This window comes from Megachile rotundata, chromosome 4 (assembly GCF_050947335.1).
Source record: "Megachile rotundata isolate GNS110a chromosome 4, iyMegRotu1, whole genome shotgun sequence".
Lineage (NCBI taxonomy): Eukaryota > Metazoa > Arthropoda > Insecta > Hymenoptera > Megachilidae > Megachile > Megachile rotundata.
This window is the reverse complement of record NC_134986.1, coordinates 13,117,647-13,261,825: the sequence shown is the minus strand read 5'-3', so window position 1 is coordinate 13,261,825 and position 144,179 is coordinate 13,117,647. Positions and strand designations below refer to the sequence as shown.

Below are 144,179 nucleotides of genomic sequence, written 5' to 3'. Positions count from 1 at the left end.
ACTCCAAATTATGGCTATGAAGTATTCCCTGATACTCGAAATTTTTCAGCGATCGTGGCACTGTTTTTTGAACAATCTACTCGTAAAACGAAACAGAGAGCTATGATTCGGGTTCGACGAGAATCAGATTCTTTTTTTATTTAATATTCGAAACATCTCATTTTTCTGTGACTGATCAATTCATCAAAGGACAAATTTAACGTCATCCTTCAAGGTTAGTTAAGTTGTTGCTGAGGGTAGTCGATGACCAAACATGTACTCAGCCCAAAGTGTGACACAAAAAGCTTAATTTAGTACAAAATCTAATAAGTACAAAACCTTTGTACTTTTCTAACACGACAAATCTGCAAATTCAAACGAACCGAATCGCACTGGAAACAGCCTTCCAACAACCGACCATCGATCAACACTGCAGCTGCTTGCATTGAACCCCGATCTCGGTGCACCTGCACTCTAGACAGGGTCCAGATAGCTCGGTGATGATCCTTCCAACGCGGTACATCCTACCATAAATGTTACATCCTGCCAATTTCAGTAAACTCGACACAGAAACAGGAATCTCATTCTCCAGGACCTTCGAGGCAGTCGCAGCGTCCGTGACAGGTTGTCCCGTGCTCTTCGCTGGTTCAGAAGAGCTTTTCAGCTTCGTGGTTGGCCTGCTGGTTGTGGTCGACTCTGGCATCCTCGTATTTTCGATAATGGGGTTGTTATTCACCGCGTCCGAAGAGAACAGCAGATCCAGTACACTATCAAAAGAGAGTATGGGTTCCTCCAGGTCCTGCGAAGGTTTTGTGGTAGACCGAACCCTGGTCGTCGAGTCCTCGACGCTGTCGTTTCTTCTGGAAGCGTTCAATTTCGCAAAAGTGGGTTCCGTGACGTTGTAACCGGAATCCTCCTGTTTCTTCGCGTTGTGATTCAGCGTCGAGCTAATTTTATCGAACGGAGGTTCCGAAACGTGGTTCCTCTGATCTTCCTTCGAGTTGTAAGCCGACACGACTCCGTCGTTCAGTTGGCTATCTTGATTGACGGCGAACTTGTTCTTGGCGACCAGACTGTCGACACTCTCCTCGGGTCTGTAGGGCGGACGTATCAGCGCTAACTTGTCCATGTAATCGAAATTCGCAGGGTGTTGTTGGTGATTGGTTGCCTGGCTCTGCAAAGGCTTCAAGGTGGTCGTGCCGGGGGTGGTAATCCCGTGCTCCACCAGGTACGGGATCATGTCCTCGATCAGGGACGGCAAATCCGGGGCTGGCTCCGTCTTGATCACGTCACGGAACGGATCTGGTGATACGATAGGCTGATGGAGCGATGGAGCCGTCGCGTCCGCACGATCTAACACCAGTGTTGGAGACTCTTTGGCTTCCACTGTAAAAATTCACCGGAATTTTCAGCCAAGAAAGTCATCTTTCACTTTTTCAACGTCGCATTTTACAAGATACAGTTAGCAAATATATAGAAGACATAGTTAAGACAGACATTAAATGTATCTCAGAAGATAAAGTCATTAGATGTACATCAAAAGACATAGCTATCGAATATACATCAGAAGACGTAATCATCACATGTATATCAAAAGAGACAGCCATCAGATGTACATCAGAAAACATAATCATCAGATGTGTATCAGAAGACAGTCATCAGGTGTTCATCAGATATTTATCAGATTTGTGTCTGTACAATGTGTTCAACTTCAGATGTAGTTAGAAGATACAGTCTTCAGATATACATCAGAAGACATAGCCATCAGGTCTGCAACAGAAGATGTGGTTACCAGATCTACATCAGAAGACATAGTTATTAGATGAACATCAAAGGACGTAGTCATCAGGTGTTCATCAGATATATATCAGATCTGTGTCTGTATAAAGGTATCAAACTTCAAACACAGTTAGAAGATACAGTTATCAGGTGTACATCAGAAGACAGTTATGAAGACCATATCAGAAGATATAGCCATCAGATGTACATCAAAAGACATAATCATCAGATGTACATCAGAAGACATAGTCAGCAGGTGTACATCAGAAGACATAATCATCAAATGTACATCAGAAGACATAGTCAGCAGGTGTACATCAGAAGACATAATCATCAGATGTTCATCACAAGACATAATCATCAGAGGTACATCAGAAGACATAGTTAGCAGGTGTACATCAGAAGACATAATCATCAGATATACATGAGAAGCCATAGTCAGCAGGTGTACATCAGAAGACATAATCATCAGATGTTCATCACAAGACATAATCATCAGAGGTACATCAGAAGACATAGTCAGCAGGTGTACATAAGAAGTCATTGTCATCAGGTGAACATCACAAGACATAATCATCAGAGGTACATCAGAAGACATAGTCAGCAGGTGTACATAAGAAGTCATTGTCATCAGGTCTACATCAGAAGACACAATCATTAGATCTACATCAGAAGACACAATCATTAGATATACATCAAAAGACATTGTCATCAGAAGATGTAGTCACCAGATCTGCATCAGAAGACTTAGTCATCAGACACACATCAGAAGACACAATTAGCAAATACACATCACAAAATCTACTCATCAGTATGTCAAAAGATTTACATCTGCAAAGTTTCAATCTCATCCACATTTTACCAAATAAAATTAAATATTCTTGCAGCACCCGGTACGTGACACCCAGATATTTTTATAAAAGACTATCGTTACGCCCAGATGAGATTCATGAATTTTCACTTTATATGTAATATCACTCCATTTCGTGTTTTATAAAAAAAAATGAAGTCGTGCGAGTGCTGTTAATGATCATTTCAATCTTCCTGCACACTCTTCGCGGCAAAAAATGTCTCTAATTATCGTTTTGCACGAAAAAGTTTTTTGCACATCTCTGAAGTCGTTATAAAGAGAAAAGTGACTGAAGATATTTCAAGGACTTTAATTATGAAAAATTTCAATGTTAAATAATTGAAATAGTACCGCAAACAATTTTCCCGCAACAAGTTTCCTCCGTGTTGATTCTTCGACAGCCAATCTTCAGCAGAGGACATTTCTCCGTGGAACACACCACCTCGCCATAGTAACACATGCAAATTACGCAGATGTTGCTGCTTGGCAGAATCTCCCCATGACGGTATTCCATGTTCTCGAATAGACAGTGTGTGGCTGAACAGAAAAAAAATAACGTAGAGATATTGCCTTGAAAGTCTGACAATATTTTCTGAAGTTACCGTCGTTTTTACGATGGGGGTTGGTGATCGGTGCTGGAACTACCGTGACCCCGGTGCCAATTTCGAGGTTCAAGTCGGTGGAGTGGTAAGGGGCGTCGAAGTAGGGTGGCTCTCTCGGTACAAATCCACCTTATCAAAAAATTTATCACGTTTATAAACAATGTGGTTGATACGTGAATCTCCACAAAGATTTTTATGAACAGTTTTGTAAAGAACTGTCAGGACAAACTGACTGACAAGTCAAATGAACAAGGCACTGACCATACAAGTTAAGATAAAAATGTACAATGTACTTTAACTTCTCTGTAAGGAATGAAGGAAAGTATATATAATAAAATGGATGAATAGAGTACAAGTTAGTCATAGGGGGATGTTAATGGAGACACAAAACTATCTGGTCAACTTCAATGACAAATCAACTGAACAAGACACTGTCCATACTAGTTAAAATAAAAAATGTACATTGTACTTTAACTTCTCTATAAGGAATGAAGGAAAACATACAAAATAAAATGGATGAATAGAATAATAGTTAGTTATGGGTGGACGTCAATGAGGTCACAAAATTGTCAGGTCAACTTCACTGATAAGTCAACTGAACAAAGCATTGAGCATACAATTCAGAATAAAAAATATGCACTGTACTTTAACTTTTTTTATAAGGAATGAAGGAAAGTATAATGAAATGTACAAATAGAGTAAAAGTTAATTATAGGTGGATGTCAATAGAGGCACAGAACTGTCAAGTCAACTGTCAAGTCAACTGAACAAATCACTCTTCATACAAATTAAAAAATGTACCCCATACTCTAACATCTCTATAACAAAAGAAGGAAATTATAATAAAATGAATAAATAGAACAAAAGTTAATTATAGAATATCGATATAGGTGAAGATTTGTGCAATAAAGAGGTCAGCGTGAAAATACGTCTCACCTTCCGTCTCCACAGGGGGGCTGAATCTGTTTTCCTGAGTGGCGATGTCGTAAAAGCCTGATGTGTCGGTGGGCCGCAGTTCCGGCGACGGCACCACCACCGATCCGGCCGGATATCCTGTGACAGGCGACGGAACCGTCTTGTCTTTCACCAGAGCGTCCGCCGCTACGAACGGAATTATCCTGCGAGAAACGTGCAAATCCACCGTCTTATTTTTCACCGAGTCGAAATCTCCGACGTTAAAGGGGACCGTTCGAGTGTTTCTACGTCTTGGGTTTCTCTGGACGGCGGCAAATTACGCAACGTTCTCTCAAGAAGTAGCAAAGGCAAAAGTTGCCGCTAAACGCGCGGCTAAAGTGCTCCTTTCAAAAGATTCTGTGTCGAGTTGAAGCATCGGTGAAGCATGATGATTAGTGAAATTCTTAATTGCTGAGATTTCTTCAAATGGAGAAAAAAGGTTCGAGTTGGAGGATATTCTTGAGATTGTTAATTTCTCGGGGAAAAATGTGGACGACGTTTGAAGATTGTACAGGGTGGTGCAAAAGTTGTGGAAAATATGGAAAGGGGGAGAGATCTTTCAGGGGGTGATTATTTGGGATTTCTGGGATTTGATCATTTGGGGGTGCGTTGAGAATTTTGGGACGTGGGAATTTGGGGATTTGGGAATTTGGAGATATGGGTATTGGGGACTTGGGAAGTTCAGGACTTGGGAAAATGGGGGACGTAGGAATTTGGGGACGTGGGAAGTTGGGGACATGGGAATTTGGGCGCGTATGAATTTGGGGGCGTGGGAATTTGAACTCTTGGGAATTTGGGAACGAGGGCAGTTGGGGACATGGGAATTTGGACGCGTAGGAATTTGGGGGCGTGGGAATTTGAGGACGTGGAAATTTGGGGACTTGGGAATTTGGGGACGTGGAAATTTGGGAACTTGGGAATTCGGAGGCGTGGAAATTTGGGGACGTGGGAATTTGGACGCGTGGGAATTTGGGAACGTGGAAATTTGGGGACTTGGGAATTTGGGGGCGTGGAAATTTGGGGACGTGGGAATTTGGACGCGTGGGAATTTGGGAACGTGGAAATTTGGGGACTTGGGAATTTGGGGACGTGGAAATTTGGGAACTTGGGAATTTGGAGGCGTGGAAATTTGGGGACGTGGGAATTTGGACGCGTAGGAATTTGGGGACGTGGAAATTTGGGGACTTGGGAATTTGGGGGCGTGAGAATTTGGAGACGTGGAAATTTGAGGACGTGGGAATTTGGAAGCGTGGGAATTTGGGATCTAGTGGTCTATATACATCCTCCAAATTATCCTAATCAATCCAAACGAATTCCACGTTCACCAAACCTTGATATCCCAGAAAATACAGAACTCTTCCCAAGATCAAGTCTATTATCCTAGATGTAGTCCTAGATTTAGTCGTAGATTTAGTTGACCGTTTTGAGTGACTGCTATTTACCTTACCTGACATTCGGTAAAGATGGCGGCAACGTTGGCTCGCTGTAATCGTAATCGTATTCCTCGCCCTTCTGTCTATGAGTGATGTTCAGTATGGCCTCGACGTCCGGCGGAATCGACCTAACAGGGTTTATCGTGACACCCTGGATGTGACCCACCGAGACGTTCGTTTTCACAGTCACGTTCATCACCAAAATGTCGTCCGGCATTAGCACGGTGGATGACGTTTTGCTGACGGATCCTCCTTTGCCCATTGACTCTGTAGTAACCACCGGATCCACCTGATCGCAACAGGTTAGGTGCTTTCGTTTCAATGGAGATTGATAGCGATAGTTCTGTCCGAATCGGACGTTAATCGATCGATTGACGTGACAGTAAAGGGGACGAATTGATATCTTTATGTAGAGGATATGGAGAGGATCTCTTGGTTCTACTTTTATCGTACTTGTCTTTTGTATGAGCTTAAATTAATTATACTTTATAATATATATACGTTATAACATATACAATGTTGTGTAAAATGACAAGCTTAAATTGTAATAAAATTATAAAAGATGCAGGATGACTTTCTTTAAATGTTTTAATAATTTCAACCACATTTCAGGCTTTTTTTAAATTGTCATGTTTGTGGATCACTCTATATAGAGATTGTGTATAAATAACATTAGCAATTGTATATAATAATAATTGAAAAGACAAATTCTTCCATAAATTTCACGTCGTGATACAACTTGAAAAACTTGAAAGACTATTTTTAAAAAGTAAAGCACGTGAACAATGCATCTACGAAAAAGTGTTTGAAGATGCAAGATGGCTTTCTCTAAATGTTTTAATAATTTCAACCACATCTCAGACCTTTTTTAAATTGTCCTGTTTGTGGATTACTTTATATAGAGAATATAAATAAATAACATTAGCAATTGTATATAATAATAATTCAAAAGACAAATTCTTCAATAAATTTCACATACATGAAATAACTTGAAAATCTTGAAAGAGTGTTTTCAAAAAATAAAGCATGTGAACAATGCATCTACGAAAAAGTGTGTTTGAAGATGCAACAATTGTTTATTATGCAAAAATGACTTATCTGCACACTAACCGTCGAATTGACGAGTTGAGGATCCTGTTCAAGTTCGACGTTCGTGGAGCTCGACTGTGTCGTATTCTCGTTCCTTACGGTGACGTCGATTTTCTTCTCCTCTTCTGTCACGGTATCGTTTCCGCTCGCTTCCGGTAACAGGGTTGTCGATTCCGTCGTCGTGTCGTCGACGGACGACAGACTCTCGGTCGTTGTGATCGTTGACTCGTCGACGGTGCTCGACGAGAAAGTCGTCGACGAGTCGTTCGCGGGATCGTCCTCTTTGCTGGATAAAGTCGCCTCCAGGGTCGTCGATTCCACGCTTGTCGTCCACTGTTAATCCACATTTAATCCACTGTTAATTAACATTCATTTACGATTTTTCGGCTTTGTTATATTAATAGTGAGAGGAGCATAAAATATTCGTTCAATTATTTACAAACACCTCTGTTGTATATTGGGAAGGTAAAAGGTGAGGTACATATTTCAAATATATAGAATTGGAGGATGTACATGTACAAATTACAATTGTTTAAATTGTAATTGTGTAAAAATTACAATTGTTTAAATTGTAATTGTATAAAAATTACAATTGTTTAAAAGTTCAATAGTTGAAGGATTGTAAACATGCAAACATAATAACATAATAATTTCACATGTTTAAATATATTAACATACAAATTTAAATTATTCAAGTATAGTATCGTAAAAATTCCAAACATCTATATTTAATAATATAAAAACTTTATATATCGTCGAATCTAAACAGTACAATGCATCATTCAAGAGAAAAGTTAAAATTAGATCAGCGCCATCTAGGAGATGTTTCCTAAAGCTTGCTCCTGGTAGCAGGATCGCAGGAAAGCGAAGAGGTATCCGGAGTAACAGGAGGTTTCCTGCGCAGTGTTACGCGCATGCGCGGCAGAGGTAGACTGGTGCCACCTCTTTCAACATGGCTGCGCAGCGAGACTAGCGCCACCTCTTTCAACATGGCTGCGCAGCGAGACTAGCGCCACCTCTTTCAACATGGCTGCGCAGCGAGACTAGCGCCACCTCTTTCAACATGGCTGCGCGGCGAGACTAGCGCCACCTCTTTCAACATGGCTGCGCAGCGAGACTAGCGCCACCTCTTTCAACATGGCGTCGCAGCTACACTCGCGACACCTCTCCAACATGGCGACTCCCATAATGGCCGAACTAATGGTTCCTAATAATTAATTACGCATTTTCTTAGCACAATTTATGCACTTTTATAGTTAAGAAGTAATCTATGAATTTTTATATATTTTCTAAATGCAATATTTGTTAAGAAAATAATTATTTATTAATAATTGTGAAGACTAATAATATCAGAACGGGATATTGTTAGCGAATTTTGAACGAAAATGTTAAGAAAAACCTAAAGTTCATTTCTAAATCATAGAAGTGTGTGAATTGTACAGAGGAAATGAGTAATTAATAAATGAATCCATCATTAATTTGCTGTACTCCGTGCGACGCCATGTTGGATGGCTGGCGCAGCGCTGGCTCTACCGCGCATGCGCGTAACAGTCCGCGGGAAACCTCTTATTACTCCGGATACCTCTTCGGTTTCCTGCGATCCTGCTACCAGGAGTAAGGTTTGGGCGCATTCCGCTAGATGGCGCTGACCAAATTTTTATTTTTACCGACAGAATTTCCTCTAATGACACTGTACACTGTATAGTATATTATAATAATTGCAAATATCTAAAGGTATTAACGCAAAGATTTCGAACAGTCTAAATGGAATAATGCAGATATTATAAATTTCCAAACGTAATAATACAAAACTTTCAATTGCACAAATGCAATAATACAAAATTCTCAACTGTACAATTGTAACAACACAAAACTTTTAAATGAGTTACAAATGAGTTAATTACAAATCTAACCATATAAAAATTTTAAATATTAAAACTTAACTATACAAAAGTGACTTTCCACAAAATTACCGAATGCAGTTAAATCTTGTACATGAAACGGAAGTACGTTATCAAGTATCGTATTTTGTGCAGAAGATATTTGATAATGCTAGAATTACCTCTTCAGAGGAAGACTGTGTGGTAGTGACAATTTGTGGACTAGACTTAACGTAGTCCACGGTCTCCAGAATCTCATTGTCCATCAGATCGGTCTCGAACGTAGAAGGCCAAGAGGACGTTGAATCGATCGCGACCGAAGATTCCTCGTCCACTTGCCTCGTGCTGGAATCGATTCGTTCTTCGACCACTCGATGACCTCGTCCTTCCACCGGAGGATTCGTTATTTGATCGACCGACGGCTATGCAAAACATTTCTTGTCAATTTTGCGAAATTGTGATCGATCATTACGAAGAATAATAGCTTTGCAATTCAGCCTCTCCCTATACACTTCTCACTTCTTATAACCCTTCATAGGGTTTATTCACTGCTATCTATCGAAATCATTGAATTCATTTGAAGTCTGAAGAAATTTTGAAAAATATTGCAAGTCGAAGTTTATTGTATTTTTCTTTGTAATAAAGTAACTGAACTAGGAATTGATAATAACAAAAGAAAAGTAGAAGAATTATCAAAAATATGGCTATATGAACTTTCAAGAAAACTTAACCCCTCAAAAATTAAAAATAACAAAATCCAATATGTAGAACGCTAAAATAAACGTTTTTAAAATTAAAAATACCAACATTTCTCAAAGATAAAAATCGCAAAAATTGTCAAAAACTACATAAAATTCCAAAGTTGCCTTTGCGATTCTACAATGTAGTCATAATAAATTTTGCACAAACGGAATTTGACAGAAAATTGAAACCGTGTGAACACACGAGCAGAGTGTCACCTAGATTGATAAACGAATTTGTTATTCGGAAACTTGACTAACAAATACGTTGAATAATCGAATAAAGGGACGAATCGACGTGTCTGGTGTTCCGGATTCTCCGGAAAGATTCCTCGTGTCATCGATCGTCATAAAAGACAGGTACAGGTTCGTTCACGAGCGGGCTACGTGATTTACAACCAGGACGGAATTTAATTAATGCAATCCTGGCGAAATGGACGCCGGTTAGACATTTAACTTAGTTAGTCGAGGAACGCAACCGAATGCATTCCTAGTCAGAGATCTGAGCTTCTCTGAATTGGACAGTCGTGTTTGTTACGATGCTGTCAGCGTTCTGTTGCACCCAAACAATTATACGATCATTTGTTCGGATGCTTTCGTCTGACAACCACGACTGTTACTTTCAAAGAGAGTCTTTTTAGATGTTAGTCTTCTGGGTTAGTAATTGAGTTAGTAACTTTGAGGATTTCATTCATTCAGAAAGGTAGGAGTTTGCAATAATTTTTATTGGTTACAGTGTTTATTAGTTGCAAGTTTTATTAGTTACAGTGGAGAAAATAATTTAGGTTGATGGGAATAGTCTGCTGCAACCTTTTGGTGTAATTTTAAGTTTATTCCATGAACTTGTTATGGTTCATTCATTTTCTTCAGATTCATGTCTTTAAAATTAATATACTTGCTTTAACACAGTCAAACTTTGTCACATTCAGTCTTTCACTTAATTCTACTCTTGCATTTAAAATTGTTATCAACATAGAAAGCAATAAAGTCAGTTCTCTCCCAAAAGAAAAAGAATATAAACTTACAGAAATTTAAATAGGATTCCCATAGCCATCACAGCCGTAAGTTCGAAATGAATCGATGAAAAGTAAGAACACCAAGGAAGAAAGCAGACGAAGCAAGGCTGGAACGCAGTTGCAACGAAGAGCGGAATCTACGGACAGTTGAAAGTTGCTTCGCAACAGAATGATCCATGGAAGTGAAGTAAAGTCGTGAGTAAAAGAATTCGATGAGAAACGTACAAAGAAATTGGTCTCCTTGCGGAACTTGGCGTAGTCCTTGCTGATGAACGCGTACGAGGCGTAGTTCTGGGTGGCCTTAACCTCGATGCTACCGCCTTGAACGTTTAATCTGTCAGTTTCTTATGGCATTCGGGCTAGAACACCTAGGTGGTAATCAGGGTTGTGAAAGAGCACAGGGTTTTTGCGGGTCGCCCCACCCGGCTTGTGTTTCCCTCTATTTTTATTTGATCTTTTATTTGGTTCTTCGTGGAAGTTTAAATGGGAGTTTGTATTTTTAGGTGTGGGTGATGGTGGAGTGTCGTGAAGTTTAATTGTGTGATGAGTACTATGTTTCAAATTATAATACTCCAAGTTCAAATATACCAAATTTGTAAATTTCCAAATTAGTATACCCTAAGTTCCGAGATTTCCAAATTCCTACACCCCAAATTTTCAAGTTCCCAACTTCCCAAGGTCCCATATTCGCACGTCTCCAAATTTCCACGACTCCAACTTCTCAAGCCCCCAAATTCCCAAGTCCCCAAATTCCCACGTCCCCAAATTCCCACGCTCCCAAATTCCCACGCCCCCAAATTCCCAAATCCCCAACTTCTCAAGCCCCCAAATTCCCAAGTCCCCAAATTCTCAAGTCCCCAAATTCCCACGCCCCCAAATTTCCAAGTCCCCAACTTCCCACGTCCCCAAATTCCCACGCCCCCAAATTCCCAAGTCCCCAACTTCCCACTTCCCCAAATTCCCACGCCCCCAAATTCCCAAGTCCCCAACTTCTCAAGCCCCGAAATTCCCAAGCCCCCAAATTCCCAAGTCCCCAAATTCTCAAGTCCCCAAATTCCCACGCCCCCAAATTTCCAAGTCCCCAACTTCCCACGTCCCCAAATTTCCACGCCCCCAAATTCCCAAATCCCCAAATTCCCAAGTCCCCAAATTCCCAAGTCCCCAAATTCCCACGCCCCCAAATTCCCACGTCCCCAAATTCCCACGCCCCCAAATTCCCAAGTCCCCAACTTCCCACGCCCCCAAATTTCCACGTCCCTAACTTCCCAAGTCCCCAAATTCTGAACTCACCCCCAAGTGTTCAAATCCCAAAAATCCTAAATCACCCACTGCAAGATTTCTCCCACCTTCCACATATTCCACAATTTCCCAAATTTCCATACCCCAAATCTCAAATTCCCATACCCCAAATCCCCACGTCCTCAAAATCCCCATATCTCAAATCTGCACCCCCCCAATGTCCCTACACCCCCATTTACCTTGAACAGATTATTACATGCTAAATTAGTAAGATAATAATATGTACGTCGATATAACGCGTGGTAAATCGACACATGTTCAAGTAAGAATTCGAACGAAAATCTCGAGCTTCGAACTCGCGGTGAATATTATCCTTTTCACGGAATGCAGACACTCGACGAAGCATTCAGATTTAATGATGTTCCCCGCGAGTCCCCTTTTCCCACACGATTTCCTAATTCAATCTAACTTACCCTGTTCCTTGGGGTTTTCGTGCTCGTAAGATTGGAGCGCTAGTTTCGTGGGGAGCGTTAATAATATTCTTGCAAAAATAACTCATTCTGGAGGAGTATCTTATGCTATACCGAAATGATAACAATGATAACATCGATGTTTCACGCGAAACGAATTCGAAAGTATAATTATCTTATTCTTCGACCAGAATTCTGTTGGTTCAATTATACCGTTTAATTTCGAACGATATCGATACAAATTTATTTTACGATATCTATGTATCGAGCTTATTGTCGATAATGGATTCATTTCACAACTTCATTCAGCTGGATTCAAGTTCTAACGAAAATAATCTCTACACGCTGACGGGCGTTATTAAATTCAATTGTAATTAAATCAGATGGAAGGCTACGTGCCCATCGCTTCTGTAATTAATTAAACTAGCTCTACAGATTAATTTTCCTCGTTATCGGTGACAATAATTTGGTAGTGCAAAAGACGATATATAATATCCGTGTCTGCATGTAATCTCCAACTAAATTAAACCTATGTATTCATTTCCCAATATTGTTTCTCATAATCGAATGTTAATATGAAGAATTTGTTCTCTTATTAATTCGTTACGTTTGTATCAATCTGCATTGGAGTGGATCTTGTTATATCGCCGGCTCAGAAACTTTACATTCATATGTTAGATTTCCGATGTTGAATTTCTGTGTATTTTATTGCTACGTGTTATTTTGCAGCGCGTTAGGTTTCCTCGTGTTATATTGCCATGTGTGTAGCACCAAGAATTATATTACCTTGCGTTATATCGCCACGCGTCAGAATTCCACGCGTTATACTACCACACGTTATGTTGCCACGCGTTATATCGCCACGCGTTCGATTTCGATGCGTTATATTACCACACGTTATATTGCCGCTCATCGGAATTGGCACGCGTTATATCGCCACGGGTTAGATTTCTACATGTTATATTACCACGCGTTATATCGCCAAGCGCTATATTGCCACGCATCGAAATTCCACGCGTTATATTACCACGGGTTAGATTTCTACACGTTATATTGCCACGCGTTCGATTTCGACGCGTTATATTACCACACGTTATATTGCCGCTCATCGGAATTGGCACGCGTTATATCGCCACGGGTTAGATTTCTACATGTTATATTACCACGCGTTATATCGCCAAGCGCTATATTGCCACGCATCGAAATTCCACGCGTTATATTACCACGGGTTAGATTTCTACACGTTATATTGCCACGCGTTATATCGCCAAGCGCTATATTGCCACGCATCGAAATTCCACGCGTTATATTACCACGGGTTAGATTTCTACACGTTATATTGCCACGCGTTATATCGCCAAGCGCTACATTGCCACGCATCGGAATTGGCACGCGTTATATCGCCACGGGTTAGATTTCTACATGTTATATTACCACGCGTTATATCGCCAAGCGCTATATTGCCACGCATCGGAATTCCACGCGTTATATTACCACGGGTTAGATTTCTACACGTTATATTACCACGTGTTATATCGCCAAGCGTTATATTGCCACACATCGGAATTCCACGCGTTGTTATATTACCATTCATTATGTTCTTACGTGTTAGATTTCTACGCGTTATATCGCCACGCGTTATATTGCCACGCATTAGATTTTTATATGTTATATTGACACGTGTAAGACTCGTTGTATTATCACGAATTATATTGCCACGCATTGGAATTCCTCGCATTATATTGCCATGCATTGTATCACTACACGCACCATCACTACACGGCAATATAACAAGAATCCCCTGAATTCAATAATAACTCCTCATAGCAAATACCTTAAAACAAAATCTATACCTTAAAACAAAATCTCTAATCTTCACTTTCCCAACAAAGTAATTTTTCCCACCAAAATCAATAATTCTTCATCTCCGAACTCCGCAAGCCAAAATTTCTAGAACTCGTTTTGAATAATGACTCCGCAGAACGAGAAACCACCGAGTGAAAATTACGAGACCCATTCAGTTTCGAGCGAGATCATCTGTACGAAACAGTTCTCCGTTATGCCGACAATGATATTCCGGAAACAGGAAGCGCAAGGAGCTCGATTTACGAGGGAACACGTTCGCGGTAAGGATGATCGTCGAGCACGAGTTCACCGGAAAACACAAATCGGGTGGACCTGTCGGGCGGGACGAAATCGCGGCAACCCTGATGCCAATTGTATCGCGACTCACTGCAATTGTAGGTTGACGGACAACAGTGTCCTTCGCGTACGATCGGGCTGCAGCCTTGAAGAGGAGGCGCGCATGCAAGCGGAACGCAACGCACTGCACCCATGGCGCAGAAACAATTGTCGCAGGCTGCCTTCCATTCGATGTCCCTCACCATTTCACCTTCCTCGTACACTTTTGACCCCACGCGACATCCTACAAATTTAATATAGGTTAGAACATCTTGATTACTTTAGAGATTTAACTCTTTGTTCGCTTTGATTAGAGGGTGAACTATTTATTATTTTTAATTTTGGCGCGATTGAAATAGTTTGGGTAAGTTTCAAGCATTGATGATGTTTATAACCTCTCATCATTATATTTAGGGAAATGGATGGTTTCAGTATTTTTTGTTTTTAAGGAGAAATGATTTCGATGAAGTTTGCAACCCTTAGTTGTCAGATTTAGACAAACAAATGTTTTTAATATTTGGACGTTTTTGGATTGAAACGCCTTGGTCTCTTTAGCTAAATATAGCTAAACACGGTAAAATATTTCTGTCAGAGTTTGTTACTTCTGATTATCACATTTAGATGAATCAACGTATTCATCATTTTTCATGTTTTTAATGAAAGACGTTCTTGATGAAGTTTGCAACCCTAAGTCATCAGGTTTAGACAAATAAATGTTTTCAGTGTTTATCAAGGTTTTAATTAAAACGTTTAGGTCCTTTGAGTAAATGTAAAACATTGTTGAAGTCAATAACCTATGATCATCATATTGTAGAGAAATTCATTTTTTCATTATTATTCTTGTTTTTAATAAAAGACGTTTTCGATGACGTTTGCCACCATAGCAGTCTTTAGACAAATAAATGTTTTCAGTGTTTATCAAGGTTTTAATAGAAACATTTAGATCCTTTGGATAAATGTTAGACATTGTTGAAGTTGATAGCCTATCATCATACATAAAGAAATTTATTTTTTCATTATTATTCTTCTTTTTAATAAAAGACGTTTTCGATGAAGTTTGCCACCATAGTCGTCTTTAGACAAATAAATGTATTCAATAGTTGCCTTGTTTTTATTGAAACGTTTAAATACTTTGGATAAATGTAAAACATTGTTGAAGTTGATAGCCTATGAACATCATACATGGAGAAATTTATTTTATCATTATTTTTCACGTTTTTAATAAAAGACGTTTCCGACGAAGTTTGCAACCCTTCCTCAAATTACACAAATCAATATTTTCAATTAAGGCACGAAACCCTTTCACTAAACATAAAACATTTTCTCGGAAATTTACAACCCCTAGATAAATCAATGGTTTCAATATTCCTCGTATTTTTAATTAAAACACTTTAATACATTTGATGAAATATAACATGTTTTAGCTGAAGCTTTGATCACAAAATTTAAACATATTAATGTTTTCAATATTTTTCATATACTCGTTTGTAACAGCTGAGTTCTGTAGCTATAAAACATTCGGCTGACGTTTACGTCTGTTAGCCATCGAATTTGGGCCAATTAATATTTTCAGTATTTTTCGTATTTTTAATTAAAACACTTGAATACGTTCGAGTGAATGCGAAAAACATTTTGCATAAAACTCATTTTTGCATCGGGTGCAGTTTTGCGGAGGCAAAACTATTTGGTAGCGTTTAAAAAAGCGACTGATGTTTTATTAAAAACGAATTTTGTATCAAATATTCGTTTAAAAATTTATTTCTGTGAAAATTAGAGATGCTTGACAAATCGTGAACTTTAGATTCCATCTGCAAAATTGTCGATCAATTTTTTAAATAATTTCCTGTCTGAAATCATGCTCGTTTAGAAACCATGCTTGTTTAGAATCAATTTTGAAATCATCCACTGAATGTTGTAGCAACCAATCTCATAATGAACCACTACTAATTAACGTACGAACCAATCTACAAATTAATAGTCGAAGCAATCTGCTAATTAAACCCTTGCACTATTTTGAGTCTCGTGACGCACTCGTACTTCGAGAATTTTTAGTTGAATTTTGAATTCGCTGATGTGGAGTTCAAGTCCAATTTACGTAATCAAAGATAATATCAAATTGACAAAATTGATAAAAAAATGGATAAAAAAATTAATAAAATTTCGACATTTTTTGTATTTAATATTGTAGCTGTGATGAGTAGTTGAATAGTTGTGACGCACTTAACTGACGCACCTGACTGACGCACCTGACTGACACACCTGATTGACGCACTTAATTGACGCACCTGACTGACGTACCTGACTGACACACCTGACTGACGCACTTAACTGACGCACCTGACTGACGCACCTAACTGACGCACTTAACTGATGCACCTGACTGACGCACCTGACTGACGCACTTAACTGATGCACCTGACTGACGCACTTGACTGACGCACCTGACTGACATACCTGACTGACGCACCTGACTGACGTACCTGACTGACGCACTTAACTGACGCACCTGACTGACGCACTTAATTGACACACCTGACTGACGCACCAAAGCTAACATACATACACTCGTACATAAACGAAGTACATAAACGATTCAGATTATAAATTAAAGTGATCCACGTCATAATTTTACTGAAGCATTAAAAACATGAGTACATATGAAAATTCGTGGAAAAAAAAAGAGTTATTCGACTGCAATGCAGTGATTCGAATCGAAATCCGTTGCAAAACCAGGACAGAAGGTAAAAGAGAACGCGTGGCAATATCGTGTTTCACGATAACCCTCGATCTCGCGTTCGACGCTATTATTCAGCTCGGAATCGGGCTAAAAAGCTCGCAGGCTAATCAAAGCTCGGCAAATCCGGCAATTTAACTTTCGAACCGGTTCGAAACAGGTTGAAGAACAACGAAACAGTTCTCCGGAAGGATAATCTCTTGAATCGGTTCAATGAAACCTTCCAACGAGTCATAAAGCGCTAAAAACTATACCACTTGTGACCTTCTCGCGTTCGAACAAAAAAAGCAAAGAAACTCGATATCGTCGGATAATCGAACTGGGGGTGAAAGTTGCGTCGAGACATCACCCAAGGGCGTAATTTCCGTATTACAACGTCATTCTATAGGGGTTAATGCGGTTCGTAACCGCACACGGCGCTATCGAGCCCCTACTTGATCGTTATTTATGGCTTCTGAAACGAAGTTGATACCGAACAATCGCATTCGACGAATAGTTTCCACGGAGTTGTTTAGAATTAAGTCCGCGGTTTGGGGTCCATTCTAATGGGCTTGCGAGCTTTAGAAGTCGATCCCGGTTTTAAACGGTCGAAAGTGGTCGTTAAACAGACGACGAGTATCTGAAAATGGAACCCTTCCAAACGTTGATAGTCTGCGTGACGTTTAAATGGATGAAAAAGGGGTGAAAGAAGCTTTAGGCTGAAGGGTGTGAAACCTTGCGGACTCCCGCAAATCCCGTATTTCTATTTTTCTCTGACTGAGTTGCTAGTTGATCGGAAAATGTTTGAAGTGTCTTTTGGAGGTAGAAGAATGAGGTTCCAGGGGAAATACAAGGATAACAAGTTTTCTTGGTATACAGAAAGGGGTAGATTTTAAAAAATGGTGGTAGAAACATCTACGTGAGAAAGAAAAGGGGTGTAAAGGTAATGTGGAGAGATTGGGGTAGAAATATAAAGGGTTGAGAACATAACAGTTTGGGGAAGTGTATGAAAAGGGAGTGTAGAATACACGTATGAAAAGGTACGGAAAAATTAAACGAATCACGTATGAGTGAAAAAGGGTGAAATTGTATTAAAGAGTGAGACATGTGATTCTTGTTATGGCAAAGTTAGAGAAAGCTTACTACAAACTTTGTCGAATAAGTGTACATAGAAAATGAAGGTACAAATAAAGGAAAAATTAAACGAATCACATATGGGTACAAAGGGGTGAAAATGTGTCAAAGAGTGAGACATGTGATTCTTGTTATGGCAGAGTTAGAGAAAGTTTACTATAAATTTTGTGGAATAGGTGTACACAGAAAATAAAGGTACAAATAAAGGAAAAATTAAACGAATAACATATGGGTACAAAGGGGTGAAAATGTATCAAAGAGTGAGACATGTGATTCTTGTTATGGCAAAGTTAGAGAAAGCTTACTACAAACTTTGTAGACTAGGTATACATAGAAAATGAAGGTACAGAAAAATTAAACGAATGACATATAAATAAAAAGGGGTGAAAAATAATAACATATGAAAGAGTAATGACTCTTAATCGTTATGATAAAGCAAGAGAAAAATTGTTATTGTAAACTCGCAAAGTATCCTGGATACCAGGAAAATAAGTGTGAACAGCAACAAAGAGGTTAAGAGTGACAAAACAGAGGATTGCAATAAAACGAAAAGAAGTTTTCGCGAAGAAAGAAGAAAATTGTCGTTTCACGCGTCAGATTTGTCAGAAAGAGCACGGTCTCCACTTTTCTCGTGGAAGGAAACGTAAAATTGAATGAAACTGGACCGTTAAGTGAACGAGCAAAGAAAAATGGCTTCTGACATCGCAGAAATCTTTACGAATTAAGTGTCACGAGAGACAGTAACGTAGCGCAGACAGTGGCCGTCTAAACGTTTCCTTTTCCCCTCACTGTTCGCGCGCGCTTTTCAAATCAATTTCTTGCGAAGTTTCCCGCAGGAGAATCTTAGCAGGGACCTTCCCGAGGATAATTAGATGGTACTTGATGCTCGATAAAATCCGATGCAATTTAAAAGAATTAAAAGTTCAGCACACAACGGGCGCCTGATTTTGTCCCGCGATGCGATTTTTCCTTATAAGCCGAGCTTAAATTTAAACTCAGCCATCCGACGAACAACGTAGCGTGGCTTCTTCTAAAGCGGCTGATATAGCGACCGGTGGCAAACTTTCCTTTTTATCGCGTTTAAACTTTTCGTCGCAACTTTCACCGGATAGAGTCGCTGTCTGAGCGGCTTTTCTCTAAGAGACAGAACCGCCTGCTTGCGTTGCACGCGATTATTAAACCCGCGTACGGGATCAACAGCTAAACTGAAAGGCAAACGACTCGGATCTAAATAAAGTTATCCTCAACTTATTTCGACGATACTTTCTTACTTCGTTGCTAGATTACGTTTTTTATTTTTGTTGGTGCAAGGGTGAGTTCTCTTGCAAATCTCTGCATTCTTGCGAGCTTAGAATTTCAAGGATGTTGGGTTGGAATGTTTGGTTTACACAGAACCCTTCTTAGCAAGATCTTCTCGCAACCATTAAAAAGCTTCAAATCTTCAACTCACAAGGTGGCAGAAATAAAATACCTGCAGTTATCAGAATACGTCTTTCATAAAAGTTTCATCAACCCCTTAACCTATAACCTCTCTACAAGTGCATCGAACTGATCCATTTAATTATTCTTGCAACGTTGAAGATAAAGAAGGTACAAATATAAGGAATATTTTAGATGTAGCAATCATTGCACACCTTCCAAGTTGCAACAAACAAACCGTCAAGGTGAAACAAACCACATATTTCACCAGTTACGTGCTACATGTGGAATACGATATCACACGAGTTAACTCAACGAAGATAAAGATGCTAAGAACTTACCATTTCCGATGATGGGTGCGACAGTGGAGGACAGCGTATCTTGAATGTGAAAAAAGAGTCGTTATAAGTTATTCTGGAAAGAAGGTAGACGAAGCGTGTTCGCGAGTAAAGAGAGTGAGACTCACGGGTGCAATTGTACGAAACAGGGCAACAAGAGTGAGGGGCATAAAGCGGAGTGCATCCTGGCAGGGGCAGCAGGCACTTCGGTCTGATGCATCTTCTCGCGCCAGAGATGCAGTAGCAATACTCGCATCTACGTGAGCCCATCATCGCTGAACCCGGCCCGTATCTCACGCCCTCGTGCAGGCAACCTGATTGTTAACACGAACAACCTTCAAGCTGCTTGAATCTTTTAAGTGAGAACATCCTCGTGCACGGTCTACTTTAAGGGTGTTATTTTACCTTCTTTTTTTTCTTTTAACGAAAATATTTTCTTGCACGTACACTCAGCGGCAACGTAGGCGCACTTTTGGAAACCAGGTGGAAGATATCGATCTTTCATCTTTGAGGTTTCTTGTACTCTTGGATTATGGAATTTTTGGTTATTTATGAGGTCGTGAAGTTTTTAAGGTTTCGAATTTTGTTAGTCTTAAGTCTTAGAATTTCTTGTTTTCAAATATTCGAATTTTTTAGGTTATGAAATCTTTGAAGTTTCTAGGTTTTCAAATCTTTAAATCTTCTAGGTTTTCGACTCTTCTTTCCTAGATATTCAAGTCTTTGAATTTTTCAGATTTATATATTTCTTTTTGGAGGAGTGTCTACGATGCTGGCGAGTGTACAGTCAAGAGCAAGTTCTCCTTATTATAAAAATGGCAGCCGAGGGAATCTCTCACTCGCTGGGAATGGATTAAGAATTTTGGGATGTAGAAGGTGGGAAAGTGTGGATTTGGGAATATAGGGATTTGTTTGTGTAGGAATTGGGGTGTGTAGGGATTTGGGGGATTAAGAATTTGGGTAGCTAGGAATTAAGGAAAATTGGTATTGAGATTTAGGATTTTGGGATCTGTAGATGTGAAATGTAGGAGCTCAAAATATTACAATATTTAATAAGTATATACAATATGTAGAATATATAGGAATAAAAAATTTGATGATACTTATTCATGTATATGTATATGCATACACATATGTATACAGTATGACAAGATATATAATATTTCTAAGTATATATATAAATTTGTAAATTTTTAGATTCATCATCAGTAGACTCCAAAGTACAAACTTGATACATAAATTTTAATAATATATCTCATCCTATAAGTTACCTTGAGAATGAGGATTCTGCAGCAGTTCCTCCTCGTTCAGGTTTTCTTGTTCCACGTGAACGTTGGATCTTCGTAACGCGTTTACAGAGTCGCCTGCAAGATGCATACATATTTAATTCTACTTAAACATTTAAGAAATCCTCTTTAATACGTTAGTTACGATGAAAGCAACCTGTAACGCTTTGTAATTTAATTCAAATACCATCAACGTTATTTAATATAATACAACCTAACCTAACCTATAAACGTTACTTTCTTCCTACATTAATTTCTTATTTTTTAACGTTGCTTATATATTTTTTGTCTTTTCGTTTCCCTATTTCAATATAATTATAACTTGACTATTTCTTTGTACTTTCTTGTATTTTATTTATTTTTTATATTATTTTATTATATTCTTCTTATGTTGCTCATTTTTTATTTCTTATCGCTACTTATATATTTTTTACCTCTTCATTTGTCTATTTTAAGGAAATTGTAACTTGACTATTTCTTTGTATTTTCTTGTATTTTATTTATTATTTTTATTCGTTTATTATATACCTCTTACGTTGCTCATTTTTTATTTCTCATAACTGCTTATACATTATTTACCTCTTCGTTTGTCTTGTTTAAAATAATTATAACTCGACTATATCTTCATATGTAGTTACATTTTATTTGTTTTTTGTATACGTTTATACAGCGTGAAATATGTACCGTAGAAGGTGATAATCTTCTAATTCTACTCACGCGATTCTCCGCAAACCAACTCGGCACAGCAAACGTTCTCTCCTGGTGAACGAACGCGACATCCAGGGGGTGGTGGGTTTGGTAATCGTGGACAAACTCGAAGACGACATCTGAGCGCACCCTCCGTGCATCTGCACTGCAAGCAGGGCTCGGACGTGATCACGGACGTACCCTCTTGATATCTACGACCCTCGTACCTGCATCCTGTAACAGAAAATCCGGCTGCCGTGGTCAGATTAAACAAGATTTATTCGCTTGAGCGTTACGTGTTCGTGTGTTGGATTTTAACTTTCTTCGATTCACACTCGCTATATTGCCGTTTCACAAATTTCCATGAGTTCCACTAATATGCAATTAATTTCCATGCGTTGCTTTATATCAAAGTTAATTTCCATATGTTGTATTGTCGTATGAGGAATTTGGGGAGCGTTGTATTGTCACGTGATGGATTTGGGGGCTTTGTATCGTCACGTGGTAGATTTGGGGACGTTGTCATGTGACGCGATAGATTTCCACGCGTTGTTTTACCACGCGATAGATTTCCACGCGTTGTTTTACCACGCGATAGATTTCCACGCGTTGTTTTACCACGAGTTAGATTTCCACGCGTTGTTTTACCACGCGATAGATTTCCACGTGTTGTAACACCACGCATTAGATTTCCACGCGTTATAACACCACGCGATAGATTTCCACGCGTTGTATTACCACGCGATAGATTTCCACGCGTTGTATTACCACGCGATAGATTTCCACGCGTTGTATTACCACGCGATAGATTTCCACGCGTTGTATTACCACGCGATAGATTTCCACGCGTTGTTTTACCACGCGATAGATTTCCACGTGTTGTATTACCACGCGTTAGATTTCCACGCGTTGTAACACCACGCGATAGATTTCGACGCGTTGTATTACCATGCGATAGATTTCTACGCGTTAGATTTCCACGCGTTGTATTACCACGCGATAGATTTCCACGCGTTATATTACCACGCGATAGATTTCCACGCGTTGTTTTACCACGCATAGTATTTCCACGCATTGTACCACTACGTGATAGATTTCCACGCGTTGTGACACTACACGATAAATTTCCGCACATGGTAATACCACGTGACCATTTTCCACGCGTTGCACCGCCATTTTGTCGACTTCCACGCATAGTAATACCACGTGATCAATTCCCACGCGTTGTACCGCCATTTTATAGATTTCCACGCATAGTAATACCATATGACCCGTTCCCACGCGTTGTATCACCACATAACAAATTTCTACGCGTTGTATTATCACGCGTTTAATTTCTACATGTTCAATTACGGCACGATAGATTTCTATGCGATGCACCGTCATTTTGTCGCCTTCCATGCATAGTAATACCACGTGATCAATTTCCACGCGTTGCATTATATTATGGGTTATATTAACTATGGATTTTGTATATTATATTATATCTTTCTATACGATATATTACATATCGTAATTACGTGTATATCACACATGTACATAACCTATTATACCTGCATACCTATACTATATTATACAATACGCTATGTATAGCGCACCCTATGTTTGAATGACCGATAAATTTGCAATTTAAAATTAATCTACCATTGAAAAATATATCACAAACAATTTTGCAAGTTTAAATAAAATGGAAGTAGCAAATAATGTCTAGTAACTCAAACATCCCCGCATAAAGCCCACACAGTTTGATCGCGAGCCAGAAATTCTATTACCAAAGGCATAAAAAATGATCATTCCCGTACGTTCCCCTTTCTATTTCGACTACATCAATTCTCATATTTCACGTCATCTTGCCGCGCACTCGCTGACTTGATCCCCATAAACACGTCAGTTTCGCGCGTCATGCGATAAACATTTATTTCCCTCTTCCACCCTTAAATCCTATTACCATGCTGTCCTTCAGGTTTCACCGCCTTCACGCTCTTTCTCCCGTTGTTCACTGCAAATTGGGCTCCGAAATTAGTTTATCGAGTCACAAGAATTTTGAGAACGTTATTGTCAATTTTTGTACAGGGACAAAGCTTTGTTCGGAAAATGTTGGAGCGAATCAAAGGTTATTTTTTTCGTTATTCGAACACGTACAGCTCCATTACAACTAGTTCTACGGTAATACCTTGTAATCCCGTTCGCTCCGTCGTCGAAATCGGTTTGAAAAGCGAGGATGGTCGCGTTTCCGTCGCGAAATTTCGCGATTTACGCGATATAATTTCACCGTTTTCGGTAAAAATTTCACACAGGTAAAATCTGATAATCGAGCAACCCCGCACTTTGAGAATTTCACTTTTATTTCAATTTCTTGATTTATGCCCTTTTTTTTCAATTTACCGCGTTTCTTTCGGGTATGATAGATTGACGGTGTTGCGAAGCGAGCGTACAAGTTTTATGTTATTTGATTTGCGCCGTTTTTTGCGGTATTGCAGTGCGGCCTGGCGGAAAATTGTGTTTGAAAAATGCACGGGGTAAATTGGTCGAGACTCGGTTAACAAACGTGATAAATGGAATGGATTTTATCATCTTTCGCTCGTTTTTTTCGGTCACACAATTGTACGGGTAATTAGACTCGTTGAAATATTAGCAAGCAAATATCAAACACGTGTTTGATGTACGCTTATTTTTTTTCACGCTGAATCGAACATTAGCTCGTATTCCGCGATTGCTGGATAAAAGGTTTCGGGTTTTTATGGATTACGTTTATCGAGTTGACTTTGGACATTTTAATTCCTCGATTGGTGGCCGTTTGTTTGTCATACGAATATTTAACGCGTTTCGAGGATTGATGGCGCGAGGTGTTTAGTTAAATCACAAGTTTCACTGGGTGGAAAGGTTGTTCAATTTTTAGGTTATTTAGGTTTTCAATTTTTTTTTCGATATTTAGGTTATTTGGGGTTTCAATATTGCACTCGATATTTAGGATAATTTAGGGTAGGTTAGGTTTTCAATACTTTGGTTAATATTTAGGTTAGGTTAGGTTCTCAATTTTTTGTTCAATATTTAGGTTATTTGGGGTTTCAATATTTCACTCGGTATTTAGGATGTTTAGGTTAGGTTAGGTTTTCAATATTTTTTCAATATTAGGTTAGATTAGGTTCTCAATTTTTTGTTCAATATTTAGGTTATTTGGGGTTTCAATATTTCACTCGATATTTGGGATATTTAGGTTGGATTAGATTATCAATGTTTTGTTGATTACTCAGGTTAGGTTAGGTTATCAATGTTTTGTTGATTACTCAGGTTAGGTTAGGTTATCAATGTTTTGTTGATTACTCAGGTTAGGTTAGATTATCAATGTTTTGTTGATTACTCAGGTTAGGTTAGATTATCAATATTTTGTTAATTACTCAGGTTAGGTTAGGTTATCAATGGGTTGTTGATTACTCAGGTTAGGTTAGATTATCAATGTTTTGTTGGCTACTCAGGTTAGGTTAGGTAATGAATATTTTGTTGAATATTTAAGTTAAGTTTTCAATATATCGTTCAATTTGTAAAATATTTAGGGGTTGATTATCTGCACCTAACTAACAACTAAATACTCCAACGCAACTATAAGTTTGCAAAAATAATTTGTACATGCATCGGTAGCCTCGGATGAAGATAAACGAAGGAAATCAGTATCCACGCGATCGTCGCGGCCGTCACCTTGCATCGCAGACAAAGCGTGACCCTCGTAAAGACCTCCAGTCTCGTTATAATGTCTTTCACACTTGATGTCACTCAGTTCTCACGATTGTTCTAACCACACAAACCTACAGTAGGTCAGAAAACTTTCTGATTCAGTTAAATATCTGTGTGAAATTAACACTAAGTTTACAGACGTTTGATGCTATATAATTAAATTTGAACTACAGTAGAAAAATAAATAAATTGAAGATAACTACCTAAGACATTCTTTACCTTAACAAAAGTTGAAATTTTCACAAAAATTTCTTAACAAGTTCTGTCATTTAAAATAAGAACTACTATAATCTATAAGAGACTGAAGATTAATACTGAATCCTGATAATATTGAAGTGTTCCATAAATCTAATGTCAAACCAAGTTGTCTTTCGAGTAGAAATTTCGCACCGGTGAATCTCGTTCCTCGATATAATACTTGATAAGTGACATCAAGTGTGAAAGCCGCAGTACAACGTGTGCGCAACGTTACGTTTCACGGTTATGTCGTTCCCGCAGCAAGGTTGAGTGGGAGGCGTTCGTGGAAGGAGAAAGGCTGAACGAAACGGGAAGACCGTGATAGCCGGAGGGAACAGAAAGGCAACAGGCAGGAAGAGAAAGGGGAAAAGGGTTGTCTCGAACAGAGAGCGTGGGCAGAGTTCGCTTCATTCATAGGTTCGTATGCACACGAAGCCGCCCGTTGCACCGTTGCGTTGCACTTTGCGGTGCGTGCATCGATGCGATAGCAGTGACTCTCAAGGCCGACCTGCCTCTCGGGACAATAACGTTACTCAGGCCTGATTACCCCCTTTCTAATTGCCACGGCCGTGGCTTTTGTCCTCGGGATCGGGTTCCTGATCGCCAACTTGTAATTCAACGAATTGCTATTGAACACCGAGGGTTGCCCTTTGTACCCTCGACGATGCCTCGATGGCCGGCCTACCACTTCCTACGGCTACAGGAAGTTCACGGTTGCTTCGTACCAGACATTATTTATTGCAGTATCTTTCGGATAAGGGACTTTTTTTTACTTTTATGAAACTGACTTTTACTGGAAGTTTATTCGGTTGGATAATTTTAGGTTCAACTATCTGGACAATTTTGGACAACTTTGGAGAATTTTGGACAACTTTGAACAATTAGGGACAGTTTTGGACAAATCATATATAATAAAAACATGAAAAATCTCAACACAATTTACTTGTATATTTGTTATATTATAAGAAGTTCAAAATATTTGTTCACACCATTGGACGCATAATTTTTAACCAATTATTTTCAGTTTATATTTTCAACATTTGTTATGTTCTTATTAATTCAAGAATTTTATCAAACTTCTTTGGTTGACAAATTTAATAAAAATGCAGAAAGTAGTGTTTTTTCATGTATGTTAAAAATTGCATATTTTGTCAAATTAATACATAATGAGGGTCTTAACTATTGATAAAAAGATTGTCATCTTCAAGAATTTTATCAAACTTGTTTTATTGAAAAATTTAATAAAAATACAGAAAGTGTGGTACTTTTCCATGTATGTTAAAAATTGCATATTTTGTCAAATTAATACAAAATGAAGTATTGATAAAAAGACAGTCCTACAGTAATAACTATAGTGATTTAATTTTGGCACAGTAATAGTCTTAGTAAAGCAATGGAAAGCTGTAAGAGCATAAAATTGCTACAATTTATTTGGGTCAATCGTTGATTCTGGTCAATTGCATTTTGTAAAGTTGAAGGTAAAAAGGAAGTCAAAATCCTTGGCTTGTTAGTAAACTCTTCGATAAGCTACTTAACAAACTGGAACCTTAGAGGGTTAAAGGGTCTCCAGAAATCGATACTTAAGGAAGAGCTCGCAAGAATAGGATTTCTTTAGTTTTCACGGGCCAGGCTTCTTACAGTTCAGAGTGCTGGAACTTTCTGAGAATAAACTGTATCCTTTCAAAGTGTACTTCGATACTCCCTTAACTCTTCAGACCGCTTTATCGAAAGTTCAATGACGAGTCGATTGATAAATCGGTCATAGAATTGTTAATTCGTTGAACACAGTTGTCGAGCTCTGCTTCAAGGATTAAAAAATAATCTAAGAGGTGTAATAATAGTAGGAAATATATTCAAGAAGTATAATAATAATTTAATTAAAAAAATTTGAGAAAATGTTAGGAAGAGTAATGAGTTAATGCATCTGCATATAGGATGTCCACATCAGTTTATGCCCACATATACTAATACATATGTCTAACCACGACGTATATCATATAGCATATGTAATCACACACATACATCAAGTTATACCACATACACATCAACCTATAGTATGTTTAACCACATACATGCATCAAGTTATATGTCTAACCACATATACGTCATCCTATGTCTAACCACATGCATGCATCAATCCTGTGTCTGATCATACATACATGAAGCTAAAGCGTGTCTGATCACACACATGAATTTTCACTGTGACTGTAATTATGTTTAAGTACTAAAATTAATATTGAAGTCCACGAAAAATAAAAGTATGAAAAGGAATAAATGAATAATATAAGGAGGCATTATGTATCAAATGAAAATATTTGTGGAGACCAACTGTGACTGTAATTATGTTTATGGACTAAAATTAATATTGAAGTCCACGAAAAATAAAAGTATGAAAAGGAACAAATGAGTAATATAAGGAGGCATTATGTATCAAATGAAAATATTTGTGGAGACCAACTGTGACTGTAATTATGTTTAAGTACTAAAATTAATATTGAAGTCCATGAAAAAAAAATTAAAAAAATTGAATTAAATTAAATTAAATAAAAAAATTAAACAGTAAAAAAATTCTATTAAGAGGGAAAATAGAAATTTGAAAAATACCCATAATAATTTGTATGAATATCTAAAAAAGAGCATCCACTTTCATAGGAGGAACAGGATCCCTCTAAGGATAACGTAAGATTAAAGCCGAATAAATATTCATATATTGTTTCAAGGGAACCATCTTGGAAGAAGTAATAACAATTTGAAGGAGTACTTTCATATTTTCTGCATACTTTTCTCTCTTCTTAGCCTGTTCGGGTTAGTGAAAGCCTTCAGGCATCCAAGAAGCATCTCTGGTTAAACAACATATTCTTTTTGTCGGGGAGAGTAAAGATTGCTATCCTGTAAAAATTCCTCTTACTATGGAAGGGTAAAAAAGGATGGACTTCCCTCTAACAAAAATTCCGCTTCCTTTCTTTCGTCATTTTTTTCCCCCCCTCGTCCTCCTCTCGCAGAAAGTGTTTTTTCTTCAGTAAGGAAAGCTACTTCCTTGCACCGGGAGGAACCGCTATAGACTTCGTTCCTTTGAGGAACACCGTCAAAGAACAGGATATTGGTAAACTCGATGGCAAAGCTTTATTACGTTAAGCTTAAAGAGGCCACTCTTCGTTGTTGGAACCTTGAACCACTTACGTAACAAAGTATGTAATTCAACATAGACCTGGGACACGCTCGCTCACCAACCCTTGAATTTCTATTCTTTGTACGCTACAAACGAACCGTGGTATCACGAATTTATTTCAATTACTTTATATCGCTCTGAGGGTTTTACTTTAATTATTCGAAATCGTTTTAAGTTACGAGGTCTTACCGCTGATTTTTATGCTTTAATTGCGGTTTTTAGGTACTGATGGGCAGAATGGGATTTTCGGGGGGAATGGGATTTACGGTAGGGAGATTGTTTGATGTGATGTATTTGGTATTTGGAGATTTGAGAAATTCGGGAGGTAGGGTGAAAATTTAGGAATTTGGGAAACTTGGGAATTTGGACAAGTAGGGTGAAAATTTAGGAATTTGAGAAATTTGAGAATTTGGGGAAGTAAAGGGACAATTTAAGAATTTGGGAAACTTGGGAATTAGGGGAGGTAGAGTAAAAATTTAGGACTTCGGGGAATTTGAGAATTTAGAGAGGTAAAGTGACAATTTAAGAATTTGGGAAACTTGGGAATTTGGGGAAGTAGGGTGAAAATTTAGGAATTTGAGGAATTTGAGTATTTGGGGAGGTAAAGGGACAATTTAAGAATTTGGGAAACTTGGGAATTAGGGGAGGTAGAGTAAAAATTTAGGACTTTGGGGAATTTGAAAAATTGGGGAGGTCAAGGGACAATTTAAGAATTTGGGAAACTTGGGAATTTGGGGAAGTAGGGTGAAAATTTAGGAGTTTGAGGAATTTAAGAATTTGGGGAGGTCAAGGGACAATTTAAGAATTTTGGAAACTTGGGAATTTGGGGAAGTAGGGTGAAAATTTGGGAATTTGAGGAATTTGAGAATTTGGGGAGGTAAAGGGACAATTTAAGAATTTGGGAAACTTGGGAATTAGGGGAAATAGGGTGAAAATTTAGGAGTTTGAGGAATTTGAGAATTTGGGGAGGTAAAGGGACAATTTAAGAATTTGGGAAACTTGGGAATTAGGGGAAGTGGGGTAAAAATTCAGAAATGTTGAAAACTAGGGAATTTGGGGTCGGAAAATGGAGAATTTGACAATTTGGAAATTAGAAAATTTGAGTATTTGGATTTGAATTGAAAAATTAAAAAATTCAGAAATCCGGAAAATTTGCAAACTTAATAAATTAGAATTTTGTTAATTAATAACTTATAACTCAACCTCAAAACTTAAAACCTCATAAATTTACCGATTTAAACATTTTAGAATTACAGAACAGGATAATCTAAAATTCCTAAATAATTAGAATAGCGTAAATAAAAATTGATAAAGAATCGATGGCGCCAGCTCGTGAAGACAGCGGCGCGAAGGTTCCCGCGCTTTTAATTAAAACATGGCCGTCGAAGGAGTTGCATCGAGCGATTATTAATCGGACGCAATCACGCGATATTTCCTCGCGATACGTCCGCCAAACCTGCACGAATTTATCTCCACGTCGCGGCTGATTTATCAACTGAAATCCGATTTATCAGCGCGTCGCAGCCGCGCGAGAGATCCTCGCGGATTCACCAATGGATTGGTCAATCTGCTCGATCCATCGTGACGACACTATTCTTCTTTTTGCCTCCTCTTCGTTCGACTGCATTCCACCGAAATAGAACAAATCGGTCCTTCTTTTAATTTCCTGCCAACAACTCCTCTGACCTGGCTCGTTCGATACGATTCATCGATCTTCAACTTCCGGTCAGAAGCCGTAACTCAGGATTCCTCTTCGTATAATTGATTGTGTCTGCACGATTGTTTTAATTAACTCCTCAGATATCAGGTATTTTTTTTTAACTTTTATGGCGGTCGTTTTGTTATTTGAAAATTTCATTGACGAAATAATTTCGTTACGGAAATCAAATTATGGAAATAATTTTATTCGGAAAAGGGAATTATGGAATAATTTCATTAGTCGGAAATTTGGTTAAAAAGATTAAATTAGAGGAAGAATTTCATCAAGGCGTTAGGTTAATAGATAATATTGTTTAAAATAATTTTAAAATAAAATAGTGGATGTTGAAATAATTGAATTATGTAGATATGTAGGTTGAAAGTGTCTCCTCGAATTGAAATCAAAATTATGCTTTACTTAAATAAAAACACTGAATATTTAAAATATCAGAGTTATTCAAAGAACCAAAATGTACGTTCTGACATGAAACTCCATAACATTTAATTTGATATCGAGAAAAGTTTTAATCAACGCATTCATCATTTCTGGATGGTCTCTTTCATATTCTCTCATGTCAAATACCGTTGCTAATTTGAAACGACGTTAAAATGGAAGTTCTTGTTAAAAAAAAGATGAAGGAGATGTCTGCAGTGGGAAGTTAATATACCTACGTGTATTTACATTTTACATAGCAGTTTGATCGGTAAACGGATATCGAAATTCATCAGAGTATTCGTACCGGAAGTATTGGATTAGCCAGCGGGTTTCGATGCGAGGCGAGTTTGCCGTTAGTTAACAAATTTCTGAACCGCGAATATAACGTTATCGCGGCAAGTTTTATCACGCGAAAGTGGACGCGATAGCATTATACACGTTCGAAAATCATTGGGAATAAATGGGGCCCACTGGGTGCCTGTTTAAACCACGCGCAATTAGTTTTGGTGGATTCTCTCGAAGGAAACTTCGATTTTGCATTTCTGATTAACCCTCGATTTACTAGACTTAATGGCCACGTTTTATATGAAAGTAAATTATAAAAGAAACTAAATTAGAAGGTTATAGAAGCTAACCCAACTAACTTATATGATTCTTTACTTTGTTAAATGTCTTGACTGATGACGTCACAGTTGTGACGCACCACTGTTCACATATAACAAAAATAAATTATATTTGCCTTGCAATTAAGTTAAGATTAATAGTTGGAATACATAAGAAATTTAAATAGATATTTTTCGTATGAAGGTGAAGAAAATGAAATACTCCATTAAAACAAACAAATTTAACTCTTTGAGGTTAGGTCGCTTAAATACTTTCCTACCTGTCTCTCAGTCTTTTATGATAAAATATATTTCAGACAAACTAAGAAGTTTTAAGTTTAATTCTTTTAGGTTTTGTATCCTTAACAAGGTTTTTACTCAAATTTTTTAAAGTCAGTTTTTATTTTAGCAATATGAATTTTGTTTGGTAGTATACATTTATTTTAGCAATACAAATTTTGTTTAGTAGTATGCATTTATTTTATTAATATAAATTTTGTTTAGTAGTGTACATTCATTTTAGCAATACAAATTTTATTTTAGTACAATAAATTTACTTCAGTAATTTCATTTTTTAAATACAAGTATTATGCACATTGATAAGTTAGCTAAAAATGAACTGATCTTATGATTTTGACGATGAGTTACATTACTGTACCACAAGTTTTATTACTTTACTATATTACTATCTTGTTTTTTCATTTTTACGCTTTGCTTATATACTTCACTACTCACCATTCCACTACCCTACGACATAAGTGAATTTCTAATTTTAGGATCTTAATACGAAAATCAACGTTATGTCCCAGTTCTTTCAAGGATTAATTACGAATAAGAAAAATACCATTGTCCACATCTGCCGCTAGGAATTCAGCCGGTCGATTATGATACTAATTATACGGAATAATATCGTATTGTCTTGCGTTACGCAATGAAGCACCGCTAGACGCATCCGAGAGCTTACGCTGCACCGCTAATTTATGGATCAATTTCGAATACAATATCGCCGTTTCCGGTACACGCATTGTTCAGGCTTACCATCGTTCGCCACAATTATGCTACGAAAATCTTTAACGTCGGATCTAGGATATCCGATACAATTTCATTAAGCAAATCCTAAATCCGTAAGAAACTCACGATTCCAAAAATTCTAATCAAAATTTTAATTTAGAAATTTTTCTCTTTTCTTTGTATCAGAAATTTGGAAGACGATAAGAACTTCTTTACAAAGAAATCCACGTTAAGTATTAATTCGAGGTACCTCTTCGGTGTAACTCTTGTACAATTAATTAATCACAAGTGTGTAGCAGGTAATAAAAAACAATTTCTACTGTAACCATAGACGAACTGAATGGTTCATAAACCTAACCTATAAATAACCCTAACTTACACATAATCCTAACCTATAAATAAGGTTTCCTAACCTACAAATAAAATCTTCCATGAAAAAAGTAATAATTCACTGCATATGTAAAAATGATAGAATCTCTCAAAAATGTTTATCTAGTACTCTTAACATAACAAAAAGAGAAAATAGTATTTTTAAAGAGAGTAGACCAATCTGAAAGTGAGTAGACTTGACACGCAAAGTATATATGTAGCAGTTATATTAATATCAATAAATAAGGCAATTAATATAGCCGAAAATTTGATCACGCAGATTAATTCTAAATTAACATTGACCGTGACGATTAACTCGAATAACGAATGTAACAGATATTTACGTGAATGCGGTATCGGGTTAAATGACTTTCTTTCGGTAAATATTGGCGGCAACGCGATCGATGTTTAATAGTTTAATCACTTCGTATTAGAACTGGCGTGTATATATCGTACTGGCGGTATCTCTATTTTCCATTACTCCACATTACCGGTGCATTTCGAACTAGTGCCAATATTCGCGTCGATAATATTCGCCCACACTCTCTATGTCGGTTTGCTAAAATTCGTGTCGGAATCACCGCCGATACCGGCGGCAAACAGTAATCGGTAAAACGTTGAAACAATTACACCGAACGATGTTGCGTTCCTTGAAACACGGCGATCGTTTAATCGAATTAATTGGTACTTCAATTTCTAATAAGCGGACTGAGATTTGTGCATTTTACGGCATGCGAAATAGCCATTACTATAGCGTACGTAATAAACCGTTTACAGCACGAAATTCGCGATATGATGAAAATTTAAACCGTAATCCAACAATAGCCGTTTGTTACCTCGCCAATTATAACCTATCATTCTCCTTGTTTCGAATAATTCTCTAACGAGTTTATCGACAATTTGTAGTTTATTCCGCGATAAAAATGCATCCACATTCGGCTATTAATTTACGTTATCTGTGCTGCACATTTTACACCTCTGTAAAACAGATAAATAAAATAAAACGATCAAACAAGAGATATAACGCCTCGCAATTTACCAACAATGTTCCATTTTTAATTTCTAAACTTCTAAGCAATTTACGTATTCAATTATTTATTAAATTGTCCTTCACGTCTACGAACGAAAAAAATATAAAGAACCTTTAGAAAAGATTCGATAAATGAAGGAGGATCCCATAATGCATCCAAGTTGATTCTATTGCTGGAAGCGTAATCGTGATCCTTGAAACAGGACGGAGAACAAGGATCGAGTAGTGAGAAGCTGCCACTCCGGATGCCAGCGTGACATAACAAAGGGCTGTTAGGTTCGCGAACAGCGAGATAAAAAGGAATCGATGCTCGATCCGGTCGTGAAACCGATTCTGGTAAAGTGCATCGGGTTAAAACGCGAACCAGGCACTGACAAATTGTCTTGCGTTGCGGCAGCGATGACGTGTCCTTAATCAAACCAGATAAATACGAGAGGCAGCCTCTAAGGATAACGGGACCGCTTGCAGGCTCAAACAGGATGCCAGCAGGCAACCAGAAGACGAAACGCGAAAATCTTCTTGTCAAAGAAACCGAAAGTTCTTTGCACACAATATTTTTATTTGACAAACTTATCGATTTAATGTAATTTTATTCGGCAAGAATGTAATTGACGTGATGGATTTTTGTGAGATGAAGTTCTGTGTTGTTGAATTATCGTATGATAGAATTTAACGTGGCAAAATCCTGAGCGATGTGGCTAAATTCGAGGCGATAGAATTCGGGGCGACGAAATTCGACGTGGTAAAATTTGGCGTGGTAAAATTAAGCACGATTGACTTAGACGTGGCAAAATGTGGCGTGGTAAAATTAAGCACGATTGACTTAGGCGTGGCAAAACTGGGCGTGGTAAAATTAAGCATGATTGACTTCGACGTAGCAAAAGGGGTGATGGAATTCGATGTGGCAAGATTCGGTGCGACAGAGTTCGACGTGGAAAAATTTGGCGTGGTAAAATTGAGAGGGATGGAATTCGACATGGCAAAATTGGGCGCGATGGAATCCGACGTGGTGGAATTCGGAACGATGGAATTCGACGTGGTATAATTCGAGGTGATGGAATTCGACGTGGTAGAATTCGGGGTGATGGAATTCGACGTGGTAGAATTCGGGGTGATGGAATTCGACGTGGTAGAATTCGGAGCGATGGAATTCGACGTGGTAGAATTTGGAGCGATGGAATTCTACGTGGTAGAATTCGGAGCGATGGAATTCGACGTGGTAGAATTCGGAGCGATGGAATTCGATGTGGTAGAATTCGAAGCGATGGAATTCGACGTGGTAGAATTCGGAGCGATGGAATTTGACGTAGCAAAATTTGGCGCGATGGAATTCGACGTGGTAGAATTCGAAGCGATGAAATTCGACGTGGTAGAATTCGGAGCGATGGAATTCGACGTGGTAGAATTCGGAGCGATGGAATTCGACGTGGTAGAATTCAGAGCGATGGAATTCGATGTGGTAGAATTCGGAGCGATGGAATTCGACGTGACAAAATTTGGCGCGATGGAATTCGATGTGGTAGAATTCGGCTCGATGGAATTCGACGTAGTGAAATTCGAGGCGATGGAATTCGACGTGGTAAAATTCGAGGCGATGGAATTCGACGTGATAGAATTCGGCGCGATGAAATTCGACGTGGTAAAATTCGACCCGATGGAATCCGACGTGACAAAATTCGTAGCAATTGCAATTCGACGTGACAAAATTCGGCACAATCGAATTTGATATAATGCGTAACTGTAAAAATACGTGCGATAAAGTAATACCATTGAAAGTTTTTTCGTTTCAAAGTGAATCTTTCGTTTACATATTTCATTAATATACGTGTTTAGTTTTTAATTAAAAAGTTCGCGTGCAACATCAATATCGTTGGTCCGCTAAGGATTAATTTCTGTCGTGAATAGAGTGGCATTCCTGTTGATATTATAGACGCAACCTACATAACTGGAACAGTGAACAGTTTACATGTGAAGAACCATTCTCGCGGAGTACCGGTGCTCTTATGATAAATTAATGTTGCATAGGTTAATTGAAGCTAGGATCATGTGATAAGTTTCGTGGGACATGAAAGATAATGCTGTAACGTGAGAGTTGTAATGAACTTTGCGAGTTTCAGTTACGGTGAACGTCAACGTCGCCATATGCTGAAATTTGCAAACCTACGTAACTTTAACAATCATGATCTAAACTATTTGATTATAATTTAACTTTCTCGCCACGGGCTTTCGCTAACGCACCCCGTGATCGTGCGGTTCAAATTTCGTTCTAAACACTCTCACACTTTTATTTCCTAAATTATTTGTTAGAGTGTCATTTAAAGTTTTAGATTTTTGGAATTTTTAATTTTTCGAATTTCAGATTGTTAGAGTTTCGGATTTTTGGATTTTCATGTTTTTGGAGTTTTAGGTTTGTGGATTTTTATATTTTCAGATTTATAGATTTTTGAATTTGGATTTTTAGATTTTTAGACTTCCTAGAATGCTACATACCTACACTTCAATATCCCTAAGCATCTAAAGTTATCCATCCCATATTCTTAAAATACTATGTACATTCTTAAGTTTTAATGTCCCTAGGCACCTGCAGTTATCGATCCTATATCCGTAGAATAATCTTAAATTTCAATATCGGTAAGATCACTATAGCCATAGTATTTGTAATTGAAAGGTACTATCGATGATAATCGAGCTTTCTCTAGCGATAACAAAGTTATCCGGTAGAGAAAGAGAAGTAGAAAGAAGAAATGGAATATCGAATTTTTTTCAACGATATTCGAGAGAACGGTGTCGCGAGAAGAATTAAGGAAATCGAAGGTGTTATCGGTTTCGAGGAACGGTGGAAGTTCGATAATCGTTCGTCGCGATGTTCTTGGAATCGATGGTATTTCCGATTAAAGGGAGAGCACGCTGCAGGCGTAGATATCACCGATGGATACGAGGATTTATGTATTCTAGCCGGTGAAACCTATTAAAAGAGCTCGTCCCTCCTTGCGATCGCGCCGGGAATTATTAATTCCGATGAAACGGCGAAAACGCTCCGCGAGAAAATCGGATAATTGATTTTGCGCCCTGGGACAAACTTCTGAAAACGAATCTACGATAGAGATTATACGAATGGCCGGTGTAACTCGACGGATAAGCAGAAAATACGTTTAAATGCAAAAGAACGGAACAAAGAGAAAATAATGTAGATTAAAATCTACTTTATTAGCGAACGAACGGGAAATGTATCGCTTTAAAGCGTGGAACAACCTAATACGAAATTACGGTATCTGATATTGTGATACATTTTGTTCCTCGTTTATTCAACCTACTTTACTCCTTCTATTTCACTCTGCCTACAATTTATTATAATATCTTTAATAGTTACTATTTTCTATTTTAAACTGCGAAATTATTGAGATAATTGTTCTCTTTAGTTGTAGGTGGTTTTTATTGAATTTCATATTTTTGTTAAATTGCACATTAGTCCATTGACAAATTAATAGAGACCTTATAATATAAAATATAATCATTCATATAGATAATATGTCACAAAAATATAATATAATATATGGTCATTCATATACATGAATATACAATACGTTATAAAAATTAAGTATAAAATATAATCATTCACATATGTAAACAATTTAAGAAAAACATGCAGCTTCATTTTAAGAAACTTTCCGAAAAACAAACAAAACAAACTTAAATAAATAAAAAGTTTACAACACACTTTACTAATGAAACAACAGTACAATATACCCGTTAGAAATTAAAAGCAAGACACAAACTGTAACAGTATACAATAAAACAGAAGCGAGCAAAAGTAATTAAAAACGTAGTCCAGAAGTAATTCAGAGAAATCATAAGAGATTCTCGAGGAACGAAGGAGGCGAAAGATCTTGACTGACTGAGAGAGCGATGAAAAAAAGGAAACTTGAAAACGTTTTACCCCAGATCTGAATCACTATGACGTTCGTTGAAGCAGTGCCTTTGTTATATACCGGCGGAATAAAGATTCGTAACGATATTTCGTTTTTTTTTTATCTCGCCCAAAGGGACGGAGAGAAACGATTACCGGAGCTCGAATCGAAACTATCCAGGTGCGCGAGACAATATCGTCGATTTCGCGAATTAAAGCGACCGTGCGATCGCGCTTCGCCTTACGATTCTCCACTGTGAAAGAATTTTTATCGTTCTCTATCTATTCGCTACTCTGCCCTTTTACGGTTCTTTAAAAAAAAATTCCCGCTCGAAACACGTATAATTTTTATATCGTATATTGGTGCGATAGAATACAGAAATTGAAAGGTTGATTAAATTTTTAGTCAATTATTTTATTTGTGGGCCAATGGTAAGATAGATTGATTGACGTGGTAAAAGAGGGAGCGATTCAATAGGATCGGATGTGAATCGATGAAATTCTATTCGACGAGATTGAATTTGGCGTGGCAGAATTCGACTTGTTAGAATTTGGCGTGGCAGAATTCAGCGCGATGGAATTGGACGTGGCAAAGGTCGAGGCGACAGAATTCGACGTGGCAGAATTCGACTTGTTGGAATTTGGCGTGGCAGAATTCAGCGCGATTGAATTGTACGTAGCAGAATTCGGCTTGTTAGACTTTGACGTGACAAAATTGAACACGATGGAATTTGGCGTGAAAGAATTCAGCGCGATGGAATTCGACGTGGCAGAACTCGGCGCGATGGAATTGGACGTGGCAAAATTCAACGCGATGGAATTTGGCGTGGCAGAATTCGGCGCGATGGAATTCGACGTGGCAGAACTCGGAGCGATGGAATTCGACGTGGCAGAACTCGGAACGATGGAATTTGACGTGGTAGAAATTGGCGCGATGGAATTCGACGTGGCAGAACTCGGCGCGATGGAATTCGACGTGGCAGAACTCGGAGCGGTGGAATTCGACGTGGCAGAACTCGGAGAGATGGAATTTAACGTGGTGGAATTCGGCGCGATAGTATTCGACGTGGTAGAACTTGGAGCGATGAAATTCAACGTAGCAGAATTCGGAACGATGGAATTCGAGGTGGTAGAATTCGGAGTGATGGAATTCGACGTGGCAGAATTCCACGTGATGGAATTCGACGTGGTAGAATTCAGCGCGATGGAATTCGACATGGCAGATTTCAGCGTAGTAAAATTCGACGTGTTAGAATTCGTCAAAATTAAATTCGACACGATTGAATTCAACATGACCAAATTCGACGTGGCCGAATTCGACTTATCGATATTTGGCATGTTGGAATTCAACGCAATCAAATTCAGCGTGATTGAATTGAATTAAATAAAATTCGACGTGATTGAATTCGGCGTGGCGATATTCGACGCGACTGAATTCAACGTAATAAACTTCAACGTACCTGAATTCGACTCTATCGAATTCAGTTCCTTGCAATCGAATTTAACGCAATGAAATTTATCACAATTTAATTCGATAGAAATTGTTGCAATTCAATCGAGCATAACAGGGATTGTTACGGTTCAATTGAACGCAATAAAAGAATATGCAATTTAATTTAATGCGATTCAATACAACACGATAGTAGTCGGCGAGATTCAATCCCAAGCATTTTAATTTAACACCATAGAAGTCGATACAATTCAATTCGCATTAGAAATCAATGCAATTCGATTCGTTGGAAATCAATTCTATTCGATCCAACGGAATTCTCTGACTAAAACAATTTTGTAATAATATATTATTTACACGAACATCATAAAAATGTTTGCCTCGCAACAGCACGTATCCGAACTGAATTTCAGAAATAATTGAGATCTCGTAAATGCGTTCTTGGACGAAGTTCAATTTCCTGACTGGTCTCTCGTTTCTCGCTTTGGTAATTTCTTAAGTGTGTTACGAAGTAATTTGTTTTCCGATACAAACCTTCGAAACTAAGGACAACGAAAACATCAATTACCAGTTGATCCCTCGTGAACTCAATTAGCGATAATGAAATGTTAATTGGGAACGAGTAGCTCGTCACTAATATCGAATTAATACTGCTACGAGTTCGCAACGTGTCCCCTTGTATTTTTAAACGCTTCCTGAAAATTTCATTGCATAATGTAGTTACCTGTTTTGTCCGCTTTCAATAAATAAGAGATAAAAATACTATTATTTGTTACTGCAACTATAGATTACTTTCTCGAAATTACCCGTACTTCCCTTGTTCTATCTCCCAGAGAAAATTTGCTCATAATAATCTGCAAGAATTTATGAGAATCTTACTATCGAATTTTATAGCAAATCCTGTTTTATTTATGGGCCAGTAATTGCGCAAAATACATCGTTTTTCTCATACACGATTAGTTATGATAATAAGCATTTCGTGTAAACGATATTGCAATTTCCAATCGAATCAAGTACAATTTAACCTGAAGGCTATTACAGCGACGAACAATTTCGGAGTAACGAGCAATAATTTTCCTTCATGATGCTTATTTAACTTTCATGACTTGGAATAATTTTTATCATCTTGCATTCGTATGACTCATCAAACTCGTTTATTCTTTGTTGCATACACTCCAGACATATTTATGTCAGATCATTAAATGTGGTTTATATTGTGATACAGAATTTGTTATTAATTTGTGATTTTCGTCAAGGAAAAGTGAATAAAATTTGCCAATTTATGTAATGCACATGTGTGTATATTAAATGAGGAGTCTAGTACATTTTATGAATGTTTTCAAAAATATTTTTAATTCATTTCATTTGACAATAAGTGTTTCATGAACAGATTAATAAATCATCTGTGAACACAGTAAATTTTTCATGAATAAATTCATAAATTATTTGTGAAAAAATTCGTAAATCTTTTAAATTCATAAATCTTTTGTGAACAAACAAATCTTTCATTTACAAGTACATAAATCTTTCATAAATACATTCATACATTTTTACTAAAAAAAAATTGCAACTGAACTTCAAATTTTCTTCTGAAATTATTATATACAGCAATCCGATTTTGTAACAGTATTTTTGATAAACATGTACCACTGAGTAATGATAATTTTATCAATACAATGAGATGAACTATAAAATGACCAGTCGATTTTCCAACAAACTTAGAGAATCTTGTACAACGGTAGCGCTAATTCGAGCCGATCGTTGGCCACGGATCGTTGCCCATCTAAAAGCGTTGGTTTCGTGGTTGCCAAACGCCTAACCGACTGTAATTGCTGCTCAAGCAGCGACCACCGCGATTACCATAGTTTTCCCATAAACTAACGCATGGCCGCCTATTACGAAATATTTTCTGCGGTTGCACTGTGTGGTTGCGATTGATAGGGAAAATTTACCAGGCACAAACTTGAAATCGATATTTAATGGTCAGTGATCCACTCTGGTTACCAGACTCTTGTGCAAGAGTTAGTAAAGGTATTTTCGAAATTTAAACATTTTGCAAAAGTTCACATAAGAAAAAAGTACGAATTTTATTAAAATTGATGAGAAACTATTTGTTAAGACTGACTTGTAGTGATGGATATAACTGAGAAGCTTAAAATTGACTTGTAGTGAAGGGTATAACAAACAAAGAGACATAACAAACAAAATTTTGAGGTTAGGTGAACAAGTTTGAGGTTGATGTTGTGATATTTATTATAAAATGTGGCATTCAATGAAAGAGACGTCAGACAAAATTTTTATTAGTATATGGCAATGAATTTATTTTGAGAAACATACTATTATATATTTTCGGTGAACAGACATTCAATGTGACATGTACAATTTGATTCAGAAAATGAGGTAAAAATAATCTGACACTGAATGATTATTATCTTAGATAGAAGTTTGTTTTTACAGAAATAAGTTAATATTTTAAGACAGCAAAAATAAGTTAATTTTGTCAAACATAGGTTTGTATAAAACAACTTAATGACTCAGAATGACCAACACTGGTATGTTATATGTACAAAAGCCTGCATATGTTAAAGATGTTAAAAATTGCTTAATTTCACATTCTTCAAAAAATTCAATAATCCATAATCCATGATTCTATAATAATCCAATAATTCGTTCTTAACATATGAGACCAACCTAACCTAACATAACAAACTCTGCATGTTGTTAAAAAATATCTACTTGCAAATCACATTCTTCCAAAAATTCAATAATCCATAATCCATAATAATCCAATAATCTACAATAATAATACCTAATAATAATAACCCACTACCTAACCTAACCATAATTCTCTAATAATCCAACAACTCCTCCGTAATAAACCTAACCTAACCCAACCTCGCTCTCAAGAATCCACGTCGAAATGACTGCCGCAATTAAAAAATATGTCCTCATTAAAATTTCCCCGCAATTATAAATGATAAATGCAACATAGTTGAAGTAGTGAAAAATGAATTTTTAAAGTTGTGTTCTACGCCACTGGAGACCACGTACGAGGCTACACCTTTCGTAGCCCGTCCCACGAGTCACTTTCGAAGGTATATACGAGAAACCGGCGATGAATGGACCGGAACAGGTTCTGAATCTTATGCAATGATAAATGAGTGACCCCGCGGCATCGGCTTCACCTGCACACCTGGATACTCGGAAACGGCGGTGTAGTGTGCGTGTCGAACGCTAACGCGACGCTGAATGGGTCCTCGACCAACGAACATCCGCGCAAATTAATCGATCAAATAATCGGTTTCCGGGAATCGCCGCGAAACTAATGCCGGACGTTGTGCGAACTCTCGCGAAATTTTATTGTCGCTACGCAAACGGGACTGAACGATTTCCGGTTCGCTCCTTTCGTGGAATATAACTGTTGTGGAACAGAAAGAGGACTTTTTCGTTTTTTAATATTTATGACAGTTTTTATTTTTAGGTAGGTTTGGACGGATTTTATTTATAGCAAGTTGGGTATAGAATATTTTTCTATTTATAGTTAATTGATTTTAATAATAATAGTCTTTATTTTTTTTTATTTGAAATGAAATATTTTTATGCTTGACCTCAGAAGGTTTTTCCTTGAAGGATGTACCTTGAAGGTTTTTCTAGCCTCAGATTGGAAAATGTAAAATTTAATTGAACATGTAGTAGCTTTAATTTAATGTACATTTATTAAAATGATTTATAATGTATCCAATTATGGATGATTTATTTAGTTACAATAATCATAATCTTTAAGAAGGAAAATGTTTAACGAAAGTGCAAATTTTAATAAATAACTGAATAACGTATTACGGAATTGTAGCGATAATTAATCCTAATAATAGAAATTGTAATTTCACTTATTGGTGTGGTATAATATTACAGTAATATAACGAGACTGTTATAATAATTCATGAGGTAACATGAGAAATAACGGGTAGCCTATGAAAAACATGAAAATTCATGAATGAACAGGTTCAGATTGATATTATATAATTGTATATAGAGAAGATTTTACAATGCTGAATGAATATTGTAATACAGGTAGAAATCTGACGCGATGAAAGTAATGCGTACGGTATTCTGCAACAAACGTTATGAATAATTTATCTAATTTGCTGAGTCGTATTTTAAAACTGTATTCTGTTCAGAAACTGGTAGAACTGTTTCGTTAAATACTGTAAAATTATCGATTTCTTAAATGTGGATAATTATGATTATAAACTATAATTGTAAATATTACTATGAGTAGAACTATATTATAAATACTAGTATGAGTAGTACTATGATGATAAATATTAACCTCACTGTAAAGTATTAATAAGCTATAGATGGTCATCAATATGTTAATAACTTCCAAATTGCAACTGATAAAATTTAAAATATCGCACGTCCAAATTTCAATGTAAATTTAAAATTAATGCATAAATTTTCGATGTACTTTTCAATGTAAATTTTTATTTTTAACATAAAATGACCAACCCAAGTATTAAAATTTCAAACAACAAAATTACAGCTATTTTGCAAAATAAAACAACAGTAAAGCTCAAAGTGAAAAGTCGATCAAATATCCAAACACACAACAGCCCCTAATTAGCTATTTAATTAAATCCCCGTAAAAGCATCCGAGCTCGAAAATGTCCTCCGGATTTTTATCAACGATCCCATTCGTTCGCATCAAGAGTATTTCGCGACACGTTCGAAAAAAATTCCTTTTTTTATCCGAAAAACAAAGTACGACGGCATCAATGGACGCAGCTGGAACCAGCCAGCTCGTATACACATACGAAAGTTCTCTGTTCCCATGTCAATAACGTTTCGTGCCATATTTTCATCTTTGCACCGGTTCGTGTCAACGTCTGCCTAACACGGTACATTTTTGTCCCTGATTTTACGACACGTTCTCGACGCTCGGACAGGTATCCCGTCTATAACGTATTCGTTTCGTTAAAACGCAAAAAAAAAAAAAAAATAGACGAGCGACAAAAACAGGAACGAGGAAGAAGGACGAAAAGAGGTGAAAAGCGCGCGTTAATTTTAGCGGAGCTGGTGTAACGGGCCGAGCTGGCGAACATCGGGCTTTCTTCTCATCTGGATGGCCTTCGACTAAACCACATGGCTTCTCGTTTCTCTCTGTTTCGCAGATTTTCGGCCGATTTGCCTGTCCAGCGACTCGGATCCGACGAGAAACGAGCCGGGAAATATTCGAGGCCGTATTTGGCAGTTAAATTGAAACGGAGGATTTATTGGAGGAATTGAATGAAGGCTGCGCTCGCGAGGAAGCTTTGCGATATTGGAAATTTCTTGGGAACCACCATTTTCTGTGGATCAGATGAATATTTGTGTACTTTTCGTGTTGGACGCGGTATATGGAGCAGGTAGCTTTATGCTCTATACTTGTACTGTGTATCGAATTTATGTGATGTGGCTGCGGGGTATTTCCACGCTTGGTATTTACATGCACCAAATCTCTACGCTTGGTATTTCTACGCGTTGATAATTCCACGCACCGATATCTCCACGCATAGTATTTCTACGCACTGTATTTCCACGCGCTGATATCTCCACGCGTGGTATTTCTACGCGCCGTATTTCCACGCGCCGAATCCCCACGTGTGGTATTTCCACGCGCTGATATCTCCACGCACCGAGATCTCCACGCATGGTATTTCCACGCGTTGATAATTCCACGCACCGATATCTCCACGCATGGTATTTCTACGCACTGTATTTCCACGCGCCGATATCCCCACGCGTGGTACCTCTACGCGTCGTATTTCCACGCGTTGTATTTCCACGCGCTGATACCTCCACGCGTGGTATTTCTACGCGCCGTATTTCCACGCGTCGAGTCTCCACGCGTGGCATTTCCACGCGCTGATATCTCCACGCACCGAGATCTCCACGCGTGGTATTTCTACGCGCCGTATTTCCACGCACCGAATCTCCACGCGTGGTATTTCCACGCGCTGATATCTCCACGCATCGATATCTCCACGCGTGGTATTTCTACGTGCCGTATTTCCACGCACCGATATCTCCACGCGTGGTACCTCTACGCGTCGGATTTCCACGCGCTGATATCTCCACGCGCCAATATCTCCACGCGCCAATATCTCCACGCGCCGCTATGTCCACGCACCGTATCCCCACGCGCCGTATCTCCACGCGTCATATTTCCACGCACCATACATTCACGCACGATACCTCCACGCACCATAATTTAAACCGAAATAAATAATAAATCCCCAATCTTGCCCCACACAATTTATCTCCATATAACTAACATATCACAATACATGCTATATAACAATATACCACAACAATGAATGTATAATACATTCTAAATTATACAACAGTATTATTAGAACATATAAATCTTTCGAGCACGTAAAGTACAGAATTTTTTTGTGTAAAATGTCGTAGTGATTTATCGGGACAGAATCATTCTCAAAAATGTTGCGGGCGAATCACGAACGCCATAAACACGAACGAAGCACGTTGAACTCGTGGCTACCTACGACCCAGCTAGACAACTGACCGATTTGTAAGTTGAATAATTCATGACGCGAATAATTAGGCGTTTTATGGCTGTCGCGACTACCAACGCGATTCAATTCGCGCGGTTATCGCTGAACGAACGAGCCCGAACGGTTTCCCTTCGAGGCTGAATGTGCATCGGGAACAAGGTCGGTGAACCCTCGGGATACCAGTGAAACGTGGAAAACTGAACGTGAGCGAGAAACCGAAAGAGAAGATCAGCTGGAACGGTGGTGAAAATTGAAGCGCCGATAATCCGGATTAAATTGGATCAAGTTACTTTTGTAATCATCTTTCAACCTTAATAGTTTATCATTTATTTCTATTGGACGGGGATAATCATAGGTCAGGTTTCAACCCTTAATAATAGTAGAGAGGTCATTTCATTTTTTGAAGTTTGATTTTAAAGTTCAAGAATGGGAGAAGTAAAGGACATTTGTAGAAGGTATGATTGGATTGTTGTGTACGTTATATCGCCAGAAATTGAGACTGTACTGTGGCGAAATATTGTCATGTGTTAGATTTATATGCGATACACTGCTGTGTGATGTAGTACGCATTGGACTGTTGCTTGTTATATTTGCACTCGTTAAATCATCAGGTGTTGTATTTCTATGGGTTGCAGTTCGATGTGTGGTATATGCACGCATTATTGTATTGTCACATGTGGTGTCTCTGTGCGCTGTATTTCCACGCTGGTTATTTCCATGCGCTGTATATCTACGCACCGATATCTCCACGCATGGTATCCCCACGCACCGATACATCCACACATGGTATCTCCGCGCACCAATATTTCCACGCATGGTATCTTCACGCGCCGATATCCCCACGCATGGTATCTCCACGCACCGATATATCCACGCGTGGTATATCCAAGCGTCGATATCTCCACGCATGGTATCTCCACGCACCAATATTTCCACGCATGGTATCTCCACGCGCTGATATCCCCACGCATGGTATCTCCACGCACCGATATATCCACGCGTGGTATATCTAAGCGCCGATATCTCCACGCATGGTATCTCCACGCACCGATATATCCACGCGTGGTATATCCAAGCGCCGATATCTCCACGCACCGATATCTCCATGCATGGTATCGCCACGCGTGGTATCTCCACGCGTGGTATATCCACGCGCCAATATCTCCACGCATGGTATCTCCACGCGTGGTATCTCCACGCGTGGTATCTCCACGCATGGTATCTCCACGCGCCGATATCTCCACGCATGGTATCTCCACGCACCGATATATCCACGCGTGGTATATCCAAGCGCCGATATCTCCACGCACCGATATCTCCATGCATGGTATCGCCACGCGTGGTATCTCCACGCGTGGTATATCCACGCGCCAATATCTCCACGCATGGTATCTCCACGCGTGGTATCTCCACGCGTGGTATCTCCACGCATGGTATCTCCACGCGCCGATACCTCCACGCATGGTATCTCCACGCACCGATATTTCCACGCGTGGTATATCCACGCGCCGATATCTTCACGCATGGTATCTCCACGCGTGGTACCCCAACGCGCCGATATCTTCACGCTCCGATATCTCCACGCGTGGTATCTCTACGCGCTTTGCAATCGTATCTCTTACAATCTTCATACAGTAATCCATGTCCCAAACCAGAAAAAACTGAAAAGTCGCGACAGTTTATATCTCACACAGTAATTAAACCAAAACAAAGGATCACACGCTATCTTAAAAGATTAAAAACAGAGTCGTATATTAAGGTTCTCGTAATCCTTCCAAAAGGGAGTCAAAAGTTCATAGCGAGAGCCTGCAAAACGGTATATGACTTTCAGCAGACGCTTAAAAAGCTCAGAAAGTTCTAAAGAGAAACTCTAATTCCCGTCCATTCCTGTGGAAATATTTTTCTTATAATTACCCTCGCTAATGAACGCAAGGGACCGTTTTTTGCCGTCGTGGCGTCGGGGACTCGCGAGCGCTGACGAGCATTTTTTCTATTTAACGAAATGAAAATTGTCAAGTGGACGCGAAATTAATTCGATATCAGTAGAGTGGTAAAAACGGGTCACGAGAGTCGTAACAGAAAACGACAACCCATTACGAGTCGTTTCACTGTGTTTTATTTAACTCGCTGTTCGAATCCGTCCTGTGGAAGCGGGACGTTTAATTCGAGGTTAGAACAGGACATGATAATAAATTTGTGGAGGGCAACGATTTCTCTTTAATCGCCGCCATCTTTTGAATTAACGTGGCTATAATTTTGGGGCGATGGATGAGAGTCGCGAGGACCAAGTTTCTTTCACGGTTCGGAAGCTTATCGGTAGTCAACTTGCATTGAGTGAAATTGAACACTTCGGCGCAAATTTACTTTTTTTAATACTGCTTTCACTCATTTTTTAATGGGGATTGGTCGAAATTTTGGAATGTTAAGTTTGATCTTGATATTCTTAAGCTGTAGTAGGTGGAGTTTAATAGTGTGGAATCATGTGGAGTTGATGCTTGTGGAAGATAATCATGTGAGTGTGAAGATGAAGCATGAGGAATGGGCTCATGTGAAATTGAAGCATGTGGAATGAACTCATGTGAAGTTGGAGCATGTGATGTTCACTCATGTGAAGTTGAACCATGTGGAATCCAATCACGTGAAGTTGGACCATGTGATATTCACTCATGTGAAGTTGGACTATATGCTGTTGACACATGTGAAGTTGAAACATGTGGAATCCAGTCACGTGAAGTTGGACCATGTGATATTCACTCATGTGAAGTTGGACTATATGCTGTTGACACATGTGAAGTTGAAACATGTGATATTGACTCATGTGAAATTGAACCATGTGGAATCCAATCATGTGAAGTTGGACCATGTGATATTGACACATGTGAAGTTGAAGCATGTGAAATGAAATCACATGGACTTGAATTGCTTCTACCAAAATCATGTGGAATTGAATCCTGTGCAATTGCTTCACATATAATTAAAGCACACAAAACTGAATCTTGAAGAACAGTATCTAATTCTAATTGAATTTCTTCAAACTCCATCATACATACACAACTAAATCATGTCAATACAAACTTTAAATCTAACACCACCGACCTGAATCATACCACTCCGACAATAATTTAACTCCCCTATTCGCAAACCTAATTAACAGCCCATACTAATGTTTCCCGTATTAATCACCCTGTTAAAATCATTATTGATGCACCCCCTTCTGAGCAATATAATAAATTTCTCCAACAATGTTTCTCCAAAAATATAGAAAATCAGCAAAAAGTGAGTAGTTAATATAACGTAGTACAAAGAACGTATCGATCGACGTTTCAAAGTTATTGAAATTCTTGCTAACTCTGCGGCTAGGTGGTTACACAGTCGTTGAATAGTCAGATGTCCACCGTATGGCGTTCGTATAATTTCAAAGACCTTAAGGCTGACCTGAGTCAACAAGACCGTCAACGAACGTGGGAAGCGTGTGGCGGCGTGTGGACACAGGGACGCGACACGCTTCAAATATTTCGAGATGATCACCGTATCTCGATGAGTCGATCTCTCAACGTATTTTCACCAGCGATCGATCGATCGATCGATCACGAGAATACCGCAGATTTTTGCAAGCAATTTCGATGGTAATCGACGGTTACGACCTTGTTCGAAATGCTTGCCTACCGTGCGACGCGCGGAACTTACTCGAAATGGTTAATTAATTCGCGAAACTTGGTAATTATGGTGTCATTAACATGCTAATTGATCTATGGATCGGTAGACTAATTGCTATTCGCAACTAATCACCGTTTCGGGAAGAGTGGAGTTTGTCATTTTTGTGGTGATTGCGGAAATACGCGCCGTATCTCCACGCGTGGTATTTCCACGCGCCGAATCTCCACGCGTGGTATGTCTACGCGTTGTAATTCCACACGTGGTATTTCCACGCGCTGATATCTCCACGCACCGATATTTCCACGCAACGATATCTCCACGCACCGATATCTCCACGCGAGGTATTTCCACGCGCTGATATTTCCACGCGTGGTATGTCTACGCGCCGTATTTCCACGCGTTGATATCTCCACGCACCGATATCTCCACGCGCCGATATTTCCACGCACCGATATCTCCGCGCGTGGTATTTCTACGCGCCGAATCTCCACTCACCGATATCTCCACGCACCGATATCTCCACGCGCCGATATTTCCACGCACCGATATCTCCGCGCGTGGTATTTCTACGCGCCGTATTTCCAAGCGTGGTATTTCCACGCGCTGATATCTCCAAGCGCCGATATTTCCACGCAACGATATCTCCACGCACCGATATCTCCATGCGTGGTATTTCTACGCGCTGTATTTCTACGCATTGATATCTCCACGCGTGGTACCTCTACGCGCCGTATTTCCACGCGTGATATTTCCACGCGCTGATCTCTCCACGCACTGTACCTCCACGCGCCGAGATATTTGGGAATTCGAAAATTTGCTAATGTAGAAATTGGGAAAATTGTGAATTTGAGAATTTAGAATTGAGACTTGAAAATTTTAGAAATTCCACACAAATGATATCTTTTCTCCACATTTTAATTGAATACAATTATAATGTGAATACATACACATTACAACAATCGATAAAATTACACTAATATTGATATGTCTGTGAATAATAATTATTAACGTTTATTATTAATAACATTAAAGTAGTAAATAATGAACAACATTATAATTAACATGAATACAATTTACAATATACATTTATTTTATTCATTTCTAAAACATGATTGTAGAGGAAATATTCTAAGGACATTCGAGACCCGTTGCGAACGTACCCTTTATACGAAGGTTCATTCGGCAAGCCACGTTTTGTGAATACCGAATTAACACCTAGTTAACTTCCGACGAGCAAAGTCGTTTGCATGTTGCACGCCAACTACCCTTTCGCGTGTGTGCAATTTCACGATGTCCATGTTATGACTTCATTCTATTCACGGAACTCCATTTCGAAGTTCTCAAAAATTTATTATCCGTTCATTTTCAGAACTTTAAGAAACGTTGTCATTAACTATACAATATATAAACTTGCTACTATGTAGAATAACAAAATTATTTTCTACTTAATTGATTATAAAATTTAAAATATTAATTACGTACAATTTTATTTTTTAATTATTTTACAATAATATACTTAATATGAAATAAAAACTTTGTGTCTTCCACAAAGAACTTCTTCTTAAATCATATAATAGTTTATGTAAAAAATGTCTGTATTTAAATTTATCAGAGCAAAATTTTATTTTTCATCATAGTGTATGAATTTTTCATAATGTACGAATTTTTCATTATAAATTCAAAGTTTCATCTTTCATAATACTGTGACAAAAGTTAGAACTAACCCATTATTGTTACGCGATATTAATCGAGCCCTCAAACAGTGTCTTCCCAAGGCATCCTTCATAAGTTCTTGTTTAAACAACGAACTCCATTCAAACATAGTCTCCCTTTTACCAACTAATTTTCAAAGAATCCCCCGAATTAAATCAGCCTTTCAAGAGGCAAAGAGAGTCGTTCGCAATTAAACACGAAACAAATCTTCTGGTAAATGCTGCCGACTCTTAACGAAGTCCTTACAGCCGCGAAGAAACTCTTCTCCCTCGACAAACTCTCGACATAACAATCGCGTTGGCCCGATTTTTAAATCAGTCAACAATCCAAGGATCGCTTTAAGAAATAAGAGAGAAAAAGGAAACCATTTTGCTCTTCGCTCGACGACAGCGCCACTCGGTGAATAAGAATATTTCCTTTTTCGTTTGATGTTCGAACGTCAAACGATAATCGAGGTTTACCTCCGACTCATTGCATAGAATATCTTCGATAAAAAATTAAATTAAACGGATTATTCTATCGTGATGATCAAAATCGGATACTGTGTCTCGGTTGGAGTTTATTATAATTAAAATTCTGTTTACTGGCAGCAATTTGCATACACTTATTGGATATTTGGGGTGGCGATGGGGTAGGATGTGGTACGTTGGATGTTCTTTTATTTAAAAGTGGGAAGGTGGATTTTAATTTAGAATTTTTTGGTGCTTGAATTGTTGGATAGTTACTTTCAATTTTTCATGTTTCCAAATTTCCACATCTCCAAATTCCCGCGCCTCCGAATTCTCAAGTCCTCAAATTCCCACACCTCCAAATTCCCAAGTCCCCAAATTCCCATGCCTCCAAATTCCCACATCCCCAAGTTCCCACTCTCCCAAATTTTCACATCCCCAAATTCCCACTCTCCCAGATTTTCACATCCCCAAATTCCCACTCTCCCAAATTCTCACATCCCCAAATTCCCACTCTCCCAAATTCTCACATCCCCAAATTCCCACTGTTCCAAATTCTCACATCCCCAAATTCCCATATCCCCAGATTCCCACATCCCCAAATTTCAACATTTCCAAATACCTACACTCCCAAATTCTCACATCCCCCAACTCCTACTCCCTCAAGTTCTCACATCCCCCAATTCTTACACCCCCAAATTCTCACACCCCAAAATTTCTAAATCTCTGCCTTCTCACATCCCCAAATTTCTACACCTCCAAATTCTCGCATCCCCCAAATCTCCCACCCCCAAATTTTCAAATCTCCTACTCTCCAAAACTTGAAATCCTAAAAATAACACTAACCCTAAAAATAACTAAAAAATGAATAACTAAAGAGCGCTATAATAAGAAATACATGTGTCTCCATACGTACACATATGCAAACAAGATACAACACAAAATGAACGCGTGAAAATAAATTGATACCAATGACTCGTCGTTGATTATAGGTTCGATATACCGGAAATACCGGCCGGATTGAGTTTAATGATTCATATAAAGCTTTGATCATGTTAATTGTATGCGATTAAATGAGGTTGAGCCACGGTATCGTGTCACGTTAGGCGTTTCGTTGCTGAAAATTAATTCAGGCAGAGGTAGCTCGATGGCCCCGTCGGAATACATTTAATTATTAATTAGCTGGCATCGTGACAGCCGCTGGCATCGCGATAATTAATATAATAATTAATATACGAGGCATATTACAAATTTAGTGAATCGTATAACCGGATAATAGCGAATAGGCGCTTTTGTGATTGTTTCGTTAGTGTAATTTAGGGGTTCGGAACGTTTTAGACTGGTTTTTCGTTATTAAACGGTGAGGAATAATCAACGTATACTTTGTTCGTTTTTTATTTTATTTTTAAAATGAAAGTGCGAATTGCAGGGTGATGGAAGATTTTTCTGTTTAGTTTGATATAAAGAGTTTATGTAGGAAACGCTACAAAAAATGTCATATGAAATGAAATGTAAAAATGTTATATGAAAATGAATTAATTATGTAAAAATATAACAAATGGAATATGAACAAGTTTTTCATTTCAAACAATTTAATACTCATTCATTTAAAAATTTAAATAGATGAAGAAGATCGATAATGAAATTGAAGCAGGAACACTTGCAGCAAGTCTTGAATACATAACTTTCATGAGAGTAGAACTTTCTTTTTTTTTTAAACAACATCAGAAAAAGAGATGAACGAATGATCGTAGCGGTAGGTCGACGATTTCCTGATGATCCGTAGACACCCGGTATGTGACTACCTACGTCCAGGCTAATTACCCGTACCGAGAACACATAATAATGCCAGCTAGTGGAGGGCCGGCCTGGAAAAACTAGTACAAAGTATCCATCGTGTTTCTGTGTCCACGGAGCTACTCGCGGAGTCGTGAATGAGCTCGGTTCTTGTCCTCCTCTGACTAAATGCCAGCCCATGTCGACTTGGCATAGGCGTCGATGCACTACAGATTGTTAGTAAAGAGACAGACACTCTGTTAGAGATTATCCATACACTAGAGATTGTTAGTAAAGAGACAGACATTCTGTTAGAGATTATCCATACACTAGAGATTGTTAGTAAAGGGACAGACATTCTGTTAGAGATTGTCCATTCACTAAAGATTGTTAAATCTCCTTAACTAAGAATCTTCACGAGTCTTCTTTTCACGTGTGCATGATTATGTCTTTTACAAATTGCACTCTGCGAATATAAGGGTTAGTTCGGGTATCGTTAGCTGGTCTTGTAGTTCATTAAGACGTATTTGGGAGTTCTAAGTTCAGGATGCATTCTATGGGAATCGACAGCGTAATGAGGGCTTACTGTTGTTTTGAGTATTGTTGGTTTGTGAATTGTTGCTGGGTTTTGGTGGGAGATTTGGGTTTTATGTTTTGTGGTTTTTCAGTAGTTAAGTAGGGAGGTTTTTGAAAGGGAGATATTACAGGAAGTAATATTGCAACACTTGGTAACACTTACTGTAAAATTTGGAGGGAAGAATTTGTGAGGATCCTATTTGTTAGGATAAGGTTCTGATGACTCTACAAAAATTGAGTGCAGATTTTGTTGAAATAGGAAAAAGTTTCTGAAACTCTATTTTTGAAGATTTTGTTAATTTCGAATTTCTGAGTTCATTTATTTTTAAGTCTACTAGCTTTCAAGTTCTTTTATCAATTTTTAAATCTTTTACCTTTCATGTTCTTTCATAATTTTGTTAAGTTATGTAGCTTTCAAGTTCCTTCATAAATTTGTAACTTTTTTAACCTTCAAGTTTCTTCACGAATTTTTAAGACATCTTCTTTTAAAGTGTTTTTATAAATTGTTAAGTTATCTAGCTTTTAAGTTCTTTCATTAATTTTTAACATTTCTAGTCTTCAAGTTCCTTCATGAATTTTTAAATCATTTTTTTATCAAGTGTTTTTATAAATTGTTAAGTTGTCTAGCTTTCAAGTTCCTTCATTAATTTTTAACATTTCTAGTCTTCAAGTTCCTTAATGAATTTTTAAATCACTTTTTCTTCAAGTTTTTTTATAAATTGTTAAGTTGTCTAGCTTTCAAGTTCCTTCATTAATTTTTAACATTCCTAGTCTTCAAGTTCCTTCATGAATTTTTAAGTCATCTTTTTTTCAAGTGCTTTTATAAATTGTTAAGTTGTCTAGCTTTCAAGTTTCTTCATTAATTTTTAACATTTCTAGTCTTCAAGTTCCTTCATGAATTTTTAAATCATTTTTTTATCAAGTGTTTTTATAAATTGTTAAGTTGTCTAGCTTTCAAGTTCCTTCATTAATTTTTAACATTTCTAGTCTTCAAGTTCCTTCATGAATTTTTAAGTCATCTTCTTTTAAAGTGCTTTTTTAAATTGTTACATTATCCAGCTTTTAAGTTCCTTCATTAATTTTTAACATTTCTAGTCTTCAAGTTCCTTAATGAATTTTTAAATCACTTTTTCTTCAAGTTTTTTTATAAATATAAAAAGAGTTCATAAATATAGTTTACGTAAAAAATGTTAAGGTTGTTTCCGTCCATTAAAGCAACCAGAAACTCGGAAAACTAATCAATTAGAAAGAAATCGGAGTCGTATGGAAATTCGAGGAGCGTGTAGCGCGTGTTTGAACGCGAAATCGCTCGGACCTGTTCCGAATGTCGATACAAAACAGGCTGTTTTTCTGTCCGCTCGTGTCTCTCGTTTCCGCCTGAATTCCGCTCGTTCATCAGAATATAGTCCAACGAGCTAGTCCAATTAGCACCGTGTACGTATACACGTATATGCTAAAGACGACCTGCCTGTTTACATTCGATCGGTGAATGCTCGACGAAAACGCAGCTAGACTATTTATGACACGGTCGTCTCGATCGAGCCGACATCGATGATTAAAATTCCGTCGGTCAAGCTGACGAATCAGTCGGCGAGTTAATTAAATCGATTCACCTTCTTGGCCTATGACAATGCTTGTCCCGTTTCACACAGTTTTCTAAATTCGATTCAAGTGAAATCAGACACTTATTTTGAAGACTAAGTCGAATTCATTTAAAACCAGACACTTATATTGAAGACTGAGTTGAATTCATTTAAAAACAGACACTTATATTGAAGACTAAGTTGAATTCATTTAAAACCATACACTTATATCAATGAATAAATTCAATTCAATTTAAACTGAACATATGTATCAACAATTACACTCAATTCAAATAAAACCAGACACTTATATCAGCGAGTAAATTCAATTCAAGTGAAACCAGACGCTTATATCGAAGACTAAGTTGAATTCATTTAAAACCATACACTTATATCAATGAATAAATTCAATTCAATTTAAACTGAACATATGTATCAACAACTACACTCAATTAAAATGAAACCAAACACTTATATCAACGAGTAAATTGAATTCAAATAAAACCAGCCACTTATATCGAAGACTAAATTAAATACAATTAAAACACACACTTATATCAATGACTAAACTGAATTCAATTGAAAGTACACCCTCATATCGATATCTAAATTGAATTCAACTGAAACTGTTCACTTATATCAAAGACTAAGCTTAATTCAATAGAAACAGCACATATGTATTGACAATTAAACGCAATTCATTTGAAACTACACATCATCAAATTTTCACGTGTCCAGAACATAAAATCACGTGATTTGTGTTCAACAACGAGTGTTCTCGTTATATCGCTTCGGTTTTAACATCCGAAGAACCAAGAATTAACTCAAAATTCCCTCATTACGTCCCCCCTGTATCTCTGATACATCTTATGCGTTTCTGTTTCGCTTAATGGAAGTACACGCACGGGAACAAGAAAGGAGGGGATAATGACGGCCTTGGCGATTTTATAAGGGGCTAATTAATATACCTTTGAACGTTACGGGACCGTACTTACCCGTAAATACACGACGATATTCTTTTCACTTTCTGCGACCGTGATGACCGCCTTTGATATCCGTATCTGGGGAATGGAAATGTTCATTTTCATAAAAGAAAAGTGGCGTGGCCGGTTTCGCAGGTGTATGACTCAAATATTGACTCGGAGGCTTCTTCCATTCATGCCAGATTAAGTTTTAATCGAACATACGACGTGTTCTTCGGCTTGGATGAGTCTGTCGTATTACCGGCGCTTGGCGAGCTTCCACGGTGCTTGATCGCTAACTCGACCGACTACAATCTTTCGAAGTTTCAAACGAAGCAAATCGTTTATTAATTGAGATCGATAAGGCTCGGAAACTTTGTTTCATTTCACGAAGAGTGCTGATGAAATTCGCTTCACTTATCAGTAGTGTTGTGTTAATTACGTTGACTTTGGTTGTCGATAAGAGTGTAGTGCTAATTACGTTGACTTCAGTTGTCGATATCAATGTGAAGTTTTAATTGAATCAAGATTAGTCACTGAAGTAAATGTTTAGGTTTATTTAAATTTAGCTTGGTTGTCGATTTCAGTATGCAGTTTCAAATGAATGCAATTTAGCTATCGATATAAGTAATACAAATTGAGTAGTTGGTAAAACTAGCACGTGGAACGTTTGGAAAATTGTCACATGAAATCTGATGTGTGGAAAATTCACATATGAAAATTTTATGTATGTACACCTAATATGATTCTACCTATAAAAATGTAACATATGAAAATTTTAAGGTACGCAAACTTAATATGAGACGATGTTGCAATCTATGGAAATATAACATATGGTGATATAACGCGTGGTGATATAACGACGTATAGAAATGTACCTCACACAAATTGAACTCATGGAAATCTAAGATATAGAAATCTAACACATGAAAATTTTAACGTGTACAAACTTAATGTGTGACGGTGTTGCAACTTGTGGCAATATAACACATGGTGATATAACACGTGGAGACATAACAACGTATAGAAATGTACCTCACACAAATTGAACTCATAGAAATCTAAAATATAGAAATCTAACACATGAAAATTTAAAAAATCTAGTGTATGCAAATCCAGCAGAAACGTACAACAAGAAATGTACTATATACCGAGGCAATATATCGCGTACCTTACCGAGTAAACACTAAACGCGTAATTAACCCCATGAATAAATAATGAAAATTAAAAGTACGATAAGAAACGTTATAAAAGTTTCCATTAAAAGGTTCATTTAAAGCTGACTCGGAAAAAAAACAACGCATATTTTGAAAAGGTTGTTGAGAAAACGAATGGAGGTGAATTCATCGAGGTCGAACAGCACGATACCAATTGGAGAGGAGAAAAAAACCGGGTCGAGAGGATTGAAACGCTTCGCAAAGTTTGGTTGAACGCGTTGCATTATGCGATTGCCCGGACTTGGAGTAGCGTCGGGACGCAAGAAGCGTCGACGCGAGCAACGGGTGCATTACGAGCAGAAGTAGCTCTATCAGGACGAAGAAACGTAACGAGGACTCTCTCACGACCGCGTTAATTAAACCTGGGAAGCTCGTTTTCGACATCGATTGACCTTTACGTCTCGTATAGAATTCTGAATTCGATAGGGTTTTTGGAATGAAGGCTTTTTTGAACGGAACTTCATTAACGATCGTTGATCTCTTAGTCAGTAGTGTCGCTGTAGTCACTGTTAGTCGCTATAGTATCACTATAATCACTCTAAGTCGCTATAGTGTCCCTCAATCACTATAAGTCCACTTTCGAGTTTCGAATGTCATCGATTACATACTGTCATGATTCTACTAATTCTTGTATTTAATGCCACGTATTGTCTGAAGAAATTATTTCTGAACGTATAGGGTCACATTCAATGTACAAGTGTCAGGATAGTACACGATAATTTTATACAGTAATGTATGAATATACGACAAATGTCGTTTGATATAATTACTAAACGGTGGGAGCACGTTAGGTAGGAACCTCTTAGGCACGACGAGTCACTATAGGGGCTTTCGCGAATGTTATCATAGATCACATAGCGCCACTATAGTGGCTCACTCAACTGGCTCACTTGCTCACCGTTTCGATTCAATGATCTTTTCATATCTTTTGATTCGCACCTTTTTGTCTTCACCACGTTTTGCAAGAGTATTAACGAATCCCACAAAAAGTACATTACATGTAAAAAAGGTAACAGTAGTTTGTGCACTATGCACTTTACACTAATACATATTGAAACATTTGGAAATTTTGTGATTTTCTAAAAAAGTAAATTATCAAAGTTAAACTATATCTTTGGTATTTAATCATGAAAAACATTTCAAGAGAATGTAGTGCATAACCTCGAACTCTGTCCGGAAGCGCAACCTAATCCTAAGCCTCAGCCTAAGCCTAAGAACCTAAGAAATTCAACCTAAGAGGCTAAACGTGTGACTTCTACAAGACCACGAGACTACATCTAAATAATTTTGATTTTGAAACTACATCTACTTGAAATGACTTTGAACTCACTTGAAAATTTTAATTCCCTCATCAAACATTTTTTTTGTTAATTCCAGAGTTAATCAGCATGAAACATTTGTCAAAGCTGAACCCAATTTTAAATTAAAAAATAAAAATGTAAGGCAGCGCGAGAAATTAATGGAATATTCTGTAATACTCGGATAATAGATAAAGTTCGGTGAATTGATTTTTGAACATCGGATAAACCATTCACCGTGGCACGCAAGTTTCAGAATTCAGTAGATAGCCTTCGGAAGAAGTTGGCTGTAAACGACAAACTTTTGAAGTTTGTCGATTCCACGAGCGTGAAAACGTTTCCAGGCTGACGCCTTTTAAACAGTTTCATCGAGAAACGGTTAGCAGATAAGCTAATTGGAAGTCGAATCTATGAAACATCTGCTGACACCTAGTAACTTCCATTCACTCTGTCGCCATTCATGCGGACATCCAATGTACCGTTAAAATCGAATCAGACGAAATCAATGGCTCATGCATTCACGTTGTGTCGAAAGAACGTGTACGTGCAAATAATATGCGTACGTATCGGTAATTGTTACGTTTTCCATTCATTAATTATGACTTTATTGTCTTCCGAGGTTTCTAGTTCGTTACTTGCGGTCAAAGTGATCATTGATTCGGAACTGTTTAGTTTAATTGGATGATCATTGCGTTATTGTGTAGTTTGCTCAGTATTTCATTTATTTTGGTTATTGAATTATGATGTATTTTGTCTCGTTATTATTGAATTATGGGGTTGTTCAATTATTTTATTATTTAATTTATTTTGGTTATGATGTATTGTTGTGAATCATAATGTATTTTAGATGATCATTAAATTGTGGTGCAGTTTGTATAATTATTTTATTACTTCAATGATTGTTTTATTATTTGATTTATCGTGGTTCGATGAATTGAGGTTATGATGTATTTTGTCCAATGATTATTTCAGTGATTATTTCGTTGTTTAATTTATTTTTATTCGGTGAATATTCAGGTTATGATGTATTCTGTTCAATGAATATTTTATTATATAATTTATTTTGACTCGATGAATATTGAGGTTATGATGAATTTTGTCCAATGATCATTTTATTATTTGATGTACTTTATTCAATGAATATTTTATTATTTACTTTACTCTGATTCAATGATTATTTAATTATGAAGTAGTTTATTCGATGATTATTTTACTATTTCAATGACTATATCATTATTCAATTCATTTTGACTAAATGAATATTGAGGTTATGATGTACTTTGCTCAATGATTATTTTATTATTTGATATACTTTGTTCAACGACTACTTGTTATATTCCATACTATACTATTTGTTATATTCCATCCAACGTTTATTTTTCAACAAAAATGTTGTTACCACAAATTGTTTAAACTACCCTCTAAAACCTGTTCCTCTCAAACTATGTTTGTAAAAATCCCAGTACCTGTAAATCAACCGCGAATCATCGGTAAATATAAGAACGTAATATTTTCCGATATTGGGGTATTTATATCACACAGTCAGATTGGAGGGTGTGTGGCCAGATGTTCGGCTGCATACGCCACTTCCGATAAGCTGGAATAGTTCCATATCGTCGGCAGTAGGAAAGAATATCCAGTTGGCACAGGATCGTTTGGAGGGGGACCAAGGAGATCGGGTACAGTTTTCCAGCTGGAATGATGTATAGAGCCGGCCTGACTCGGACGTAGCATGTAAGATTCATTCGCCACGAGCCAGCCGAATCGCAGCTACCAAGCGGTAGAATCACTTAGCTGATCTTCAGGACGGCCAGAGAATCGAGAATTTCGAGGAAGACAACACCAGCACCGATCCGGACAGATAATGGATGCCGCAAGAACAAAAACCGACGAGCCCCGCGGAAGATCAGCCAACGAAATTCGGTCGTCACGGTTTATGAGCAAAAAAACGTGATTTTAAAGGCGAAGAATGTGTCCCCGTGATTTATTGAACGCTCGAAAAAGAGAAAGAGACATATTACCTCGGAGGGTTTCTTCAGCGGAATTAACCCCTTGCCATACTTTGACGAGCCTGACACGTCACGCACTCGTACGTGACTTTTCCCTGGTGTAAAGGGTTAAGCTTGTTAAAACTTTTACTATCAAGTTTACTCTTTACACGTTTACTTCTATTAACTTTACTTTTTATAGGTTTAACCTCTTACACTAGTTTGACGAGTCACATGTGACGCGCTCGTTCTTCGACTGCGATCAATTTTACTCGAATTTTTAATAAACAATTTTAGTACTCGAGTCTGATCATTTTCATGGGCGACGTTTTATAACAAATTCACATGAAATTTCAACTTTCTTTATCCGTTTTAATATTATAGGTATGAATAGTTACTTCTGACTGACGCACCTGGCAAATCAAAGAGCAAAAGCTTTCCTTGTCTGTTTTAATATTATAGGAGTGATTAGTTACTTCTAACTGACCTGACAAATCATAGAGCAAGATTTTTCTTTGTTTTAATATTGTAGCTATGATTAGTTACTTCTGACTGACCTGACAAATCATAGAGCAAGATCTTTGTTTGTTTTAATATTATAGCTATGATTAGTTACTTCTGACTGACCTGACAAATCATAGAGCAAGATCTTTGTTTGTTTTAATATTGTAGCTATGATTAGTTACTCCAGACTGACACACCTGACAAATCAAAGAGCAAAAGCTTTCCTTGTCTGTTTTAATATTATAGCTATGATTAGTTACTTCTAACTGACCTGACAAATCATAGAGCAAGATCTTTGTTTGTTTTAATATTGTAGCTATGATTAGTTACTTCTGACTGACGCACCTGACAAATCAAAGAGCAAAAGCTTTCTTTGTCTGTTTTAATATTGTAGCTAAGATTAGTTACTTCTGACTGACTGACCTGACAAATCTTATAACAAGAACTTAACTTTTGTTCAACATATCAAGTTTCGTACGTGGTATACATATGTGGACTAGGAAATGTCCCAGCAATGTACCACGCATTAGGTTTTAAGGTTTAGGGGTTAACGATAGGGGAGAAGAAGGTGGAGAATGCGAAGATTTCGCCTGGAAACGAGGTGAACAGTTCTTTACCCGATCGAAGGTTTTTGTACTTTACAAACAATATCCATAGGAACAGATGGCACGCATAGATTGTGCAACACAATGGTCGTCGAACAGTCTGACGTTGCATTTCTTGGGGTTCAAGGAACTGCCAGGAGGCAGATCTCATGGAGATCTTGATCAAAGTAATATCGATATTTTAGGATTCAAGATTAATTTAATCTGAACTATTCAATATCATTAGTGAATATAGGCTATACAATCATATTGCAACATTTACAAGTTATGAAACTTTAGTTACGAAATTATTAAACTATTAATTTTCTTCAAAATTTAGAAAAGTTCGAAATGACCGTTTCTGGTGAATGTCGTCGCCGTTTAAACGTTCAGCTAAGAACACCGTGTGCAGTTAAGCGGTATCAGAGAGGAGGTCCAAGAATAGTTAGCGTTAGGATAAGGCCAGCAGCCAGTCGGAGTTTACGTACGTTAGTAGACCGCGAGCTTTCGACGTTACGGCCGTTGTAAATGTCTAAGAACTTTAGTTGTTCCGCACCGAGCCGCGTTTATCCCCCTTCGGATGGAAAATTATCGTCTTGTCGCCAACGGAACCGGCCGCGACCCGCTCCTGCGTCAAACTTCCATGACCCCACGAATAATTCAGACCAGCCAGCCTGGTTTATACGCGTTTCATCTTTTAATACGCTGGTACCTGCTCGCTGAAACGAGAGAACTCTGGATAACTCTGATTCTTAACATCCACTCGTTCACCTTAGGACTATTTATGGCGAGGGCTGTTTATTGTTAAATCGTTTACTGATCGTTGGGAAAAATATCGAAAAATTGCAGAGTTATTTCGGAGGGAATTATAGCTGTATTTTAGTGTACTATATTCTACAGTACTCCTAGAAGAATCCAAGTTCTACCGACTCCTTAGAAAACCTAAAGACACGAATTCAGAATAAAAGAATTGAAACCCGCCACCATTAACAACGTCAAAAAATTAGGGATCGAATCGCGTTCCCGTGCGTTTCGTTTGACGGAATTGATCGGTTTGACACGAGAGTCGGCGAAAAATAAAATAAAAAAAAGAGAGGAACGGCGAAAGGAAGAAACAGAGCGAGGTAATTTGCATCGGGCACGTGAATCGAGCCGGCCGCGATACCCGTGGAATCGGTTTAAATAAATTTACATGGATTAACCAGCTGCGTGGCGGGCGATGGCTGGATCAAAATCGAAAACGAGACTCCCGACGAGCGGGTATCGTGGGTGATCGATCATCAGACGCTGATCGATCGTTCCGCCAACGGATTCCGGTTAACGTTACACGTCATCGTTGGTACGTTAACCCTGATCCTGACCCGGAGGAATTGCGCAACAGACTCGATCCGACGATCGATCTTGGACAATGATCGCGGTGCTCCCACGACTATGTGGGAATTATAACCCACACGAGCACCTGCTTTCGTTTCTGATATCCGCCGATGCGACACACCGACAACTTTCTTTGGAAACCGGTTGATAGTCGACAATAGACAGACTTCTTTTGATCTGACACTGTAATTGTAGTCGAGATTCTTGCTGATAGAATTTAGATTGGTGTGAGAAGCTACTGGGATCCATTATTTTATAGCAAGATGGTAATTTCTGTCGAGATAAGGAATTTTTATTGGGTTTCTTATTTGCAAATTTTTAACTGCTCATCAAATGTACATACATCTACAGAAATTTACAGAAAAAGCAGATGCTGTGGGACTTTTTTAGCTGAGAGGTTTGAGAGGTGCATGTGGAGGCAAATTAGACATTTGAAGATATGATCAATATTATTAACAGTTACATAAAACTGACTGATGAAGTAGCTCTTTTCTACTAGCTCTTATTTATAATAATCAAAGTATTTATTACACTAATCATTTGCTTAACATACTGGCTATTAATCCTTCAAGATGGAAGGTGTTTTTACTGCTGTTTGATAAGCTGAAAACTTTCTACGTGAAAAGTTTGATGAATTCTTCCAAAGTTATTACTCCTCCATCATTATTAATTTCCTCTGTCATCTTGCACGTCTAGTACTATGGATTTAAAGATACTTGAGAACCATTTTTAAATTGAAACTAAAAAAACAAACAAGGGATGTAAATCATCCTCCGCATTTTGTATCTCGACAAAAGTCAACATTACGAGCTTCATTATAATTCAAAATAGTCTATTCAGTGCACAAAGTTTCATAAAGTAAAAGCACTAATTCTCAGGTACATACCGAGAGTAAAAACTGGCCAAGAACGGCAAATGAACCGTGTCCCAGAACTTTCCTCGCAAGAGGCAAAGAAACAAGAGCACAAGTGTTGAAGTATAAAAAAACCTAGTTAGCGTAATTGGCAGAAAGTTAGTCGAGTAAGCCATGGAAAGAAATACCTGGTTTGATCTGTCGAGGCTTGGCTCGGACGCACTCTGTATCCAGGAGCAGCAGCAGCAGGATCCATCGGATGGTGGCCAGGCTCATCCCGTTGGTCCTGCTGGAGTTTCGAGACACGTTGATGCGGAGAATCCGGAACCACCGAGAAAGGAACTGGACGAGGACGAGGTGACCTCGACTCGCGGAGGTCGTGCACCACGACCAAAACTGCGTGGACGTGAACGGGGACGAGGACGTGAATCCGTGCGATTCGAAGGAAAAAACCAGCCTCTGTCGAGCGGTTTTGAAGACGAACCGAGGATCGAATGAGTGAGGATGGACTGACAGACGTGCGGGCGTACGCACGAGTCAATGAAGTGAGTGGTACTCACCCGTAGGAGCCCTCACCTTACCCAACCCAGACCTCGTCCCCGTCGCCACCTCTCTCCCTTTTACCTTGGCTCCCTTCTTCTTTCCTCGTCCTCTTCTTCTTCTTCTTCCTCCTCGACCTCTGCTCTCTGTATTACTCCGATACTCGCTTCTTCCTCTTCCACGTATCGCGACGTACTTCTTCTTCTCTTCCTCACTTCACCCTTTTCCTTTCTTCATTGCTTGTGTACTTTTACTCTGCAACATTTACCCACACTCGATTTTACCGAGATGTGGTCTGGATGAGGTGTCCACATCTTAGCCATTTCGTATTCAATGTACATGTAGTTTTATTGTAGCAATGAAGTCCATGTGCAGATTTTTGTTTAACATGTTCAATGTTGCTTATATGTGTGCAAGTTTTCAGAGGTGTTATTGGACATTTACAATAAAACTAATTGCTCTAATGTTCTCTCTATTTTGTTACAGTAATAAAATCAATGTACAGATGTTTGCATAACATATTCGACGTTCAATGTTGCTCATATGTGTGCAAGTTTTCGAAGGTACTATTAAATATTTATAAAAAAATAATTTTTGTTGTTATATAGTTAATTGTACATGTATTGTTCAATTGAATGATCTATGACATAAATTCATACTCTTATGAAATTGATAAGTTCAGAGATGTACATGAGTCAAATTATTTACAAAGAACTTATTGAGAGAACAATCGTTGAAACAATAAATGTACCTATATCTTCGTCATACTTTTGACCAATTGTCTGATCCATCATTTTAAATGAAATTAAATAAAATAAACTGTTAATCACTGGATCGTTAATGTACCTTACACAGACCATACATTCATGAATTTATAAAATATCTGAACAAATCCTGTAACTACAACTCGAGTTACTTTGCAGTCTCATATCACGAGCCTCACAATCTGCTTATCAGTACTTAAAAATACATCAATATCATGAAACAGGATATTCGATACCATTCGATACGTTAATAATTTACGACCCAAAATCGATAGTATTACCATTAATTTATCATCACTCGTATCACAAGTTGTTTTCCGCTCCTCGTTTGTCTTCCCTTTCATCAAAGCACCAGAGTATCGAACTTCGTCTTCTCGATCCAACAGAAATACAATTGAATCGTTGCTCCCAACTTTGCACTAAACTCTTTTTCTTTTAACTTCGTGTCTGTTCTGTTCATGAAGTTTATAGTCGGTCTAACAACCTGCAGATCCTTCTTTCATCCTGAAATACGGTTCGCCTTGATCCACTTCAATCGCTTTCTTCTGCTCCTCTGTGTTTACCTTTTATCGATGTTTCATGCGATGTTAATACGATCATATGTTGAGTGTATTTAAGAGGATTGCTTTATTGTTTTACTTGAAGAGTGCATAAGATATCGTGATGACTTTGTTCACGTTCAATGCTGTCTAAATTGATTTCACATAAAGTGCCTACTGTGTTGTATCTAAATGACGTACATGTAATACATGCTTTATATAAACGTCTGTGTAATAAACATTGTATATAGATGTACATGAATTAAACATTGCATATAAATGTATATGTAATAAACATTTTGTATAAATGTATATTTGACAAACATTTTATATAAATGTATATGAGGTAAACATTGTATATAAATGTACATGAATTAAACATTGTATGTAAATGCATATATAATAAACATATTATATAAATGTATATTTGACAAACATTTTATATAAATGTATATGAGGTAAACATTGTATATAGATGTACATGAATTAAACATTGCATATAAATGTATATATAATAAACATTTTATATAAATGTATATTTGACAAACATTTTATATAAATGTATATGAACTAAACATTTTACATGAATGTACATGAACTAAATATTATATATAAATACACATGTGCTAAATATTTTATATACATGTACATGAACGAATTGTATCTAAACGAATATGTGCTAAATATTTTTTGTATAAATATATACGAACTAAATATTTTACATAAATGTCCATGAACAAAATATTGTATCTAACTGAATATGTACTAAATATTCCATAGAAATGTATATGAGCAAAATATTTTATGTACAAATGCATGTGACCTAAATATTTTATATAAATGTCCATGAGCAAAATATTGTATCTAACAATGTACTAAATATTTCATGGAAATAAATATGAGCTATTTTTTGTACAAATGTATATAAACTAAAAATTGCATATAAGCATACATGTATCGCATCCAAACGAATATGTGCTAAATATTGTGTACACATCCGTATGAGTCACACATGAATGAACCCCATCAGGTAAAACTACCATCACATCGACCCGAATAACGTGACATAATCTCCGCGAATAAAAGTAGATAAAAATGAAGGATCCGTTCTTATCGCAATCTGAATTGAATCTCGTTTCTTCGTTTCGTCAATGGCGCACTCGAAGCTCAGTTTTTGTTCACATCTCTTTCTTTTTCTTATCATCCCACCAGCACCGTCGGTTCTTCCTCTCCAACGTTTAAACAACTGTTCTCTTCTTTCTCCGTCCATTTCTTCCCCGCCTCTTGTTACGGTACCCTTGGTCTCCCCTGTTTTTTTCGTTTTTCTTCCTGCTAGTGGCTGTACGTGTCCCTTCTCTTCTTATCTGCAGCCACCTCCGCGTACGATGTTCCTACATCGGCCCTGTGTGATCCCCCTCGTGCAAAAGATCCCCGATGCTCGCTTCTAACTGCAAGGATATGTACTTTACGACGGCTTTGGTTGGTACGCTTCTCAGGAAGCTTCGGGATTTCCATGCCACGATCCTCTTCGTTGCGTGTTTCACCTCTGCCATATTACCGCGTACTGATCCATCCTTGCTTCTCCTGCCAACCGTAAACCTACTATTACCCTTCGAATTATTCACCCCACTGCGGAGATAGCTGAAGCTACGTTTCACGATCACAACATTTCAGGAGCATCGCTATTTTACTCAAAAGGTTCACTCAGACTACTCTGAAAATATTCGATTTTTTGAAATTTCATGCGGGGTGTTACAAAATTTATTGCAAGTTTGTATGGAGATACTTTTACATGGAGACACTTTCTATCTTTATAATTTCTTCTTGGGTAAAATAATCAAGACGTTTTTATTAGGTGATGTATAGGGTCAGTCTTGTTACATAACACATGTGGAGGTTTCGAATTTTTCTACTCTTATGTGAAATGTAATAAGTATTGGAATATTATAGTCACAAGGAAGATCTACTCACAAGTATCTGCTCATTAATAAAATGATCACGACATTTTTATTAGGAGATGTGCAGGGTGCATTTAAAGCAGTTTCGATAGAAAAAATATATGGAGTGTTTTCGATTTTTTCAAGCTTCATGTATAATGTAACAAATACTATGACCATTTTATAGCAACATTTTTACTATAAGATGTATGGGGTACATTTGCATCAATCTCACTACAAAACATGTAGAGTGTTTTTGAAATTTTCTAGTCTCATATCAAGTATAACAAATACTATAGCAATTTTATGGTTACAAGAAGAAAATACCTTTTGATCAATGAATGAACCAAGACATTCTTATTAGAAGCTGTACAGAGAACAATTTAATTATTTTCATTAAGAAACATGAAAGTTATGTTAACAATTTCTTATTGCAATTCTGTAATCAATACCAAATATCAATTAGAAAACTCATTTTTAAAGTACATTTAAGTAATTTTTATAAAAATACATGTCAAATATATTTGAATTTTTCTGCTCAATTTCCTATTACAATTTTATAATATCCATGAGAAAAATCATTTTTAAAGTACATTTAAGTAATTTTTATAAAAATACATGTCAAGTATATTTGAATTTTTCTGGTCTAATATAGTGCAGCAATTTTGTGGTTTCAATAAAGAAAAACCTTTTTATTAATACATATGCATCTACATTTTTTCCAAGAACATTTTCAATATTCGTTTAAATTTCATGATAAAACAAGCAAATTATCTTTTAATATAAATTTGAAAAAACTCTGAAATTAATGTTGAACGAAAAAAATATATTGTGCTATCGACGTTTCCACTTTTCAAACATTTTAGCAATATTCAACCCCGACAAAAAAGGATAAACACAAACGAATCAATATTACAAAAAAAACCCGTACCGAGTATGTTTAGACTTTGCAGTTTTTCCACAAACGGATGCTTTTTCAGCTTTCGAGTTTTTGTGGAAAAACTTGGTCGATAAACGCAAACAAGTCATCCGTCGCTGCAAAATATACGTATATGCAAATTCATTACTTTTTCTAAAAAGAATCCTTCATAAATTTCAATGCGACGGATCCTCCTTTGATAAAAGCGACGAATGATCGCCGTTCAAAAAGCGTATGTGGCATACTTCGAATTTGCGGCCCGGCTTCTGTGCTTTTGCAAGTTTTCAGTTGAAAATAAGTCCTTCCCTTGATAAATGCGAGCGGGTCGCTTTCGTTAAGCCACTTTACAGTTTCCGATGGGAAAAAACTCGATGACCCTTCATTAAATAAACGTGAATCGTTTTCGCTAAAAAATACACGGGATGCATTTCAATTTTTTAGCCGAGAGACTGTAATAAACACTTTCGCAATTTTGCAGTTTCAATGTGAAAAAGTTGGAACGATCTGTTGATAAACACGACTGGGTCGTTAACGTTTAAATTGTTAGTTTTGTTAAAGGATAGAGCGTATCTCGACACGATGGATTCGGTGAAATTGTCGGCTCGCTTTCACAATTTTTCAATTTCGATGAGAAAAATTATCGACTCTTCTGATCCACGAGAAGCAGTTTTTGTTGCGAATTTATCATACATGTCGAATGTGTTTCAATTTTGATGCGATAAACGGTTTCGCAGTTTTAATTAAAAATAGATCAATAGTCCTTTGATTGAATATCAAAGGCACATTCTTTGTACGAAGCACATTTCAGTTTTACAAGTTTTACAATTTTACTTTTACTCGCACTTACTATTTGATATTCTCTAAATCTGAGTTTACGTAGATTCGAGTTCGATAGAATAAGATTAAAAATACTCGCAGTTTTCACTTTACCGGTTCAAGTACGTTTCGGTAATTTTTTCCCTTCTTCCTATCGGCGCGGAGGGAAACATCTGAAAAGATGAGTTTCGCCAGTGTCCCATCCTATGCAAACATCCCGGTTATTTGTACGGTATTCCCGCATCTCGATGGAAACGTTATTCCGTTTCGAAATCATTTTACTTGGTAATACGATTGTCTGTTTACCCCGCTTTCTTTCGCGTGCGAAATTGCGCATGAAATTTCCTTCATTCTTCTCGAATAAACCCTGACGTTCTTCTCTGTCGCGTGTATCGTCCCCTATAACGAATCTAGGAAATTGCTTTCCAATCGCTGCATTATTAAACAAGAAAAACCGATATCTAATCGCGTGTAGTGTCCACTTTTTTCTGCTTGTTCATTGTTCACTGTGATTTATTGCTCACTGAGATACAGGGACAGCAGCGACATTGATATTTGGCGTATACAGGGTGTATGTGTAGCTAGGATGTGGATATGTGGTATGGAGACAGCAAGAATGTGGATATATGGTGTTATATGTAGATGTCAAGGTATATCTGGTATTTGTAGAGATATCCACAATAAGAATGTCGGATATTTATATAAATAACAAGGATGTGGATACCACATATGTAGATGTAGCACCTATGAAGGCACCACACATATGAATATGTACATAGACATCAAGGATATGAATACCTGATATTTATATAGATACTAATAATATACAGGTATTAATACTAGTATTTATATGCACACCAGGAATGTGGACATCTAATGTCACATCACATACCAAACATATGAATATGTGGTATTTATATGAATACCAAGTATGTGAACATCTAGTGCCATATCATTAGTAACATACATTAGTAACATACATTACTAGCATACATCTAGTGAAGCATATAGACATGTGGTATTCATACGAACATGAAGTATGTGAACATCTAGTGTCACATCATTATTAGCACATATTAGTAGCACACATCTAGTGAAGGATATGGACATGTGGTATTCATATGAACATCAAGTATGTGAACATCTAGTGCCACGTCATTAGTAACATACATTAGTAACATACATTACTAGCATACATCTAGTGAAGCATATGGACATGTGGTATTCATATGAACATCAAGTATGTGAACGTCTAGTGTCACATTATTAACAGCACATATTAGAAGCATACATCTAGTGAAGCATATGGACATGTGGTATTCATATGAACATCAAGTATGTGAACATCTAGTGCCACGTCATTAGTAACATACATTAGTAACATACATTACTAGCATACATCTAGTGAAGCATATAGACATGTGGTATTCATACGAACATGAAATATGTGAACATCTAGTGTCACATTATTAACAGCACATGTTAGTAGCATACATCTAGTGAAGCATATGGACATATGGTATTCATATGAGCATCAAGTATGTGAACATCTAGTGTCACATCATTAATAGTACATATTAGTAGCACACACTAGTAGCTCACATCTAGTGTGCCACACATGTATCTCATCTAACAGCCTTTCAGACATCAATGATATATACATGTACTACTTACATGAACGTGATTATATAAACATTAAGAATGAACACCTATCATCCACATCAGATATGAAGGATAAAACATCAGACATCTACATAAACACCAAGTGTCCACAAAGTCAGCGACATTTTGCGAAACCTGACATTTTTCATTAAATAATGAAATCGTTGATCAAAAAGAAATTGAGTTTTCCATCAACCCAAACTTTCAAAGGTTAACACAAATAAGGAATCTTAATCTTGCATTCTTCCTAAAAGTTCCGAGAGTCCTTTCTTCTTTATCTACGTCTCGTTTCGTAGAACATTGTCCGTTCTTTCGTCGAGAAGACAGTCGAGACGCGAAACGAAAATCCCGTAAGGTCTCCCGCCATGTGATCTCTATTACGTAATCTCCTCGCTATCGGGCATCACGGTGCCCCATGAAATTTTCTGATGCAGCCACCGCTGAAGCCCTCGGGGCGCCCGGCTGGACAGGATACGAGGCTGATTTTGGGTGTCTTTCCGTGTCGATAAACCGAAATTGGAGTTTAACGACTGCTCGTCGAAGAAACCGTGTGAGTGAGCCACTTCGTGAACCGAAAGGGCTAATCTTCGATCTAAGCCGCGATCGGCTACGTGCGCTACTCGAAACCTTTGGCTAACGGCAATCCACGATAAAGAAGATCGAATCGAATTCGAGGGTGAACTGGAAAAATGGCCAACGGGTTTCCCTCTCCGCTCGTTTACCAATCTTCTTTCTGTCGCAATAGTTCTTCCTCCTGTGTTATTCAACGTCAACCCTTAGGTTTGATTTCGAGGCAAACGTTTAGATTTCAGGTTAGGTTAACCTTGTATTTAAAAATATTTCAGTGTATTTGACTATAAAAATTAACAAAGTATAATCGAATATACACATCAATTCTTCATTTTCATTATTAAAAAATATTTCAACATATTTGTCTATGAAAACTAAAAATAAATGTACATACAATAAAACATAATTGAAAATAAACATTAATTCTGTATCTTCCCAAAAATATTTCAATGCATTCATTTATGAAAATTAAAAATAAACAGACAGACGATAAAATATAATCGAATGTATAAGTTAATACTGTGTCTTCGTGAAAATTAAATTTTAGATAAATTTGTCTATAATCAAATTTGTAATACATTTCTAAATGTGCTTTATGGATGTTACTTAAAATATTAAGATGAACGATCTGACGATTATCGAACTAGAACGCAAATAGTACAGAAGCAAATATTATTTGACCCGGATAATTCTCTATCGATCGGCACAATCAAACACCCTTTGCGAGCGTAGCGATCGACTCTGTAAATAATTCAATCTTCAGCCACTCAGTCGCTTCTACGAAGCGATTGAAAAACTTGTTCGCGTCCAGTTCCTTGTTCGTGGTCGGAAAAAACGGATCGCTGAAGACCCGACGCACTTTCGATTGAAGCGAGTCACTGCTACCACGTGTTAATCCTTTAACTATAATCATCCTTAATCGTTTTCTACTTGCAAACTTTGGAATGGGTGATTCGAGTGATGGAAGTTCATCCTCGAATTCGAGTTCATTTTCTTTGAAAGGATCTTGTTGGTTGAAATACAAGTTTTCAATTCTTCAATTCTTCAATTCTTCAATTCTTCAATTCCTCAATTCTTCAATTTTTCAATTTTTCAATTTTTCAATTCTCAAATCCCAACATCTCTAAATCCCTAGATTCCCAAATTCCAAGACTCCTAAATCCCTAGATTCCCAAATTCCAAGTTTCCTAAAACCCTAGATTTCCAAATTCCAAGACTCCTAAATGCTTAGATCACTAAATCTATAGATTCCCAAGTTCCAAGGTCCCTAAATCCCTAGATTCCCAAATTCCAAGGTCCCTAAATCCCTAGATTCCCAAATTTCAAAGGCCCTAAATCCCTAGATCCCTAAATCCCTAAATTTTCAAATTCAAAGGTCCCTAAATCCCTAAATTCCCCAATTCCAACGTCACTAAATCCCTAGATTCCCAAATTCCAAGGTCCCTAAATCCCTAGATTCCCAAATTCCGAAGGCCCTAAATCCCTAGATCCCTAAATCCCTAATTTTCCAAATTCCAAGGTCCCTAAATCCCTAAATTCCCAAATTCCAAGGTCACTAAATCCCTAGATTCCCAAATTCCAAAGTCCCTATATTCCTAGATACCCAAATTCCAAGGTCTCTAAATCCCTATTTTCCCAAATTCCAAGGTCCCTAAATCCCTAAATTCCCAAATTCCAAGGTCCCTAAATCCATAGATTCCCAAATCCCAAGCTCCCTAAATTCCTACATTCCCAACTCCCAAGACCCCTAAGTCCCTAGATCCCCAAATTCTTAAACACCCAAATTCCCACATCCAAAATTCCCAAATCTGAAAATTCCTACATTTCCATACTCTACGATTTTTCAAACAACATCCCCAAATTTCAACACTGCCTTCTAAACGCATCTCCAAACCATCCCCCATAACAATCCATCGCCCCCAAAGATCCAGTGAAATTAGACTACACCCTCAATCACCATCTAGGGAAGCAGATTTGCCGTCGACTGTACACACAGTCCATTATCACGTTTATAGTAAATTGCAGAAAAAGCGTGTACAAGGATAGCAGTGAGGTGAACAATGGTGAAGAAACACGAGGCAAGTACACGGTACGAAACAGGCCAATAAAGAAGCGAAGAGGAACGCGTAGCGGAAAAGCGTGCCGTGGACAAGTCTATCCATCTTGCTCGTCCGACAAATCTGGGGAACTGGAATCTTGAGCACACCGAGATGAAATAGACAGAGAAGAAGAAGAAGAAGAAGAGGAGGAAGAAAGAGAATTCTCTCGTGGGGTTCGATCAGGAAGAAAAAGGTACCGGAGTCGCGCGAGATGCAGCAACGATCAAACAGCATCCCAGAACAATCCCTTCATTTTTATTCGACGCTGAACCACTCGCAGATGGATCGACCTCTCAACGGACGTAGACAGCTCAAAGCTGACTCGTTGCAACAGGCGTATGGATTTTTATCTTCCCGATCTATGCTACTTCGATTTCTCTGTCTTCCCGATAAACTCAGACTCGTCGTTTATTAAATCAGAACCCTCTCGCAGGGAGATCTTTTCTGTACCTCGCTAGGTCCGATGAAATTTTGACCGAAGGATTTCGAATTTTACGCGTGACCAGAATTCACGTCTCGGTGATATTTCTTTATAGCGCAATATTGGTCAGTGAATTTAGATGTACACCATTTTTCTTCAATATTCGATGAAATATTCAGGGTATCTCCAGATTTCTCGAGAAACAAATCAAAGGATGCTCTTTCAAATAAGCGATGCAAATTGACTACGTCTTTATGGACTCGTTTACTTAGGTTAAGGTTAGGTTAGGTATATCGTTTTCATAACCTACAAACTGAGGAACGGTTTCTGGAGTATCTTGCATGAAAATTGGGTCGGATTTGGACGTATAATGATTCAAAAATAAATATTTCTTTTACTATGATTATATAGGGTGTCTTATATTAACCTGTTCATTTCTTTAAATGTTAATGTTGATACTTTTGTTTATAAAATATTTCAAACAACATGCAAAAGGTGTATAAACAATCTGTCCAATAGATTTAGTAGTTATATAACAAATTTTGTATGTAGCTGTGAAGACTATATAAAAAATCTTTTACAAAACTGTAAAGACTATAGAAAAAATCTTTTATAAAACTGTCAAGACTATATAAAAAATCTTGTACATAAATGTCAAAACTATGTAAAAAATCTTTTATAAAACTGTCAAGACTATATAAAAAGTCTTTTACATAAATGTCAAAACCATGTAAAAAATCTTTTATAAAACTGTCAAGACTATATAAAAAATGTTGTACATAAATATTAAAACTATGTAAAAAATCTTTTATAAAACTGTCAAGACTATATAAAAAATCTTTTATATAATTGTAAAGACTATATAAAAAATCTTTTATAAAACTGTCAAGACTATATAAAAAATGTTGTACATAAATATTAAAACTATGTAAAAAATCTTTTATAAAACTGTCAAGACTATATAAAAAATCTTTTATATAATTGTAAAGACCATATAAAAAATCTTTTATAAAACTGTCAAGACTATATAAAAAATGTTGTACATAAATGTTAAAACTATGTAAAAAATCTTTTATGTAGAGTATAACAATAATAAAACAAAAGAATCCTCAGTCAAATGCATCCACAATTTCAGCATTTATCTTCCATTAAAAAGTTTAAACATCCCCCAATTTAAATATCTGCAGATCACATAAAAAATCACGCAATTCCTCATCGTTTTATTTTCAATCGCTATTCGATTTTTCGCAGCCATAGAAACAATTCAAAACGCAATGGAATCTTCGATGCGATTTATTTGGTTGAATCGTGCCGAGCATAACTATGAAATATATAATAACGTGTCCAGTTGAAATCTGATGATAGAAAATATTTTTCGACGCACAGGTAAATGCTATCAAAAAGCTTCGATTCACCGATCTCTTTCGAGCGTAATCTACCTTTCGCAATTTTCTGCTAGCGAGGAAAAAAGAGTATATTTCGATTCTGTTCAATTTTGCGTGTATTCCTTTTGAAGTCGCTCTTCCTGCAGAACAATTCCGGTGAAAATGTCCGCCGTCGAAAAGCCTGCAAAATGCCAAAAGTGCTAAAAAGCATCGCGTGAAGTTCCTGGAAATTTCTGTTCGTCGAATTCGAACGGATTTTGACGTCGCTGTTTGCGATTTACTTCGCGTGTTCCATTTCTTTTCTTTTCCCCCCTGTTTTAATTGCACACGAGTCGATCGAATCTTGTTGTTTTTTCGACTTTTGAGCAAGTACGGTCAGAATAAAAGTGCCGGGAAGTCCAACAGCAATTTCAACAACTTTGCTGATAAATTCGCTGATAAGCGAGAGTTAAATACGGAGAAGTTGGAGAGCTTGAAAACAACTACAAACTTCCGACTTCTGAACATTCTTCGAGAGGGAAATTAGTCTGGCGGGGAATGCGTCTGTCTTGATCTGAAGGGAACAAAGTATCCTCTCAATCGGGAATCCTCTGGATACTCGCATCTATGATTCTGAGATCTCGAAATTCTTAGGTATGCAAATTGAAATGGTAGAAGATTTTTCTTAACTTTCAAATCTCTGTGTGGATACATTTCTTTAAATCTTTAGGTAATCACTATTAATTGTATAAATAGGTGGAAACGAATAACAATTTTCTTAAACTCTTGTATTTCTAAATTTTATTCTCAGTTTCCAGTTCTTTTTATTCTGCAAATTATTACATTCTCAAATTCCCTATACTCCCTAGGTTTTCAAGATTCCACTAATTACTTATATTCCATAAATACGCTAGATTCCACAAATTCCCTAAATTCCCAAATACTATACACTTTCAAAATTCCTTAGATTCTACAAATTCCTTAGGTTCACCAAATTCCTTAGATTCCTCAAATTCCCTAGATTCCCAATTCCCTATATTCCCAAATCCCTAGATTCCCAATTCCCAATTCCCAAATCCCAAATCCCCAAATTCCCCAAATTCTCTAAATTTGCTAAGTTTCCAATTCTCTAGATTTCCAATCCACGATATTCCTAATTCCATAGATACCCAATTCCTTAGATTCCCAATTCCCTAGATTTCTAATTCCTTAGATTCCCAATTCCCAATTCCCCAAATTCCCCAAATTCCCCAAATTCTCTAAATTTGCTAAATTTGCTAAATTTCCAATTCTCTAAATTTCCAAATCCCTAGATTCCCAATTTCCTAGATACCCAAATCCCTAGATTCCCAAATCCCTAGATTCCCAAATCCCTATATTCCCAATTCCCAATTGCCCAAATTTCCAATTTCCCAATTCCCCAAATTTCCAATTTCCCAAATTTCTCAAATTCTCTAAATTCGCTTAATTTCCAATTCTCTATATTCCCAAATCCCAAGATTCCCAATTCCCTAAATTCCCAATACCTACATCCCTAAATCCCTAAATCCCCAAATCCTCACATCCCCTCATCTCCACATCCCCAAATCACCATCTCCCCAAATTCCCAACTTCTCCAAATCCCCCTCCATTCCACATTTCCCTATCCGTACCTCAAAATGTCAGTACAGTACACTATACATCTCTCCTCCTTTCTAATCTTCAACATACCAATCTGATAAAATGAAACCATACACAAGTATCACCTAAATCAACGTCAGTCAATCCAGTACCCAAGGCGTCAACAGACACCAACAGCGATTTAAAATTCCACAACGGTGTGTCAATTGCCTCCACCGATTGTCACCGATAATTTAACGAAGATTACTTTTGCTGTCGGATCGCAACGCTTCCTTAATCCCCCGAATCGCTTCCACTCGAAAGTTGGCCGAGTTTCTGAGCCGGCAATCCTTAAACTTGCAGCCCGCGTTAATTCTCTTTATTAGTAATTCAGTAGCAGCTTCTGGAGCACACTCGACGCGTCATCAATAAACGATCGTCCCTGTTGCTTCTAGGCGTCCCGGTATCCTGCGGGATCGCCGCTGGAAAAATCTCATCGATCATCCTCCGTTCGACGCTTTGAAATCGTCGCGAAGGCAAGGGACAGAAAAAGGAGCGTACAGAGAGAGAAATTGATCCTTCCCGGTTGGATCGTAGTCTCGTTACAAAATACTCGATACTCACGGGAGGTCGGCTTTCGTTCGAAACGGCTCTATCTTCATGCGAAACCGGGGAGAGGCAGGTGGCTGGGCAGCCATAAATGGGTGATGTACGACGTAACGATCTCTTCACTCTCTCGTACCGACATCACAATTAGCCATCTACGTAGACACGGCTATGAACTAACAAACGGACAGAACAAACCGTTTTATATGTCTGCCCGCCCGTCGGCCGCCCGTTGCCCGTCCGTCTCTATGTCGCCGACCTCTGCAACCTCGAGGAATTGCGATCGTTCAATTAACAACCGACTCGATTAACTGTATTCCCCTGTCGATGCAACGAACGGTGCGAATATAAATTAGCGACTTCGATCGATCGTTTTGCCGTAGGTCCGGGAGAGATCGGGAAAGTTCACTCTTTCGTTGAGTAACGTCGTGATTTTCTTTGATTAATTGCTACGAAGAGCTTGTTCTCTGCACAATTTATAGATATGCAAATTGTTGAGTTTGTGAACTTCCAAATTTTCTGTTGGATTGTCGAAAACTTCCGAAGTAAGCACAACGAGGAAGGAATTGATAAGTTCATAAATAGATGGAGGAAGATTGTATGTAATAGTGAATACATAATAAATTAATATAATCTAGTTATGTAATGAGAGTAACGTGTGTGATACGAAGAATGGAAGTTACTTATGATTCCATATATATACTAATATTTGTGTATTTGTATATTTCAATTCCTGAAGTACTTTGAAGTATTTGCTTTATTCTAGTATCAAAATTTTATATTTCCAAAATCTTCCTGTTCATGAAACTCAATTTCCAAATTAGTAAGTCCCACATCTTTTAATTTTCTAATTTATGCACCCTCAGATCTCTGAACTTTCAAATTCCTAAATTTTCAAATCATTAAATTCTCAAATATCTAGATACCTAATGCCCCAGTTTCCCAAATTCACCAGATTCCCCAAATTCCTTAGATTCGCTAGATTTACCAAATTCCCTAGATTCCCCAAATTTCCAAGATTCCGCAAATTCCCTAGATTTCCAATTTCCTAGATCCCCCAAATTCTCTAAATTCCCGATTCCCAAATCCCTAGATATCCAATTCCCAATCCCCCAAATTCCCAATTCCACAAATTTCCAATTCCCCAAAATTCTCAATTTCCCTAAATTTCCAACTTCCCAAATTTCCCAAATTCCCTAAATTCTCTAAATTTGCTAAATTTCCAATTCTCTAGACTCCAAACTCTCAATTCCCCAAATTTCTAATTCCCCAAATTCCCAATTCTCCAAACTCCCAATTCCCCCAATTCCCAATTTCCCCAATTCCCAATTCCCCAAATTACCGATTTCCCCAATTCCCAATTCCCCAAATTACCGATTCCCTAAATGCCCAATTCCCCAAATTCCCAATTCCCCCAATTCCCAATTCCCCAAATTCCCAATTCCCCAAATTACCAATTCCCCCAATTTCCAGTGCCCCAAATTCCCAATTCCCTCAATTCTCAATTCCCCAAATTACCAATTCCCCCAATTTCCAGTGCCCCAAATTCCCAATTCCCCCCATTCCCAAATCCCCAAATTCGCAATTCCCCAAATTCCCAATTCCCCAAATTCCCAATTCCCCAAATTCCCAATTCCCCCAATTCCCAATTCCTCCAATTCCCAATTCCCCAAATTCCCAATTCCCCAAATTACGAATTCCCCCAATTTCCAATTCCCCAAATTCCCAATTCCTTAAATTCCCATTTCCCCAAATTTCCTAAATTTCCAATTCCATAGAAGCCCAATTCCCTAAATTCCCAATTCCTATATTTCCAAATCCCCAAATTACCTTCCAATAATCCAAAAGGCCCACATTCCCAAATACCCAAACTCCCATCACTAAAAATTCCCAAATTCTAAAATCTTCAAACTTCATACCTCTACAAGTCCTCCATTACCTCCATATTCACAAAAAAAAATACACACGATGGATGTATATGTTAATCCAAAAATTGCAGATTTGCACTCCAATCCGACATAAGGCAGACGTTTCAGTGCGCTCGAAAGAATGTTTCATTAGATACGTCAGAAAGATACATGGTCGTAATTAGTGGAAGTTTTTACGAACGTAATATGTGGGAGGATTAATCAGTACTCGCCGGATTAGACTTTGTTTTTACGAGTATTATCCATCCATCATCCAGCGCAATGTTTCCTTCTCGCAATTACGAGCCGCGCATTTCTTCCATTTGCTTCCTCAAACACCGGCTAACTGCTCGCCATGACTTCTAATTGTTTCAGACATATCTCGAAAACAAATTCCCGCGTATAAGAAAGTGAAGGATTCTCTATTTGTTCTTCCGAAATAGGTTAGCCCGGTTTCTTCGATCTAGAGCGTCGTCCATATGTATCATACGCGACAAATGTTTCCACGTAATGTCCGCACATCGAACAAAATGTATCTTTCACGATGTCTTTTATCGACTGTCTGTCCTCTCCTCTTTGTTCCGGTGAGTGGAGTGTTTAATAGAGGATCCTTGAAATATACGGCACGGAAAATCGATTTACTCTGGAATTTGTCAAAAGATTATTAACTTTATTGGATCTTCAACTATCTGCGCGAATATCAGGAAACTTTTCTCTGCTTTTTGTTGAATATTGAATACGTGTGATTTAGACTAACAATTTATCATTTGTATTTCACCTAGACATAAAGTAACAAAGCATACTCGAGTGTTAAAATATTAAAACACTGAAGACCTAAAAATATCTGAATACTAAAAAATGAAAATATTGTCAAACTTGAACAAGAATAAATTCAAGGGTGCATTGTTTTAGTAATAAAATGTTGCAAAGCTTGTTCGAAAAATATTGCAGCTAAACTGCTAAAAGAAGTACATAAAAAAAGTAAACGCACGAGTCAAAAGTACTTTAAAATTAATCTACAAAGTTCAAACAAATAAATTCGAATTTTCGCTGTAGCGAAACTTTTAATTACATAATTCTCGCGTTACTGTCGGACAATAAAAGCTACGCAACAGAAAACAAACATTTTCACGTTCGTACAATCGCACATTTGTAGCGCGTTTATATCTTATTAAATTTCTGTGTTTCAATCTATTCGTTCGCTCGTTCCTGATGCCATTGTTCCTCGCGTTTTGAATCCGGCTCGCGAACACAAATCCACGACAGATCAGAATTATACACGGTCCAGCTATTCAACGGAAGAGTTAATGCGACAAAATAATCGTAGTAGCATGATTACGGTAATCTTCGATCGCGTTTGTTCGCGAGCGAGTCCCCCTAATACTCGCGCGCCGAATACACTCGCGATTACCGTTGTTACGCGTTCCCCGTTAATAAATCCCGTTAAACCTTTTACACCCTGCAATTCTAATGCACTCCAAGTACCCTTCCAGTTCATCGCGGCCACCAAAATCGGCCTAGTGTATCGAGATTTAATGCACGGTGCCGAACTGCGAAGAACATGGCGGACAATGGCTGAATTAATACGCCAGGAGTCGCAGTTTTTTCTAATTTGCCACTTACTGCCTTCTTCGCTAATTATTTTGTGTAATTATGACCCTTCGATTGTAACAACGCTTCTATAATACAGAACTCTTAATAAGAACTCTTGACATAACTCTTGTTATATAACTCTTAATTAAAAATAACTCTTCACTCGTTAATAATTAAATTTAATCGATAATAATTACAAGTTGCGATAAATAAGTTAATTTCAGTTATTGTTACTGGCTATTATTTATTAATAATTGATAATCCTTCAGTTATTGTTAGGTTAGGTTGGTCAAGAATACAGTAAGCTATAGGATACAGTGAGTGACAAGCTTAGTTTACTTCAACTATTAGTAATAGTTGTAAATAACTATTACTTCCATACATTTAGTCAACAATGACTTCAAGTTACAATAAATGATAAGTTTAGTTAACATCAATTAGTGCTATTAGTTATTAATTATTATTACTTAAGTATAGTTAGTCAACAGCAACTTCAAGTTGCAGCAAGTGCCAAGTTTAGTAAACTTCAATTAATGCTAGCAGTTATTAATTACTGTTACTTAAATATAGTTAGTCAACAGCAACTTCAAGTTATAATAAATGTCAAGTTTAGTAAACTTCAATTAATGTTAGTTGTTATTAATTATTGTTACTTATATATACTTATTCAACAACAGCTTCAAGTTACAATAAATGACAAGTTTAGTAAACTTCAATTAATGCTAGCAGTTATTAATTACTGTTACTTAAATATACTTAGTCAACAGCAACTTTTAGTTACAATAAATAACAAGTTTAATAAACTTCAATTAATGCTAGCAGTTATTAATTACTGTTACTTAAATATACTTAGTCGACAGCAACTTTTAATTACAATAAATAACAAGTTTAATAAACTTCAATTAATGCTAGTAGTTATTAATTATTGTAACTTAAATATACTCAGTCAACAACAACTTTTAGTTATAATTAATGACAAGTTTAATAAACTTCAATTAATGCTAGTTGTTATTAATTATTGTTACTTAAATATACTTAGTCAACAACAACTTTTAGTTATAATAAATGACAAGTTTAGTAAACTTCAATTAATGCTAGTAGTTTTTAATTATTGTTATATAAATATACTTAATCAACAACAGCTTCAAGTTACAATAAATGACAAGTTTAATAAACTTCAATTAATGCTAGTAATTATTAATTATTGTTATATAAACATACTAACGCAACAACAACATTTAGTTACAATAAATGTCATGTTTAATAAACTTCAACTACTACTAGTACTCATCAATAATTGTTACTTAAGTACACTTAATCAACAGTAACATCAAGTTACAATAAGCAACATCATATTTAACATCACTTCTAGTTAGTCTCAGTTACTAATTGAACGTTCACGTCATGCTACAGAAAGAATTAATCCAATGCAAGACATAAAACTTTCTTTTCAATCAAGTTTTGCAATGAATCACGGAGACAAGTGGTGAGGCAACAAAGCGGTTAACAACAAAAAACGGAACGACCATAAGACGTGGAATAAGGAAGAAGACGATCATCGTGGTTCTCGCGCGAGCGTACTTATCAAAACGATACAATTACGCGATGGTTGTCCGTTTTGCATAATGCATATCGGTTCTCAGAGTAATGTTCCGAGCACGCACCGCGGTGGCACTAATTTCCGTGAATCGAACAGCGCCAGGAAGCTTTTCTTGCAGCTACAACAGGATCAACCACGTACTCCCATCGGTGATTAGTGATGGGACCGATCGTCGAATCATTCGGGACGTCTTTATCCTTCTTTTCACTTACTATCGATGTTATCTCTTTTATTCTTTCAAGCTTCTTTTTAATATTAGTTGATTATAATGGGAATTCTTACATTTTTAGTTTTATGTGTGGAGATGTTTAAACATTTATGTTAGTGGATATCTGGAGGCTTAGGTACTTAGGTACTTAGGTAATTAGGTACTTATGTGCTTAGATACTTAGGTAGTTAGACATCAAGGTAATTAGATGCCTAGATACTTGAGTATGTTGGTTTCTGAACATATTTCTAGGTCTCTGAATTCCTAGATTTCTAGATTACTGAATCCTCAAATCTCCACATCTCTAAATCCTCTAAATCTCTAAATTATCAAATCCCTAAATCTTTAGAACCCCTTGTACTTATATTCTTAAATACTTATTTCTCCAAATCCCTATGTGTTCAAGTCACTACATGTCTAGATACCTACTTGTCCAAATCTCTACATCCCCTAATCTACACATTCCAAAATTCCTACACCCCCAAATTCCTTATACTACAAAATCACTACCCCAAATCTCTACATCCCCAAGTTGCTACATTCCCAAATACCCACATCCTCAAATCCCTACATCCTCATCTGGCTACATTCTCAAATTCCTTCACTCCCAAATACCTATACTCCTTAATCTCTACATCCCCAAATTCTTAGACCTCCAAAACCCTACATTCCCACATCAGTACACCTTCCACATCTAACACTCTCAAGTCACCTTCTAGCACTCCTAAATTCCTACATCTTCAAATCTCCACAATCTACTTATATACACAGTCTACTCGCCATCAGCTCTAGGAATTCAGAGAGATACCTACTCTCCCAGCTTAGAATACAACAATACAACAAAAATTCTTCCATTAACGTATTCCTATTATCTTAACAATATATTTCGCTATATCCTCAAGCCTCCTCGCTATTCACAATCTCAACGATTAAAGACCCGCGAAATTGTGGATTTCAAGAAGTTTGATTGTTCGACTGCTAATCAACCGATGCCATCACTATCGGTGATGATCAGCGTGCGCGCAGCAGGCGGTCGGCTTCTTTCCCGCAGCTTCTTCCAGGGCGACTCTCGATCCATGTTTCATGAGTTGCTGATGCTCGAACTAGAGAGAGGGCCGACCACGTACAGGCACTTACAAGCCGTGCGGAGGGCAAACCGCTACTCTGAATCACGGGCACCTAGTAGATTCCTTGTAGAAGATCGATGCAATCGCGACACCACGGCGCCTACCGTCTTTTTTGTTCCGCTGATTATTATTGTCTTGATCCAAGGGAGACCGCTGCAACTTTGTCCTGCAGCATACGTCAATTTGCTTCGCTTCATTTGCCTGAATATTCGCAGCTGTGATCGGAGACCAGTTGGAGAAGCAAATCGATTAATCAACGTGTGAATCGTACTAATCGAAGTATTTCTTCGGAAGCTAACCTTATGGTCTAACCATTAACCTTCTGGGTAACTGTGCTGTACCTGGTCTTTTCTGACCTGACATTTTTACCATACCTAGACACATTTTTACTAGTAGACATTTTTTCGAAGTCATAGCTATATAAAATTAGATAAGTGTATGTTAGTTTGCGAGGATAAGATTTATTGTGGGGTTTTGAATTTGAATTTGTCATGTTACAATGTCCACAGGGCTTGAAGGGGTTAATACATGAGTTAGAGGTCAAGTTTAATTTTTTCGTTCATGATCATTCATAATCATATTCATCTTCACCTAAGTTTACTTGAAACACGAATGAAAGTATAACCGATTTAAAATGACTGAATATGGTGCTGTCTGATTATATCGATTATTATGATCTAAAGACGCAGGAGGTTAAATGAAGTTACAGCCCCCAGCGCAGAAAGCTATCGAGCCTCCACAGTAATAGAAACCTTAACTACTCTTGTCAAATTAGAAGTAGAATACACTAAAGGAGGAAAATTGTACAACTGGTCGAAATGATCCTATTTTCAGGTGGTTTCTGATGGATTCCCATTTTGATTCAGCGATCAGTTTGATTTCCCGCCGACAAAGGGCTGGTCGGGTCGGGATAAGATTAAAAGAGAAATTGGCTCACGAAACGTGCGTGCACGGTTGCAGCAGGCAACGATGAATAATGAACAGGCAGAACATTTGGTCCGGGACGTCGTGCGGGCCGAATTCGTAGAAGAGGATCGTCCCGTACACGCGCCTACTACGAAATACAGGTGTTCATCGGCAATATAATCCCGGGATTTCAGGGAATCGTCGATGAATTCTCTGAAGCCTCCTTTGCGGTGGACGAGAGACGGTTGGCGTGACTTAACGTTCGCCACGTGTCGTATCGCAAACGACCGAACGATCCGAGCTCGTTTGTCCCGAACGATCGGCCATCGATCTGCTTAAGTAACAGACCGTAGATTCTCTCTCGTTATCACCCACTGAGTTCTCGGTAACCGAATCACTTACCATCGACAAAATAAAATGTAATGTACGACATTGCTTGGAAATGTTGCAAGTTTTTTCGATCGTCATGCAACCCGTTACCTTATGCTCCACGTGGACGTCGAGCAAATAATAAACCACATAATATATGTATTAACTTCCTTGAAGTGCTTAAAAAGTACCTTCATATTCACGAAAAATAGAAAATTTATGAATGGTGGAAGCATAAATCAGTACAACTACCTCCAACTTTTATAAACTCTTCAAGCATACATAGGTACACATATGTGGACATAAGGGGTCACATATGTGGATACTCTCTGTACATCTTCTATGATACATTCAAATTAATTATACAAATTAAATGCTAGTTATAAATGGAATACCCAGTCTTTGTAAAAGTAATGAACGTTCTAATAAATAATCCAGTACATTTTCGATCCTTTTGAACTCCACAGCGAATTCCAGTCTAAACTATTCCGCGATAACAGATATCTGGGAAAAAATGTTGAAACGGAGTTTAACGCTTTATCCATTATGCAGCACTCATCAGTGTATAACGGAACGAACTTATGGCAAATTTTTCCACGCAATTTAGTCGTTTAAATACCGACAGAAAAAGAGCTGTCAATATAATCGGTATCGATGTCGTATCGAGGGAAACGCGGATGAAAAATACGCCTGACAGAATGCCGATGATGCGTCATTACAGCTGGTGCATCCTTCGATTCCCGATACGATGTTCCGACGAGAGAAATTTAAACGAAACACAAAACGGGGTCAGGAACTGATGTTGGTGTAAACACGGGTATGGGGTACGCGCCGACTGGAAACTCGCATTAATCCGTGGCTCGCATGTACTCTGCTCTTTTTTCTTTCTTTCTTTCCTATGTCCGCTATCCGATTTTCGCTTCATTTCTCTCTCGGACATGGTGTAACATCCTGCTATCTATCCCGATGGCACACGGCCAAACAAACAGATCTACGGTTTCACTGGTAACATGGAAATTGTCTATTTCGATATGAATAATGAGCCTGAAGTAATTCTGTTGCGCCTCTGTATCTATGCTTAGAGAAGTGTAATGGTGAGCGATGTATTGCCGCGTTATAGAGCAACATGCTGCACTCTCGATGCTCTGTTGAGTTGTGATGCTATGCGCAGTTCTGACGCGGAGCGATTGTATTGCGCTGTGTTCTGGATGCGTTGTATTCTTTCCGCGCTGTATTTTTAATACGTTTTATTCTCAACGCATTGTAATCTTTCAGCGCTGTATTTTCAACGCGTTGCAATTTTCCCGCGCTGCACTCTCAACGCGTTGCAATCTCAACGCATTCAAATTTTCCCGCGCTGCACTCTCAACGCGTGTAATCTTCCAGCGCTGTATTTACAACGCGTTGCAATTTTCCCGCGCTGCAATCTCAACGCATTCAAATTTTCCCGCGCTGCACTCTCAACGCGTTGTAATCTTCCAGCGCTGTATTTACAACGCGTTGCAATTTTCCCGCGCTGCACTCTCAACGCGTTGCAATCTCAACGCATTCAAATTTTCCCGCGCTGTACTCTCAACGCATTCAAATTTTCACGCACTGCACTCTCAACGCGTTGTAATCTTCCCGCGCTGTATTTTCAACGCATTCAAATTTTCCGCGCTGCACTCAACGCATAGTAATCTTTCCACGCTGTAATCTCAACGCATTCAAATTTTTCCGCGCTGTACTCTCAACGCATAATATTCTCAATGCACTGCACTCTCAACGCATTATAATCTTAACAAGCTATAATTTCAGACCATCATGTCCATGTCTCCCATTATCCACCCACTTAGATTATCCTATATTTATTATCAATTTAATTTTCCAAATATTACAATAATTGAATCGTGGCGTCATCTACCAAATTAACAGATAAAATTAAACGATGCTAAAATCACTACCACCTTTATCTTTTAACTACACAAGTTTATGAAGAGTAACTGAACACATGAAACATGTAAAATTATTAGTTTAAAAATTGAGAAATTATTAATGTATGTGTTTTGTATATATTTTGAAATAGGTAGATAATTATATAAAAGTTTCGAAATATGACACAAGTGACGTGATCGAGGCAGCACAATCGATTTAGCTGCTGCGTCTACCTGTATTTTCTAACCTCCGATGAACGCATGAACGGTGCGCGTGTGAAACAGCTTAGGATATTTCAATTTCACGTTGAGAAAAGGAAATGAGCGATGCCGAACTACAGGAGGAGGAAAGAGAAGTATTACTTTCGATATACGATGGAGATCCTGCTTTTAAACAGCTGACACCGACTACCTTTCAGTATAAGGTTTGTCCTTTGGAATTTTCCACTAAACGTGCACATTATAACGTGTAGTAACTGTTTAATATAAGATTCCCAATTCTAGTTCAAATTTCAGTGTGTTTATTTGACGGTTTACAGTATTATATATTATGTATAATGTTATTTTTATATACAGTATGGAGAGGACAATGATGCCAAATCATTTTTGTTGGAGATCTCATGGGGCAAGTCGTATCCCACAGAGAAGCCTACCGTTAACATGAATACCTTTTATAATAAACACATGTAAGTCCAATCATGTTGTTCTGTGACTACTCTTGCATTCTGTTGCTTTTATTAAAGGTGAATGATTGGAATACAGTGTACAAGAAGTAAAAGACAGAGTGGTCAAGCACGTAGATGACGAGATAGAGCAATGGCTGGGAAGTGCCATGACATACACATTGTTTCAGTCTGTCCAAGAACATTATGCTGAATTGGTCTCTGGACAACCAGAGGCTATAGTCGATATCAATACGCAAGTTAATCAGCTTAAAATAACGGAGGAAGGTCAACAGGTAAGAAGTAATTTAAATAGACTTGTAAATTTATTTGATTCATCATAAAAGTAAAACGACTGTCTTATTTATAGTGCGAAGAAACAACAAAAAAGCCAAAGAAGGAACACTTGACTAAAGCCCAAAAACGTAGACAGTGGAACCGAACGGACGGCAAGGGCGAGAAACCTCGAGGATGGGACTGGGTGGACATAGTAAAACATTTATCACAGACTGGCCCTAAACAAGAACAAGAGTCTTAGTTCAGCTGCTTTGAGATATTTGTACAGGTTAAAGGCGTGTTATATTTTTATAAATTATTGGAAATAAACTGATTTCCATATCGATTTTACTATACTATAATTACCTGTGATAAAAATTTATAAGAAAATATTTATAGATCATTTTATCTCATCGCCAACAGATAGTTACAAGATATGCAAATAAAATTATTCGAATTATAAAATTTTATCGATGATAAATAATACCGAGGAAGGAGCAACAATATTTGAATGTTTAATGCTTTTCGATTTTACCGTATTTTTCTGATTTTTATAAAAATCTCCAGCCTGCTACAGGTAACAGATTATTTTCTGTCATCCATCCTACAATAAATATTTATATAAATAAAGAAGTAAAGAAAACGTTGCTTGGCAAGATTAAAATCATTTACCTTTACTTTCAAGGCCACTAATAAATGCTTTGTATTCACAAGAAATTAACAAGTTCGTAGCGTAAATGCTCTCTATGGATTTCGACGAATGCACACCATTATTTACTGTAGAATACTTTTTGTGAAGTACGTAAAGACGCATTAAAGGATACGACATGTCGCTTACTTCCGGTTTTAAGAAAAGATCCTAAAGAAACACGATCACTATAGAATGTATAAAAAGAAACTTTATATGGTATACTTACAAGTGGCACTCTCAGGGACATACAAATAAATAAGCCACAAAGACAAGCATGAAAATATGCTTCCAAAACATCACAGGGTTGCGCATCTTTTTTAAAACATATAAAAATAGTTTTATTCTGTACATCAATAGAAATCAAATATTTTCTATCTAAGAAAAGTTTTAACGATAGTTCGGTGTCACTCGTTGAAATAATATTATTTTTTATCAGAGCAGCAAGGGACACACCCATTTTTATATTGAATCCATATATACTCATTGCTGAAAAAGGAATTGATCAGAAATAATCGGTAATTATTAGTTTGAAATACAATATCAAAAAGGAGCTTTACTAGGTTTTGTGAGCAACAGCACTGACTCCTTTTTATTAACTTCTTCTGGTTCAGGAATGACTTCGTTCGTAATATAACTTTTTACTATTAAAGCTAAACGATCTTCGTTTAACGAATTTAAACATAGTGACTTCACAGCCGAGTAATTTGCATATAAGTGTACTATTATCAGGAAGAAATATAGTTCCATTATGTACCTACATACAGATGGCATTATTGAGCTAATTAATAATACTATTCAGAGTTTATATAAAAGTATATACAACAGCTAGATTTAAATAGTTACCGGCCATTATGAAAGATGGAGAGTATTAAAATTCCAACTAAAGATGCTATCAAATTTACACAAGTTTCTTGACTTCCATCTTTAGCCGATACATCTGCCAAATTATTTTGCAATGCCTGTAAACCAGTATGTTATAATTGATGAAAATAAATTTATTTCAGGTTGTACACACCTGATGTTGAGTAACAGCTGCTCTTGTAGCTCCACCAGCAACACCTACAATCGATTTCATTGCTGTGGAAACGCACAATATTGCAAGCGAATAAGAAGAAAAATAAGGTAAGAGTAATTCTAGTCCCATTGCTACATCATTAAGAATGTCAGCAAACAATCTCCATTTTTTGCATTGTCCATCTAAATCTGTCCTAATGAATTAAAATCAAGTTTCACCTTGACGAAGACAAAGCAGAGGAATACAAGCCATCTATAATTTTATTTACCCATTCCACCATGCGAATACAATACGACCAATCATTCCTGTTCCATCTTTAAGAATCCATGTTATCGCTGCTGCTAGTGGAGTTGCTGCTGGTTCACCTACACCTACCCCTTGCATAATGGAATGTGTTGTCAAAGTACCCATGATGGTACTTGCAAATGCCTGAAAACACCAGCTGTTCAAACAACGATTTCATTCATAATTCTACAAATGATTTTTGCTGCTTCCTAACCTGTACAGTGTCCCATATTTGATAAGCAGTGTAATCAGGGTGAACACTATCGGGATATCCTTGAGGTAAAAATACCTCTTTCAGAATCGATACGAAACCAGAATAAAAAGGCTTCGTTCTAGTTGTGTCTGATAACAGTTCGGTTATCGATTGCTCGTCTGAGAATCAAGAATGATAGGTTAGGTAAACTGACAGTGACGTTTGCCACGTCAGGATAACTGTTACCTTTGGATTTGACAATGAACCTCTCTTTCTCGTTCCCGTATACCTCGGTGAACAGCAATCGTTCGTGCATCTTGAAGTGTACCAAGATTACTTTTATTTGATACCAATACACCGCGTGACAACATATGCGCTTTTATTAACGATCATAGTCTCTGTGTTACATCCTCGCGTGATTACACCTGCAATATCGATGCAACGAAATTCCCTAATATTTTATTCAAAGAAATAAACTTACCTCTTCACAAAATTTACCTCAACGAAACTAATAATTTTACGTCCATCAAAAAACGATTATGTATTTATACCATTAATAAATTTCACATTTCTTAAATTTCTTCTTTTTTTTTCTTTCTTTCAAGTGTTTTATTTTTCCAATTCTTTTTTAGTGTTTTTATCAGGAAAGATTAGTGAAACATCCTCGATTATTTCATTCAATTCAGCGATGCACGCGTCCAATCTTCTTCTCACGTTCTGCGCGTCAATTTTTGCACTTTTGTACAAATTTATTCTGAGCACTTTATCATTGAAATCAAAAAGTCCACGATTCCCGCGAAATTCTGCACCACCGCCCAAACGACCCGGTCTTTTCATATTTTTCTCCAGTTTATTTTCTGAAAACTTTTCGAACGAGTTTATCATTTCTTTTTCTATCTTTGGCTCGATTTTAATCGACGCATTTTCCTCACGATTGTCCAGACGGGGGTCAAAAGTCACGTGAACATTTGCTTTCGAAATTTTCCTTCTTTTACGTTGTTTTAGGGAATCATTGACATTCTTCTCTATTTTAAAACAATTCAGGGAAAGTCGTTTTTTTCTGCGTTCCATGATACGATCACACTGAACCCCCTTGGAAATTTTCTTTTTCCTTATTTTTCGTGAATTTTCAACCCCCTCATGATTTTGCCGACTGTTCGTTTGCGATGTTTTATCGGATGGATTTTCATTTTTGTTCACTTCATTAATTTTGTTCTCTATTGGATCACTTTTGATAGATTTATCATGTTTCACGTTAGTATCGAGTTTCTTTTTGCGGGTAACATCAGGCTTTTTAAACAATTTCTTCTTGTCGCTGACACTGTTAAGTGCACTAACTTCGTTTCGTAATCGGAGGATTTTCGAGTTTAAAATAGTTATGGTATTTATGATGTCGTTCAAGTTTGTTAAATCATTTTGTTTCCTGCAGTAACAACGATCCGTTTGATTCGCATCGGACATGTCTATTTAACATGATCGACTTCCACATTATTTAAATTATGGGTTATGCGGTGTAACATCATGAAGTAGCATTGATATCGATTCATCTGTTCACAAATCCAAATTCCATAGAAAAATTGTGAAATTTTTAAACTCGAGAAAGATGTCGCACGAAACACGGTATGTCTGAGAGATACGTGAAAGATATTTTAGAAAAGTTGGAAGAAATCGAAAAACTGCACTCGAAACTTCGGACCTTGGTGCCTCGAGTGAGAAATCAAGAAACTCAAAATAATGTTTCGACCAGTGCTAATCTCACGGAATGTAAGAGCGAAATTATAGATGAAAAGAATTCGAAACCAGAAGCGTTTAGAAATCTTCGTAAACCTTCTAAAGCGAACGTCAGAAAATTGTTTACGTTTGGTCGCGACGGGAACTCCACGAAAAATCCCAAAGACAATAAATGGAGAAGAGTGAAGAGCAACTCGGTGGATTTCGCTAGGAAACATTGGCACGACAAGAAAGATAAAATCAAGAATTTATTGTCCACCATTATTGAGCGCGATATCATACTAGGTAAAATGTTCGAACACAATTTAATATAATTGTTACAATTTTTATTTCATTTTTATAAAAATTTTTACTTCATTTTTATACAAATTTTTATCAAAATTTTCATTACATTTTTGTACAAATTTTCGTTACATTTTTACAAAAATTTTCAGTGAACCGAGCCGCTCAGACGTCAGGCAACGAATTCGTCACGAATCCGCACATAAACGAGGAGAAAACAGAATTTGCATCAAAGTCTGACCAACCTAAAAAGAGAAAACGCTCCGTGCAAGATCAATTAGAGCGATTACTAGAGCATTTTAATTACTCTCGCGATGCTGATGTTGCAAACGAAAACAGAGTATCGACGCATCGTCATAGTTTAGGCAAGGATGACCCACGGAGGGCAGAAAAACTTTTATCGTTTCCGGATGAGGAGAGTGAGACACTGAGGATCGTTTCATCCGCTGAGAGAGTTTCTATAAGCAACAACAAGAAGATCTCATAAATTTTTGTACTATATCGATAACTCAGTGCATAACCATGTTAAGAACAAATACTCTTTATAATATACAGAAATTTAATATCTACTTTATTATTTTTAGTAGATTTATAAATTTGCTTCTTATTATTTTTGATGGATTTATAAATAATATATTTAGATAATATTTATGTTTGTTTGTAAATCTGTTAAAAATTACTGTTCATTGTAAGAATTTAAATCAATTCTGATTGCATAAATAATGTTGCATGTTCTTATATTTCTAAATATTTTAAGTCATAGCTAATATAAGAATAAATAGAATGTGACACTATGCACCGAGGCATCGATACTCGATATCGTTCAAAAACTGTATCAGATGTCTGAAATATCTGAGGCTGCAGTACAACGCCATCTGAAACCAGTTTGAGAACAAACGTTGCCCATGGGGCTGTTCTTCGAGGTGGCTGGACAGGAAGGAAATGTTTGAAAGAAACCTTAGAGCGCGTGGGCTGGTCGATGAGACCGGAAAGGCGAGTTCCACCGGAAGTCACGCAGGCTCAAACGTAACATTACGATCACGAGTAAATCCTCCGATCGTGCTTCGTTTAATTTCTAATTTCCCATTGAACCTTCAGATACACTGAAGACTTGCTAATCCGGCTTTCATGAATTAAAACTCGATAGAAACATTTCATTCATTCGATTTCTGTTTTATATTTTATAGTTGTCATGTTTTTAAAACCACTTAATCCACCGAAGAATGTCTTCATGTAGGAAATAAACGGAGCTGCATCTCAAACAGTGTTTATAATATTTTTATGAATTTGTAAATTTTATTGTATATATAGTATGCTGTTATAAATTTATAAATTTGATTATGTATACAGTGTAGATTTTTAAATATGTAAATTTTGTTGTATGTATAGGATTCATTTATGAGTTTATAAATTTTATTATATGTGTAGGGTACATTTGTTAATTTATAAATTTTATTATACGTACAGCATACATTTGTAAATGTGTAAATTTTATTATATGTACAGTATACATTCACAAATTTATAAATCTTATACACACAGTAATATTAAGATGACCTTGCAAGAATGAAGCAAGAAAAAAAGTTTCATCAAGAATCCTATTTATATTTTGTCAAACATACAATTATATCCTGAACGAATAGAAAGGAGAGTAGTTACAGAGAGTTTCTATTTAAATTGCAAATACAATTTTTATAATCACAATTTCACCTGAAATACAAAAAACCGTGACCAATCTCAATGACGATCGCGAGTATTGTGACGAGTTATATCGAAAGCTATTAAAGAACCAAGAGAAAAACGAGAGCCGCGATTTTCCACGACGTAAAAAAGTGGAACTCTGACTTGCGTATCTAGCGTCTTTATTTGCGACGATGAGCAATACATTTGCGATGTGTTTAACGGGGTTTTCTTAAGCAAAAAAGGAAATACGGTTAAGAAAGACCTTCGCAAGAATTCTTCGACAATTTTTCTCTTCATTTATCTTTAACGAGTTCTTACATCGTTAGATCTCTGCGTTAAAGATTTCTGAATTTGCAAATTCTAAAGTATTGGTAATATATGTTATGATCAAGGTTATCCACCGACGCATTTTCATATATTTGCAATAAATTAGGGTATTTATATGGGGAGATAAAGTTTCGATGCAGCCTCGACAAACCAACCCTTGATTCATGAATATTTTAATAAAATGTGATAATTAAATTTTTTGGGTAATATGAGCAAGATATATGTAACATAAGATTATAGTACGAAGATGTATATGATGCAAGATATGTATAATGCAAGATATACATATGTGTGTAATACAAGGTACATATAATGCAAGATATACATATGTGTGTAATGCAAGGTACATATAATGCAAGATATACATATATGTATAATGAAAGATACATATAACACAAGATTATAATACAAGATACATGTAATGCAAGATATACACATATGTATAATACAATCTACATATAACACTAAATATATATAACACAAGATTATAATACAAAATATATATAATACATAATATACGTAATACAAGGTATACATAATACATGACATACATAATACATGATATATATAACACATGATATAACATAAGATATAAGAGTAATGTACGTGGACCATAATTTATAATAGGTTGACAGGTGAAACACCTCCAAGTAAGTAGAAAATCCGAAGCACCGCGTCCTAAAAGGCAAAACCAGCGGAATTCCACGGATGTCGACATGGCGTTATCAATCTAACCACCCCGTTCGTTGACGGTGTTGCGGCACACCGTGTGGAATAGGGCCACCACGTTGTTATGCTACTTGCGACTCCATGGTGTACAGGAATAGCTTGAAAGGCCGTAGCCCCACCTCTGCGTCCCACGTGCGTGTATGCAGCTCGCCATATTTTCCTGCATGCAAGAAGAATGCACACGCAAGTGCAACACCATCGAACCAAGTCGTTGACTGGAAAACGAGCACATGGGGCTGTAGACGAAGGAGTGCGAGGGGTATGGGGAATAGTGGCTGCCAGCTCCGTAAGCTCGTTTATTCGCACTTTTACCCGGTTCGCTAAAGTGCGCTCGTGTTTATAGTACGTTCGTTGTTTCCAACCTTTGTACCACCCTCGCTCGTGGTACGAACGTTTTGGGAAAACGGATGTTGATGGTTGAGGTCTTTTGTAACGTTTGGTTGATTGATGGTATTCTAGGATTCTATGTATTCTAGGTGGAGATTTTTTATATTTTTTGTTGGTGATAGAAGGAAGAGAACTGTGAAATTTTCAAAGAGTGAAAATTTCAAATTTTCATTCTTTCAAATTTACAGAAATGTATTTAACTTCTTACAGCTTCACATTTGTGGAATTCTTACAACTTCACATCTGAAATTTTAGATCTGCAAATTCCTAAGTTCCGAAATTACTGTATGCCCATATCTCTCTCCCCAAGTTCCTACATCCCCAAATTTCGACGTATGCAAACTTCTGCGTTCCCAAATTCCTATATCATCAAATTCTATACTCCCAAATTTCTATAGACCTAAATCTCTCTCTCCAAATCCTCTAATTCCAAACTCCTATTTCTTGAAATCTACTGTCCCTAAATCCCTCAATGCTCAAATGGTATCTGCAAATCCCAACATCCTCAAATCCACATATACCTTCAATTATGACCCAAAACCCTGTTCCCAAATCTTGCTATCTGAAATCTCTATAATACTAAACTTGACACAATCCTAATCCTGATATCCTCATCCTCTATTTTTCCAGATCTACATCCCCAAATCCCTCTATCCCTAAATTATACCCTAAACTATCCCACATATACCCTAAATTCCCTCCCACATTCCTACGTCCTATGAAATCCCAATAATCCTTGAAAATAAACCTCGTAAAATTTCTATAAAAACGTAGAAGATTGATTAAAAGTTCCATCACGTGACCGTAGTCGCACGGAATCGTCTCTTCCTTTCCATCGTCTTTTCCCCACTAGTGTTCCACGAGTTTTGTAATGCCTCTCTGTCTCTGGCACTTCCTGTGTTCCGCCACCGTTCACCTGTGTCTGGGCACCTGCCTTCATATAACTATCTAGGTGTACACAGTGTATAGAGGAGGTAAAGTCCTATGGGACTTCAGTTTCCCCGGCTACGTTGTGTGTGCAGCCTGCCGGCACACACCTTCCACCACCTGGAAACACGCCGGCCATGCAGTCGATGTTACGCTGTCGCTCACCACGGCCGGACTATCGGGCTTTTCCTCTCGCTGATAAGAACAACCTCGCTTAGAACCGTGGATCCTGTAACCGGCTCGTTTAGTTCCTTCTGCGACCTCCTCGTAACTGGTTCCCGCACGACTTCTCTTCGGCTACCGCTTCGATCAAGGTTCGAATTTGCACGACTTTTCTTAGATTTTATTGCCACGCGTGTGGTTCTTCTATTCGGAAACCGTTTTGGGGAGCAGGTACCAGAAATACCGTTGGGTCTTTTGTGATTCAACCCTTAAGTACCTGGTTCCGGCTCTTTTAACGAGGTTGAAATTTTTTTCGGTGTTTATGGTGGTTTTGTGAATGGACTTTTATTAGTTTTGAACGGGGATTAGTATTTTATAAGTGTTATAGATATGGAGGTTGTTTTGAATTTTAACTTGTGCTTTTATAGGAACTGTGATTTATGGGTTTACTGTATTTAATGATTTTTATTGTTTCTTTGATGAAAACACTGCTACTTCTTTCAACAAAATTATTGTTATAATTATTGATTCGTAAAGTACTTGTTTGGTAAAAATTATTAGAAATTATTAGACAAATTTATTTGTCGAAATTTATACGAGAGTCATTGAAATCATTTGACCAAACATAACATTTTCGATCTACAATGTTTCATATTTTTTGTATAATTACAACAAACCTCTTGTATCAACTTTCACATCCACCATGTTCTTCAAAAAAGAACATTGCAATTGAAATTTCAAAATTATAAAAATGATGAATAAGTATTATATTTTTACTTTTCATACTTGAAGAAGAAGCCAGCGAAATATTCGAGCAAGGATATCGTGGAAGCTGGAAATTCTTGGTTCCGGTGGATCGAGTGCGTTGAACGTTTCCTGCCATTTTACGAGCGGAGTTCTCCAAAATGAAGGATTAGTGTATTCTCGAAGAAACGTGGAAAGTGACTTCGTGCAACAAACTTGTTCGCGTGGCGTCGAATTTTACCGCCGGTTTTAGTGCTTTAGAATGTCATCAGACCTTCATTGTCGGTAAGTAAACGCACAGGAGAATTCGGTCTTTTAACGAGCTAACTTAAAATAGAAGCTTAAGTGCACCAATGTTCATTTGTTCGAGTTTTGGTTTCCGTTAATGCTAGCATTAAGTATTATAAAAGTTTATTAGCGTTGGTATCGATAAAGTATTCAAGATCGATGCCTATGGAAATCCCAGGGTCGCCATTTGAAAAGCAAATTTCGGATATTGTTAGTCAAGCCAGGTAGAAAAGTCTATTGAGACAATAGGCTCGTTCCTTTCATAGGTGTAATGGCGTCCCTTAGGCGTGAACGCACGTGTTCAGGACGCGTTCCAAGTTCGAGCAATTTCCGACGTGATTCGCTTCTATTTTACCTTTACTTTCTTGTTGGCTGATACTTTATTTTCGGATATTTACTTTTCTACTTGAGATAAAGTAGAGTTTTGCAACGTGAGAACTTTTGGTAACGGAGCCTCAAAATTTTAATTCATGAAGACTTTCTTTTTTTAATTTATTCAATTTAGAGTGAAATTGCGAAAAGCTAATAAATTTTTATGTAATGTTATTAAATTAGAATTTGTACTTTTCTAAGAATGTATTGTCTTACTTCTCAAAGATATTCCATCTTGTTAGAAGTATCATACTATTTCATTTTTTTTTAAGTATCATATACTGTTTTAATAAAAACATCATAGTGTTTCATTTTTTTAAAAATACCATACTGTTTCACTTTTTAAAAAATATCATACTAGCTCATTTCTTAAAAAATATCATACTGTTTCATTTCTTAAAAATTATCACATTAGCTTATTTCATAAAAAATATTATATCATTTCATTTCTTAAAAGCACCATACTGTTTCATTTTTGAAAAAGTATCATACAATTTCATTTCTTAAAAGTCCACCACCATCTCATTCTTCAAAAGCGTCATATCATCTCATTTTGGGACAGTATCTTATCATCTCATTCCAGAACATCTCATTTATTAAAAACGTCGCATCAACTCATTTATCAAAAATGTTATATCAACTAATTTCTTATACGTATCATATCATCTCATTTTCTAAAAGTGTCGCATCATCTCCTTAATTAAAAGTGTCACATCATCTCATTTATTAAAAATATTATAAGAACAAATTTCTTAAAAATATCGTGTCATCTCATTATCTGAAAACGTCGTGTCATGTCGTTTATTATAAACATTATATCATCTCATTTTATTGGACCATCATATTACTTCATTTATTATAAACATTATATGGTCACATTTTCATAGGAGCGTCATATCGCTTCATTTATTATAAACATTATGTTGTCTCACTTTTATTGGAGCGTTATATCATTTCATTTGTTATAAACATTATGTCGTTTCATATCTTAGGAGCGTTATATAATTTCATTTATTATAAACAATATATCTTATTATTTCCTACAAGCTTCGTATCATTTCAATTTTCTGCAAAAATCATACTCCTTCAATTTTTAAAAACATCTTTAAAAACAAACAAAAAATATATCACATATTTCATTTATGAAACACATTATTTAATTTCCATAAAAATGTCTAAACGATTCCTAAATAAACCCGACTGTTCGAGATCTACGTTTGATCGAGTTACAGTTATCTAAGGCTTGTTAAGTAACGTAATTGAACATATCGAGCAAATACTACGGTGCAGCGGATTATTAATTCGAAACGATCCGATTGTCGGGAGAGAATAATGAGCTTAGATACATCAACCATTCTCCGGACTGTTTACCTATTACCACGTGTGGAACTGCGCCACTGTATACAAAGACTCGATACCCGCCTGCAATTGCGTGAAATGTTTCATTTCAATGGAACGTATATGCGCTAATTCAATCATTCCAAACCTGTTAGACACTCGATCACTACGTTCCTCAAATATGAATATTAAAATGGATAAACGAGTGCTACGAGTTTGGAGCTTCAGGCATGTAATGGCATCCATTTTGATTGGCATTCATTTATTAGACTTGCACAATTTATTGTGCATTTGATTTTTATTCAAAATTCGAGGGGCTTCAAATAGGGATCAGAGGTAAACTGAATCGTAATAAAATATTGGGTCATTTTTAGGACTAAAATTTGGGGGTGTTTTTGCAATTTTTATAGTCGATGGAAATTATAAATTTTTATTCAAAATTCGTGGAGTTTCAAATATGGACTTCAGGGGTGTAAAACATTGGTTTATTTTTAAGATTAAAATTTGGGGATGTTTTTACAATTTTTACAGTCGATGGAAATTATAAATTTTTATTCAAAATTCGTGGAGTTTCAAATACAGACTTCAGGGGTGTAAAATATTGGGTCATTTTTAAGGGTGTTTTTTTGTGGGTGTTTTTACAATTTTTACATTCAATGGAAACTGTAAATAAAAATTCTATGTTTAGTTAAAATCAGGTAATTCAAGATATTGCTTCAATACAAAAATTTTTGCAATGTCCTCTAAACTAAAATTTATAATTTTACTAAAATTTTTAAAAATTGTTTAAGACATTTGTCGAGGTGTTTTCAAAATACACTTCAATTGCAATACCACCTGTTGACATTACACCATAATCCAATATAATTAGAAACACACTTAAATAAATGCGAAACAATTTACCAACAACACATCATTTCTAAAATACGAAAACTGTAAACATTATCATCCTAATCGAGGGAAAGCATAATCCAGAATTAAAAGGAACAAACTTCGTGCTCGATTTCCCAGGAATTAAACACGTTTTTATCCCCGTAAGTATCACTGCTCGGGTTATAGCAAAAAGGAAATAATGACACTAATATCGAGATGAGCGAAACAGGTATCCGATGACATTTTCTTGGCGGCACGTTCACGCCTATCTCATCGCACTGATCGGCACTGTGCATACGTGTTACAAACGCTTCGTTATTTTCTCGAAGCGAGCCTCGAGGCCAGGATTCTCGACTTTCTCTCATCTCGGTGCATCCATCTTAGGTGTGCGATTGCATATGCAAGGAATGCCGCTGTTGACCGATAAACACCCGTAACGTTGCAACGATCGAGCCTGACCGATTAGCCCATGCTCACGTTTTTATGAAGCGAGGCTCTTTGAACACCTTCGAACTGGTTTGCCAATTTTCTACGGCTTTCAAATCTTCGTGGCGAATGTACATGAGAGAATTTCGACTGTACGTGACACTGAAATTGTCAGATGGATGTTTTATGTTTGTAGGAATAATATGGTGAAGATTTTGGTTGGAATGGAGTTTTAGAAGATGGAGAATGGAGATGGAATGTGGATGTTTGTGGTTGGGTAGTTAGTTAGGATAGGTTAGGTTAATTTTGAATTCGTTTATGAATGAATGTGGTGCGTTTAGTATTAAATTGGAGTGATGACTTTTAGTTTTAGGCTGAAAAATTGAATCACAGCAAAGTCTGTCTGCAAGTTTCAATATCCCAAAGTCTAAGAATTCCCTAACTCCAAGACTTACAAGTCCTAATATTCCAAAGTCCCAAATTTCTCTAATCCCAAAACTCCTAAATTTGGTACCCCAAAAGTTCTAAAATCCCCAAATTCCCAAACTCTCAAGTTTAATACCCCAAAAGTTCCAAACTCCCCAAATTCCAAAACTCTCAAGTCCCAATATCTCAAAGTCCCAAAATCCCCAAATTCCAAAACTCTCAAGTCCCAATAACCCAAAGTCCCAAAAGCCCCAAATTCCAAAACTCTCAAGCCTGAAACCCCCAAAATCTCTAAATCTCCAAATTCCAAAACTCTCAAGCTTGAAACCCCAAAAATCCCTAAATCTCCAAATTCCAAAACTCTCAAGTCCCAATATCACAAAGTCCCAAAATCCCCAAATTCCAAAATTCTCAAATCCAACACCCCAAAAATCCTAAAATCCCCAAATTCCAAAACTCTCAAATCCAATACCCCAAAAATCCCAAAATCCCCAAATTCCAAAACTCTCAAATCCAACACCCCAAAAATCCCCAAATTCCAAAACTCTCAAATCCAACACCCCAAAAATTCCAAAATCGCAAATTTCAAACTCCCCTAACACCCCAACCCCCCAAAATTAAAAGCCTCCATCTCCTCAAATCCTCAGAATCTCAAAATCCCAAAAATCCTAAAATTCCAAAAATTCTAATCTTCAACCAAAACTCCTCACAAATAACCCTCGCAAAATATCAATAAAGTAATTTACAGAATTGCATCGCGCAATGTCACCTTTCCTCCCAGTCGGTGTTTACCAACCGTTTCACCGAATCGCGAAGAAAGTCGCTGGAAAGTTCTCGAATGGTAAACGCGTTTCGGCGTTTCAAAGTTCACGCGAGAAAATGAAAATCACCGTGAATACGAAACGACTTAGAATCGTGTTATTCTGATCGCTAGTAACCGATGCACCGGCGTTGCAGCTGCTGTGCAGTGACAGCTGCAGCTTTTTACACGGTGCACTGGTTACTCTGGTTTCCATGTGCGGAAGACCTCGAACATGGTGCTGGTCGCACGCCACTGGCCGATAAAAAGCTTCTGGAAAAAGAGAGGGATGCAGGGCAGCTTTTTATCAGGTTTTAGATAACAGTGATCCAATTATATCTTCGTTAATTGTTACTTTGTAGTTAAATATTGGCAATACACTTTCAAGTTTTGTTATATTAATGTGGAAATACTAACAAATCATTATTTATGGGATCTGTTCAAATTTCAGGGTCTATACAAATTTCTTTCATTTATTACATAATTCATGTTTGTAGACTTTGATATGTGAGAGATGCATCTGCAGTTTGGTATTGATGAACTGTGGTACGTCAATCATCAAGTTATCATCTGTGAGATCAACTGTTACACTTTATTTCATATATTAAGTACATAGTTTATGTTCATTTTATAGACTTTGATATAAAGATGCATAAATATGCACAGTCGAGATATAATGAGATGTGTGTCAATGTGATTGCTCGTTTGTAAAATATCAAGGTTTGCACGACACATACAGATTATATCTATGAGATCCACAGTCTGTTACACAATTTTATTTCATAAATCTGCATCATTTATTCGTTGTCTACTAATGACAATATTATATGTCCATATCCATATGTTCATATCTAAAGAATCAAGATCTGAGTGTCACAAGTAGATCACAATTTATGAGACCCACAGTCTGTTACTCAAATTTGCTTCCTATAGCTGTTGCATAATTTGTGTGTATTTTATAGACTTCAATATATTATGAACGCATAAATATTTGTTGTCTACTAACAACAATATTATATGTCCATATCTAAAGTCTCAAGATCTGAGTGTCACAGACAGATTACAATTTATGAGACCCATAGTCTGTTACTTAAATTTGCTTCCTATAGCTGTTGCATAATTTATGTATATTTTATAGACGTCAATATATTATAAACGCATAAATATTTGTTGTCTATTAACAACAATGTTATATGTTCATGCAAGTGCTCATATCTAAAGTATCAAGATCTGAGTGTCACAGACAGATCACAATTTATGAGACCCATAGTCTGTTACTTAAATTTGCTTCCTATAGCTGTTGCATAATTTATGTATATTTTATAGACGTCAATATATTATAAACGTATAAATATTTATTGTCTATTAACAACAATGTTGAATGTTCATGCAAGTGCTCATATCTGAATTATCAACATCTGAGTGTCACAGATAGATCACAATTTATGAGAACCACAGTCTGTTACTTAAATTTGCTTCCTATATCTACTGCATAGTTTATATACATTTTATAGACTTCAACATATAAATGCATAAATATTCGTCGTCTATTAAAAACAATATTACATGTCCATGCAAGTGTTCATTTCTAAAGAATCAACATCTGAGTCTCACAAACAGATCACAATTTATGAGACCCACAGTCTGTTACACAAATTTGCTTCCTATATCTACTGCATAGTTTATATACATTTTATAGACTTCAACATATAAATGCATAAATATTCGTCGTCTATTAAAAACAATATTACATGTCCATGCAAGTGTTCATTTCTAAAGTATCAACATCTGAGTCTCACAAACAGATCACAATTTACGAGACCCACAGTCTACAGCACGAATTTGTTTCATACCTCAATTACATAATTTATGCTCACTTTATAGACTCGATAAATATTCATAGTCTAATAAGAATCGTTGTCAATGGTTTGTAAAGCGCAGAAGGGGAATACGTTAGATTAGAAAGCTGATGGTTGATGTCCTTGATAATTCATCGTATGCCAAATTAGGCTTGGTTTCGTTTTCACGGTAGATGGCAAAGTAAATTCGTGTAGACGCTTAGGGAACGCTCGGATCAGCTTGTTTTTCTTTTCTTTCAATTACAGACAATTTACGTGACACCATTGGCCTTATACGCGATGCTTGCAGAAAATAACGCGAGCGTGGTGCAAATATATTGTAATTAACTCCGTGTTGCTTGAACTTGTAGTCCTTGAGAGCGGGTATTTCGACAATATTTCAGTGCTTAGCTCGTAAACTGTCTCTGCATCCTTTCGTTTGTGCATTGCAAATTTCTTCGGGAATATTGAAAATTTCGAGCGATTTCTCGATTAATATTACTTATTTTTTGAGTGGAAATTGAGTAGAATTATACGTATATTAATTAAGGTGAATTATATATAAATTAAGGACGTGATACAATTAATTTAACTCAGTAAATTTCTGATAAAATTTAAAATACAAAAACTCAATGCAATGAAATTTTTATGAAATGGATTTTTACCACTTGATTTGGAATGGAATCATTTATGTAATTTAAATTAAATCTGAGATCCAAGAAAATCTAGTTTAGATTTAAATTTGAATTGAATAAAATTTACAGTTAACTCAGTTATATGCACATAATGTAGTGATTAAAGGATTAAATCGATCGTCGATCAATCGCTAATGGAGTTCATTGGAATAGGTATATAAGGAAGTAATTAAGTTATGAAAATGTCTTCTTTATGTTATTTTAATTATATTACGGTAGGAAGTACTATATCGAAATTGCTCTATGTTGGTACACAATGCGTAAAGGTATTCGAGCAGTGCAATCAAGCTGAAACGAATTGACCCAGTCATCGTCCCAGCATTGCAACCTTAACAATGCATCGAAAGCTTTGTTACCCAGACCAGCGTATAAATTGCTCTAAAAATACCGTTGAGGGATATTCGAACTCAAAATTGTAGGTAGAGATACTGGAAGATTAGTGAAATTATTGGAACTTGTGAAGTAACAAATCATTTATACAATGATTACTTCATAAACTTTTAGAAGAATAATACTGTTACATGTGCAAATAATTTGCAATTTGTTTGTACTGAAAATTTTTGAGATATAAATTTAGTAGTTGTAGTATAAAATTTTTCATTGTTGAAACGTAAAAAGATTGCATAAATTTTGAAGTGAAATCAATAAATTATAAGATTTAGTTCTTTGATAGAATTACTACATACTATTACTGTTTATTACTACTACATATTATTACTACATGTAGTACTATTTAATTACTATTTTATTTAACGTAGCAATTAAATAGTACTACATTTAGTAATAATATATATCCATATCATTGCAATAATTACAGCAGTAATTCTATAAAAAAAAATAAATATTACAATTTCTTAATTTTACTCCATTTCAAAATTCCATTCTACCAATTTTATTTTAAGAAATAAATTTTGATGACCACAGTGTTTAAGTAATTGAAGTCACTCAATTCCCCGAACGTTCGTACAAAATATAAACGCAGTGCTGTAGGTAGTTTCAGCACGGATGTGAAGAACATCTGGCCGGTGATCGGCAAAGATGCATCGATGCACCGATGCAGGTGCATCCTTCGAGCGTGCAAGCAGCGCCTGCCATGCTTCGAGATTTCGACATATCGCTATTTTAAACGCCGAAGACAGGCGGTCGAAACCTTTTTTTCCTGGTAGCTATAATGCGTCCCAAATGTATTCATCTAACCAAGACCAAACTGGTGCATGCATAACGTTGAATGTTTCGAAAATAGCGCAAATAGCCGACAGTGTGGTTGCACTTGCACCCAGATGGCGTTGCAAGGTTGTAGCTTGGTATTTATTTGATGTTAGGTAATTTGGGTAATTGGATTGTTTATAGGTAATTATTAATGGGTAGTTGAACAGTTTTTACATAATTATTAATAGGTGGTTAGATAGTTTATACATAATTATTAATAGGTGGTTAGATAGTTTTTATGTAATCTTTAATAAGAAATTAGATGGTTCTTACATTTATTGCTGACACATAATTAGTTCACAGATAATTACTAATAGGCCATTAGATAGATTTAGATAACTAGTAATAAATGATTAGATAGTTACTACTATCTAATAGATAGTAACTACTGTTACTAGTAGAGAGTTGAATCATCACTATTCACTATTTAGGTTGGTAATAATAAGTTAGTATTCGAGTCACTACCTGGTGCTAAATTAGTCAATACTCAAAACTTGGTACAAAGTTAATAAACTATTAATAAATTCATAAACTTGCTTTTGTATCAACTTATGTCATTCCAGGGTTAATTTTACGAGCAAGGTTAATATTGCAAGGTTAATATCTACTCTTAAGTTAGTATTCGACAATAAATATTTAGTATAAAGTATTCAATATTAAGTCAGTACTTGATATTAAGCATTCGAATTTGGGGATTTAGAAATTGGGGAATTTTGAATTCGAGAATTTGGAAATTGGAAATATAGGGATTTGGAAATTTGGTAATTGGGAAGTTTGAAATTTAAAAATTTGGAATTTGGAAATTTGGAATTTGAAAATTTGGAAATTTGGAAATTTGGAAATTTGGAATCTGGAAATTTGGAGTTTGGAAATTTGGAATTTGAAAATTTGGTTAGTACTTTACTTAGTACTTGGTAATAAAAATTCACTCTTAAGTTAGATGATACTAACTCCTCAAAGCTAAGTACCTAGTACAGAGTAAGTTACTTTATTAACAACCATATAAATTCCTAACAAGTTCAACAACCTACTGCTAAAGTAATACTAATAATAAATAACGTCAAATATCTGTCCACCACATTAAACGAATCCTTTCCCAAACTATTTTGTACGAATACTAACAGATGTTCCATACTCCGAAGACGTTATGGCTCGCAGGATAACTATTCTGTTATGCACGCCAGTATGCAACGATTGCATAACAAGCTTTCTTTTCCGAAACGAAATTGCGTTATCCACAGAACCATGTTCCGATATCACACTGATTAACATTGTAAAACGAAAATTAAGTCGAATACTCTCGCGTAATTATTACTTAACAACATTAATTACGAGGTTATCGAGTATGCTTAACCATTAAGCAGAGTTACTGCACAGGAAGAGAAGTTGTTTAGACTTCATTCTACTTTCTGTTTTTTCATAACGGAGCATGATGCAAAGCCTGTTAAAAAAGTGCACTTCTAAACTTTGCTTTTTTCCTGTCGTAAATAGTGATCGATAGCTGTCACGTCACTAAAGTACATATTTAGTATCTCGTGTTTACTTCAAATATTTTAATTCATTCATAAAGGTCACGTGGACTTAAAAAACTGCTATTTAGATTAAAATCATATGGTTCTTATTGTGTGATGTGTGGAGGACTGCGGTGTAAAGATGATTGAGTAGTGAAACTTCTTTCTGTCATAAATGGAATGCAGACACTTGCAATTATCATTTTTCAATATTCATGGGGCTTTGTGTACTCGAGGTCGTTTTTGACTTATGCGATGAAAGGTGATGCTTCAATTCGGATTTATACAAATTTCAAAATTTTGGGATTTCAAATTTTCAAATTCTAGATTTTTGGGTTCCATATTTTCAAATTTCTCATTTTTTAGATTTTCTAATTTTCAGATTCAAGGTTTCTAAATTTCTAAATTTCCAAATTTCCAAATTTTCTAATTTCCAGATTCCAAATTTCTAAATTTCTAAATTTTCAAATTTTCAAATTCCAAATTTCCAGATTCCAAATTTCTAAATTTCCAAATTTTCAAATTTTCAAATTTTCAAATTCCAAATTTCCAGATTCCAAATTTCTAAATTTCCAAATTTTCAAATTCCAAATTTCCAAATTCCAAATTTTCAGATTCCAAATTTTTAAATTTCAAACTTCCCAATTACCAAATTTCCAAATCCCTATATTTCCAATTTCCAAATTCTCGAATTCAAAATTCCCCAGTTTCTAAATTCCCAAATTCGAAATTCTCCAATTTCCAAATCCCCAAATTCGAAATTCCCCAATTTCCAAATCCCCAAATTCAAAATTCCTCAATTTCCAGGTCCCCAAATTAAATTTCCCCACATTGAAAATTCCCTAATTTCCAAACCCCCGAATTAAAAATTCCCCAAATTGAAAATTCTCCAATTTCCAAATCCCCTCAATCTACATATATCACCAGCTCCAAAACATTGAAACCGTGAAACATTGACTGTACTCGAGAGTACTCTCTCGTAAATAACGAGAAGTTTAACTTCGAATAAAACTCGAAGTAACTCGAATAGAAAAGGAAGAGAGGATGACTATCGTAGACACAACTCTTTCGTTACGATAGAGCGCATTCGAAAGGATGCCGATAGATAAACTCGTCCGATAAGATTATCTAAAGTGGACGGAAATTTACGATGAAATGATTTCTTGCCATAAAGACAGCGAACGGATTAGTAAAACTTTGTCGCAAAAAGTGGGAATTCGAACGAGACGGTATGTTATTGCGCATAGCTGACGCACTTGCAGCACACGAAAGGATATATTCGAGAAGGTTGGCTGGAGGTTGAGACACGAGATGAACTGTTGCCTATCCTTTCACTTGGCCGTTTTGTGATACCGAACCTCCCTACTTACGAATGTTAGCTACTCGACCAAGCGAGTGTGTGCGTCCGTTTATCCTTAAGGCCGATTACACAACACACAGTCGATACAGGGTGTCCCGTTCGCTGTGGAATTCTAGTAACTTTCCCGAAAGGAAAGATCGTCCGCGATTAATATACCTTTATGATTTAACGTCGCTAATTATCGTTCTTACTTTCTACTTAAACAACTTGCAGCGACACAATCTCTACTTCCGCGAGCTATCTTTTATTTTGAAGTATTTTGAAATTTACTTATGTAAACTACTTGTGGAGTAATGGGTTTGGAATACTTTTTTGAGATGTTTTAGATTTTTCATATAGGTTTTCGTATGTAGGTTTTTGGAGAGGAAGGTTATACAGGTTATTCGAGATCTTCTTCACGTAACAAGTTAATAGGTTAGGTTAGAATATTTGTAAAATAAACACATGTATATAGACACATGTCATAAAGACACATCATATGTGCAATATGTATGAACTGGTTATACTTCGTCTTCTTGATCAAATTGAATTAAATGAGGTTATGTCAGGTTAGGTTAAAATGTTAAAATAAAGACAATATATGTAGACAGACAATAATAGTAATATGTGTATATATATAGAATATGTTATACTGCTACTTCTTGATCACATAAGGAACTGTACAAAAGGAGGTTATGTTAGGTTAGGTTAAAAACCTTGTTAAATAAACACAATATACACATGAACTTATAACTACAATAATATGTACAATATGTACAGAATAAATTATATAACAACTTCTTTGTGACATAAAGATTGAAAATCATTTTACATATCAGGTCAGGTTAGGTTTAACATGAAGACAGGTGTGCAATGACCTCTATCTTGTTCAACTTATTAAGTCACTATAGTTGATCTAAAACTAGAAGAATTAAGCAAATATTTGTATGAGTAATAATGAAAATTGTTTGATTTAAAATTGCAAAATAATTAAACCTTCCTCTTGTTTGTACTTTAACAATTTTTTTTAATATTCATACACTAAATCATCTATCACATGTATCATAAAAATCGATTCAAAATATATCTAAAAATGCTACTATTTATAAATACATTTGACGAAGTTAACAAGTATTACATAAACGAACAAACGTTTTTATGCAACATAATCGTGCGTCATTGTCGGTGAAAGGGTTAATAAGTTTCCCAAGTACGTCAGACAATGAGGGACTCAATTAAAAGACAATTTGTCAAGAATTCGTCGGAAGAATGTTGTACGAGCGGAATGCATAGATTCCAGGTGCAAACTTGAACCCTCGTAGAAGCGTCGTTGTCTGCGAAGATTTATCGATCTCCGCGAACGTGGGAGAAAGAGAGGCAAGAATTTCACGAACGATTTCTTGTAAAATATACCTTACGGAAAAGGTTGAGTTTCGTAATGACTCGCGGTGCTTTCGTACGCGTTACATATGTATATTACGGTGGCCATCTTTCGAAACCGGTTGTAATAGTTCAGACTTCCGGTCCCCGGCCTGCTGTCAGTGAGTCAAGACAATATGGAGTAATTAATAAAACATTGATTCGTTTTACGTTGATTCAATTTACCACCACATGGTGGTGCGATGATAATTTTCAATCGAACTGCTGTGAGAACGCGTTGATAACGATTCGAGGTTATTAAACTCTTTGACACGAGGTTTCTCGTGCACTGTGAATGATGTCATTCAATATTTGCAACTTTCAATCTTGGAACAGTGACTTACTATGAGTGCATGGGATAATTTTTATTTGGTATATTCAATACATATTTCATACATGTATAATCATTTCATACATAAACTAGATAATAATAATACTAATGTATATTCAATACTAATACTAATATATAGCACTATTAAATATAAATTATTTAATTTGTATTAAAAGATTAGATAATGTTATGACATCTGTTTATAAAAATTGTTTATAATAGTTCATTTATGAGTTATGCAAAAAGTTATATTTTTGTGAGGAGTATGGTTTGTGAAAATGGCAACAAAGCCTTGTAATAGTTATCGAGGTAATGAGTTGTGAACTGGAGATAAGTGTTAACGTTCATTATGTTGTTAGTGGTAATTGGTTGAATAAGTGTGCATGTGTGATTTTAGGACACTAATAATTTTGTTAGTGGAATAACAATTACTTGAAAATTATTGGTAAATGAGTCTATTGTCAGACATATAAGAATTTTATTGTTTAAAGCAATTATTTTTTATGGTAATAATAAAATAGGGAATTAATGAAAATTTTCAAATCTTCGAAATTCCAAAATTCTTAGATTACCGGTACCCATATGGCAAGATATATCTCCAAATTTCGAAATTCCTAAATTAAAAATTTTCCAATACCTAAATCTCCAAATTACAAGTTTCCTAATATCAAATTACCCAAAATTAAAAATTCCTCAACTTCCAAATCCCCAAATTGAAAATTCCCAATTTCCAACCCTCCAATTTCCAAATCCCCAATTTCCAACTCCCTAATATCCAAATCCCCAATTTCCAAATCCCCAAATTCCAAATTCCCAAATTCCAAATCCCCAAATTCCAGATCCCCAATCTCCAGCTCTCCAATTTCCAATTCCCCAATTTCCAAATCCCCAATTTCCAACCCTCCAATTTCCAAAGCCCCAATTTCCAACCCTCCAATTTCCAAAGCCCCAATTTCCAACCCTCCAATTTCCAAAACCCCAATTTCCAAATCCCCAATTTCCAAATCCCCAAATTCCAAATCCCCAATTTCCAGCTCCCCAATTTCCAATTCCCCAATTTTTAACCCTCTAATTTCCAAATCCCCAATTTCCAACCCTCCAATTTCCAACTCTCCAATTTCCAAATCCCCAATTTCCAACTCTCCAATTTCCAAATCCCCAAATTCCAAATTCTCCAAATCCTCCCTTCCAAATTCCCCAAATCGCAAAATTCCAAAATCCAAAAATCCCCATATCTCAAATCCCAAATCTCCCAAACCCAAATCCCCAAAACCCAAATTCAAAATACCCCAAACCTCTCGTTCCCCAGCTGTCCAAATTTTCAATTAATCACCGAATACTTATAATACTGCTATCGTGACGTACCCTCGGGATACATGGCCGAGCACAGCCAGGACCACTAGATTACCCCTACCACTGTGCAAAGGGAGCAGATGTGCACGTGGCACAGGAAGTTTAGTTTTACAGGAGGAGCAGCTGACCGACACCGTGCATTCCTCTCGTGGAAGAAAGCCGAGAGGATGGTCTCGGTGGTTGGCTTCGAAAGGGGGATGATTGCATGCTCGCTTCAACCTAGATATACACCCACATGTTCTCGTCGGGGCACGGAAACGAAGGGCCCCCCTTTCAACCAGCCACTCCATTAACGTGCTGAGGGCACATTCATTTCCTACGTACACGTTTTCATTCCACGTTTTAAGGGATACTTATTCGTCACGGAACAAGTATTCCTCTTTTTATTCCTGGGGAAGGTGGATCGCGAGGTTCTCATGCACTATTTTTTTTTTTGTTTGCATTTAACGTTTTTTTGGATACATTCTTTGTCAATATTTGAATACGTTCTTGGTAAATTTTTGAATTTATTCCTCACTGCTTTTTAAGCAATAATAGTTTTTAAGGAATAATAATTTTTGGGGGTAATATTTTTTTGACTTATGTTGCTGGATATTTGGATGTGGTCACAATTTTTGTAGGTGCAAGATTTGCAATATTTCTTTAACACTTTTAATTATGCAATGTTTGAATGTAATACCATTTTTGTAGATGTTCATATAAAATGTATTTTTTAAATTACTAAATATTTGACTATGGTATCGACAATCTTTCTGGTCGAGATGGTTCCGCGATATCATGGTTTGTTTTTGGGTGTCATCGTTAGACACGAAAGTTAATGTGTTAACATAGAAACAAACTGCATTGAAAATCGTTCTTATCTACTTCTGGGTCCAATTCCCTATTTACTCTGAATCAATCTCTTCGCTAAATTTTCCATAAAATGAAGGCTACTTTCTACAAACAGTATCTGGAGATAGTCATCAGGGACATCGTCACGAATCATTATTCACGTTGTTTTCCTCTTTCTATGATTGCATATAGATAACCAGAAATACATAGATTAGTCCTTATCAAAATACACTTGATTATATGTATATATTATTACAAATCATCAGTATACATTACAAACCATGATTACATATTACTAATCCAGATTACATACATTATAAATCATTATATATACATATACACATATGTATCATTATTATGTATGTTGTAAATCATGATTGTGTTCTACAAAACCAGATTATATATTACAAAACATGATCATATATTACAAAGTTTAACAGAACATGAATTAAAAAAGTTTTGTTAAAAAATTTTTAATTTAAAAAATATATATATGTATTTAAAAAGAACAGTGTTGATGTCATATGTAGACATATGATTTCAAAATGCCTTCACACTCTTCCGCAGTATTCATAATTTCTACATCTCTTCAAAGTTTACCCTTAGATATCCTTCAACTCTTAGATGCCCTTAGAGAGGGTTGAATCCTCAAGGTGGTTTTTGTCCGAATTGAAAAGCAGGTCGAACGCTGCAGAAGTTAGGGCATGAGAACGAGGTGATGGCGTACACGATGAAAAGGTGGCAGAGGAGCAAAAGGAGGAGTAGGAGGAGGAGGAAGAAGCAGAAAAGCTGCCGGTCAGATTGTGAGCAAGGGAGGAGAGTTGCAGCTGCTGTGACAGCTGCAGACTTCCCAATATTATTCCACGGCTGTTCCTATCCTCCGAATGGTCCCTCCCGTCGTCTCTCCAGGTGCTTCTCGCATCGGTGTCTCGAAAAATCCTTCTTTGTTCTCTATAGAAAACCTCGAATCGCTCTGCGCCGCGATCTGACGCGTCGAATATCGATTGGGGATGAATTTCATTCAATGTCACTCGAGGGTTCATTTCAACGTGAGATGCAATCACTGAACAAATGTTAGTCTAACTCGATCGCTGTTTCGGCAATTGTTCGAATTTTGGACGTTGTTTAGGGTTTCTTGATGTGATGGACTTGGGGATACTTTTTGATATGGGCGTTTTGAGCGATCAGTTGTTAGGGGAGTTTGAACCTAACTCAATCGCTGTTTGGTCAATTGTTAGAATTTCATTTTGGATGTTGTTTAGGGTTCTCTTGATGTGATGGACTTGGGAGTACTTTTGGACGTAGACAGTTTGAACAATTAATCAGCTGTGAGGATATTTTGGATGTTGTTTAGGGGTTTCTTGATGTGGATGGACTTAGAAGCACTTTTGAACATGGACATTTTGGGCGATCAGTTGTGAAGACAATTTGAACCTAACTCAATCGCTGTTTGGGCAATTGTTAGAATTTTACTTTGGACATTGTTTAGGCTTCTCTTGATCTGATGGACTTGGGAGTATTTTTAGATGTGGACATTTTAAGCAATCACTCAGTTATGAGGACATTGTAGACGTTGTTTAAAAGGTTCCTTGATGTGGATGGACTTAGAAGTACTTTTGAACATGAACATTTTGAGCAATCAATTGTGAAGACATTTTGAAGAAACCTATGAGGTTATTTTGTGATATTTCAAGCTTACTCAGTTTCAATGTTTAGGTAATGTATTAGAGGTACAATTGAAGATACATTTGAAAGTCTCCTAACATTAAAATCCAAAACAGGTCGTTGACTCAATCGAATCGGATCTCCTATTCTTGTCAGCCTCGCAACATAAAAAGCGCAGTAGTTGTCCACAATAATTGCGTAACCATCATGTAATTCAGGTCGACGGCTCGACCTTTCCCCAGTATCTACCTGTGCCGGATGCAAAACTGGACTAAACGTCAAAGAGAACGCATACCTCGCGACTACAACGAAGGGATCTGAAAATCGTAGAAACTGGTTGTTAAAGGATATCTCCAGACAGGAGAAACGTTATGCACCAGTTGCATCAACGTGAGGATATTCGAGCAAAAGTGGCCTGGAATCGCGTGATTGGAAAACGAGATCGAATACAATTTACGATTGTTATTCTTCATTTCGAATATTCAACTTTCCACTTTTTAATTTACTGGGCTTCTAAGTATTAACCTACTTATCTTGTAATCTTATCGGACTTTTTAACGAAAGTATGTGAAAAGGAATTTCTGATCGGAACCTGAGTTGGAATGATTCTGAGGCGGAATGGTAGGAGAAGAAATAAATGTACAACTTAACTTCAAGTAAAATAAAAGAGAAGTAAAATCAAATTGTAGGTGATATTCGAGGTAATTAATATTTTAGATGATTTTTATAATATTCTGAGTGATATGATATTTGTTCATAGCTTATTTTTCGTATGTGATACAATAACATATGAAATATGTTCCTATATGATAATAGTGCAAATGTTCCAAATTTTATGAATGTATAAAGAACAAAATATAATTAAATAATTTATTAGAAAGGATTTAACAATTGTTACGAACATGGTACAAGTTTGTATATTGTTCAGATACATTAAAAAACAGCGTGAAGTAAAAATATATTCCGTACAAGTGACTGGAGGCAACAGGAGAAAAGATTTTGATCTATGGGTGCGAGGAGGGGAGAGACACCTGCCCTGTGTATAAAAAAGGTTCAAAAGGTGCACGATCGTGAATATCAGGTCTGTAAAATTGCAGTACGTCTCCGGGGAATTAATACGACCTGACGGTGCACCTGTTGCAGAGTTTAAATAAAAGAACCCTTAACTTCGTCCGCGCATGTCAAACTGCTGAACTATATTCAACGCGGATGATTTATGCAAACTTTGACATATCAAAAATTACTCTAACATCCTTAATGACAGACGTTTCATTTTAAAATGAATTTTAAAACACAAGTTCATTTTTGCAGCATTCTTTTTTTTAAATAAATTCTTGAATTAATTCTTTTTTAAACAAATTCTTTTTTAAGATAAATTTTTTTACAAGTTCTCTTTTAAGCCAAATATTTTTTGATAAGTTCTTTTTAAATATTTTTTACAAGTTCTCTTTCAAGTTCTACATAACTTACGTTATGTATAAGCTCAGTAATTTTCCAAAAAGGGTTGAAGCTGACACGAACAGTATTTCGCGAACGCAAGAACATATGTGAAGCTAATTAATGTTCACCGGTAGTCGATTCATGGGGACACGCTCTGAATTCGACACGACCCGCCCTACGGGCAATGAAATTTAGAACAGACACACCCCACTGAGAAGGGTGACGGACAAATACTGGCTTATCTGATGGTTAAAAGGAATTTCCAGCGAAAGAAACGAAGCTGGGAAATGAGAACAGATGGTGTGAACTCGAAACCATGCGGGTGCATTTTAAAATTTAAATTAGAGGTTTTACCTTTATCGATGTCTGTATAGTAAAGGTAGATAACTCTGTTACGCTTTGATATTTTACAGGAGTGGAAGAGTTTAGACAGTTAGGGAAAAGCTTCAAGGAATTTAAAAGTGTAAAGAAAAATAAAGTGAGTCATGGGGTTTGGAAGAAGCTATGACTCCTTTGAGACTCTACAAGGTTTATTAGGGTTACCCTAGATACTTCATAAATTTCTTTTAAGGTTGGTTCTAGAACTTCAGTGTCACCAGTTCTAATATTAACTGGGGGTTTGAATTTCTTAGGACACAAGGTTGTGAAGTTTTATTTCAAGTCTTACCATATGAAGGTCTCACAATTTTTAAATTTGTAGGCAGCATTGTTTCAAAATTTAAAAGCCCCAAATTTCCAAAGTACAATTCTAAGGACCTGCAATGTTGAAACTCAAAAATCTAAAAATTCCAAAGTAGCAAAATCTCAAAATCCCAAGTTGCCAAAACTCTAAGGTCTTAGAGTTCTAGAATTCAAGAACCTCCAAATTCCAGAAGTCCCAGAAGTCCTCAAAATCCCAAGATTCCAAAGTCCCAAGGTTCCAAAGGCCTAAAGTCCCAAAATCTTAAACCTCCAAAGTAGCAAAATCCCAAGATACCAAAACTCTAAGGTCCCAGAGTTCTAAAATCCCCCAAGGTTCCAAAGACCTAAAGTCCCAAAGTCTCTAAGGTCCCAAAATCCCAAATTTCCAAAGTAGCAAAATCCCCCAAAACCCCCAACTTCAAAGACTCCCAAGTCCCAAACTGTTGCAATTAAAGACTCCGAAAGTTGCAAAAATATTTCTGTCCAAAGTTAAACGCACGCTGGCTGGTCCGAAGACGTTCGACGCATTTAAGGTATAATTGTAGTACGGTCCTCTCGTAAATTCCGGAGGACAAAAAGCACGGAGGCGGGCAATTTTCGGCTGTCCTTCACGAGATAGTGTCTCATGAAGATCGAAGGCGGGGACTTCGCGGATGTAGCTTGTTAGAAGACCGGTACCGGTTCGTGAAGCTGGTCAGAAGGCTCGATTCCGGGCTGGTGGGGGGAAGGTCGAAGAAGGCCGCAGCTGGCTAGATCCTGTCCGTGCACATACTACGGTTGAACGTGGCTGAATGTAAGGAACATGCCTCCCCGGTCGGGCCTTACAATGTCGTTTCACTCCCCTCCAGTCTCGGGGACCTGCAGTTGGCAACACGAGTGTCTTTACCGATCACGCGTCCGACAAATTCTTTGTTTCAGAAAAGGGTGCCAGTAAAAGTACCGCTTTAATACAGTTGCCTGCTACCTGCGTTTAACGTTGCTTACATTCGTATATTCTTCATACTTAATCTGATTTCCAGTATTTTCGATGAGTCACGCTGTACCTAAATTATCTATAGTTCACAGGTAACACAAGTTACAAAATAGCAACACAATATACAAAATATACCTACAAAATATGCGTAGGTGAATTGAAGATAGTTTAAAAAATCACTCATAAAATTTCTACCCTTTCAGTTATTTATATAATCTAACTATCCCGAATTGAATAAAAATCCTTCCCGATTTCTATGCTCGGCTTTCTTCTGATTCGTATGATACATATATTTACGAAGAATTAGCTTTGCAAAATTATGCTGATTTATCGCATTGTTTACTTCTGCAACTTTCTTCCGCTACTCTAATTAATTTGCGGTTTTCGATTTCGTTGAACTATTCGAATAATCCGAGGTATGTGACAGAGGTGTGGCGATCGATTACAATTATTGATAGTTTATTGATAGTCAACGATCGATATCGGTATCGCTAGGGTGACTAGAGAAGTCGTTGAACTTGGGCGAAGTAGAACGCGACAAATTTATCATTGTATACCGCGAATTAAACTTCCTACTGATACGACATATCGATTCGTGAAACGAGTACGTCGATTTTATACTATGAACATCCCAAAGCGAAGCAGTACATGAATGGATCCATAAAAAACTGGAAGGGAATTAAAAGAGCAAGAGAAGTAAGCAGTAATAAACCCATGATCCGAATACAAAAATACTCGAAGCAAGTTTCTAAGCGGCTGTAAGAAGTCAGCGTTGACCGTACTTGTGCCACATAACCGATAATCTCTTTCACACGTTCCTTCATTCACCGTCTCTGGCTGTCTCCGTCCAGCCAACCGACATTATCCATCTTCTCGTTCTCTTCTTCCTCGAGTTGGCTTGAACGAACTCGGACGAGGAGCAACAAGACACGTATCCCTTCACGGTGGATGTAAAGTGGCTTTGAAAATTATATCGCGATCGCGGTTCATCGTGTTTGATTCCCGTTCGTTCGGTCTCGTTCGCTCCCGTTGCCGCAAACTACCCCATTGGCCATTTTCCATGTGGCCGTCCTTGTCGGGCACCGGTAACCCGTCGCTTTCCATCGAATCTACCAATCAGCGCGCTTGGTCCAGCGGGCATGACGCGACCGTTCCGTCGAGGGAACCGACCCGACACGACTCTGCCCAGACTGCCAACAGTCTGTGAGTAAACTTCGTGGCATGCGTTTGCTGGCGCGCGTGCGACCCACAGTGTTTCCATGCGTGTCACCACACGGATACACACGTCAGCCGATCTCTCGAAACGTTGATTAATATTTATGAGCGATCGGTGAACGTTCCAAAGTGAATTTCGAGCCACCGAGAAGATTGCGCGACCGAGAGACGAGCAAATGCCGATATCGGTCCAACATTTTTGAATAATCGCGGGTGCAAAACACTCTTAGAGCCGTCGCGTACTGTACCGTAAATTACTGTTACCCGGTGAAATTTCACAAGAAAAGATGGTGCGTGGTTTGTCGCAGTGGACGAAAACCTTGAGCTTCCCCGCGAGGGTGTCCCCGCAGAGGCCTGCCAAGGAATCGAAGGGGTTTCATGTGAGCCCCAGTGCTAGCCCCACGTCGCCACCCAGTCCCATCAACGACAACATGGACAAGGCACCGATTATTACCGACGAGGTTTGATATCTTCTTTTTTTTTTGCTTCTTAACATTTTGCAAGCCTCGGATATTTCAGGCTTCTCGGTATTTGGTGACAGTATTATTGACACCATTGCAAGAAGCTTGAAGTATATGACGTTATGATTAAGTACATTAACCCTCTTGTAGTCCATAGGGACAAATGGCGTCCCATCGATTTTAGCGAAGTATACTGTTTTTAGCTTTCGTACTGTATTCCCACTTTATACTGTAACTTGCAATCTCAGCGTTATAATTTCTCGATTTTAATGAAAGTTGGGAAATGATAGCTCTATAGAAGGTTAAGAAGGTCTAAGGAATTTTGAGGAAATTTCTGAAATGTATTCTCAGATACTTTCTTTGTTTACAGTAATGGAAAGTTTCTAACTCCAAAACAAATTTGAAATTCGCAACTTTGGCGCCACTCAACATTCCACTCCTCTGCGATTTCTGACTTGTTTCTCAAAACCAGCATCCTCAAAAATTGTCTATCACTCCCCATTTCATTAAAATCAGCAGAAACATCTTTACAAGGCGACAGCTTTAAAACTAACCTCTGCATTAATTTGAAGTAAATTAACATCTGAAGTTACCATCCTCGGGCAAAGATCGAAATGAAATTAGAACACGGATCACGTAGTAGGTAGCAAAGTGATCGAATAAAAATTGGCAGGGTGAACGTAAGAGTTATTCGATACGAATAATTGAGCAATTGTAAATAATAACTATATTTGGCATATCAAGTTCCACGCAGGTCGTTCCTCGAACATACTGGAGCAGAGTTTCAAGTTTATCGTCATACGTGTTTCAGATAACGGTCTGTTGCTATACGCTTCGAGCAGCTACGGGTTAATCGGCTGGTTATGCATTTCACCATGCATTCGTACCCCATACGATTCTTCACCTTCGCATCATAGATTTTCGTGTCCTATTAAGAGAAACGCGATATTAGCGCGAAAGATAACGGGGATTAGCATTTTAAGTAGGCTCCATTAAGACCTGCCTCGAAATGAGTTTGCTAATGGCTTCTAATTTTAAAACACAATTATTTCTATTGTAACTTCGCTCGAGTATTGCTTATTACGTTCAACTCCGTAACCGCCCCGAGCAGTCGCGTAACTTAATCTTCATGCGAATAAAGGGAAACCACAGGATGGGGGAAATCTATTATTGGACAAAACGGAAACGGGGGGTTGCGTTTCGATATCGTTTACAACAGTGCCATTCATGATTCCGTATCGTGACAGTGTTGTTGGGCCAACTTTGTTTCTTGGAGAGGTCCCCATTACGTATTCACTCTTATCGAGACAAATACACGGACTGCGACCCATCGAACCGTGAGCACTCTCGTGTAGCTCCGAATAAATCTTCGACATCAAAAGAGGGTTGCTGTGCATTCATACCGACCACCTTGTTTTCGCATTGTATCATTTACTTTCTAGCAGCATATTCTTTCAACTTATGTAGAATTTGGACGATAAAACATCAAAAATTGTCATAATATTCAAACATGAACGATAAAACGGGTTCTCTTGTTTGTCCACCGCCACATGTTTCCCAGAAGAAGAATTTCTAATCGTGCCGACTGTACTCGTGATTTATGCCGCGACAGCCGGTGACATGCTTTCGAACTGTGTATTTGTCGTGCAAGCCTTTCCAAACTCGGCTTCGCAGGTTTGTCCCTTCGTTATCGATTGCATACGACGATTACCAAATGTGGCGGTGTATCGATCTTCGGGAGCGAATTAGATTCCTGCACATCCTCGTATATCGCCAGGAGTAATACACTGTAACACGGTTTTACTGGCATGCAAGTAGGTAAACCTACATACAGCGTGATTTTATAGTTTGAGAGTAACCTAACCAGAGTTGACTTGAACTTAATGTAGTTTAATACAATTTGGCAGACATGAATGAAACTTAACCTAACAATTCATACATGATGTTATGCTAACCTTACCTGACAACATTTAACCTGACTTGATAGATTTGAGTGATGACACTAACCTAACAATTGTACCTACCTTTTCTAACCTGATATAATTTCATCTAACTTAATATTAATAATTTGAAAACTCGACATGGATTTAATTTACAGTAAACTAACAGTGAACTGTGACAGTGGAAATAACAGTGAACTAGTAATAAAACTTAACATTAACATAACCTACAGCCTAACCTAGTATAATATAACCTAATCAGGTAACAAAATCTAATGTATCATATAAGTCAGCATAATACGTGGAATCTGAAAGAGCGATAATGACCATTGGTCATTCACATCCAGTTGTTTAAATACCCGATGCACGTATCATGTTTTCCTCCCTCGAATCCCGCATATGTGTTTAACTGAGTAAATCAAATTTATTCATCGGTAAACAAGAAGGGGGTCGTTGGAAGTCACTCAACATTGTCATCGGTTCCCCTAGCTATATCGACCGGGTATTTGGGGAATCGAGTTGTTCTCTTTTTGTGGTTAGTTTAATCGTCCTACAGCCCCGCTGGCGACGCTTTGCCAACACACGTGCGGCACGTTTACGATCCCCTTTGTGCGAACACGTTTAAAAACAGCCGGTTTGGAGCGACTGGTGGTCAGGAGTGGCAACTTTCTGCGGGGGTCGTTTCTGGCCATTCGTTTGCGTAAACATAGTCTCCAGATGATGACAATGGCACGGCTGCAGGCGGCACGTGCTGCCCGGCTACCGAAATGACTTCTTTTCTCTTCGTAAACGAATTCGAACATGTGACTGTCTCGAGGAAGAGATGACAATTAAAATACTTGTCGAGAATACCATATTCATCGTGGGAAGTCCGGCTACAAGCGGCGTTAAATTAGAAAGGAAGATCGGTATCTGCGCTCGGTTTTCTTCTGTTAGAAAAACGACCCCTTTCCGGGTTTTACCAGGAAGGTACATGGACCAGTTTCAAGTATCGCGGACGGCTCGACGAACAAATCGGAGAAAGCGAAGCTGCCTGACTAAATTTATCTAACTTCTCCCACGGTAACAGACGTGCTCGCATGTTTTCCTCGGACAAGGGGGTGCAAATTCGAACTCACAGATTTTCAAACACGTAACTTTCTAAATTCGCAACTTCAATTTCTAAGTCTCTGAATGTTCAAACGCATAAATTGCAAGAGGGAGGCAACGAGGCACTTGTTCTCGATACAAAGACGATACCGAAAGAGATAAAAGGACCGTTGCTCGGGCGGGATTTTTAAAAAGACGAGCCGTAACTTTTACTTAACGCGTCGAAACCGAGTGTGCAAAGTCGCCGGTCTCGCAGATACACCAGCCGTAATGGACTAAAGTTTAGCCTCGTAACAGAAAACGTGGAGTCGCGGTTTAAAGACGTCCAGGCGTTCTCCAGCTATATAAAATAAACCGACAGCGAGAGCCGACAGTGTCGGAGGAAAAAGGACCGATGAGGACTGGTCCAAAGGCGGGGAAAGGCGACGGCGGAAGCGTGGGAACCGAGCGTAACAGATGGCCTCGGTTGCTTCCGAACCCGTTCGGCCTCCTTCGTGCACCTCCGTACTGCTATCGGCTCCGCTTTCTGTTCTCGCGCGATCCACCGACTATGTGTCGATGCAACTTGATTCTCTTGCGAAAAATAGATTCGTTGATCATTCGCACCTCGCTCTTTCGTCACCTCGCCCGATTATATTCAATTTTCAAGCAAATAATTAACAATAATATGCAAAATATTTATTATTGCGATTTCAGCGTTCTATGTGGGAGTCTCAAAATTTTGGAATCTTTAAATTTGAGTCCCAAAAAATTCTAAATTCCTTTCAGAGTTTTAAAGTATCAGTGTCTTCATACTCGCATGTGTAGAATTCCATAGTTCTCAAATTCTCAAAGTCCTAAATTTCTAATGTCTGAAAATTCTAGCGTTACAAAATTCCAATATCCGAAAGTCTGAGGATTCTGAAAAGTCCCAAAATTCCAAAATGCCACAGTTGAAAGATTCCACAAGTCCTAAAATTCCGGAGTTCCTTATTTCGTTCCATAGAGTCCCTTAAGATTGTCCATATTAATAATAAAATTTATTACGACCCTCGGTATTGGACGTAAATTCTAAGCGGAACAAAGAATTTAATTATTGTTGCCGAGACTAATGTATTTACCGTTACGAAAGGGCTAGAAGAAATAAGGTCGTATAATTGATTTACGTGGTACGCCACTCGATTAAGAGCAAAGAATAGGTTAAGAGGGTAACGATTGGAAACAAAAAGTTCGATAGGAAATCCAGCAAGCTTAGTACATGTTGCGCACCGGTAAGGTCTCAGGAAATGTTCAGATATATTCAAGTTGCTTTAAATGCATTCGTGGAAGCGTGTTAGTAGTCGACAGTGCCAGTTATTCAAACATTTCATGGTTAAAGATACAGCCTTTTAGAATCATTGTCGAAGTAAAAGGATTTGTTAACAAAAGATAAACTTGACCAGAATGTTACGATTATAGAATGATAGTTTGATGAGATACTGTCAAATGATGACGATACAGGAAATTATCGCAGGAAGTGTCATGGCCTCCCGCTGATGCGTAATCTTCAGGAAATAGCACGCATACTTGCGGAGACCGTTCTGTTACCTCGGTTTCTCTTATCTTCGCATACTGATATTTTATTGCGTATACTGTTGACAGAGATCAACAGTCCTCTAACGGTATAAGAATGTGTCACTACTTTTAGTTTTTATCACGTTCGAATTGCCGCGTATATAGATCGATCGCGTATTGAGTTCTGCGCACCCGTATTGCGCACCACGTGACCGTACGCGGCATAAAGATTCTCTTTAAATCCGTATAAACAATAAACTTTCTTCTCGTTTACATATGTGTCATTATCAGTTATAAATTCTTTTCTTAATCGCTTAAATGATTCGTAAACATTTTTGTATATTTGTTTCCAAGTAATCGGGTTTCCAAATTAGAATTATTAACGACATCGTTTCTCACATTTGAGGGGTTAAAAAGAAGGGGACTGTCACCAAATTAGCTCCGAAAGAATTTAAGAGGCTGCGTCGCAGTCAGCTCTTATTAAGCTATGTTTGTAGTCACTTGTGACCCACGTGTTCAGGAATGCGAGATAACGTGGATGCTTGCGAGTCGTGGTAATTACGGCGTGTTAATTTAAAAGCAGGCTCCTCTCCTCTTCCCATAGCGACCACCGCCTTCATCTTGGCCGGAAGTTCTGCGGTGTTTGTTGTTCCTTCGAGCATTGTTCCCCCGCACATTCCATCGTAATGAACATCTTGTTCTGCTCGCCTTCAGAAATAGGCGTACGAGACAGCAATCTCGATAGAAATTACGTTTAACAGGGCTCGGTGAACGCGCTAGCTCTTATATGCAAGTGCACATTCATTACCGGGTACTTTTGGAAGAACTCTGTATTGTTAGAGTTCCGTAAGGTTCCTTGGCTCTTTAATTGGAAACGGGTGCAACTTTTTATAATTAACGTAGCTGCAAACTTGTTGAGATGTTTTATTTATAGGTTGACAACTAAATTTGCAATCTTACATCTGTCGTGGATAAATTGAGATGCTCAAGTCTGAGTTTTTTTTCGTAAAATGTAATATTCTTCGAGATTCAGATGAATTTTGGATATTTGTGAATTCCTTCAGTACGATAAGATAGAAAAGAAGGCGTACGCGAGATAAAAGGCTATCGGTCTTCTCCCAGTTGAAGTTTTCTTATAAATACATCCGATGAATAAACAAATAATATTAGTACACCCAATTTCGATGATTGTCAACTTGCAAATATTAGATGATTCCCGAAATTGCGAGTCATCACTTATGAACATTTCATACCTGAACACAAATATGATCGAACACACGTTAATCGACAACAGAATTCCGGAATCGTGTAATTCATTCAGTTATTCAATTCCTTTATTGTGTTCTGATGTATATTGTTTTCACGCTGATGCTTTTTTGATGATATCGTGGAAGTGAATTAATGTTTCTTTCCTAGAAAGAGATTGTTTCTGGTCGGTTTTCGAGGGGAAAAAACAACGTACCGACTTGAAATTAAAATACTCTCATTGAAATTCTAGTTGGACGTTCACGGGTCGTGAACTTTGTAACCCTTTAATCCCACGTTACAGCTGTAACGTGTGTTCGAGAACCGAGAAAACAAAGAATCGTAGATCATTTTCTTCGCTGTGAATTCAACTTTTCCCTTTTTGTTAACGGTAACTTTCTTCTTCTTAACAGATCAGATTCAGTGAATCTTGTCTAAATTTATGTTTATCCAATTTAATACAATGTTCAACATTTTGATACCATAACAGGGTCAAATGTAGCACTGACAAAATTAAATTTGTCATTATTTTTATTCAGCAATAAGTATTGTATCTACTATTCAAAAGTATTAACACACGCTTTAATAACTACAGTAAATTGTACCATACATTAAAATGTCAATAGGTCAATTTTTCCTCCATGTGTTTCTAAGCTATGATAATTAAAAAAGCCTGAATCATATTAGCAACACAGCGATACGTTTTATCTCGCGTTGCATAATTAAGGCTTAATCCGACTAAATATACCAAACATATCGCACTTAGAAATGTATGTTAAATCTAAACCGTGGCATCAGAAATAAACTGGTTCATCCTCTTTTTATTAACTCATTCAAATCAAATTAATTTCTCTTCCCCGTTATGTATAGCATTATCATTCCTCGTAGTGTGCCTCTCAAGTAAATTAAAATATCTTGATATCAATGGTTGGAACAACATTTCGTGAAATTTGAAATTTCGAGCACGCTCGAAACGGATCATCGAGCGCAGCGTTCCGAGAATACGATATGATAATCCTTGGTCATCGAGTTGTCAAGGTCGTGCTTTCGAATGACGAAAAAAGAGGAGATCCGCCCGTTGGATTCGAATGCGTAACCGTCATATCTGTGCATCGCTAATATCGGTTGAAGATTTTTCGAATACCGGACACTACTCCCGTCAAACTGCTTTCCGTTTCATTAAAATACTCCCGGTCCTTCCAGATTTCCAAACTGCACGAGGCATTGGTGTCATGATTCAATTTGCAAATTGAAAAACCGTGTATTATGTAATCTGCAAAGAGTTGTAAATGTGTTAAACTCCATAAAAGAATTTATATTTGACTATATGCAGCCTACACAAATTACTCCTACATGATTTTAATAAACCAGTATCCTCTTTAAATTCTTACTTGAACCAATATCGTCTATTTTTTAGAATGTAGTTTTCCAAACTGTTTCCTGACACCGTCAGAATAGTGTCGTTTTCTCCGCGACATTTCCGCGTATATCTGAGCTAGGAATTTCTTGCGAGTACACAACGATCGTCATCCTCATCCTCGAGAATAAGTGGAACGTACGCGAAGATCGTGTCCGTTATTTCGCCGTGACGTCAGGACGACTTGTAACCGCTGTGTTAACAGCAGCAGACGAGCAGGAGGCTCTATCCATGATGTCAGCCCGATGTCGGTATTCTAATTCGTTTGGTGAAGGCATCATGGAGCTTCCTGGAAAAAAGGGTCAGGGAGAACCGCGAGCCAAAGGGTCATTTGCATTCAAGCACATTCGTCGCAGCTGCATTAGTCACAAGCAATTTGCTTGGCTGGCACTCCGCAGAAACGTACATTTCAAGAACAATCGGTAACGCAAATAACAAGAATTATCTTGTTGTCATAAGATAATGAGAGTTGTAATGAATTACAAATATGACGATCATCGGATCGAAACTATGCGACGTATTTGGAGAGTTAGTCAATAGGAAGTCGAAGTTCAGCGTACGGTATTCCCATTCAGACGTCTCGTCTTCGTTTTACCTTGAATATCTAGGTGTATTTGAATAGACACGTAAAAGAAGCAAGATCCAGACTCGATCCAGTGCAAGTGTATTTTTATTCCCGGTATCACGACGGTGTTCTTATTTCTTCGTCATGATCGTCCTTTTTTTGCAATCTCGAAACTGAAGAGGTAGGTCTGTCTCTTCCATTCCTGGCGGTGTTTATATCTCGCTGTCGGTGGCTGGTTGCGTTAGGTTCCTCGACCTTGCCGGTCGTGCAGGTTTCAACTCGCAGGCACCTTCAGACGTTCTTCTGCATACCGGGTGTGCCTCCATGAAATTCATCAAGATGTAGGACACTGAAGGAATTGATGCAAATTTAGATTCTTGTGGGAGAGACAAAGTGTTCAATTTTTATCCAAAAACGAACTTGCGTGTTATACCAATAGTTACGTTTATACATCTCAAGATTATATTCCCAGATCTCTGTACTTCTGGTCTTCACTATATTTTTAAGTACATAGATGTACTTCCACAAGTTGTTACAATTGTTGATACAATTCTGTCGAACATATCCAGTGTCCAAATACCTATTTGTCCAGATTTTTACATCTCCAAATTTCTATATGTATTGTTCAATCCTTGTATCAAATATACCATTACATCTTTTTATACTCAAATCTCTGTACCAACATTTGCAAATCCTTCCATCTACAAATTCCTGCATGTTCAAATATCTGTATTCTTACATTTCTATGTGTCTAAACATCCATTTACCCAAATCACATCTTCAAATCTCTACATCATAAATCCTTAACATCTCTGTATCTCTAAATATCTAACGTCGCTGTATCTCTAATCGCCCAGCAAAATTCTAAGGACGTTCCAACGTAGATGTGACGTGGAAATGCGAGAAAGGGAGTGTTAATGGAAGCAATAATTATTTCGAATGCGCCGCGCGTAACGTGTTAAATTTATTCTAGTTTTCGCCTCCCGCATGGTTTCTCGGTACGGGGCGCCTAGCCTCCTGCATCATCAGGGTTATTATTGAATCTCGCTATTTCCGAAAACCGTCACGACCCGTCGTTCAACATGGTGAACGTTCTTCCTGGAAACAGCAACGCGACATGAAAATTCTATAAAGGATTGGAATGTTGTCCCCGACGCACACATGTCCACGACGCCTCCGAAGAAAGTTTTCCACTAATAGATTTTGATTTATCGGTGCTCCTGTCGTTTCTTTCTTCCTCTTTGTTTTATCGTCGTTTTATTACTCGAACTAGTTATTTGCTTGTTTATTGCGTCCTGTCGATGTTGTTAATCTTTTGCTGTTTATAGCTGAATATTCAAACTGAAACGATATTAACGGTTATCTAAATTTAATCGATGACATTCTTGTTTAACGCTGAAACAATGAAAGCGTTTATCGATAGAATCTCCCGTCTGGGACGAGAAATCGCTAACAAAAGACATGATAATTAAGGATGAAGTAACTTGTATTGTTTCGAACATATTCTGAATTTCCAATGCGTTTTCATGGCGTGCGTTTCCGGAGAAAGTTCAGGCTGTTTGAACCAGACCTAATGAACTTTATCGGACAATTTATTGGTTTCCATAAAAAAAGAAGCGATCGAACATTTGAATAGAAACGTTCGTTACTGTGGATCCTTGACTTTATTAGTGGAACTGGAGTTATCAGGAATAAAATGTTTGTTCAGTCTACACAAGCGAGAGAATCTTTTAGTGCTAATTTCTTGCTCGAAATGAGTTGCGTATTTCACGCCTGCTCTTCAAATTATGACGAAACAGGCTTTAACTTTTATGGCATAACGGGGCCGCTCTTCTAGTGCAATTCAAATGGAACAATCGAAAGAAGTAACCTTTCTCAGACTGTAATTTTTGGTGTTTGTTTATAACCTCGATTAGTTAAGCTGTGAATCTGATTCATCGATAGCAGCCATTTTGTTGCATTTTATAGTAATTGCTAACACGATCGAGATTAGATATCGTAGAACGTAAGATTTATGTTTATGACCTCATCAAGAAATTACTTGGCTAAGATCGATGCTTGGTGTTTCAGAATTTCCAGGACTTGGAAGCAGAGAAGGCAATAATGGGGTCGATTGTGTACTGCATTCATCACAAGGATGGGTGCAAGTGGTCGGATGAACTTCGGAAATTGAAGGTAATTTCTTGTGAAATCAGTAAAAATTAAGATTTTCAATCAGAGCTTTCAAGACCTATGCAATAGTATTTGAGGCACTTTTCTTTGAAATTTTATCATTGAAAAATTAACTTCAGCAATCAACCTTGAATTTCTTTTAAAAAAAAATGTATTATATAAATAACTTTAACAGTTTGATAAATTGTATAGCATTTACAAATGACTATTCTTAAAGAGTTAAATAGGAGACGTTGAGAATATTCCAAGGTCAACCTCATTTGGTTAAATAGATTTCTTTAATTACACACTTTCGAAATCGTTTCATTAAGTGTTTGCGATCTTGAATGACTTTGCGTGATAGGTCGTTGAACTGCTCTTGGCACATTAACTCCCACACACTCGGCTAGGTTGAGTTGGTCTTCCGGTCAATTGTGAGAACAATTATCGACGCGGATCTTTGTTAGTAATATATTAAACTCTAAACAGTATGAATTATGCATAAGAATGACCTACGTAACCTACACTACTCTGTACTATAAACTAATTAAAATTAAGGTTTTCAAAATCACAAATTGTTCACTCAAAACATTTGTTAATAAAGCAGAGAAAATTGCAAAATTTCTATAATCAAAAAACAATATTTATATTTGCTACAATAGAAAAATATTGATTACTTTCTGTCTCTTAAATTTTAAAGTTTCAAAAAATTCCAGAGCAAAAGTGTTAAATGAAAATATCTAAAAATTATTCATAGAATACTGTTTTACAAAATTTAAGGAGATCAACAATGTTAAGAATTAATAATGCTGATCCTCGTAGATAGTTCATTTTCCCATGTTTCCACAATTGTTACGGCGAGCGTATAATCGAAGGAGCAACGATGAGAAGGAATGCGTGCTGGGTGCGTCATTGTAAAAATCGCATTATCCTGTTTAGGCTCACCTGAATACCTGCAAGCACGATGCGGTTCCCTGCAGCAACAAATGCGGCGCAATGATCCCTCGTGTACTCATGGAGGACCATTTGAAGTACACTTGTGCTCAACGACGAGCTCGCTGCGACTTCTGTGCCAAAGAATTCACCGGTCACACACTCGAGGTAACCGCTGTTGCATTTAATTAGAGAATCGCGATCGAGTGCCAGCCGTTAACTCGCTGCGAATAAAAAGAAGGGAAAACATGAGTTAAACTGCGCTCTTAGAATTCATTTTTTCTTCAATACACATTGCTAACAAGTAACTAAGTTATCACATTTAAAAATTTTATTGTGACTACACATCTTTTAAATACACTTCATTACACGTGTAGTTCTTTACACTTCGTAATGTCTTTACAAGAATATGATTTCAATAGTTAACCAGATGTTCAAAGAAATTTTAAGACTCTACAATCAAAGTGTGAATCTCACCCTTCAAAAAGCTGTAGATCCTTATCGTTTGTTTTTCTTCCAGAAACACACAGGAACATGCGGCTACGAGCCACTGTACTGCGAGAACAAATGCGGCATGAAGGTGCAGAGAAGGCATCTCAGTCAACACAAGCTGGGCGAATGTGCGAAAAGACTGGTAGCCTGTCGTTATTGCAACAAAGAGTTTGTGTTTGACACGTTGGGTGCTCATCACGCGAAGTGTGGCCGTTTTCCAGTGGCTTGTCCTCATCGTTGTGAAACTGCCGTTTTACCGAGGGAGGATCTGGAAGTCCACTTGAAAGACCACTGCACCACGCATCTTTTGTCCTGTACCTTTAAGGACGCTGGTTGTCGTTTCAAGGTATACTACTTGTCCAATTTTCTTATTGTTATCTCCTCTCCCAGTTTGATCGATATAAAATGTTACTTTTGTTGACACAGGGAAATAGATTCTCGTTGGACAAACATCTGGAAGAGTCGGCGAAAATGCACTTGAGCCTGATGTGCAGCGTGGTGACCAAACAGCAGCACCAGATAACCAGTCTGAAATCAGCAATTAGCAAGTTGTCGTTAAATTACACAGGCACGCTTATATGGAAGATCACTGATTACAGTGCGAAAATGTCCGAGGCGAAGGCCAAGGAAGGAATGGAACTTGTCAGTCCTCCATTTTATACTAGTCAATATGGTTATAAGCTACAGGTAAAGAAACGACAATGTCTTACAATTCTATGTTATATTGTCACCTATCCTATCTATCTTTAAAGCACTGATCAGTATTGTACAGATTTTCTCATAAAGGGTAATCATTACAGGCATCAGTTTTCTTAAATGGAAATGGAACCGGCGAAGGAAGTCACATCTCCATTTACATCAAGATTCTTCCCGGGGAGTATGATGCTCTGTTGCGATGGCCATTCTCTCACAGTGTGTCTTTCACCATATTTGACCAGACGGTGGTGGCGGAGAAAGCTTGCAATATCGTGGAAAGCTTCATACCTGATCCAACATGGAAGAACTTCCAAAGGCCCAGTCGTGAACCCGATTCTCTTGGTTTTGGTTTTCCTCGATTCGTTTCTCATGAAATGGTGAAGAAGCGACACTTCGTCAAAGACAATACGATGTTTATACGAGTAAAGGTTGATCCTAGCAAAATCGTGGCTGTTTAGTAAGGTTGATAAGCATTATTCTCCGGCGATGTATCATACTAACTCAATTTGCTACCGTTCCACATAATATGCTAAATGTCGTCGCGATACAGACGTAAACGTTTCGATATGGTTTATACGCATTTCTTATTTTACATGTAATGTTAATCTAGTAAACGATTAACGATGTTTCGTATTTATTAACATCGGTCGTGTGTACGTGGTGTGATAGCGCGGAGTACTTTATATACGGGGCACAATATGGTACTTACGTCGTTGTATAGTGTTGCGAAATTGAGTTAACATATACAAGATTCTTACAGATACAATTATAGGAGACAATAGTAATTCCCCAAAACACAAACAATGTGATTACTGCAATTAGGATTTTTTTTATCTGTTTACTCATCAATGAAGTCACTCGAAGGAATTTTTCAAAAATATTATCACACAAAAGAAACTATTCAGGTTTAGTCTCGAAGTCTTAAAAAGCATTGATGATATCAAACTTGTATTTATTTTTGGTTCCAAACAGTTCTCATCACATTGTAATGTAGGTTTCTGTTTTCTGCAGTGTACAATGAACATTTCGGTTTTACAAGCTTAACGTCGTATTGATGTTGACTGAAATGCATGGTACCGATTTACGATGGTACAGTTGCATCGATCAATCTACGTTAAGTTTGCTAAAGCGAAATTTACCCCTTAAGAATTGAAATCAAAGATTATTAAAGGACTGTATACTATAAGTTTAAGGAATGTAAATATTGTGAAAAAGCATAGCGATGAACGAGCGAATAATTCGTTGAACCGACAGATCTACCAATGTAAATACGATGTTATTACACCTTTAGTGATAGTGAGAAATTGTGATTGAGATGCTAGTGACTGTATGTAATGACTTAAGAGTAAGGAACAATAAAACTATTATATTGCATTTGTATATCGTAGAGGCATGTAATTTTATTATCCATACCATTTACTCCTATACCATTATACAACAATAAAAATATTTCACAAATATTTGTATACTTATACCATAAAAAATATATATATTTATCTACATACTAGTTTTATTGTGATTCCTCTGGATACTGTGATTGTACCAATCCTCCAGCCTGCAGCAATAAAATTTATTTGATAAATTAAAGCAGAAATTTGGTAATTAAAGATTAGTTTTTCGAATACATACACTTTGAATCCTTAGCATTTGATCTAAAGTATGGGGCAGTAATGGACGCACACTGTTGATTTCCATGGCAGTTAGATGATCCAACTTTGCATGCAGACCTTCGCTCTTCAAAAATGCATCCACCGATGTACGAAGTTTGGACATTCTTATGTCCCATATATCCTAAAATTGAATAGGCATAGTTATGCATTCAGATTGTGTTGCAATCAAAATGTTATTAAAAGCTAAATGACTTAATATCATACACTACCTTTATTGCTGTTCTTATTGCATCTGAATCCGGTATATCATCACTTGCAACATTTAATAAAAGTTGTGCTTCATCAATGTAGTGATTGCTGGGCATTTTTGTGAATAATCTAACAAAGATGTATGTTATAAAAAATAAAGTCGTTGTTTAAAAATGAAAAGAAAAGAAGGTATGTCCTCTTACTTTGATAACTTTTCATCTTCTTTAGCTTCATTCAAACTATTAACATCCATCCAGTCTTGAGCAAGAATTCGACATTTTTGCTGTTGTTTCAAATTCACTGCCAACCAAATCGGAACTTTGACAGGTAGACCTGCTCGAAAAGGGCCTACTGTTCCTGAGATCAAATATATCATGTCGAAACTGAAATTCGGCACAATGGTAACCAACTGCTTCTCTCCCAGAAATTCTACTTCGCTCGGATCCATGGTTTAGTATTCTCGTTCACTTTTAAACAACTTTTACTTAGAAAACTTTCAACATTTTAAACAGAACTCCGATCATACTCGATGCGCGAATATCACTCATTTTGGCGGGAAACTTGTATACATGTTGTGTTTAAAACGCTACCTGTTGCTGAGTGCAATAACTTCGAAAATAATCAGTGCGCATGCACAGTAGTTATTCATTCTAGCAGTCGAAAGTTTAAATTCATAAAGAAATAGTTAACTATTGCAGTCATTACAAAGACAAAATTTTTAAATGCCAAAGCTCGAATTTCTAAAATCTAAGTTTCAGAATTTTCAAGCTTCAATGTTCCAAAATCCTAAACTTCCAAAGTCTTAAAATTCTGTCAGTCGGTCAAAACGTACACTGTGTTAATCTATTACTTAGGTGAAGTATGCACTCGAGACTTCAGATAAAATGTATTGTTGCCAATTTGTTAATACATTTGTTGACTATGAAATTTAATCGATGCCAGAGGAATGTAGAACTCGAATGTTCCCGCTGTCTACCTTGGCCCACGGAGATGCTTATTCCGCGACATCTTTAGCACGAGTAGCGAAGTTTTTCGCTAAAATACCATGCTAGTAGAATGAAATACACCTGATAGTCTTTATTATTTTCTGTATTCAGCGGTACGTATCAGCTGTTCGGTGACAGTTTGCCAGCCGTAGTAGAGTGTTGAGGTTTATTGTTTGGAAAGCAATATGGCTAGCTGGTGATTAGTAACAGTGCGATACGCAGACAAAGGAACAACGCAGTTCTCATGATATTTGGAGACGCGTTGTGCGTTCGATTCTAGTTTGTTTAAGTAAGAAAGAAGAAGGGAATCAGGATAAAATGTTGGAACTTGAGGTGGTTCCCGAGAGATCCCTCGGCTGCGAACAGTGGGAATTTATTTTAGGCAAGTGACGAAACCACTCGTGTTGTATCGTGGCTATGTCGTATTACGCACAATTTTCTAACGATTAGATTATTCCAATCAGTCGGCAAATCGTTCAATGATCCTTAGAACTTCGATTCACTGCGTCTAGCACGTCTAATTGATATTGCCGTCATACGACTACATCCGTAGTACGCTATTTCGTTCTATTTGTAAACACATCATTTGACAATCGCGCGTAAACAAAGAAAATGGTGCTTGTTATGAATATTTTGTTGCTTATTATGTAATTGTTTACAACTATTTCCTGATTGTTGAAGCTCTTGCTGTTGGGTTACCAATTCATAGGCTGATGATTAATCACAAATGGACAGTGAATTAAAATATTTTTTTTATCATATGTAAATTTGATGAAAATGAGTTAATTGTGGTAAAACATTAATTAATATGTATATAGTTTGAAATAATGCGTAGTAGGGAGAAAAAAAAAACAATACAGATATGTATATAGTACCAAAGACGTATTTTAATGATCTTATTATTTCAGGAATGCATTTTTCTCAATCTGTGTCAATAATACAATCTCAAGTGGGCATTATACGGGGAGTGCAAGTACTTTATAGTGATAGTGTAAGTACCTGTAAATAGAAATTTGATTATTTCACATTTTGTACTTGCATACAAGATAATATTGAATAATATATTTTACAGAATCCTTTAGATGTAGATTTAGTAATAAACTTACCTCATGATGGCGTTCGGCTTATATTTGATCCTGTGGTGCAAAGGCTCAAAATAATTGAAATTTATAATATGAAACTAGTTAAACTTAAATACTGTGGCTTACCGTTCAATTCGCCAGAAGTTTTGCCATCTATCGAACAGATCGAACATTCGTTTGGAGCAACTCACCCTGGTGTTTATGACAGCGATAAACAAGTATATTTGTGTTTAAATACTGGTTTTCCAGAAATCTGGAAAATAAAATACTGTCTATGAGACTGCATTTTATTTTTAGGTATTTGTATTGAACTTTAGGGGACTATCATTTTACTTCCCTATTGATTCAAAGTTCCAACCTGGATATGCTCATGGATTAGGGTCATTGCAATTTCCAAATGGAACTTCTCCTCTTGTAGCAAAAACAGCTATTTATGTTGGTAACATGGGTGCTGGAATGGGAACTGATGAACATAACTTAAAAACACCACCACCACCACCTCTGCCACTTGTAATTATTTTTTGTTGGTGTTATAGCTTAGGCTGTATATGTATGTATGAATACAAGACTGATGTTATATTATATCTCACTAGGTTTGCTATCATAACAATCTGTACCTGGAAAAGGCAGATGTTATGAGAGATAAAATACGTACCCGGGGTCTTAGATTGCATCTCTTCACGGAAGGTAGCTCTGTAACAAGGGTATTATTGGAACCAAAGAAACGCTGCTTAACAAAAGAGGTTACATTTTATATTTAATTTTATAATATAATATGTATGTTTAGTATAGTCTAAACTTTGTTTACATAAACTGAGTGTATTATGAAGTGAGTAATATAACAAAAAATATTCAAGCTGTTGTTTAAACTTACCTCATTAATTTGTGTAATATATATTAACATTACAGGTGTTATTTGGTGATACATGTGAAGATGTGCTGAGTGCTTTAGGAGCACCATCTCGAGTGTTCTTCAAAGCTGAGGACAAGATGCGCATTCATAGTCCTCACGCGCACAAACGCGATAAAATAAGACGGTCGGATTTCTTTTACAACTATTTTACTTTAGGACTGGTAAGAATTTTTTACCGCCATAAATATTTCACAAATCACGTTTAACAAATTATACCGAAGTCGTTCATACTTTTAGGATGTTTTATTCGATGCCAAAACACAGTGTGTTAAAAAGTTTGTATTACACACAAATTATCCAGGGCATTATAATTTTAATATGTATCATCGTTGCGAGTTCTCTTTAACCTTGCCCCCTGAAAATAATTCCACCGAATCGGGAAAACTCATAGACGTTTCCCCTTCTCCAGTTACGGTATGATATATTTACTTTCATGGTTTTTTATAGTAAAATAATAGAGTCCCGCTATATGGCCTCAGCTGTAGAGACTGCACTATGTGTATAGATGAATTTTATATTATATTTCTAATAAGTGTTGATTCTACAGATCACTGCCTACACTAAATGGGATAGAATAAGTGAGCAATTGAAGGCGAGCGCGCGGCCAGTGGTGTTGAATCGTGCATCCTCGACAAACACAACAAATCCATTCGGATGTACATTTTGTTACGGTATACGCGACGCGATCGTCGAGGTCATGGCGAATCAACATATTGCAAGTGTAACTCTATATAGAGCGGTGTGACATCGATAATTTACACGATATGGTGCATTATAAAACGCTCTTTAAAGAGCAAACAAAAGAATGACGTTGGAAAGATGGAAACACACGATCACAAATAGAAAAAAAAAAAACAGAAAAAAAATACAGACAAGTTTGAACGTCACAGTAATTGCATAATAACATCTACTTAAAAAAGACTGTATAATCGAAGGGGAAAACCGAGAGTGATGCGTGTCAAACACTGACGCTGTTTTTTTTCTAACACTAATGTAACACTGAAACTCAAAAAGGATGTTAGATAAAATCATCTTCGATTTAAAGAAGATGCGACGCAGTGCGAAGCTCAGAATCCAAACGATATCATTTTGAATATCACACACTGTTGCTTGTAACGTTTTACAAATTTCCTTGACTATCAGGGAAACAAATAAGTAAAAAGCGTAAAAAAAACATGAAAAAAAGCAAAAAGACGATCAACTAAGGGGTACAAGTGTCTGCAATATTCAATAATATCATATTTAATATACTGTTTTTATCTTTGGTTATAAGTTTTAAATATAGTTAAAGAAAATGACAAAAAAATATGAACGCAGTCTTACGCGAGCGATCAATATTGTAATATCTGAGCTCGATTAACGATAAAATGAAAAGAATAAAAAAAGGAATAGTAGTTCAAGAGGATAATAAGAATTTTGATAGTTGTGGATAAACCTACGATGATTGTAACGGTTAATAATCATAAAATATAATAATGTGCTTAGTGCAAGTAAAGGGTTAAATTTTCGTAAATGAACATTTTGTAACGCGTGTTTAGGGTAATGAAAAAAAAAAGCGGATGACGATGCAAAAACGTTTGAATATAGAGATCACGGATGCATTATGCAACGTAAAAAACGTGGATCATAGTAATTCTAGATAAACTTCACGTTCGTTTCTCAGCAACATAGTAAATGAATTGTATCCTAAAAAAGGGGATTAACAAAACGATAAACGTTTATCGAGTTATAAGAGGTGCGTGTATTAGTTCAGGAGGAGTTCTACTCATGGCCTGTTTTTTACACACCTGTTTATCAAACTCTAATCATTGTGATACGCGAGATTTCGATGCCAGACTATTATTACCAATTACTTTTTTGCATTAACACAAAAAAAAGAAGAAGGTATAACATTTAGTTAATAATTACTTTCTTATATTTTTGTGCTATTAGATGATAATTGCGGGCTGTAGTTTATTATTTAGGACAGACCATTAGGGGATATATCAGTGGAAAACTTATCACTAGAGAAACTTGTCAGTAAAAGGGTTGAACTTATTGATCTCCAATTTTCAGAGAAATTTAAACCTCTACACTTTTCATTGATGGATTCAAAAATGATAAACTTTCTATTGATACATCTTATTTGCATGGTAATCGTCTTAAATGCAAAACTTCTGCCACTTATAATTATGCTCGCAGAATCTGATTTGTCTTGAATGTTTTAGTCATAAATGATTGAATCTGCCACCATAAATCTGCTGCAAGGCAGGTAATCACAATACCTCACGGAAAGTTCTCTTTTCTTTTTCTCTTTTTACTACAAATTCGAATGAATTTCACTTCGATGTTACATAGCACAATCGTATACCCTATCTTGAACTGTTCCCATTAATTATAGGGTATAAAATACATATGTTTTATGTATCATATAAACTTCGATAGTTAATAATCTACAGCAATTGTAAGAACTATAACGAGTAATAATCGTGAAATGTAAAATAACGAATGACCATTCAATGGAACGTGGAATATAAAGTGATGATTACTTTGATTAACACTTTTTACAGCACAGGTTTATGGTAAACTTTCCTTCTTGTATATTTAACTAGGTACAAATTTGTGGTTCATGTTTTATCGAAGAAGAAAAAAGAACGTAATAAGTCTTCGTCAATTTTTCTATTTTACTTCCTTCCTTGAACGACGAGTTCATGTTCGCTTGAAGGTCGAAATTTCAATGCCAAATGATATTGCATCAAGGCTCGCTCTTGGCGAACAAAAACAAAACGAGATTAAACAAAAGTGTTAATCGACGCATAATTGTACAAAACTTGAGAGACGCAGGTGCTCGTGCAATTGAAACATTGTGCCTGCCTTTATTTCTCAAAATCCTGTTTTGCTGGAATACCTCCTATTTGTCGACGCTACGTCAAAATGTTCTGCGTGGAAATTACTTTTTCAATAAATATATGGAGTATATAATCGTTTGAACGTTTCACTGAAATCCGTTACACGCCATCTTTTTTTTTTTAATCTACGTAATTGTAACGATGATCAGTGAGTTGTCCAAAAATTGTATACTCTATATAATTATTATAATAATTCTCCCGGAGAAAATCTCTTTCTCTCTATTTAGTTTATACTAAACGAATCATTTTGTAACGAATGGATTATAAAATTATGTAAAACGATTTTGTATAAATCATTCTTCTTCCGAAGCTCTGACTTTAACAGTCCTTATGTACTTTTTTAAACAAATTATTCTTGATTACAATTCAAGTGGTATTCACTTTGAACACCTTTACTTTGAACGCAATAAAATAGCAAATTTTTTTTGTTACAGTTTACCTTTTTTATTTCCTTTTTCGCGCGCTTTTCGGGCCGTCCAATCCGTGCTCGACATTATCCTTCTGCCGCGAGTCCGTGCTTCGAGATACTTTGTGTCTGTTCAACTTGATTTCGTTTAATCTGTCTCCTTGTGTTAATGCAACGTTGGTGTCGTTCCGATATTTCTGCGATCCTTTTTCCGAATCATCCGATCCTCTGTTCTTGAATTTCCCTGCAGGAAAGAACGATGATATTAATTCAGGTACTAAATTGAATTATTTCTTAAATCTATTGACTTATTCTTACATTTTGTGTTTCTCTGTTGGAAAAGATGTCTATTGCGATCTTATGATGTCACTTTTGCACTAAATTTCACTGTTTTATTAAAAAAATTGTTTAATAAAACGCGACGCGACGCGGACACGTTCGCGGCTTCGTCCGCCACTGCTTGCGCGCGCAGTGCATTTGCGCGCCAAACGTTTGGCGCGTAAAATAGACTATTCAAATCGCTTTATTGATACGGAGTTATTCAACGTGAAATTAGTAAAATAAAAATAGCATTAATTAATAAAAAAATACTTGAAAGTTATGATACTATTCAATATAGTTATTCGAATAAAATTCTCACCTAAAATTCTTATAAGTTTCATTTTATTTCTCCTCTCGGTGGACAGATCGTCCCTCTTAACTTCTGGAATAAACGTACAAAAAATATTTACACGGTACAGATGTTATAAATAAAAATTCTCACCTGTGGATCCCATTTCGGAAGAGCAGGACATTGGTCTCTCTGTTCTGCTCGCAATGGAGTATATTCCGTATTTGTGGTGCAGTATAACATCTCCATCGCCATAATACTTCAGTCTGATATAATAAATAGATATATTTAACAAAATTAGTAAACAAATCATTTGAAAATCATTTAAACATCTTAATTTGAATTACTTATACTGTTGTCCAGTATTCAACAAATTTTGTTCCATATTTTCCAACCATGCTTGTTGGTGTCCGATAACGGAGCCAGGTCTGCAAATTCTGATCCATGCAATGGCCTCTCTGGCAGCCATTTTGTAGTGCTTTATCAAATACGCGGCAATTAGGGACCCTGTTCTTCCTAGTCCAGCCTACGATTGCAATAATTGTAATCGACGTTATAGTATAAGATACAAAATTTGATATTATTACTTTGCAATGAATAGCAATTGGTCCAGTAGTATTCTCGCTGAGCTGGAAGAACTGATTAAGAATCCTTTTCGGTGGAACAGTGCCGTCCGGCATGAACATATCATAGTGCGTTATCCCCGCCTCGGTGAAACTATTTACAAAATTTTATATCAAATCCCTTCAATCTATCTTTGCACTAAAATTTTTACCTCGACGCGTCGTAAGCCTTCTTATTTAATCTGACTACAGCGATGACTCCATTTTTCACGAAATAATCAATGTAACATTCAGGTGGATGATAAGGGGTTCCCGGTTCCGTGCTCGGTCCAACAAAAGCAAGAAACTTTTGCGGCACCAACCAATTCAGATCTCCGTTTCGTATATCCTCGTACTTCTCGTATTCGTTCACGTCAAAGTCATTAAAATTGAAGAACCCGAACGATGCTGCTTTCTGTAGCGCATTCAGGCAATCTGCTCTTAAAGAAAATATGGAAATCAATTTTCGATTCAAAATTCAAAGCAAGGGAAGCTTCACCTAATAAATGGATGTTGTAGGCGGCAGGTCCCATAGAGGCGTCTCGGAACGGTTTTATGGGAACATCACCTCCCATGAAGAGACTGGTGTAAGCTTCCTTAGGGTTTTTGTTTAAGTATAACACGGCATAGGAAGCAATCAAGAAAGCAGCATTTGCTCTTTTGTGATCTCGTTGCGAAGTGAAATGCACGATCTGCTTATGTTGGTTCGAGGGACTTTCGAGTTTCTTGTTAACCTTGCAGCAGTACCTGGTAGCAGAGGTACTTGTAATTTAGTTTAGTTTAAAATTGCATTGGGATAATAACCTGAACAGGCAGGCAATGTTTAAGGGACCAAAGTCGCTGTAAAAGTTGTTGTAAACGAGCTCGTCATCGGTGGTGAAGAAAGTAATATTCGAAGTACTCCTCACGTAATTTCGGCCATTGTTCAACGTTGCAAAGTATAATTTGTCTTTTATGTATTCGCAAACGTGGATGACGTCGGGGTGTTTGTAAACTGTGGTGATATCTGAATATAAAATTGATGAAGAATAGAATTTTAAAGGAAAAGATTTTAAGATTTAAAGGAAAATTAGAAAAAGTCAAGATCTGAACCTTCTGGATTGAAGTTTCTGAGGTCGCAGATATTTCGATTGAATTTAGAGAATTCCAGATCTTTTTGCATAGTGAAACGGTGTCGTGGTCTATTGTTCCTGAAGAAAGATTTGTTTTCCATAAATCTCGTTCCTCTTAAAACGATCATCTAACATTCTTCAAGATCGAGGGAACGTGGAGATCCAGTGGAATTTATTAAAATTTTCAAAATCGTATTTGATCAAACACATGATTTTATCAAACCTATAAACCCAAAACGATATTAACAACAAATAATTATGATAAAACTGGAAAGAATTACATAAGACGAAAAACTATAATCACATACTTGAAGTAATTTTCATTTCAAAACAGAATCAAATTCCTTCAATTTACCATAATTGTCAGACTTGAGATTTCATGTTTGACACATGATGTGTCAAATCTTCACGTTTTTCAGATTTTTCTTTCATGGAAACTTGGGTAGCATGAACAATTAATTTCGTTTAAAATGCATCTTGTTGCTAAAGAAGCTAGCTAACATTTTTAATTAAAATTGTATGTATTGTATAAATTTGTATATATTAAAATTAAATATGTTATGAATGAGTTTATGATAGTGTGTCAAGACTGGGACAAACTGTAGTTCGCTAGAAAACCATCGAGTGAAAAGCTGAGAGGTAATGTTTATTTTCCTATGATTTCACTTTTCTTAGCAGTGCACCGATGCATCTAAAAAATGCAAATGCATTACAATTACAATAGCATATTCATTTCGCTCGCATCAAGTCATTCTGCATAAATAAATATTATGATGCAGTGTTCAAAAGCCATGATAAATCTCACGTTATTAATCAACGCATACATTTATCTTCGTTTCAAAATTAATTCTCAAAATTGAATAAAAACTAAATCAATACCGATATCGAAATAAAAAGCACGCGATAAAAATGGAATGCAAAGGCAGCGATTATTTCGAAGGCGAGTCGAAAAAGAAAGCACCCGAGAAAGATGAAAAGGAAGAGGAGAGAGAGAGAAACGGTGACGAGAGAGTTTTCGAATGCGTCGCACGGATCGCTACGAAATCTCGGATTCTATTAACGGAGAAATTATAACGGATTGACGGACGCAAGGAGTGGATGCACAGAAAGATGGACAGAACCGCCTCCTGTCCCGAGAAAGATTTCTCTTGAATCGTAAATACCGATCAGTTGCTTGTTTTACCGGTTAAGCCTTACGTTGCATGTTAAAGTACTTCCCGGTGCACTCGCAAATTGTACCAGAGGAGGCGCGGTTTATGCAACCTGCTGGACACGAAATACGCCCTATACACCTCCGATTCAAGAAGAAAGTATTGACCAACAAAATTGACCTGGTACCTAAATGTGGTACAGTCGAATACCGATTGATCATATAACGCTTTAACTTAACGCTGACACCCCCATATTTTTCGTTATTTTTGTGGAAGATATACTTTGTAAGATCACACGTAGTATTATTACGCGTCGAGTTTCCACGCGTTGTATTTCCACGCATAGTATCGTTAACGCGTAGTATCACCACCCTCTGTATTTCCACGCGTGGTATCGGTACGCTCCGTATTTCCACGCGTGGTATCTCCACGCACTGATATCTCCACGCATGGTATCTCCACGCGCCGATATTTCCACGCATGGCATCTCCACGCGCCGATATTTCCACGCATGGAATCTCCACGCGTGGTATATCCACGCACCAATATTTCCACGCATGGTATCTCCACGCACTGATATCTCTACGCATGGTATCTCCACGCGCCGATATTTCCACACATGGTATCTCCACGCACCGATATCTCCACGCGTGGTATATCCATGCACCGATATTTCCACGCATGGTATCTCCACGCACCAATATTTCCACGCGTGGTATATCCACGCACCGATATTTCCACGCATGGTGTTTCCACGCACTGATATCTCCACGCATGGTATCTCCACGCACCGATATTTCCACGCATGGTATCTGCACGCGCCAATATTTCCACGCATGGTATAAGCACGCGCTGTATCGCCGTGCGTGGATTCGTTACGAGTTGAATTTCCACGCGTGGTACCCTAACGCGTTCAATTCCCACACGTGATATCGTCACGAGTAGTATTACTATA

General features: G+C 37.1%; 8 protein-coding genes across 20 annotated transcripts in view; 4 read left to right on the top strand and 4 right to left on the bottom strand.

The window, feature by feature from the left end:
* LOC100881394 (uncharacterized) overlaps positions 1-65,256 on the bottom strand; it is a 68,270-nt gene extending 3,014 nt beyond the window's left edge. The window contains exons 1-14 of the mRNA XM_012289217.2: positions 64,707-65,256; positions 21,817-22,020; positions 21,085-21,177; positions 19,945-20,130; positions 19,820-19,858; positions 14,265-14,456; positions 10,548-10,642; positions 8,749-8,988; positions 6,708-7,019; positions 5,612-5,886; positions 4,147-4,328; positions 3,211-3,339; positions 2,960-3,145; positions 1-1,365 (exon numbers count right to left, since the gene is read on the bottom strand). The exon at positions 1-1,365 is cut by the window's left edge and continues 3,014 nt beyond it. Of these exons, the coding sequence (XP_012144607.2) occupies positions 404-1,365; positions 2,960-3,145; positions 3,211-3,339; positions 4,147-4,328; positions 5,612-5,886; positions 6,708-7,019; positions 8,749-8,988; positions 10,548-10,642; positions 14,265-14,456; positions 19,820-19,858; positions 19,945-20,130; positions 21,085-21,177; positions 21,817-22,020; positions 64,707-64,794 (3,183 nt within the window). The 5' untranslated portion in view covers positions 64,795-65,256 and the 3' untranslated portion in view covers positions 1-403. The remainder of the gene's footprint in view (positions 1,366-2,959; positions 3,146-3,210; positions 3,340-4,146; positions 4,329-5,611; positions 5,887-6,707; positions 7,020-8,748; positions 8,989-10,547; positions 10,643-14,264; positions 14,457-19,819; positions 19,859-19,944; positions 20,131-21,084; positions 21,178-21,816; positions 22,021-64,706) is intronic.
* A 23,004-nt stretch (positions 65,257-88,260) lies between these two features.
* Positions 88,261-89,467, top strand: LOC100880722 (RWD domain-containing protein 4). Of its 3 annotated transcripts, none has more exons than XM_076531323.1 (5): positions 88,261-88,402; positions 88,554-88,663; positions 88,740-88,935; positions 89,010-89,204; positions 89,339-89,467. In XM_076531323.1, the coding sequence occupies exons 1-4, from the start codon at positions 88,298-88,300 to the stop codon at positions 89,175-89,177; spliced, it is 579 nt and encodes a 192-aa protein (XP_076387438.1). In that variant the 5' UTR covers positions 88,261-88,297; the 3' UTR covers positions 89,178-89,204; positions 89,339-89,467. The 3 variants fall into 3 exon arrangements, with proteins under 3 accessions (XP_076387438.1, XP_076387437.1, XP_003705016.1); XM_076531322.1 differs by having other exon boundaries at positions 89,315-89,467; XM_003704968.3 differs by lacking the exon at positions 89,339-89,467 and having other exon boundaries at positions 89,010-89,261.
* LOC100880832 (RUS family member 1) lies at positions 88,947-91,736 on the bottom strand. Of its 2 annotated transcripts, none has more exons than XM_076531321.1 (10): positions 91,598-91,736; positions 91,346-91,524; positions 91,121-91,278; positions 90,890-91,050; positions 90,622-90,814; positions 90,450-90,565; positions 90,164-90,360; positions 89,833-90,092; positions 89,588-89,774; positions 88,947-89,519 (listed from the first exon to the last, which is right to left on the bottom strand). In XM_076531321.1, the coding sequence occupies exons 2-10, from the start codon at positions 91,413-91,415 to the stop codon at positions 89,467-89,469; spliced, it is 1,395 nt and encodes a 464-aa protein (XP_076387436.1). In that variant the 5' UTR covers positions 91,416-91,524; positions 91,598-91,736; the 3' UTR covers positions 88,947-89,466. The 2 variants fall into 2 exon arrangements, with proteins under 2 accessions (XP_076387436.1, XP_076387435.1); XM_076531320.1 differs by having other exon boundaries at positions 91,581-91,714.
* A 985-nt stretch (positions 91,737-92,721) lies between these two features.
* LOC105662967 (uncharacterized) lies at positions 92,722-94,388 on the top strand. Its single transcript, XM_012289218.2, has 2 exons — positions 92,722-93,115; positions 93,265-94,388. Exons 1-2 carry the CDS (start codon positions 92,722-92,724, stop codon positions 93,597-93,599), a joined length of 729 nt encoding a protein of 242 aa, XP_012144608.2. The 3' UTR covers positions 93,600-94,388.
* A 2,872-nt stretch (positions 94,389-97,260) lies between these two features.
* On the top strand, positions 97,261-132,995 carry Traf4 (TNF receptor associated factor 4). 9 transcript variants are annotated; one of them, XM_076531314.1, is made up of 8 exons: positions 97,261-97,479; positions 98,120-98,356; positions 119,402-119,554; positions 129,414-129,518; positions 130,434-130,595; positions 130,948-131,265; positions 131,346-131,606; positions 131,720-132,995. In XM_076531314.1, exons 3-8 carry the CDS (start codon positions 119,525-119,527, stop codon positions 132,071-132,073), a joined length of 1,230 nt encoding a protein of 409 aa, XP_076387429.1. In that variant the 5' UTR covers positions 97,261-97,479; positions 98,120-98,356; positions 119,402-119,524; the 3' UTR covers positions 132,074-132,995. The 9 variants fall into 9 exon arrangements, with proteins under 9 accessions (XP_076387429.1, XP_076387433.1, XP_012144614.1 ...); XM_012289224.2 differs by having other exon boundaries at positions 97,274-97,479; positions 98,126-98,356; XM_076531315.1 differs by having other exon boundaries at positions 97,274-97,479; positions 98,123-98,356.
* On the bottom strand, positions 132,980-134,164 carry Psf2 (DNA replication complex GINS protein PSF2-like protein). The gene is made up of 4 exons (XM_012289223.2): positions 133,678-134,164; positions 133,495-133,603; positions 133,245-133,406; positions 132,980-133,170 (listed from the first exon to the last, which is right to left on the bottom strand). Exons 1-4 carry the CDS (start codon positions 133,920-133,922, stop codon positions 133,126-133,128), a joined length of 561 nt encoding a protein of 186 aa, XP_012144613.1. The 5' UTR covers positions 133,923-134,164; the 3' UTR covers positions 132,980-133,125.
* A 336-nt stretch (positions 134,165-134,500) lies between these two features.
* LOC100881059 (PHAF1 protein CG7083) lies at positions 134,501-139,416 on the top strand. Of its 2 annotated transcripts, none has more exons than XM_003704971.3 (8): positions 134,501-134,842; positions 135,369-135,451; positions 135,533-135,760; positions 135,840-136,052; positions 136,136-136,285; positions 136,452-136,616; positions 136,693-136,869; positions 137,003-139,416. In XM_003704971.3, exons 1-8 carry the CDS (start codon positions 134,779-134,781, stop codon positions 137,198-137,200), a joined length of 1,278 nt encoding a protein of 425 aa, XP_003705019.1. In that variant the 5' UTR covers positions 134,501-134,778; the 3' UTR covers positions 137,201-139,416. The 2 variants fall into 2 exon arrangements, with proteins under 2 accessions (XP_003705019.1, XP_012144612.1); XM_012289222.2 differs by lacking the exon at positions 134,501-134,842 and adding an exon at positions 135,114-135,251.
* Positions 135,324-142,489, bottom strand: LOC100881503 (dual specificity protein phosphatase CDC14C). The gene is made up of 14 exons (XM_003704975.3): positions 142,382-142,489; positions 142,054-142,296; positions 141,766-141,967; positions 141,461-141,708; positions 141,135-141,396; positions 140,947-141,076; positions 140,707-140,885; positions 140,513-140,625; positions 140,390-140,452; positions 136,417-139,993; positions 136,198-136,235; positions 135,669-135,795; positions 135,567-135,596; positions 135,324-135,459 (listed from the first exon to the last, which is right to left on the bottom strand). The coding sequence occupies exons 2-10, from the start codon at positions 142,199-142,201 to the stop codon at positions 139,788-139,790; spliced, it is 1,551 nt and encodes a 516-aa protein (XP_003705023.2). The 5' UTR covers positions 142,202-142,296; positions 142,382-142,489; the 3' UTR covers positions 135,324-135,459; positions 135,567-135,596; positions 135,669-135,795; positions 136,198-136,235; positions 136,417-139,787.
* Between the last annotated feature and the right edge of the window lie 1,690 nt (positions 142,490-144,179).

Coding starts and splice junctions, on each gene's coding strand:
- LOC100880722 (XM_076531323.1), top strand. CDS start 88,298: ATGAGCGATGCCGAACTACAGGAGGAGGAAAGAGAAGTATTACTTTCG. Junction 88,664..88,739: donor ACCTTTTATAATAAACACAT/GTAAGTCCAATC, acceptor ATTGGAATACAG/TGTACAAGAAGTAAAAGACA. Junction 88,936..89,009: donor TAACGGAGGAAGGTCAACAG/GTAAGAAGTAAT, acceptor TCTTATTTATAG/TGCGAAGAAACAACAAAAAA.
- LOC100880832 (XM_076531321.1), bottom strand. CDS start 91,415: ATGCACGAACGATTGCTGTTCACCGAGGTATACGGGAACGAGAAAGAG. Junction 90,815..90,889: donor GTATTCGCATGGTGGAATGG/GTAAATAAAATT, acceptor TTAATTCATTAG/GACAGATTTAGATGGACAAT. Junction 90,566..90,621: donor CAGCTGTTACTCAACATCAG/GTGTGTACAACC, acceptor ACTGGTTTACAG/GCATTGCAAAATAATTTGGC.
- LOC105662967 (XM_012289218.2), top strand. CDS start 92,722: ATGTCTGAGAGATACGTGAAAGATATTTTAGAAAAGTTGGAAGAAATC. Junction 93,116..93,264: donor TGAGCGCGATATCATACTAG/GTAAAATGTTCG, acceptor AAAAATTTTCAG/TGAACCGAGCCGCTCAGACG.
- Traf4 (XM_076531313.1), top strand. CDS start 118,527: ATGAATGGATCCATAAAAAACTGGAAGGGAATTAAAAGAGCAAGAGAA. Junction 119,555..129,413: donor CACCGATTATTACCGACGAG/GTTTGATATCTT, acceptor TTGGTGTTTCAG/AATTTCCAGGACTTGGAAGC. Junction 130,596..130,947: donor TCACCGGTCACACACTCGAG/GTAACCGCTGTT, acceptor TTTTTCTTCCAG/AAACACACAGGAACATGCGG.
- Psf2 (XM_012289223.2), bottom strand. CDS start 133,922: ATGGATCCGAGCGAAGTAGAATTTCTGGGAGAGAAGCAGTTGGTTACC. Junction 133,407..133,494: donor CAATAAGAACAGCAATAAAG/GTAGTGTATGAT, acceptor ATTCAATTTTAG/GATATATGGGACATAAGAAT. Junction 133,171..133,244: donor AAATGCTAAGGATTCAAAGT/GTATGTATTCGA, acceptor TTATTGCTGCAG/GCTGGAGGATTGGTACAATC.
- LOC100881059 (XM_003704971.3), top strand. CDS start 134,779: ATGTTGGAACTTGAGGTGGTTCCCGAGAGATCCCTCGGCTGCGAACAG. Junction 134,843..135,368: donor ACAGTGGGAATTTATTTTAG/GCAAGTGACGAA, acceptor TTATTATTTCAG/GAATGCATTTTTCTCAATCT. Junction 136,053..136,135: donor CACCACCACCTCTGCCACTT/GTAATTATTTTT, acceptor ATATCTCACTAG/GTTTGCTATCATAACAATCT.
- LOC100881503 (XM_003704975.3), bottom strand. CDS start 142,201: ATGATCGTTTTAAGAGGAACGAGATTTATGGAAAACAAATCTTTCTTC. Junction 141,397..141,460: donor CTACAACATCCATTTATTAG/GTGAAGCTTCCC, acceptor CTTTAAGAGCAG/ATTGCCTGAATGCGCTACAG. Junction 139,994..140,389: donor GAAACTTATAAGAATTTTAG/GTGAGAATTTTA, acceptor TCTTTCCTGCAG/GGAAATTCAAGAACAGAGGA.